This window comes from Triticum aestivum, chromosome 6B, assembly GCF_018294505.1.
Source record: "Triticum aestivum cultivar Chinese Spring chromosome 6B, IWGSC CS RefSeq v2.1, whole genome shotgun sequence".
NCBI classification, from domain to species: domain Eukaryota; kingdom Viridiplantae; phylum Streptophyta; class Magnoliopsida; order Poales; family Poaceae; genus Triticum; species Triticum aestivum.
Window position 1 is genome coordinate 393,562,785 of NC_057810.1, and position 144,179 is coordinate 393,706,963.

General features: G+C 47.5%; 3 protein-coding genes and 3 long non-coding RNA genes across 14 annotated transcripts; 5 read left to right on the top strand and 1 right to left on the bottom strand.

Annotated features, from left to right (window-relative positions):
- Positions 1–11,443: 11,443 nt before the first annotated feature.
- On the bottom strand, positions 11,444–95,551 carry LOC123137238 (probable protein transport Sec1a). Of its 9 annotated transcripts, none has more exons than XM_044556899.1 (22): positions 95,225–95,548; positions 88,346–88,401; positions 87,413–87,494; positions 78,110–78,188; positions 74,793–74,843; positions 74,603–74,699; positions 74,466–74,498; positions 56,179–56,307; positions 49,085–49,276; positions 48,925–49,008; positions 48,732–48,830; positions 48,579–48,652; positions 47,982–48,078; positions 39,604–39,777; positions 37,135–37,260; positions 36,959–37,054; positions 32,440–32,553; positions 32,278–32,355; positions 12,734–12,930; positions 12,014–12,104; positions 11,842–11,931; positions 11,444–11,762 (listed from the first exon to the last, which is right to left on the bottom strand). In XM_044556899.1, exons 1-22 carry the CDS (start codon positions 95,511–95,513, stop codon positions 11,709–11,711), a joined length of 2,382 nt encoding a protein of 793 aa, XP_044412834.1. In that variant the 5' UTR covers positions 95,514–95,548; the 3' UTR covers positions 11,444–11,708. The 9 variants fall into 9 exon arrangements, 8 of the variants coding, with proteins under 8 accessions (XP_044412834.1, XP_044412838.1, XP_044412835.1 ...); XM_044556903.1 differs by lacking the exon at positions 95,225–95,548 and adding an exon at positions 89,667–89,765; XM_044556900.1 differs by lacking the exon at positions 56,179–56,307 and having other exon boundaries at positions 95,225–95,549.
- LOC123137239 (uncharacterized) lies at positions 24,041–28,500 on the top strand. The gene is made up of 2 exons (XR_006467949.1): positions 24,041–28,000; positions 28,189–28,500. It is a non-coding gene; the product is annotated as an uncharacterized lncRNA (long non-coding RNA).
- A 941-nt stretch (positions 95,552–96,492) lies between the features above and the next one.
- On the top strand, positions 96,493–98,902 carry LOC123139230 (uncharacterized). Its single transcript, XM_044559032.1, is given in 3 exon segments — positions 96,493–97,320; positions 97,667–97,866; positions 98,752–98,902. Coding segments are annotated over 3 exon segments (1,179 nt in total).
- A 458-nt stretch (positions 98,903–99,360) lies between these two features.
- Positions 99,361–101,607, top strand: LOC123137240 (uncharacterized). Its single transcript, XR_006467950.1, has 4 exons — positions 99,361–100,114; positions 100,261–100,676; positions 100,788–100,860; positions 101,487–101,607. It is a non-coding gene; the product is annotated as an uncharacterized lncRNA (long non-coding RNA).
- Positions 101,608–112,383: 10,776 nt separating this feature from the next.
- LOC123139231 (uncharacterized) lies at positions 112,384–114,793 on the top strand. The gene is given in 3 exon segments (XM_044559033.1): positions 112,384–113,211; positions 113,558–113,757; positions 114,643–114,793. Coding segments are annotated over 3 exon segments (1,179 nt in total).
- Positions 114,794–115,251: 458 nt separating this feature from the next.
- LOC123137241 (uncharacterized) lies at positions 115,252–117,499 on the top strand. Its single transcript, XR_006467951.1, has 4 exons — positions 115,252–116,005; positions 116,152–116,567; positions 116,679–116,751; positions 117,379–117,499. It is a non-coding gene; the product is annotated as an uncharacterized lncRNA (long non-coding RNA).
- The last annotated feature ends 26,680 nt before the right edge of the window (positions 117,500–144,179 follow it).

Here is a 144,179-nt window from a genome sequence, read left to right on the forward strand (position 1 = left end):
ACAACTCGAGCAGGATCGTGATTATTTCCGGGTTTTGCCGCGCCACCGCACACTCCCCTCCACCGGAAAGGCCTCTCACGCCCCATGCTAGGGCAAGAGAAAGATCACGAGCGCGACGAGGACGGTGGACGCCGTGACACAGTCCCCTCCATCGACCCCCTGCTTGAGTACCCGTGGCCTCCGTGAGACGCTGCTCTGCCTCAGTGTCCACCACCGGCGCACTCAGCTCCCCGTTCTACTGCTACACCGAAGAACATCAGCTGCAACCTGCAATGCAACACGGACCGGACGGCAGCGCGGCATGAGCACTGCTAGGACGGACTGAACCTGATGATATACGTATGCGGGTATGGAGAACAGAAGGAATACAGAGTTGTACGCGATTTGTTTTGGCAACGAGAGGAGAATTTATTGCCGCCGTAGTATGGGAGGACGGGAGCACGGAGGCGGGAGGAGGCAAGCCCCAAGTTCGTCGACCATCAATCAGGCGGCACCGACAGATCGAGCCCAACGCGCTGGTGAAGCCGACTAGCCTCGGCTCAACGGCATGGAAGAGAATATCAATTTCTAGACTGGCGGCCAGGACCCGACCACTGCCACTGGCATTGAGACGTTGGTGCGCGCCAGGAAGTAGTGCAACTCACGGTGATAGTGGTACGCCATCATACGTACTCCAGGCAAGCAAATCTAATCGCTCATCTCTATGTAGCAGCCTACACTAAGCCGATTCATACTCGCCAATGTCAAATAGACAATGCCATGCCATGCCCATACGTGCAGTAGGTACTAAATGGATTAACCGGGGACGCGGAGGAGCTACAACTTGAGCAGCATCGTGATTATTTCCGGGTTTTGTCGCGCCGCCGCACAGTCCCCTCCACCGGAAAGGCCTCTCACGCCCCATGCTAGGGCAGGAGAAAGATCACGAGCGCGACGAGGACAGCGGACGCCGTGACACAGTCCCCTCCATCGACCCCCTGCTTGAGGACGCGCGGCCTCCGTCAGACGCTGCTCCGCCTCAGTGACCACCACCGGCGCATTCAGCTCCCCGTTCTGCTGCTACGCCAGAGAACATCAGCTGCAACCTGCAATGCAACACGGGCTGGACGGCAGCGCGGCATGAGCGCTGCTAGGATGGACTGAGCCTGATGAGATACGTATGCGGGTATGGAGAACAGAAGCAATACAGAGTTGTGCGCGATTTGTTTTGGCAGTGAGATGAGAATTTATTGGCGCCGTAGGATGGGAGGAAGGGAGCACGGAGGCGGGAGCAGGCAAGCCCCAAGTTCGTCGGCCGTCAATCAGGCGGCACCGACAGATCGAGTCCAATGTGTTGGTGAAGCCGACTAGCCTCGGCTCACCGGCATGGAAGAGAACATCAATTTCTAGACTGGCGGCCAGGACCCGGCCACTGCCACCGGCATTGACACACTGGTGCGCGCCGGGAAGTAGTACAACTCACGGTGATAGTGGTACGCCATCATACGTACTCCTGGCAAGCAAATCTAATAGCTCATCTCTATGTAGTAGCCTACTCTAAGCCGATTCATACTCGCCAATGTCAAATAGACATGCCATGCCATGCCCATACGTGCGGTAGGTACTAAATGGATTAACCGGGGTCACGGAGGAGCTACAACTTGAGCAGCATCGTGATTATTTCCGGGTTTTGCCGTGCCGCCGCACAGTCCCCTCCACCAAAAAGGCCTCTCACGCCCCATGCCAGGGCAGGAGAAAGATCACGAGCGCGATGAGGACGGCAGACGCCGTGACACAGTCCCCTCCATCCATCCCCTGCTTGAGTACGTGCGGCCTCAGTCAGACGCTGCTCTGCCTCAGTGACCACCACCGGCGCACTCAGCTCCCCGTTCTACTGCTACGCTGGAGAACATCAGCTGCAACCTGCAATGCAACACGGGCTGGACGGCAGCGTGGCATGAGCGCTGCTAGGACGGACTGGGCGTGATGAGATACGTATGCGGGTATGGAGAATAGAAGCAATACGGAGTTGTACGCGATTTGTTTTTGGCAACGAGAGGAGAATTTATTGGCGCCGTAGGATGGGAGGACGGGAGCACGGAGGCGGGAGCAGGCAAGCCCCAAGTTCGTCGGCCGTCAATCAGGCGGCACTGACAGATCGAGCCCAACGCGTTGGTGAAGCCGTCTAGCCTCGGCTCACTGGCATGGAAGAGAACATCAATTTCTAGACCAGCGGCCAGGACCCGACCACTGCCACCGGCATTGAGACGCTGGTGCGCGCCGGGAAGTAGTACAACTCACGGTGGTAGTGGTACGCCATCATACGTACTCCAGGCAAGCAAATCTAATCCCTCATCTCTATGTAGTAGCCTACCCTAAGCCGATTCATACTCGCCAATGTCAAATAGACATGCCATGCCATGCCCATACGTGCAGCAGGTACTAAATGGATTAACCGGGGACGCGGAGGAGCTACAACTTGAGCAGCATCATGATTATTTCTGGGTTTTGCCGCGCCGCCGCACAGTCCCCTCCACCGGAAAGGCCTCTCAAGCCCCATGCTAGGGCAGGAGAAAGATCACGAGCGCGACGAGGACGGCGGACGCAGTGACACAATCCCCTCCATCGACCCCCTGGTTGAGTACGTGCGGCCTCCATCAGACGCTGCTCCGCCTCTGTGAGCACCACCGGTGCACTCAGCTCCCTGTTCTGCTGCTACGCCGGAGAACATCAGCTGCAACCTGCAATGCAACACGGGCCGGACGGCAACGCAGCATGAGCGCTCCTAGGACGGACTAAGCATGATGAGATACGTATGCGGGTATGGACAACAGAAGCAATACGGAGTTGTACGCGATTTGTTTTGGCAACGGGAGGAGAATTTATTCGCGCCGTAGGATGGGAGGACGGGAGCACGGAGGAGGGAGCAGGCAAGCCCCAAGTTCGTCGGCCGTCAATCAGGCGGGACCGACAGACCGAGCCCAACGCGCTGGTGAAGCCGACTAGCCTCGGCTCACCGACATGGAAGAGAACATCAATTTCTAGACTGGCGGACAGGACCCGACCACTGCTACCGGCATTGAGACGCTGGTGCGTGCGGGGAAGTAGTACAACTCACGGTGGTAGTGGTACGCCATCATACGTACTCCAGGCAAGCAAATCTAATCGCTCATCTCTATGTAGTAGCCTAGCCTAAGCCGATTCATACTCGCCAATGTCAAATAGACATGCCATGCCATGCCCATACGTGTTGTAGGTACTAAATGGATTAACCGAGGACGCAGAGGAGCTACAACTTGAGCAGCATCGTGATTATTTCCGGGTTTTGCCGCGCTGCCGCACAGTCCCCTCCACCGGAAAGGCCTCTCACGCCCCATTCTAGGGCAGGAGAAAGATCACGATCGCGACGAGGACGGCGGACGCCGTGGCACAGTCCCCTCCATTGACCCCCCTGCTTGAGTACGCGCTGCCTCCCTCAGACGTTGTTCAGCCTCTGTGAGCACCACCGGCGCACTCAGCTCCCCATTCTGCTGCTACGCCGAAGAACATCAGCTGCAACCTGCAATGCAACACGGGTCGGACGGCAGTGCGGCATGAGTGCTGCTAGTTCAGACTGAGCCTGATGAGATACGTATGCGGGTATGGAGAACATAAGCAATACGGAGTTGTACGCGATTTGTTTTGGCAATGAGAGGAGAATTTATTGGCGCCGTGGGATGGGAGGACGGGAGCACGGAGGCGGGAGCAGGCAAGCCCCAAGTTCGTCGGCCGTCAATCAGGCGGCACCGACAGATCGAGCCCAACGCGTTGGTGAAGCCGTCTAGCCTCGGCTCACTGGCATGGAAGAGAACATCAATTTCTAGACCAGCGGCCAGGACCCGACCACTGCCACTGGCATTGAGACGCTGGTGCGCGCCGGGAAGTAGTACAACTCACGGTGGTAGTGGTACGCCATCATACGTACTCCAGGCAAGCAAATCTAATCCCTCATCTCTATGTAGTAGCCTACCCTAAGCCGATTCATACTCGCCAATGTCAAATAGACATGCCATGCCATGCCCATACGTGCAGCAGGTACTAAATGGATTAACCGGGGACGCGGAGGAGCTACAACTTGAGCAGCATCATGATTATTTCTGGGTTTTGCCGCGCCGCCGCACAGTCCCCTCCACCGGAAAGGCCTCTCAAGCCCCATGCTAGGGCAGGAGAAAGATCACGAGCGCGACGAGGACGGCGGACGCCGTGACACAATCCCCTCCATCGACCCCCTGGTTGAGTACGTGCGGCCTCCATCAGACGCTGCTCCGCCTCTGTGAGCACCACCGGTGCACTCAGCTCCCCGTTCTGCTGCTACGCCGGAGAACATCAGCTGCAACCTGCAATGCAACACGGGCCGGACGGCAACGCAGCATGAGCGCTCCTAGGACGGACTAAGCATGATGAGATACGTATGCGGGTATGGACAACAGAAGCAATACGGAGTTGTACGCGATTTGTTTTGGCAACGGGAGGAGAATTTATTCGCGCCGTAGGATGGGAGGACGGGAGCACGGAGGAGGGAGCAGGCAAGCCCCAAGTTCGTCGGCCGTCAATCAGGCGGGACCGACAGACCGAGCCCAACGCGCTGGTGAAGCCGACTAGCCTCGGCTCACCGACATGGAAGAGAACATCAATTTCCAGACTGGCGGACAGGACCCGACCACTGCTACCGGCATTGAGACGCTGGTGCGCGCGGGGAAGTAGTACAACTCACGGTGGTAGTGGTACGCCATCATACGTACTCCAGGCAAGCAAATCTAATCGCTCATCTCTATGTAGTAGCCTACCCTAAGCCGATTCATACTCGCCAATGTCAAATAGACATGCCATGCCATGCCCATACGTGTTGTAGGTACTAAATGGATTAACCGAGGACGCAGAGGAGCTACAACTTGAGCAGCATCGTGATTATTTCCAGGTTTTGCCGCGCTGCCGCACAGTCCCCTCCACCGGAAAGGCCTCTCACGCCCCATTCTAGGGCAGGAGAAAGATCACGATCGCGACGAGGACGGCGGACGCCGTGGCACAGTCCCCTCCATTGACCCCCCTGCTTGAGTACGCGTTGCCTCCCTCAGACGTTGTTCAGCCTCTGTGAGCACCACCGGCGCACTCAGCTCCCCATTCTGCTGCTACGCCGAAGAACATCAGCTGCAACCTGCAATGCAACACGGGTCGGACGGCAGTGCGGCATGAGTGCTGCTAGTTCAGACTGAGCCTGATGAGATACGTATGCGGGTATGGAGAACATAAGCAATACGGAGTTGTACGCGATTTGTTTTGGCAATGAGAGGAGAATTTATTGGCGCCGTAGGATGGGAGGACGGGAGCACGGAGGCGGGAGCAGGCAAGCCCCAAGTTCATCGGCCGTCAATCAGGCGGCACCGACAGATCGAGCCCAACGCGTTGGTGAAGCTGACTAGCCTCGGCTCACCGACATGGAAGAGAACATCAATTTCTAGACTGGCGGCCAGGACCCGACCACTACCACCGGCATTGAGAACCTCGTGCATGACGGGAAGTAGTACAACTCACGGTGGTAGTGGTACGCCATCATACGTACTCCAGGCAAGCAAATCTAATCGCTCATCTCTATGTAGTAGCCTACCCTAAGCCGGTTCATACTCGCCAATGTCAAATAGACATGCCATGCCATGCCCATACGTGTTGTAGGTACTAAATGGATTAACCGGGGACGCGGAGGAGCTACAACTTGAGCAGCATCGTGATTATTTCCAGGTTTTGCCGCGCCGCCGCACAGTCCCCTCCACCAGAAAGGCCTCTCACGCCCCATGCTAGGGCAGGAGAAAGATCACGAGCGCGACGAGGACGGCGGACGCCGTGACACAGTCCCCTCCATCGACCCCCTGCTTGAGTACGCGCGGCCTCCGTCAGACGCTACTCCGCCTCAGTGACCACCACCGGCGCACTTAGCTCCCCGTTCTGCTGCTACGCCGGAGAACATCAGCTGCAACCTGCAATGCAACACGGGCCGGACGGCAGCGCGGCATGAGCGCTGCTAGCACGGACTGAGCGTATGCGGGTATGGAGAACAGAAGCAATACGTAGTTGTACGCGATTTGTTTTGGCAATGAGAGGAGAGTTTATTGGCGCCATAGGATGGGAGGACGGGAGCACGCAGGCGGGAGCAGGCAAGCCCCAAGTTCGTCGGTCGTCAATCAGGCGGCACCGACAGATCGAGCCCAGCGCGTTGGTGAAGCCGACTAGCCTCGGCTCACCGGTATGGAAGAGAACATCAATTTCTAGACTGGCGGCCAGGACCCGACCACTGCCACCGGCATTGAGACGCTGGTGCGCGCCGGGAAGTAGTACAACTCACGGTGGTAGTGGTACACCATCATATGTACTCCAGGCAAGCAAATCTAATCGCTCATCTCTATATAGTAGCCTACCCTAAGCCGATTCATACTCGCCAATGTCAAATAGACATGCCATGCCATGCCCATACGTGCAGTAGGTACTAAATGGATTAACCGGGGACGCGGAGGAGCTACAACTTGAGCAGCATCGTGATTATTTCCGGATTTTGCCGCGCCGCCGCACAGTCCCCTCCACCGGAAAGGCCTCTCACGCCCCATGCTAGGGCAGGATAAAGATCACGAGCGCGACGAGGACGGCGGACGTCGTGACACAGTCCCCTCCATCGACCCCCTGCTTGAGTACGCGTGGCCTCTGTCAGATGCTGCTCCGCCTCAGTGATCACCACCGGCGCACTCAGCTCCCGTTCGGCTGCTACGCCGGAGAACATCAGCTGCAACCTGCAATGCAACACGGGCCGGACGGCAGCGCGGCATGAGCGCTGCTAGGACGGACTAAGCCTGATGAGATACATATGCGGGTATGGAGAATAGAAGCAATACGGAGTTGTACGTGATTTGTTTTGGTAACGAGAGGAGAATTTATTGGCGCCGTAGGATGGGAGGACGGGAGCACGGAGGTGGGAGCAGGCAAGCCCCAAGTTTGTCGGCCGTCAATCAGGCAGCACCGACAGATCGAGCCCAACACGTTGGTGAAGCCGACTAGCCTAGGCTCACCGGCATGGAAGAGAACATCAATTTCTAGACTGGCGGCCAGGACCTGACCACTGCCACCGGCATTGAGACGCTGGTGCGCGCCGGGAAGTAGTACAACTCACAGTGGTAGTGGTACGTCATCATACGTACTCCAGGCAAGCAAATCTAATCGCTTATCTCTATGTAGTAGCCTACCCTAAGCCGACTCATACTCGCCAATGTCAAATAGACATGCCATGCCATGCCCATACGTGCAGTAGGTACTAAATGGATTAACCGGGGACGCGGAGGAGCTACAACTTGAGCAGCATCGTGATTATTTCTGGGTTTGGCCGCGCCACCACACAGTCCCCTCCACCGGAAAGGCCTCTCACGCCCCATTCTAGGGCAGGAGGAAGATCACGAGCACGACGAGGACGGCGGACGCTGTGACATAGTCCCCTCCATCGACCCCCTGCTTGAGTACGCGCGGCCTCCGTCAGACGCTGCTCCGCCTCAGTGACCACCACCGGCGCACTCAGCTCCCCGTTCTGCTGCTACGCCGGAGAACATCAGCTGCAACCTGCAATGCAACACGGGCTGGACGGCAGCACGGCATGAGCGCGGCTAGGATGGACTGAGCCTGATGAGATACGTATGCGGGTATGGAGAACAGAAGCAATACGGAGTTGTACGCGATTTGTTTTGGCAACGAGAGGAGAATTTATTGGCGCCGTAGGATGGAAAGAGGGGAGCACGGAGGCAGGAGCAGGCAAGCCCCAAGTTCGTCGGCCGTCAATCAGGCTGCACCGACAGATCGAGCCCAACGCATTGGTGAAGCTGACTAGCCTCGGCTCACCGGCATGGAAGAGAACATCAATTTCTAGACTGGCGGCCAGGACCCGACCACTGCCACCGGCATTGAGACGCTGGTGCGCGCCGGGAAGTAGTACAACTCACGGTGGTAGTGGTACGCCATCATACGTTCTCCAGGCAAGCAAATCTATTCGCTCATCTCTATGTAGTAGCCTACTCTAAGCCGATTCCTACTCGCCAATGTCAAATAGACATGCCATGCCCATCCGTGCAGTAGCTACTAAATGGATTAACCAGGGACGCGGAGGAGCTCCGACTTGAGCAGCATCGTGATTATTTCCGGGTTTTGCCGCGCCGCCGCACAGTCCCCTCCACCGGAAAGGCCTCTCACGCCCCATGCTAGGGCAGGAGAAAGATCATGAGCGCGACGAGGACGGCAGACGCCGTGACACAGTCCGCTCCATCGACCCCCTGCTTGAGTACGCGCGGCCTCCGTCAGACGCTGCTCCGCCTCAGTGACCACCACCGGTGCACTCAGCTCCCCGTTCTGCTGCTACGCCGGAGAACATCAGCTGCAACCTGCAATGCAACACTGGCCGGACGGCAGCGCGGCATGAGCGCTGCTAGGACGGACTGAGCTGATGAGATACGTATGCGGGTATGGAGAACAGAAGGAATGCAGAGTTGTACGCGATTTGTTTTGGCAACGAGAGGAGAATTTATTGGCGCCGTAGGATGGGAGGACGGGAGCACGGAGGCGGGAGCAGGCAAGCCCCAAGTTCGTCGGCCGTCAATCAGGCGGCACCGACTGATCGAGCCCAACGCGTTGGTGAAGCCGACTAGCCTCGGCTCACCGGCATGGAAGAGAACATCAATTTCTAGACTAGCGGCCAGGACCCGACCACTGCCACCGGCATTGAGACGCTGGTGCGCGCCGGGAAGTAGTACAACTCACGGTGGTAGTGGTACGCCATCATACGTACTCCAGGCAAGCAAATCTATTCGCTCATCTCTATGTAGTAGCCTACCATAAGCCGATTCATACTCGCCAATGTCAAATAGACATGCCATGCCATGCCCATACGTGCAGTAGGTACTAAATGGATTAACCGAGGACGCGGAGGAGCTACGACTTGAGCAGCATCGTGATTATTTCCGGGTTTTGCCGCGCCGCCGCACAGTCCCCTCCACCGGAAAGGCCTCTCACGCCCCATGCTAGGGCAGGAGAAAGATCACGAGCGCGACGAGGACGGCGGACGCCGTGACACAGTCCCCTCCATCGACCCCCTGCTTGAGTACGCGCGGCCTCCGTCAGACGCTGCTCCGCCTCAGTGACCACCACCGGTGCACTCAGCTCCCCGTTCTACTGCTACGCCGGAGAACATCAGCTGCAACCTGCAATGCAACACGGGCCGGACGGCAGCGCGGCATGAGCGCTGCTAGCACGGACTGAGCTGATGAGATACGTATGCGGGTATGGAGAACAGAAGGAATACAGAGTTGTACGCGATTTGTTTTGGCAACGAGAGGAGAATTTATTGGCGCCGTAGGATGGGAGGATGGGAGCACGGAGGCGGGAGCAGGCAAGCCCCAAGTTCGTCAGTCGTCAATCAGGCGGCACCGACTGATCGAGCCCAACGCGTTGGTGAAGCCGACTAGCCTCGGCTCACCGGCATGGAAGAGAACATCAATTTCTAGACTAGCGGCCAGGACCCAACCACTGCCACCGGCATTGAGACGCTGGTGCGCGCCGGGAAGTAGTACAACTCACGGTGGTAGTGGTACGCCATCATACGTACTCCAGGCAAGCAAATCTATTCGCTCATCTCTATGTAGTAGCCTACCCTAAGCCGATTCATACTCGCCAATGTCAAATAGACATGCCATGCCATGCCCATACGTGCAGTAGGTACTAAATGGATTAACCGGGGACGCGGAGGAGCTACGACTTGAGCAGCATCGTGATTATTTCCGGGTTTTGCCGCGCCGCCGCACAGTCCCCTCCACTGGAAAGGCCTCTCACGCCCCATGCTAGGGCAGGAGAAAGATCACGAGCGTGACGAGGACGGCGGACGCCGTGACACAGTCCCCTCCATCGCCCCCCTGCTTGAGTACGCGCGGCCTCCGTCAGACGCTGCTCCGCCTCAGTGACCACCACCGGTGCACTTAGCTCCCCGTTCTGCTGCTACGCCGGAGAACATCAGCTGCAACCTGCAATGCAACACGGGCCGGACGGCAGCGCGGCATAAGCGCTGCTAGGACGGACTGAGCTGATGTGATACGTATGCGGGTATGGAGAACAGAAGGAATACAGAGTTGTACGCGATTTGTTTTGGCAACGAGAGGAGAATTTATTGGCGCCGTAGGATGGGAGGACGGGAGCACGGAGGCGGGAGCAGGCGTCGGCCGTCAATCAGGCGGCACCGACTGATCGAGCCCAACGCGTTGGTGAAGCCGACTAGCCTCGGCTCACCGGCATGGAAGAGAACATCAATTTCTAGACTGGCGGCCAGGACCCGACCACTGCCACAGGCATTGAGACGCTGGTGCGCGCCGGGAAATAGTACAACTCACGGTGGTAGTGGTACGCCATCATACGTACTCCAGGCAAGCAAATCTAATCGCTCATCTCTATGTAGTAGCCTACCCTAAGCCGATTCATACTCGCCAATGTCAAATAGACATGCCATGCCATGCTCATACGTGCAGTAGGTACTAAATGGATTAACCGGGGACGCGGATGAGCTACAACTTGAGCAACATTGTGATTATTTCCGGGTTTTGCCGCGCCGCCGCACTGTCCCCTCCACCGGAAAGGCCTCTCACGCCCCATGCTAGGGCAGGAGAAAGATCATGAGCGCGACGAGGACGGCGGACGCCGTGACACAGTCCCCTCCGTCAACCCCTTGCTTGAGTACGCGCGGCCTCCGTCAGATGCTGCTCCGCCTCAGTGACCACCAGAGAACATCAGCTCCCCGTTCTACTGCTACGCCGGAGAACATCAGCTGCAACCTGCAATGCAACACGGGCCGGGCGACAGCGCGGCATGAGCGCTGCTAGGACGGTCTGAGCCTGATGATACACCTAACCCCCTGTCGGAAAGCTCCTTCCTGTCGGAAAGCGACCGCGCATTAGCCTCAGTGTTTCCACTAAATAATTGCCTTATTATACTCCCTCCGTCCAGAAATACTTGTTGGAATCAAATAAAATTGACCTTCTCAAATCACTCTCTCCCATACTGATCATCATTGCAGTTCCTTGTCCAGTAAGTATGGAGCAACGGGAGCAGCGCCCTGTCACGATGAAGTGAGGAAGAAGGCGATCGGGCTGAGCTGACCTCGGCTGATACCAAATGGGGCAGGAGCACCCACTGTCCACATAAAAATAAAGGATGTATATGGGCGATCTATTTGACAAAACATGGGTTCAAATGGCTATATCAACAAATTGGCATATGAAAGTTCCAGTGGCATTTCTCGATTTGGCAAAAATTGCAGTGGCATTTATTGAATAAACCCAAATTTACCCAAAGAAATAGATAGATCAGGTACGCATTGCACATTACTTGATACTCAAACAGAGAATACTTTCTCGTCCACTAGAGAGAAAAATGAACCGTCAGCCAAATAAATAAAACTCACATAGTTACAGTTTCTGGCGACTGTTATGTACATTCATTCAATTATGAGTAGCGGGTTTTGGGAAGTCGCTCCTTACAGAATGAATATTATGCAGCTTAACGTATTGATAGCCTGTGGTTTTGATGCAACTAGTGTGTAACAAACCAAACGATCACAAAGAAAATACCAAAATAAAGGAGAATTCCTGATGGAGCCCCGAAGTACATGTGCATAATAGTGCTTTTTATATGTGAAGATCGTCCAGTGTTAGCTCTTCGGCGGACATCATCTTCAGTTTCTGCAAACAATATACTTGATCAAACCTGCTAGGCCATTGCATATTCAACACGAGATAAACAACAATAGAAACTACTTACTGTGATGAACTGGGGTGGATCATCAAGGCTGGACGAACCAAGGATGACCTCACGCTTCAGCTTCGATGAAAGCTTGTGTGCAGCGCGTAACTGGAAAAGGCATATTATTGGTTACAGCATGCATATTAGTATGGCCTTAGTGAACTGTGGGTGTTCAACATACTGAACAAACCTCTGATCGAGTAGCACCACCAATGACAAAAACAAATATACGCTGGCCATGCTTTTGGAAATCACTCGATGCATGCTTCAATACAGAATCACTGCAAAGAAATGTCAAGTCCGCAATGCATGCTGATAATTACATACAACATTACCTGCTACTTTCAAACAGGATTTTAATTGTCAAAAACTGAAAAGCATATAAATCAAAATGTATATGTTCACTGGCTAGAAGAACCTAAGGGCCATATATTTACTAGCACAAGGATTTAAGTCCGACTTTTGGAAGTACAGGGACGTAGTCACCTCGATACTCCCTTTATGGAGGTAAAAAATCTGGTTACAGGCGAAGTTTCGTCCCATAACTGTATGTTGTTTAGGTAGAAATGAGGCACCCTGCGGAGGCTACCCCTAGAACAAGGGCACGTGCTCTAACCAACTGACTGCCGCCCAGTTCTCCCTTTTATGGAGGTACAGGGATCGGATGTGCATTTTTGACTATTTCAGACACCTTACTAGTTGCATGTGAATTTTTCACAATGGCAGACAATATTTAGTGATATCAATGCCCAAGAGGCATCTTTAAACTCTACAGCCGGTGCAGATAGATAAAGAGAACTCCTGGCTATTCACGGCAACATAAACAGTGGCCCATACATGGAGAAAACCACAGGTATCATTGTTCTAGATAATTCTGGAAATACTGTACTGGGCAGTATCCACCACTGACCTTGAATAACCATCATCAGAACCACGAGGCCTAGCCCATGATCCACCAGTCCTCCTAGATCTCATCGAGTGAGCTGGGCTTGTGTGGACTGAGGTACTGGTAGTGGTAGGTACAACATGGAAACTGGGACTAGGGTCGTTCATGCAGTTATATTCATCTTTTGGTAATTCACCCTTGCTGAGCTGCTCAATCAATTCCTGAACAAAAGGAATGTTATTTTACATGCCAAAAAATGGAAACAAAACTGCATAAAGTAGACATACAATGTGTGCGCGAAGGGCTATAGAGATGAACCCAACAAAATTCATAAAATAGCTGAGATTTGTAAAATAAGTCCCGTAAGAACAAACTGGGGGTGTGGCTTTATATTAGATATTCTGAACTCAATGGAGCAAACACTTTTTTGGAATTCCATCAAACACAACTGAAAAGAATCTTAATTTGCAGTGATTTCTCAGTAAATCAGGTTTCAGATTGTTTGGATTATTGAGTTGATCCTTCACACTGTGCTAAAATGGCTATCACATGTCAATGCTGTTGCAGAGTGTTAGAGGAGCAACTTGGATGTATTGCATAGCCCAAGGGGCAAATATATATTACAATGAACTTGGAGTACAAGGAAGGAAATCTAAACTAATGCAACTACATAACGGACACCTAGACCAATATTAATACCTCTTAACACCCCCCCTCAAATGCAAACCGTGTCCAAAAGCATTGCATTTGAAGAAGTGTAACACTACAGAAAATGGAGATCCAAAATCCACGTCTTGAGAGTGTCATGGTAGCATGGAATCTTGAAAAACCTGTTGAGTCAAGCAAAAGAGGGATAGAAGAAGAATGTTGCAAAGATCATTGCACAAGCAATGCAAAAGGAGGTGATGCGGAGCATCCTACGGTCATCCCATGTACAGTTCAACTACTCCCCAAGCCCCAAGTGGACCTACAACAAGAGCTCGAGCATGTGCCATTGGACATAAGGTGAACTCACTCCTAAGTGCTTCCCCTTTCCATTCAAGCGAAACATGGTTGCTACCTAAGACAAAGACACTATGTGTGCATATGAACCAAGGGCACGACCATGGAGGAGCTCAGAGCATAGGACAAGCCACCACGGATATGTAACAAGAAGTGCCTCAAGTGGAGTCACCACGAAGCTACATCGGCCGGACATACGGCCGAAGCCCGGATATCCGGCGCCACCGAACAGTGGAAGACCAGAACAAACGGGCGCCAGCCGACTCTACAGCGGCCGGATCCGGCCGACACCCCGGACATCCGGTGTCCACCGAACCGCCGGGCATCCGGCACCGCCCCTGAAATCCGGCCAGAGGAGTCCATAAGCTACGAAGATGGGCCACCACCCGGCCAAACATCCGGCCCAGCCTTGGACATCCCGCGCCCCAAGTCGGGCCGGACATCCGGCGCCTACACAGCCGCGGCCAAAGGGCCATGTAACCTCCCTCTCTCACCCCCCCCACTTCGCCTAGACTATAAATAGACCTTCGCCTTCTTCTTGTTAGGGTTAGCAAAGTACTCAGATCTAGAGAGCTTTGCTTATATCTACCGCCTCTCCCATGGAGATCAAGGCCTCCATGTGAGAAGACCCCTAGTAGGTATCAAGACCCCTATCTAGGGAAGATCCATTTTGGATTCAAGATCTCATCTCCCCACGGGATTTGGGATGAACCTCACCATGTATCCTTGTTTCCCTTTGTTGTTCATGTACCTTGTGGATCTTATGTGGATGTGAGTCTAGTGGACGTGTGACTGGAGTTGTTCTTGAGTGTTCCTCTTGTGATTTCTCCACGTTCTTGCTCGTGTTCTTCGTGTTCTTCGAAGTTCCCCCCTCCAATTCATGAAAGATCACTAGCAAGGGCTTGGCCCTATATCAGGAGGCCACGAAAATCCTATAGAAAACAACAATGACCAGAAAGGCCACAAAAGTTGTACAAAAAGGGCCAGAAAAGAGGCCGGCAGATAAAGGTTTGGTGGACTCACATGACATGAGAAACACAGAAGAGCAATGGACTTGCTGGACGCAGTGGAAAATAGAAAGCTAGAAGCTATGAAGCAGACACGAGACAATGATACAGGAGCCATCATGTCTGCAGGAGAGGCTGCGGAGGAGGGAGAGCAGCGGAGAACTGCAACTAGCGGATGAGCCCCAACACCGACAGAAGGTGTATGTGCGAGACGGTGCCGGTGAAACGACCACCGCTCAAAAAGCCATCGGACTGGTCTGGCATATGAAGACCAGCAGCGGGCGACGGGAAGCCGGCTGCGGAGGCGGGAATGATCGGACGAAGGCAACGACTGGCGAGCAACTGGCTCTCGGAGGAGAGCATGTGCAGACAGCACAACAGGCGAGGAGCGTGTGCAATGGATGGCCACACGCGGAGAGTGCCACCAGCGACGAGAGCGAGCGATGGAAGTCCACACATGGAGAACGCCACCGGACAGCAAGAGAGATACTATGCCCGATGACGGCAACATATTTTTTTTAATTGAGTAAGCAAATCTACCCTGGGACAAGCACCCGCACAGAGTACCTAGCAATGTGAGCAGCTGTTGAGGAAAGCAAGATGCAGGGCAGCAGGCAGCAAAGCAAGCTAGAAGGCGGAGAGCAACACGTGGGGCAACAGGAAGCCAAGCAAGCAAGGCACTTGCAGCAATACAGAGAGCCAGGCATGGGGCACCAGGTGAGCAGGCCTGCAGATGTGGGCGGCCGGAGGTACAGCACAACCAGGATGTTAGGCCCCGACTAATTGAAACTAAGAACAGCGCTATTTCTCATAAATGAAATGAAAAGTAGCAGAGTTTGAGGGAGAGAAGCTACGGTTTGCACCGCCACCAGATACTCGTATTAGGCCCAGCCGGAAAACGGAGGCTAGGGTTTCAACCAATTTACATAGAGATGCCCTCTTCCATAAGGAGAGAAAAGCAGAAAAGTACAAAGGGAGCAGGTGAGCACTGCCAGAAAGTGAACAGCGACCTTTGAGTGAATAACGACTGTCTGATCGCAGATGCACTCTTCCATAAGGATCCGAGGCTTTATAGCCATTACAACTTAAGAGAGGAAAGCAGAAAACTAGAAAGGAAGCAGGTGGGCTTTGCCGGAAAGTGAACCACAACCCTTGAGTGAATAAGGACCGTCCAGTCGCAGAACAAGTCGGCTACGAGCTCTTCTTGGCGCAAAGCGGTAAGTACCGAGGTCCATTGGATTGGCGATGCACAGCTGTCTCTGAATCTCCAGCGAATCAGTACAACGCAACAGTTAACTGAATGTGAACGAGTGTCTCATTCTTCAGGTTAGGGCCCGATAAGGCCCTAGTGGCGAGATCAGACTTGTCCAAAGGATGAAATGCAGGGAAAATTTTCTGTGTGAAGGTAGAGTCCTCCCAGGCAGCCATGTCTGCTGACATATTCTTCCATTTGATTAGAGACAGCACCACAGGAATGCTGATGTTCCCACGTATTCTGGGAATTAATTTTCTGTCCAGCAATTCTTCAGGTTCAGTGAGCATTGTGCCATCAGGGTTTAGCAGTGGAAGAGTAGCATTAGGTACTGCTTTAGGACCAAGGTGCTTTTTCAGTTGACTGACATGGAAAGCGGAGTCAATCTTGCATCCCATAGAATTTCGAGTGTAACTTCAGGCTGTGATGAAATACTGAGAAAAGGGGGGGGGGGGGGGGGGGCTGTAGGGTTGGAGCTTTAAATAGACCATGCATCCAACTTGGAAGGTCCTCTCTGATCAGTTTTTGTCACCATAAGTTCTCATACTTTGCTGGACCTTCTAAACGTTATGCTTTATCTGAATAGCCATCTCTTCAGGTGAGCAGATTCAGCAATCTTAGTTGGTGCTCTAGCATAGACTGCCTTGAAAGGTGTCATCGGTTTGGCCGTCTGTCTGGGAGTGGTAAGAAGTGCTCATGTGTAGAAGTTTCTGCAAATTGGTATCCTGATGTATAGTTTCTGAAGACGGGAGTGTTTCATCATGAATTCCCACAAGTCCGTAGGCCATTTGGACCGGATTGCATTGAAACAGAGACTGTCAGCCCCAAGGATAATGCTATATGTGGCATCCTAGCTTAAAAGGGTTGATAGTACTACTCATATCAATAAGATGCATCTTCTTTGCTGGAAGCTCATCGCCTATACTCTCGGTTAAGCGTGCTTGGCTTGGAGCAATTCGGGGATGGGTGGTTGATCGGGAGGTTTCCCTGGCTGCACACAAGTACAAAGTGTGTTGGAAAGACTAGTGTTTGTTTGTGGGCCAGTCTAGAGCATAGAGGTCCAGTGCGGGAGTGGCTGGGGTGTTATGTTATATCCTTGTAGTTTGAGCACCCTGAAATGAGAACGGAGGACTTGATTTTGGATGGTGTACTTGCAATTCTTAGAGATGAACTCAGCCCAATGTTGCCTCCCATTTTTTGCTACTAGAACTTTAGTATTATTTGTTGGTGTAAGTACACACTGAGCTTGATGTGCTAAACACTATCAATTAGTTCAGTAGCAGAGATATTAAAAGAAACTGTGGCAGTGAATTTGTGCTTTTTGTTGCTGAGGCTCATGAGACCATGCATGGATATTTGGAGCTACTGCTCAGTGGTCCTTTCTTGATCATCACTGACATTGTCATTCTCAATGAAATATATTATTTCAGCATTGGCAGGGATCTGTGCCTGCATACCTTGAACTTGTCTTTCATATGACATTTTGCAAACTTTCATGTGTCCACGGCTCCATGTGCACTCTGGGGACCCTCTGTTTTGGGGCGTTTTCTCGTTCACGTGAGCAACCGGTTTGGAAGAAAAAAAGAGCAGGTACAATGTCATCGGGCATGGTTTCCCTCCCTGGCTGTCTCGTGCTGTTTGCTGGTGTGGCCTCGGACTTTGTCTCGTATACGCACCTTTTCATTGGTGTTGGTGCTCATCAGCCTGTGGCATCACCTCTTCTGGCAGTATTCCTGAATCTTGATGGCCGGGCCTGCTTTTCTCCTTGTGGTGCTACGTCAACCACGTCAGCTCTGTCTCATCCGCCAACTACTATTCTCTGCCGGGGGATTCGCCGCTGCTCCTCGTCGGCATCTCACATGCTCGACCTCCTCCACAACATTCACTGCAGACATGATGGATCCTGCATCATTGTCTGGTTTCTGCTTCCAAGCTTCTAGCTTTCTATGTTCTGTTGCGTCCAGCAAGTCCGTTGCTCTTTTGTGTTTATCATGCCATGCAAGTCCACCAAACCATTTATCTGCCAGCCTTCTTTTCTGGTCCTGGTCCTTTCTATACAACTTTTGGGCCTTTTTGGTCCTTGTTGGTTTCTATAGGATTTTTGTCGCCTTCTTTTGCAGTATCACTGATCGACGCCCATTCTCTTGCCACCGAGGTTCTTTCGCCACCGGTTTCAATGGGCTACGATTTTTGCGCTATGCTTCATTCTCTTGATGTGCCATCTTCTCTTTGTTAGGAATAAGCAACTTGTATTCCCATGAGGCCATAGGCCGATATATATACATGTACAGGTGTGGAACATATGCAGGAAACCCCTTATACAACGGGATAAATACAAAGGGGTACATGACTTATATTATAACTCTAACACCCCCCCCCTCAAACTCATGGTGGATGAACAACACTGAGTTTGGAGAGATAAAAGCCATGTTGTGCTCTAGTCTGCACCTTCCTCAGGAAATCCGCCAACTGTAACTCGGAAGGCACATACTGAAGAGCAATAACCTGATCCTGCACACCAACGCGCACATGGAAAGCATCAACACCAATATGCTTGGTGAGCTCATGCTTCAAAGGATCACGCGCAATGCTAATAGCACCTGTACTGTCAGATAAGAGCAGAGTCGGTGTAGTGACAGAAACACCAAAATCCTGAAGTAACCACCGTAACCAAGTCACCTCTGCCGTCAAAAGAGCCATTGCTCGCAACTCAGCCTCGACACTCGAACGGGAAACTACAATCTGTTTCTTCGTCTTCCAGGCAATGAGAGAACCACCAAGAAAAACACAGTAAGCACAAAGTGAACGGCGATCTGAAGGATCACTAGCCCACGTAGCATCCGAATAGGCTTGAAGCTGTAAAGAACTGGAGCGAGGAAAGAAGAGACGGTGAGAGATCGTGCCCCGAAGATATCGGAGAACGCGAAGGACATGACTATAGTGAACCGATGTGGGAGCAGAGACGAACTGACTCAGAATATGAACCGGATAAGAGATGTCCGGACGAGTAACAGCAAGATAGACAAGACTGCCAACAAGATGACGATAACGCGTCGGGTCAGGGAGAGGATCACCATCAGTAGCACGGAGGTGAACATTGAGCTCCATAGGAGTCTCAACAATGCGCTCGTCAGTAAGAGCAGCACGAGTAAGAAGATCCTAGATATACTTTTCCTGGGATATAAAAAAGCCATCAGAGGTAGAAGAGACTTCAATCCCAAGAAAGTAGCGAAGAGGTCCAAGATCAGACATAAGAAACTGCTCACTAAGACGAGCCTTTACAAAGGCAATATAGTCGGGGTCATCCCCAGTGATGATCATGTCATCAACATAGAGAAGAAGAAGAGTCCGACCACGAGGAGAAAGGTGAATAAACAATGCCGGATCATGAGCACTTGCTGAAAAACCAGCAGCAGTGACCACAGAGGCAAAACGCTCAAACCAGGCGCGGGGGGCTTGCTTAAGGCCATAGAGAGAGCGACGAAGATGACATACCATGCCATCAGGAACAGAATACCCAGGTGGTGGCTGCATGTACACCTCCTCACGCAACTCACCATTAAGAAAGGCATTCTTAACATCAAGCTGAGATATAGACCAGTGGCGTGCAGAGGCAACGGCAAGAAGTGTACGAACAGTGGTCATATGGGCCACAGGAGCAAAAGTCTCGTCATAATCACGACCATGCTCCTGCTGAAAACCACAAGCCACAAGACAAGCTTTACGACGCTCAAGAGAACCATCGGAGCGAGTCTTAACCTTGTAGACCCACTTACAAGTGATGGGACGGACTCCGGGAGGAAGAGAAACAAGATCCCAGGTACCAGTGCGTTCAAGAGCAGCAATCTCCTCTGCCATCGCAAACTGCCATTCAGGATGAACAACAGCTTGATGATAAGAAGTCGGCTCAAGAACAGCAGCACCAGCGGTAGGAAATCTAAAGCGATCAACAGGCGGACGAGGACGAGAACGCAAGCCATAAGTAGGCTGAGAGGAAGATGATGACACATCCACAGAGGCATCCACAGGTCGTGAACGACAAGTGTAATGCTGAGGAAAAGATGGAACAATAGAAGGAGGAATCGCCAAGGTAGAATCGGGGGGTGGCGACGAAGAAGTCACCGGAGATGAAGGTGGAGAATTCGGTAACATGCTAGGCGAGGAGACCGAGGAAGATGGTGGCTGCAAATCAACTAGAGGTGGAGAAGCAGCAGGAGTGGAACGAATAGGCACAGGCGCGACGGGGGTGATAGGTGAGTCAGGAAAAGTGAGGAAAGAGATATCCTCCACTGAAAAGGTCGAGGAAGATGGGCGTGGGTAGAAGGGACGAGACTCGTCAAAAGTCACGTCTCGAGAGATACGCATCCGACAACCGATAGGATCCCAACAACGATAGCCCTTATGCTCATCACTGTAGCCTAAGAAGACACACTCAACAGACTGAGCGGTCAGTTTGGTGCGTTCGCGAGGGGCAAGAAGAACATAGCAAACACAACCAAACAAGCGAAGCATCGAATAATCGGGAGAACGATCAAAAAGACGCTCGAAAGGAACACCACCCTGTAGAGCAGATGAAGGCTGTAGATTGATAAGATAAGTGGAGGTGGAGACGGCCTCAGCCCAAAAATGAGGCGGGAGGCAGCAATCATCAATGCACGAGCCGTCTCAAGAAGATGTCGATGCTTTCGCTCAGCCACACCATTCTGAGCATGAGCACCAAGACAAGAGAATTGAGAGAGAGTTCCTTGCTCAGCAAGAACACCACGCAACATCTTAGAGATATACTCGCCAGCGGAGTCAGCACGAAAAACACGAATGGGTGAAGAGAATTGAGTATGAACCATGGCAGCAAAACGCTTATAAATAGACAACACCTCACTACGAGAAGTCATGAAATAAAGCCATGTGTAATGAGAGAAATCATCTATGAAAATAATATAGTATTTATGACCACCTTTTGAAGCGAAAGGAGCCGGACCCCATACATCAGAATGGACTAAATCGAAAGGACGCTTAGACACTGACTCACTATGTGAATATGGTAACTGAATCTGCTTGCCAAGACGACAACCCTGACACTCTAAAGAGACATCTCCTGAGACAGACCCCAGAAGACCTCGACGAACTAAAGACGACAACCGAGAACCACACAGATGACCAAGTCGATGATGCCACTGCTTGAAGGAACCAGTAACGGAGGCGACAGAAGCGGAGGAACTGGCGATGGTGGTGGCAGCGGAAGGAACATGAAGCCAGTCCAACTCCCAAAGACCCTGAGAATCACGGCGGCGAGGGCCAGCCCCAACCAGAGTGTGCGTGCGACGGTCCTGGACAGAACAAGAGTCAACGTCAAGGATGACGCGACAACCAGAATCAGTAAGTTGACCGGCAGAAAACAGATTCATGGTAAGTCGAGGAACATGAGCAACATCAGGAACAGAGTAAGGAGTGAAAAGATTGCCTCTACTAGCAACAGAAAGTGGAGTACCATCAGCAGTGAAGACATGAACAGGAGAATCCAGCGATCGAAGAGAGGACAAAGTGGAAGAATGAGAAGACATATGAAAAGAAGCTCCAAAGTCTAGAACCCATGGGGATGTACCTGACTGTGTAGAGGGCGGTTGCTCAGTGCGGGAAGCATCAGTCACAGAACCAGCAGGACCCGTCGAGGAAGAACCTGAAGCCGCGAGCAGACGCTTAAGTCTCAGAATATCCTGCTCAGTCAAAGCAATGGCTGAAGCTGTCGAGGGAGATGACGAAGTCCCTGAAGATGATGATCGCGCCTTGCGGAGGTGTTTCCGCTTCGTGTAGCACTGGGACTCAATATGACCATCATTGTTGCAGTAGTCACAATGTGGACGAGGGCGACCTGAGCCTCCAGAAGTCGTGGGCAAGAGCGGCGGAGCACTCGAGCGAGAAGGGGTCGGTGCAGCAGGTGGAGTGGAAGAAGCCCGAGTAGCGAGCACAGAGGGAACCTCCAGCAAACCAGCACCACATAAGCGAGTCTCCTCAGCACGAATCTCTGAAAGCGCCTCCATGAGAGAAATACGGCCACGAGCAAACAACTAAGCACGCCGGGGCTCAAACTCCTTACGAAGCCGAGACAGGAACTCGTAGACGCGATGAAACTCCAAATTGGCCTGGACAGCCTGGCAACAGGGGCAAGTACGACAACCAGCACTGCGGAGAGAATCAAGCTGGCGCCAGATGGCAGAACTCTGTGCATAGAAGTCATCAACAGTAGAGTCACCCTGCTGAAGAGCATGCTCCTGACGGACCACAGAAAGGTATAAGGCATCACCAGAGGGCTGATAGCGCTGACGAAGACAGGTCCACATCTCAAAGACAGTAGGAAGACCCAGAAACTCAGAAGCAAACTGAGGCAGAACACTAGCAGTGAGAACAGCTGCAGCACGAGCATCATCATCAAGCCACTGGGTGTAAACAGACAGAGCACCATGATATGTCTGAAGAGCCTCCTCATAAGCCAAAACCCTCTCATCATAAGCACGATCAGCAGCCTCATCAGCAAGCTTAGCCGCATCCTTGGCGGCCTGATTAGCATCCGTAGGAAGAACAAGTGGAGTCGGCAAAGTAGGGGCAACTGGAGGAACCGGACGTGGCGGACAGCAGACCTCGCTAGAGAGAACACCCCAGAGACGGATGCCACGCATGTGAATGCGCATAAAGCCAGTGAACTCGGTGTAGTTAGTACCATCAAAGATCACCGGACAGCGAGGGACAGCAACATAGCCCGACGCAACAGACATTTTTTTTGTTTTTTTTATCAACAGTATCTGATGAGAGAGCAGGACCTGCGGAGTCCAGAGCAGACCGGGCCGGCTGGAGGGAAATGATCGGGCCTGCGTCACTTGCGGCCGGCTGGGATCGAGACGACCACTGCGAGCGGGACTAGGACGAGCGGCCGGCTGGGGAGAGAGGCCGGCTGGGGCTTCGATCGGGGGCGGGATCCAGCGCGGCTGACTTCAGACAGCGGTGAACTGTAGACGGGGGAACGGCTGGCGGCGAGATCCCGCGTAGACGGCAGGTGACGACGGGATCGGGGAGCACGATGTGGACTCGATCGAGAGGAGAAGGAACTCTCGATCGGGAGCGAAGGGAGCGGCCCAGCACACGCGTTGACTCGATCGTGAGGAATCGTACGAGCGAGAGCGAAGGCAGCGACCCAGCCTGGCGATCCACACGGCGGCGACAGAGAACAGAGCGACGACCACAGAGGACGGTCACGAGGCGGATCAATCAGCACGAGTTGCGGCGTGCAAAAAAAAATTGACCTAGCTCTAATACCATGTTAGGAATAAGCAACTTATATTCCCATGAGGCCATAGGCCGATATATATACATGTACAGGTGTGGAACATATGCAGGAAACCCCGTATACAACGGGATAAATACAAAGGGGTACATGACTTATATTATAACTCTAACACTCTTGACACTAATCTTGTATCTTCTCCTAAAGTTGTCTTCCTCTGATGTGCCATCTTCCCGTTTTACCCTTTTGGGTTGACTCAACAAGCTTTAAAGACTCCATGCCAAGACGACACTCCCAAGACATGGATTTTGGATTATCCCTTTCTTTCAGTGTTATACTTCTTCAAATGCAATGCTATTGCACATGCTTTGCATTTCAGGGGAGGGAGGGCAGGGGTTAAGGAGTATTAGTATTTGTCCAAATTAGTCTAGACGTTCTTACCTATACCACCAAGTCCCTTGTAATATATAAATGCCCCATGGCCTATGCAATACAACAAAGTTGCTCCTCTAACAGCAGGGACTCCATTTCAAGATCAGCAGTAGTAGTGGAACCAATGCAGGTAGAACTTGCAACCAATCTAACAAGATGAACTAGGAGAAATTTGTCACGGTTCCATCCTTTACGACGTCGCCGGACAACCGACAGGTGGACCCAAGGTCCACTCGGCAGGTGGGCGACACCAATGTGTGACTGGCAGTGGGCCTAGCATGGTGTATGTGTAAGCTGTGGCTTGTGTGTGGGTATATATACCTCTGCTATGTACGGAACGAGTTAACTCCGAAGAATAGAAACGTCTGAATCTATCTCCCCTTTCTCTGCAATCTCTTCCAGTTCGTCCCTCTCTCTCTCAAATTCCTGTGAGATCCTCCTTGGGTCCTCACAATTGGTATTCAGAGCCATGAATTCGCGTCCGACTACGCTCAAATCCTCTTGATCCGGCGGTAAAATTCCACTGCAAAGGGTGTGAAATTTGCTTTGGCAAAATTTGCTCAAAATCCCGAGCAGGGTTCGCTGGATTCGGAGCGAGCAGCAACGGCGCCGTCGAAGCCGCCGCTTCCTTCCGTCCAGACCAAGCTGGTCATCGCCGCCATGGGAGAGAACTCGGAGAGTCTTCAGGCGTCGCTGACCGCACTCCTCGCCAAGTTTGACGCCATGGATTTGCGAATTTCCTCCTTAGGCAAACATATCGAGGCCACGCAAGAGAGCGTGGATGAGATTCGTCACCGTCAGGCCGAGCTGGGCGCCGCAACCGGGGGATCCACGGTGACGGGTGGGCCGGAGACCGGCACGTCGTCAGCCACGCACCCGCCCCCGCAGTTGGCCAATATCCAGCCGCCGCTTTTGGGAACGCCCGAGGAACAAGCTGCAGGTACCGGATTCGCGACTGCGCCCACCTCCCCAGTAGAACCAGTAGCTGCTCAGGAACAGGAGCATCATCGCGGGTACAGGCAGGAGCAAGTCACAGCGAAGGAGCCTGTTCAGGAACATCAGAGGGGCTACAATTATCAGCGTGAGCAGGTTGAGGAGCACCGCCGTGACCATGTCCAGGGCCACGGCTACGCCAACTACTTTAAGCCACCCAAGCACAATTTTCCTCGTTTCTCAGGCGAAAACCCCAGGCTCTTTCGACCTCGCTGTTACCTACTTTGACATGTACCATATTCCTGTGCATCAGTGGGTTTCCACAGCCACTCTGTACTTGGATGGGCATGCCGCACTGTGGTGCCAGGCGTTCAAACGTCGGCGGCGTAATTGGCACTGGAATGAGTTTACTAGCGAGATTGAATTGGAGTTTGGTCACGGTGAATTTGAGTCTCACATGACAAATATTCTGAAACTGAAACAACAGGGCACAGTTCTGGAGTATAAAACTGAATTTGAGATAGCCATGTATCACCTGATTGCTATCGATCCTTCTCTGAACTCAAAAAATTTCATCTCAGTTTTTGTTGGGCCTCAAGGATGAGATACGAGCAGCAGTCCGATTACAAGCCCCGTCCAGTGTGACTAGAGCCGTCTGTTTGGCCAGAATTCAGGAAGAAGAGTTGGAATTTCAAAAAAGCAAACCCAAGTTTCAGCGTTTTGTACATCATCAGTCAAGTCTTCCTACAGCTTCACCTATTCCTCCAGTGCAGAAGAAAAACACGGATGATTTTGGCAGAGAACGTCAGTTAAGAGATTATCACCGTGCCAACGGACTGTGTTTTCGTTGTGGAGAGAAATATAGTAAGGAACATCAGTGTAAAAAGCCTATGCAGCTCCTTACAATCCAGTTGGGAGAGCACGGTGAAATTTTGACTGAAGATGCTGTCCAAGCATTGGAGCTACTGAGTGAACCTGAAAAATTGGAATGCTGTGAGATCTCGGCTCATGCTGTTTCTGGGGCTGATAATGCTGAAACAATTCGCATCCGAGCTCTGGTAAGCAACCAAGTCATGTTAGCCCTCGTGGACTCAGGCAGTAGTCACAACTTTGTGGATGAAAACTTTGCCAAGCGCGCTTCGTTGGACTTGGTCGCTGTTCCATCAGTGCAAGTTACCGTTGCAAATGGTCAAGCTATGGAATCCAAGTTTCAGGCCCCGAATTTGACTTGGTGGGCACAGGGTCACACTTTTGAAACACCAATGCGAGTGCTACAGCTGGGAGCATATGATGCTGTCTTGGAGATGGATTGGCTGAAGTGTCACAGTCCAATGACTTGTGATTGGGAGGGAAAATCGTTACAGTTTGTACATATGATGCTATGATTTCCCTTCAAGGTGTTCAACCTGTTTCCCCTATGCAATTGCAACCGACGTCGATAGAGCAATTGGACAAAGCTCTGCATGGCAATGATGTTTGGGCTATGGCAGTGGTTGATCCTTCTTCCGGTAATGCAGTTTCTAAGTCGGGCTCGCATCCAGAAGATTTAGCTGCAGTTTTGACAAGAATTCCAAGATGTGTTCGAAACTCCAACTGGCCTGCCTCCACACAGAGTGTATGATCGTGCAATTACCTTGGAAGTGGGACATAATCCTCCTAACTCTCGGCCTTATCGATACTCGCCACAACAGAAAGATGAGACTGAACGACAAGTGGCAGAGATGCTCAAAGCAGGGATTGTGAAACCTAGCATGAGCCCATACGCTTCTCCAGTACTTCTGGTTAAGAAAGAAGACGGCAGCTGGCGTTTCTGCGTGAATTACCGCAAACTCAACGCCATCACTGTGAAGAACAAATTCCCTCTTCCTATTGTCGATGAATTACTTGATGAACTGGCAGGATCAAAAACTTTCTCCAAGCTGGACCTCAGGGCAGGTTACCACCAAATCCGTATGCATGAACCGGATGAGGAGAAGACTGCATTCAAGACACATTCAGGACACTTCCAATTTTGTGTTATGCCGTTTGGGGTGACCAATGGACCACCAACATTTCAGTGCTTAATGAACAACATTTTAGCTCCAGCTAATCGCAAGTATGTCATCATGTTTCTGGACGAGATTCTAGTTTTCAGTACCACTTGGGAGGAACATTTGGAGCATCTCGCTCGGTACTGCAGACCTTGCGTGAGCATCAGTTGTTTGTGAAGCTTTCCAAATGCTCTTTTGCTCAGACGGAAATTCAATATTTGGGCCATGTGATTTCCTCAGAAGGTGTGGCTACAGATCCAGAAAAGACTCTGGCTATGGAACAATGGCCTCAGCCTACCAATGCTACTGAACTACGGGGATTCCTTGGGCTGACGAGTTACTATCGAAAGTTTGTCCGGAATTATGGAACCATGGCCTTTGACTCAGTTGCTGACAAAGAACGGCTTTCTGTGGACTGAACAAGCTACTGTAGCTTTTCAAAGCCTGAAAACAGCTATGACCAGTGCTCCTGTGTTAGCCTTGCCAGATTTCAGTAAACCTTTTGAAGTGGAAACAGATGCTTCAGCCACAGGCATTGGTGCTATTCTCTCCCAGGACAATCATCCCATTGCTTATCTTAGTAGAGCGTTGGGTGTTAAAAATCAGAAACTGTCAGTTTACGAGAAGGAATTTTTAGCTGTCATAATGGCGATTGACAAGTGGCGGCCATATCTCCAGCGAGGTATCTTTACCATTGTCACTGATCATAAGAGTTTGTGCCATTTACAGGATCAAAAACTGACCTCAGATCTGCAACGTAAAGCTATGGCCAAAATGGTGGGTCTCCAGTTCCAATTCCGATATCGCAAGGGTTCTGACAATAATGTTGCTGATGCACTGTCTCGTGTTCGTCAAGTGTATACTATTTCTGCCATTTCCGTGTGTCAACCCATTTGGATGCAGGAGGTGCTCAACGCTTATAAAACTGACTCTGTGGCCATGGAGTTACTTGCACAGCTCGCTGTACATAGTCCTGATGCACATTGGTCATTCCCTGGACCAAGGACTGATTCGCTACAATGGTCGCCTCTGGATACCCAACAACTCTGCCTTACAAACCAAATTGATTAGTGCGTTGCATTCCAGCGCAGTTGGAGGTCATTCTGGGGTCAGGGCTACCTACTGGCGGGTTTCCAACCTTTTTCATTGGGTAGGACTGAAGAAACAGGTGGCGGACTGGGTTCGACAATGCCAAGTTTGTCAGCAGGCAAAACATGAAAGAACAGTGCCTGGTGGTCTGCTCCAACCCCTCCCAGTTCCTGACCGCCCATGGAAAGACATAACCATGGATTTCATAGATGGGTTACCCAAATCAGAGGGATTTGAGGTGATTTTGGTGGTGGTCGATCGTTTTACAAAGTATGCCCATTTCCTTCCTTTGAAACATCCGTATACAGCACAGTCCGTGGCAGCTGTGTTCATTGATACTATTGTCCGTCTTCATGGCGTGCTGGCTTTCATTGTCTCTGATCGTGATAAAGTATTCACTAGCAGTTTCTGGAAGAAATTGTTCACGAAAATTGACACTAAACTCTGTTACTCTACAGCCTACCACCCACAGACGGATGGCCAATCGGAGCGTGTAAACCAATGCTTAGAGCAGTATCTGCGGTGTGCTGTTCATGACAGTCCAGCTCGTTGGAAGCGTTGGTTGCCAATGGCGGAATTTTGGTACAATTCCTCATATCATACCTCCCTTGGATCGTGAGGATTTTCTAGCTATGTTGCGTGACAACTTACTGCATGCTCAATAGAGAATCAAGTCTCAGGCAGATAAACATCGTCAGGATCGGGACTTTTGTTGCCTACTTGTCCTTGTTGTTTTCTATACGATTTTCGTGGACTCTTTTTGCATTGTCGATCTGTGCCCATTGTCTTAGCCGTTGAGCTTTTTTCGCCGTCGGTTGTTGTGGGCTATGATTTTCTGTGCAATGTTTTTCTCTTGATGGGCCATCTTCCTTTGACAATCCATCTTCTCTTAATACTTATCTTGTATCTTCTACTGATGTGGTGTGTTTCTCTGATGTACCATCTTGTTACCCCCTTTGGCTTGACTCTGAAGACTATCATAACGGCCAGGAGCACACGCGAACGGAGCAGCGGCCTACGTCCTGGCCAGGGAGGTGTGCTACCGGCCCTGAGCTGAACGAGGCAACCTCAATTTGGTCTGCCTGGTGGGGTAGACGACGGCGGGAAGCTGGATAGGTGGGCAGCGCAAGACCCGCAGGCAGACAAGAGGCAGCAGTCCAGCGGAATCCAGCAGCCGTGGACCTGCAGGGCCGGCAGGCGAGCTGGGTAGGGGCGGACGTGCGAAGCATCGCGCCCAGGAGCAGCAGCCAGCAGAAGCCAACGAGGCGGCCTGATCTAGATTTTAGTGAAGCGTCCAGATCTCAGACTTGGAGTTGTGCGGCTTTTATCTTAATGGTCGTAGATATACATGGTCTAACGAATGTCGCCAGCCAAGCTTGGAGAAGCTGCATCGATGCCTCGCCTCTGGGGAGTGGGAGCCATTATACCCATCATCTTTCCCAACGGCGTTGAGCACTAGTGTCTCTGACCATTGCCCTTTGCTCCTCAGCTTGGTCCCAGATCACAGAAGGCGGACACGGCTTCATATTGAGAGTTTTTTGACGAGAATTGATGGCTTCCATGAGGTGGTCCAGCAAGCATGGAACTCAGTCACTCCGGAGCAAAACCCTTTCAAGAGGCTGGCGGCTAAGCTCAAGGCTACGGTTGCAAGCTGGCAAGCTGGAGTGATCGTTTTGTCGGCAACATTAAGCTACAAATCCTCATTGCCAACGAGGTTATCCAGAGATTGGACGTGGCTATGGAATCCAGAGAGCTATTGGTAGAGGAACAAACGCTTAGGCGGCTGCTCAAGAAGAAACTACTCGGGTTGGCCTCACTTGAGAGGACGATTGTGAGGCAAAGATCGAGGATCACGTGGCTCAAGGAAGGTGACGCATGCACACAATTTTTCCATGCCCACGCAAGTCATAGGAGGAGGAGGTCCATCACATCATTAAATGTGGAGGGCACTCCGGTCTCAGATCATGAGGATAAGGCAGATGCGGTGGACGAGTTCTTCAACTTGTTGGGTTCCTGCCTGGATAGGCGTGGAGAGGCCGTGGAGATCAGAGACTACCGGCCGATAAGTCTCATACATAGTTTCCCAGAGCTAGTGGCCAAGGTGCTTGCCACTAGGATGGCTCCAAGATGACCACACTTGTTGGATCGCATCAAAGTGCATTCATCGCGGCAGATGCTTACATGATAATTACATGATGGTGCAAGGGATGGCCCAAAAACTGCACAGCTCCAAGAAAGCGGCAGCGATGCTAAAGCTAGACATTACGATGGCTTTCGATACTGTGGATTGGGCCTTCTTACTTGAGGTCCTGCACAAGCTTGGTTTTGGTCATCGTTGGCGAGCTTGGATCCTGGGCTGCTACCCACCTCGTCTACTCGCGCGCTGGTGAATGGCATACCCGGCGAGGTGATCTACAACCAGAAGGGGTTGCGGCAGGGGGATCCCCTATCCCCGCCGCTATTTGTCCTAGTGATGGACGGGTTACACTTCATGCTGCGGGCTGCTGCTGAGCGGGGTATTCTGCCTCCCCTAGCCACTGTGGGACTTCACCACCGTATGTCCATATATGCGGACGACGTCATGACATTTGTGGCGCCAGACACAAGAGGGGCTGAGAGCCTGTGTCAGAATGATAGACGACTTTGGGAAGGCATCTGGCTTTTGCATAAACCTGGCCAAGTGCTCTGCACATCTCATCAGATGCAGTCCGGAGCAGGTGGATATAGTTCCGGAGGAGCTCAAATGCCAAATCCTCCCATTCCCATGCACATACCTTGGCCTACCCTTGGGCTACGCAAACCGTCCCCAGCTCAACTGCAGCATTTGGTGGATAAGGTGGCCGACAAGTTACCAAGTTGGCGAGCCTCTCTACTACACTGGAGTGGCAGATTGGTGTTGGCGAAAACCACCTTGACAGCAATGCCGGTGCATGCAATGATGGCACTTGACCTGCCTGCCAAAACAAAGTCCCAACAAAGTCCCTACTATAAAATACCGCGGAATGGCATGTGGTGGGCCTTGAAGAAACACAAAGTCCCAACAAAGTACATTACCCTCATCAAGGGACATGTACAATAATGTTGTGACAAGTGTTCGAACAAATGATGGCAACACCGATGACTTCCCGATTAAAATAGGACTGCACCAAGGGTCCGCTTTGAGCCCTTAACCTTTTGCTTTGGTGAGGGATGAGGTCACAAGGGATATACAAGGAGATATCCCGTGGTGTATGCTCTTTGCGGATGATGTGGTGCTAGTCGATGATAGTTGGGCGGGGGTTAATAGAAAGTTAAGAGCTATGGAGACAAACCATGGAATCAAAAGGTTTTAGACTTAGTAAAACTAAAACGGAGTACATGAGGTGCGGTTTCAGTACTACTAAGCATGAGGAGGTTAGCCTTGATGGGCAGGTGATACCTCAGTAGGACACCTTTCGACATTTGAGGTCAATGTTGCAGAAGGATGGTGATATCGATGAGGATGTGAGCCATCGTATCAAAACCAGATGGATGAAGTGGCGTCAAGCTTCTGGCGTTCTCCGTGACAAGAGAGTGCCAGAAAAGCTAAAAGGTAGGTTCTACCGGACGACGATTTGACCCGCAATATTGTATGGCTGAGCGTTGGCCGATTAAAAGGCGACATGTTCACCGGTTAGGTGTAGCGGAGATGCGCATGTTGAGATGGATGTGCGGCCACAAAAGAAAGAATCGGGTCTGAAATGATGATATATGTGAGGGTAGCACCGATTGAAGAGATGGTTCGGCCATATTCAGCGCAGGCCTCCAGAAGCTCCAATGCATAGCGGACGGCTAATGCATGCTGATAATGTCAAGAGAGGGCAAGGTAGACCAAGCTTGACATGGGAGGAGTCCGTAAAGAAAGATCTGAAGGTCTGGAATATCACTAAAGAACTAGCCATGGACAGGGGTGCATGGAAGTTAGCTATCCACGTGCCAGAGCCATGAGTCAGTTTCGAGATCTTGTGAGTTTCAGCTCTAGCCTACCCCAACTTGTTTGCGCCTAAAGTTGTTGTTGCTGTTGCTGCAGTTGTCAGAGATAGCTTAGCAGATTGGGGTGAAACCAGCTGTCACGTGTGGGCTTAGCTGGTGCAACCGGTAGCAGATCACATTAGGAAACAAATCTGCATCTTGAAGTTTGGTAGGGTCTTATCTCTAGAAATTGTTTCCTAGTTTGTATAGTCCTTTCCACGTTTGCTAGGATCCTAGCCTTAGGCCTCAAGTCTTTTGTATGCACTTTATAGTGCCCACGTCCTAGTCAGATCAGGCTAGCAACAAAGAATCAAATTATCTCCCATCTGATACTTCTTCCCTTGCCTATGCTGTGCGACAACCCCTCCCTGGCTGGAGTCGCACCGCAGAGGTCCAAGGCTTCGGCGCAATACCCACACTACATGAAACCAGCACTAGAGGTAAGGAAGTGCATAAACAAGAACTTCTACATGAAGGGAAAAATACATAAAAGACCATGCAAAGAATCATAATGGACATGGTTGGGCAGATACATAGATGTAGTTTCAAGTAGATACCTCCAGAACCGGATAAAATCGGGACAGTGCCCATGCTGATTGTTCCGTTGTTCGCTCTTTTCTATGTGCATGTTTTTTCTGTTTTCAATACGAACAAATGAGTAAACTCTGACATTCAAATTTTGTATACATACAAGCTAAGCTGGAACCTATAACTTTTACCTTCTGAACATCAAATTTCAGTGTAAAAGCTCCTCCTGAGGACTTTTTTGTGTCAGTGCATAAGCAGCGCATATTATTCACAGCAATCATGTCATCAGCAGATAATCCTGCCAACTGTCAACAAACATAATATCTTAAAGTTTCCCGCTAAATGATCACAGATAGAATCAGCATGGGATCACTTGGAGGACTACAGGCTTGAACAGAAGAATAAATGCAAGTTATAGACCTCTCATGCAGCAAGTTGATACTTGATACCACTTCATTGTCACTTATAGGTGCTACCAGCAATGTGGTTCTGAAATAGTTTTGCTTGACAGTAAGATTTAAAGGGGCACCCAAGGAATACAACAATGATAACAAAACCTTTTTCAATCATGTGCAATCAAATAACATTGGAACATGCTCAGATTCACAGTTCCTTACTATTTATCCGTAATCTACAAATACATGGTACCAGGATAGTCATGCGTTCCAGTATGAAAACTGTATGTGTCTGTGCATGCTAGTGTCGTATATTCAAGTGTTATCAATTTAGTGGTATTATGGGTGGCAGATTGGTAGCAATATATCATTTCTTATAAAATCTTCCCTGGTCAAGAATTCTGTCAAATGTCACCACTGGCAGGTATTAAAGTACAATATGCATTGCTACAAAATGCAAGTGCTACCTGTTATAGCAAGTGCATGACAAGTTATCATTAACTCGTATGAAGTACCTACTAAGGAGGCCTCGAGAGACTGCCACACCATCTCACTATTTACCTGCCGTCGGACGTCAAATCTACCAGGTGGATGTGCCTATTTCTCCAAAGTCTTCATCTCATTACAAAAACGAAGAATGTTCAACTATCTATGCTGTGAGGAAATATGCAACTTGTATTTCCATGAGGCCAATGGTCAATATATATACACATACAGGTCTGGGAAATATGCAGAAAGCCCTGTGGCAAATCAAGTAACCACCGTAATAGGACATCAACCATCTTCCTCTTAGGGATCATGTTATTGAGGTGATATAGTCTTAACTCATGTTGTAACGGATCAACAATTAGCTATAGCTTTACCAAGCGACTAGATGAAGCTAAGTTTCGCAAGTTAAGGCATGAGCTCAGTATCTTAATTCTAGTAGGTTAGGTATATTGCAAGACTGAAATGAACTCGGGAAGCCGAGGATAAAGATGTTAAGGTGTGTTAGTATTGGTCTAGGAGTCCTATTAGACTATGTTTCATATTCCTTGTACCTCAAGTCTGATGTAATATATATACACCCCATGGGCTATGCAATAGAGATAGGTTGCATCCATAACATGGTATCATGTGCCCAAGTTTAGGGACTTTTTGGGCGTCGCAACTCGCCTTCCCAATCTAATCTTGTGCCACCATCTTTCTCCTTGCCAGCTATGCTGACCTCCTGTCGTCACTGCTCTCCCACACCTCCCATCCTGCCTCTTCCCCACCGCTGCTGTTTCGGCTACTTTCGACCCCGGCTTCCCGCTGTCGCCGGATCTCGCCAGGTCCCGTCCTCGATGTCAACCGCGCATATCAGAAGGCTGCCACACGAAAATGTCCCAGTTCTCACGGAGGAACTCGCAGAGTGCACTTTCCTATTTGGGGACCATGTTGGCCCCGATCTGCGCCGTCTTCAACGTGTCACTGGATGGATCTGAATGGTCACCCGACACCGTGATAACACTGTTAGGCCACGACATGTTTAGCTCGAGATAAACGTAATTCGGCATTGCCATGAATTGGCAAAAGCCAACCGGCCTCGGAGGGCGTGGTAACCGCTCTTGAAGGGGACACGTCAAACAACAGTGTCTCGAGGCGGTAGTTCTCCAGCATGCCAAAGACCACATCGAGGGTGATCTGGCCAAGCCCGCTGGCTTCCTTGCAGGGAATGATGCCCGTGCAACCTGGTTTTGATTAGCTAGAGGCGGGAGGGCGGGATTGCCATCTTCTTCATCGTGTCCAATTACGGCAGGTTGATATTGTCGTCGTCGTCCATCAGAACCATGTTGAGGTAGCAACCCTCAATTATGGGGTCGAGCACCAGGGCGGCCTTCCCAGGGTGAGGAATATGTTCCGAATGGTTGGACTGATCAAAAGAGATCTGCGACTCGAACCAGCCCGGGAACTGTGTTATCGTGTGCATCTCTGCGTAAACTTCCCGGGTTGACACCTTCTGGGTCCTCTTTGACTATGCACTAGAGAAGATCATCTGATATGTATGTCGGCCGGCAAGGTGTTGCTCTGGGCTGCTAGGGCGGCACCACCTGCGTCGTCCCCGCGCCTGCCGTCGTTGAGCAGATTCGGCCTTTCGTCGTGGTTGTCGTCCTCTCCACCGTTGGCTATCCGTCAGCCTGCTTTCTGCCTATTGGTGTGCGTGGTCGACGGGCCATCCTTCAAGGAGTGGTAGTGGCAGGGCATGTTCATAATTTTGCCATAGGTCGGGCCTCTGCCCTTTTCCTTTTGCTGCCATTGGCGCTTCTTCGCGCCCTTGCTGCCGCTGTTGCGTTGGGCCCCGAACTCAATGTTCACGTGGTATTCAAGCTTGGGCTCCTTGCGCTTGCAGTTTCGGTTGTTGTTGTGGCAAGGTCGGCTCCACCCGTCTTTCACTCCGTGCATGCCAGGGTCGCCCCGAGAGTTTGAGGACTTCCGTGTTGTCTGCTTGGCTTGCCAAGCCTCGTCGCCGGAAGCGAACTCGCTGGGGACTCTCGATCATGGTCCAGATGGGAGTCCGGCCCATCTCACGGGTGAGCCACTCTTCGTTCTAGCCGTTCTTGAAAGTTGTGATGGCCTCGACGTCGGTGATGTCGGTTATGGTATTCTTCTTCAACCACTGCCATCACAAGACCCTCCAACTCTCCTAGTCACTCGAAGGCTACACACCCACCGGGTGCACTAATCATGCCCCTAGTCTCTGCAGAAGACGAAGAAATCACGAAGCTTCGCAGGCTCGCCGAAGCTAGCTCTTTGGAAGCCGATCATCTTCAGCAACAATCCAAGACCAGGAGGTCGGATGCCGCACGCGCCTCGCGTAGCCTGCTCCGGCTTCCCCTTTAGGCATCCAAAACTGGCATATCACATTGTTTCCTGCCCTGCAGTCGACTCGGCGTGTGGTTTGCTCTATCTCTCAGAAGTCAATGAAGACTTCGTGAGCAGGCCGAAGGATCAAGGCTACTGATGGTGTCCCTTACCAAGGGTACTCCCTCCCTCCCTCCCTCCCTCCCTCTCTCTCTCTCTCTCTCTCTCGACATGCAAGAGTAGGGTATTACCTCACCTCGCGGGCCTAAACTTGAACTTGGGTAAATCATTCATCTCGTGTACACCCAATCTGATCCTCTATGCATGCCACCCCATGATTATTTCTCTCTGGGTCATCGCACTAGTTGCGGTACCCCATCGAGGGACCTGCCGAATTTTACATCGGATTTTACACCGACAAATGGTGAAGATGATGATGTCACTACTGAAAAGAGTTGGTAGATGAGTTCACGAGGACGGAAAGACTGGTGATGGTGGCCGCAAAAGGGTACAAAGCATTGCATCGATGGTGTACGGAAGGCAATCAAGAAAATGAAGATTGGAAGGGACCGAGACCAAAAATATACCAATTGGGACGGAGGATAGTTGCATACAACAACAACAACAACAACAACAACAAAGCCTTTAGTCCCAAGCAAGTTGGGGTACGCTAGAGGTGAAACCCATAAGATCTCGCAACCAACTCATGGCTCTGGCACATGGATAGCAAGCTTCCATGCACCCCTGTCCATAGCTAGCTCATTGGTGATACTCCAATCCTTCAGGTCTCTCTTAACGGACTCCTCCCATGTCAAATTCGGTCTACCCCGCCCTCTCTTGACATTCTCCGCACGCTTTAGCCGTCCGCTATGCACTGGAGCTTCTGGAGGCCTGCGCTGGATATGCCCAAACCATCTCAGACGATGTTGGACAAGCTTCTCTTCAATTGGCTCTAATACCATGCGAGGAAATATGTAACCTGGATTTCTATAAGGACAAAGGCCAATATATACACACGCATAGGACTGGAAGAATATAGGACTAGAAAAATACACAGTTATATACAACTTAAACATATAGAACTAGAAAAATACACAGTTATATACAACTTAAACATATGCATGGTCGTTCCCTTGGTGAAACATTAATGCTTCGATATATTCAACACACTAACCCATATATCGTTTAACACTATGTGTCTAGTGCATAAAACAAAGTGGGCTATATCCTTCATGGAAAAGACAAATCAAGAACATCCTCGATGACACTAAGGTCTTGCAAGTTGCAGCTATCACTACAAAGCATGTCTTGAAATAATGTTTCAAGATGTTAACATGTGTTGCATATATGTACAGGCAAAATAACATTTACATCGGAACCAAAACAAATATGGCAGCAGCCGAAAATATAACAAAGAATTTAATCGAGAACTTACACAAATTAAGCACAAGATATCGTGAAGTTGACAAATAAATACAAAAGGAAAGATTACCTGCATCATTTTTGTACCCTTATCGCTTTCAAACTTCTCTGGATTGATTGCTGCGTAAATCATGAGCAGACGCAACTTATTTTCACGACTTACACCCTACAGAGTCAGTAAATATCCAAATATAATGTCCAAAGAAATCCAATGTGTCATTCTATGTAGTTAAAATTAAAAAATACCAATTGTGTCCGAAAAAAATTGATTAATTCTTTTGTCCCAGCATCACCAAATACAAGATCTTGCTCTAGTTGTCCAACATCTCTAAGACATTGCTCCCTTATTATGACATTGAGTTTTCCTGCAATCTGCATGAAGCAGTAATTAATTATTAATGGATGTGATACATGACCGAACGTTATCTTGTGAGATGTAATTGTTATGAAATGAACCCAGTTGTATTGAACGAGCCAACAGCCATTACATATACATGGGAAATAAGCAAAGAAGACCCTACACAATGTGGTAACTACACACACAGCTCAACCATAACCATGTTCTAACATCCCCCCCCCCCCCAACTCCCCCTTCAAACTCATGGGGGATCGGACTGAGTTTGGACAGGAGAAGGCTGTGTTGTGGCCGTGTCTAAGCTTCCGTCAGAAAATAAGCAAGCTGGAGCTCCAAGGGCACATACTGAAGGGCCACAGTCCTCTCTTGCACCTGAGAACGCATGTAGGGGTCAGAAAATAAGCAAGTTGAAGCTCCGAGGGCACATACCGATGTTCTTGGTAAGCTCATGCTTCACAGGATCATGGGCAATGTTGAGTGCCACGTGCTGTCGGAGAGCAAAGGGGTCGTCAGTGCAGCAGTGGAAACACAAAAATCCTGAAAAAGCCACCGTCCAAGTAATCTTTGCAATCACGGAGGCTATAGAGCGCAGCTCAGCCTGCACTGGAGCGAGATACAACAGTCTACTTCTTGGTCTTCCAGGCAATTAGAGAGGAGCCAAAAAAACATAATAGGCGGAAAGAGTGCGGCTATCAGTGTGATCGCTTGCCCAAATCACATCACAGTAGGCCTGAAGCTGGAGAGCTAGAGCTAGAGAAGAATAGGTGACGGGTCACAGTCCCACAAAGATAACGAAGAACACGGAGAACACGACTAGTGAGGTTGAGTGGGAGCAGAGACAGACTGACTCAGAATCTGCACAACATAAGAAATGTCAAAACGAGTGATGCCTTGATAGACAAGGCTCCCAACAAGATGATAGTAGCAAGTGGGATCCGCAAGTGGTTCACCCTCACCAGGACAAAGATGAAGAACAAAATCCATAGGGGTGTCAACCGTGCGCTGATCAGTGAGGCAAGCACGAGTGAGAACACCTTGGATGTACTTCTCTTGAGAGAGATAAGTGCCCTCAAGGGAAGAAATGATCTTAAGTCCAAGAAAGTAGCAAAGAGAACCCAAATTACTCATCAAGAATTGCTCATGAAGACGTTTCTTGACAAAATCAATGAATTGGTGGTCATCCCCTGTGATAACCATGTCATTAACATAAAGGAGCAAAAGGGTGCGACCATGAGTGTGAATAAACAGAGTAGGATCATGAGTACTAGAAGAGAAATCTGTGATGACGGCGGAGAAACGCTCAAACCAGGCACGAGGAGCTTGTTTCAGCCCATAAAGTGAGGGGCAGAGGCGACAAACAGTGCCATCAGAGACGGTACATCTAGGAGGCGGTTGCATATAGGCCACTTCCCACAGCTCACCATTCAGGAAGGCATCTTGACATCTAATTGAGAGATGGACCACTGCGGAACAGCAGCAACAGCCAAAAGAGTGTGAATAGGGGTCATATGAGCAACATGAGCAAAAGTCTCATCATATTCATGACCATACTCCTGCTAGAAGCCACGCGCAACAAGACGAGCTTCGTAGGCGATGTTTGCGTGCAGACACCTATTTTGAGCATGGGGCCAGGACAGGAATACTGAGGAAAGGTGCCATGTTTAGAAGGAGAACCACGAAGCGCACAAGATAGGTACTCGAACTCGAACAGAGGAATCATACTAAGTGTGAACCATGGTAGCGAAAGACTTGTAAATTTGAAGCACTTAACTATGAGACGACATAAAGTAGATCCAAGTGTTGCGAGAAAAATCATCAATGAAAATTATATATTATTTGTGACCTCCTTTTGATACGAAGAGGATAAGACCCCATACATCAGAGTGAAGAAGCCCAAAAGGTCATTGAGAAACAGAATTACTAGAGCGATAGGGAAGTTGTATGTGCTTGCCAAGCTTACAGCTCTACAACTAAGTAAACTATCACCGGAGATAGACCCTAGAACACCACTCCTAACCAAAGAAGACAAGAAAAGCCACATATGTGACCCAGTCGATTATGTCACTGAGCGAAGGAGGTGGTGGAGGTGGCAGTTGAAGCAAAAGGGGTGGTGATGTCTGACTGGCTAGAGGACCCAGGGGAAGGAAGGCACAACCAGTTGAGCTCCCAAAGGCGCTGAGAGTCATGCGCCGGGGACCAATCCCAACCGGGTTGGAATCCAGAATAACACGACAATCCAAATCAATGAGCCGACTAGCAAACAGAAGTTGCATAGTTAGTTTAGGAACATGAGTTGACAGCACGAAGGTGATGTATGTGTGGTGTCATGTGAAAGGAGGCCCAGAATCAAGAATCCAGACCTGGCGCAGTCCGTCTGGAGATCGAAGATGGCACTCCGGTGCGCAACTCATGGAATACTGAGCATCTTCGCAAGTTCTACACATGACGCGTGGTTGCCGAGCATCCCGGCAACCCTTTTTGTACAAGTTTGTCGGCAAGACATGTAATCCTTTGTACAAAGCCAGGCGTAGACCCTGTGCATAGTGAAATAAAGATAAGTGTTTCACAGCCCTTTTGTTAAATGCATATATGTTTGTACAAGTTGTATGCAGGGTGGTGTTACATTTTGCCTTGTATGAGATGTTTAACGAACCTTCAAGGTTTCCAGCCTCCTCTTTTCTCTTCTTTCTTTTTCTCAAAGGACAGAAGGGTTCCTCGCGTGCAAGTTTCCCATGGGGAGTGATGGTATGGATACCACAAGTGACGCTCAAGTTATCATTTCACGACAAAAATTACAGCAAAGAAAAAGCTAAATTGAAAAACTTTGAATCAGATTCTTTATTGTAGTTGCATTTCTTCCTTGAACGATTTTGGCCTTTATATGAGAAACCTGCACGCTAAGAAGCCTCGTCATGACCAACCGCGCCCTTACTTTATTCAAGTCCGCTCGACAACTTAAGTGGCTGCGCTGCGACGTCAAGTGTGACCTTGCCGGCAGCAGCACTTCCGGCAGGCCGCTAAGGACCCGTTCCTCAAGCGCTCGTGGCAAGAGTGTGCGCACCGGCAAGTTTTTAGCAAGCGTAGGGTACAAAAATCATGCAAAGACAGAATAAGACAAGGAAGATACCACACGACTGTTCATCAGACAACGGTTTATATTACATCAAAAGCCAAATGCAGTTCTAACTTGAGATAGATCTGTATTTTGCATGAACTGCGCTTGCAGCCAAATGGTGCAAGCAAAGAGCTAGTTCCTATACTGGCCCTCAGTCCAGGGGATTGCGGCGACCTAGTCGGCGAGTGGCGCGACAAGCTCTTTGGCGGCCTTGGTATTTGCTTCCTTCGGCAACCTCTTGAAAGCCTTGGAGATGTCGAGGCCATGGTTCTGGTACCTTGAAGAGGAAATCTCGGCAAAGCCCGCGGGACTCGGTGGCAAGATGTGTAGCTCGAGCCTCCTGTTGCTTTTCCAATGCCTCGACAAGACTTTCAAAGAATAGAATGAGCGTGGTGCTGGCGGCGTCCCGCTCATTGGTGGAGAAGTGAAATTTCGGCAAGCCCTCGTCAGCAGCTTTGGCGGCCGCGCTAGCGGCGATTTTGCTAGCCTCGCTAGCAATGTCCTTCGCGATCCCCTTGATTGTGGTGTTTATGTCCATGGCCTCGGTTGAGGGTGGATCTGAGGAGGGAGGGAGTCGAATTCAGGTCAAGTTCAAGAAAACAAAAATCATCAAGGAATGGGACCGCTTGACGGAAATGACTTACCGGACTAAGTCTGTTGGGGAGGAACAACTTCCCCTCCGACAACTCCGGTTGTCGTCGCCTGGCGGCCGGCAGACTCACTTGTCGGCACGTCATCAGTGTAGACAAGCTCGTCGGTGGAGGTCCTTGCCGGAGAATTGGGTTCCGTCACAGTGGTCGATGGGGGCGTCACGTCGAGATTCACTTCCGGGCGCTCCTCTTCTTCGTGACGCTCTTCTCCTGCTTCCTTGATGATGTCAGCAATGACAGCCTCAACGCCAATGCTTGCCAAAGAAACAAGGTAGTGGCCTCACGCTGGGGGCTGATTATCACCACGTCCGCGTCGGGCGGCAAGCTTGTCGTCGGCTCATCCCCCATTGTGGTCCTTGCCTTCTTCGCCATCCTTTGCGCGAGGGTTTGCTCGTCACTATCAATCAAAGCAAGACGGAGAAAATCAGATCAACAGAAACGATGTATCAAGAATTGATAGAAGCGACTGGCGCATACTCTTCGTCCTCCTCCTTGTCGCTAAGGACAAAGAGGTCGTATTAGCCCTCAGGTCCAGCGTTAGAGGCAGGAGGCGGAGTGGGAGTCCTGGCTCGCTTGGTTGTCGAAGGTGCGGCAGGTTGAGAGGACCCGGTTACTCCAACAGTAGACGAGGTTGGCTGCCTTAAAGAGGCGCACCGCATTTACTGTTGTTGAGGAGCTTGGCGTCCAGATCCTTGCCGCCCGATGGCTTTGGCGGCCGCTCCCTTGGCGGCCACTTCATCGCCCGAAGGAGGGTGAACTCCGGAGGCGGCTTTCCGGAGGGTGCGGGTTTTCTTTGCCGGAACAGGAGGAACAGGGGGCTCCTTGTGCACCTGCTCCTCAGCGGTTTCGTCGCCCTGTTCCCCGGCAAGCGCTTCTTGTCCTCCGATAGGCCCTTCCAACGCCTCATCTACTAGTTCGTCCTCAACCGCTTCACCAACATTGGTTGCCGCGGATCCAGACCCGCCGGCGCCCCCGGCCATCCTTGCTTCCGCCGCCCTGTTGGCAATGTACGCCAGCTCTTCCTTGGTGGTACTGCGGATAAGGTCCGTCTCCTCCCTGATGGCTTTCTCCCGCATGATATCCACTGCATTCTTGTAATCCCAAGCTGGCCTTCCTTTGTCCGGAAGGGTGCGGCGGCGGAGGAAGTCTGCTCCTACCATCTCAATGGTGAGGCCAGCAGCCCTGAGGCGAAGGATGCGAGTCGTTTATGTCAAGAGAGCCCCAATCCACACCGTGCTCCACCTTCTTCATCCTCGGCCTGCAGAAATTTGAGAACTCAGAGTCTTTTATCCAGCACCATTCCGCTCGCCATTCGTCCCATTTCAGATGCAGTTGCCCGTCGAGGTAAGACTCCTTGGCACTGGCCTTGGGTATCCAGGTGATGTCGCCGGAAGGGACGTCTGCTTTGATCTGGGGAACAAAGTAATGGCGGAAGAGAGCAACTTTGGGCATGACTCCGACGAAGTTCTCACACATATGCGCGAAGACAGACATAAAGGTCATGGCATTTGGTGTGAAGTCGAGGAGATCGAACCCATATGTGTACATGTTCTCAGCGAAAAAATCAGAGAAGGGGGGACAAGTCCACAATAGGAGTATGCAGTGAAGAACGGGTACTTGTCTCCGCTGGATTTGGCAGAGCCGGGAAAAACTTGTGGCGCGGGATGGGCCGCTGTCTCCCTCCCCCACATGATCGCATATCGCTCGATCAGATCCTCCTGCTTAAGCACCGGTGCGAGGACGATGTTCTTTCTCCGCAACGCCGCCATTTCCTCCTTCCTCTCCTCTGCTTCCGGGTCAGCTGGCTTTTTGGATTTGCCTTGGCCTCTTTTTGGGAGCCATGGTGGATGCCAAGGAAGTGGATTTGGTGGTGAAGGAATTGCGCGGTGGAGTGGCAGCGAAAGGGGCAAAGTACTCTGTTCTTGCGCAAGGAAGAAGACGAGGAGGCAGGTGCTAGATTGGGAACGACCGGGGGGGGGGGGGGGGTAAATGAGCAGAGCCTCCCGCGTTTTCCTTCTTTGGGGGGGAAAGCGCGGGGGGCTGACTCTTTACCATCCCACGTGGCTGCGCTTTTCAGGCGCACTACCCCTGGCAGCCGTTTCGTTCCACCTCTCCCACATTCCGCATTTAAGGCACATTGTGGGGGCATGGTAAAAGAGAAGATCACGACAGTTACTCTCTACCACGCGTGCCTGTGCGTTGTTTGGGCCTAGCCCAACGACGCCCTGCATGCGTGTATGGCCCAGGTTCGGGGGCTCCTGTCGGCGTACTAAATTAGGGGTCCCTTAGTACCCCAGACTTGTGCACAGGCAGTTGCAGCCCTCCGGACGGCAACGGCTTGCAAGAAGAAAACTCAACCCAAGACTCAAGATTCAACATACAAGACCGTGATGAAGACCTCCCGGCAGGTCATCGAGAAGTACCGAAGGTCAAGATTCTAGTTGCCAGCAAGCTCCGCACCGGCAAGCCAAGACCCAGCAAGCTCCTTGCCGGGAAGTCTCCCCTCCCGCTTCTCGACTGCTCCACCTCATCGACCAGCTGATGGCATGTCAAGATTAGGTGTCAAGCGAACGAGTGACTTGGGGAGGATCATCAGGACGCGTGTCAGCACGTCGCGTGCAGATCAACTTTATTGACACCCGTCTTATGGACGTGTCAACAAGATAGGCTCATCCAGGCCAACGACACAGAAGGAGAGACGCCTTTTGCCAAAGGATTGCTATCAATTCACGGTGCATTAAATGCCCTTGTCCTAGTCTGGCAGGATTAGGTTGGATAGCATCGAGGCCACTATTCACAAGATGTAATGACCATGTTGCCACTGTGGTGACCCCTTTTTGTCTATAAAAGGAGGCCCATGGCTACCTTGGCACGAGTAGACACTTTGCTCACGCTTACACAGTAGCTGCACCTTGCTCACGTTCTTTCGGCAAGTTGCGCTTGTAACTTGAGCCCCAAGTCAATCCACCAAACAAGCAGGAGTAGGGTTTTATGCCTCCAAGGTGGCCCGACCTGAGAAAACCTCGCGTGTGAACTCTTGGATTTGCTCTCTATGCTCGTCGATCTCCCAAGCCAAGCTGCAAAGGGGCCACGCTGGTCCTATAGATTGTCGTACACCGACATCTCGTATAAGTCATCCACAGTAGCATCTCCCACAGTTGTTGCTCTTGACGAACAACACAGAGATACATGGTATCCCCCATAGACTCGTAGCGAGGGCAAAGGTGCTCCCACATCTGATATGCAGTGGGAAGGGCCACCACATCCATGGGGAGTTCAACATCCATGCTATTCACCAAGATGGAAGAGGCTCGAGCATCATCATTTGTCCATTGCTTTTACATGTGGAGCTGATTATAGTACTCTCCAGTGGCCTCCTCAAAGGCATCGAGCACCTCACGTTGCTTGGTATTATCGGCACCAGCAGGGAAGACCACCTCAGTCGGAGGAGTGAGCGGCAGAGGACAGGGCAGAGCACCTGTGAGGTGCTCCCAGACCAGCTGGCCCCTCATGTTTGAACTATCTAGGAGTACTTTCCGTTTGGATGTTGTTGGATCCAATTACACCTCTTGTATTTACTCTTGGATATGAGATGTGTACATTGTCTTGAATATCTTTTTGTTTCCCTTTGTTCTTCGTGTTTTCCACCGTGTTCTTTGCGTTATTCCTCAAATCCACCTCCAATTCGTGAAGATCTGGCCACCCATACGACTTGTCGCGTATGATTTTGTATTAGGAGTGTTGAGGGAATAGCCAAAATTATACCGGGGGTTCGACCCGAGTCCTCCAAGGCAATCCACATGGACGGTCAATAAAAGTCAAAGGCAATCAACACAAGTCAAGGAGGTTAATGAAAGTCCAAGCAAGCTACGACAAGCCACCTCGGCCAACAAAATTCAAAGTGCTCAACAAGTCAAAAGAAGAAGAGCACCTAGAAAAGCAAGTCAAAGATGAAGGCAAAGGACCAAAGAAGCCCAAGCAAGAAACCCTTCATATGGTGGAGGAAATTTCCCTTTCATGGGCCACAACTCCCCTCCTAGCCCAACTAGGAGCCCATGGACCAAAGATTACCTAGTTCTAATCTCCCACCTCCTCTTTTCAAGGGTAGCCTTGGTCATTTGTCAATGACCCTGAGGCTACATATGGCCCCCATGGGCATGTAAATCATTCACTCCCATTTGAATAAACTCAAGAGGAGAGTTCTCCCCCTTCCCTAGAACCAAGGCTCGACCAAGAGGCTAGGAATCGGAGTCCAAGAGACCAAGTAAGGCTCGAACTATCGGGAGTCGTGGGACTTCAAAGCAGTAGCACTCTATGTTGTCGTGCACCGAGCACCACTCAACCACTCTTTCTCATAGGAAGTAGGTCATGCTCCAACGAGGCAACTGAAAAAACATCATTTTGTCAGTTTTTTTAGTGTATGGCGACCTTCGGTATGAGGCTGTAGTACACACCCTCGCCTACTTTATATTCATCACGCTACTAAGGATACCCCTTGACGTAAGTTGTTTCTTGAACAAGAACAAAGAGCAAGGTTGCCAAAAATTGGGTCCCCTACCCCCTCCATTTCTAGCCTCTTTTTCTGGTTTTCTTGCCTAACTCGGAAATTTCCAAAAAAAAAAGCCCAAAGTCAGTTTCGAGTGAATTGTTCGATTTCATGGGATTTGGTAGGTTTCGAGCCATGAATCTCTTGCAAAACTAGTTGATCTACCTTCCTTTCCATCCCTTGGGCACAATTTTTCTTTTTCCCCATCAAATTTCAAGCTAGAAATTATTTTTTTTCTTCCTGGAAAATCCAATCCGAGTTTCCAGAACACATCTGTATTTTCCCGATTGTTTCCCCTGATTTGTCCGAACCAAACCCAAGTAGTCCCAGACAATTTCCTAGACTATTCAGACTATTCCCTAGAGGGTCTGGACGAATCCCCGGACTGTCCGGCCATACCAATAAAACTGACCAACACCCTTCGCCAGTTGGCCGTAACTTCTGCATCCGAACCTCAATTTGGGTGTTCTTGGACTTGTTTTGAAGCTATCGACGTGTTGACTCAAACGACAAATGTGGTTTTGGTGATAAGCCAAATCCTTCGTTCGATACAATCGACATAGTGAATCTACGCTCGCTTGGCTCGGTGCTAAATGAACACCTTAATTGATTCTAGGCTGCTTGTATGGGGACAGTGAAAGCAAGCGTAGGAGATCAAACTGTGAGTCGAGTACGATGGGTAAAAGGGCGACTCGTCGTAGTCAATACCCATGGTGGATATAGACTCGAGGGATCGCCTGACTGAAGTTTCCGCCGTCTGGTTGGGCGCCCAAACACGAAAGTGAAGCTTATCGATCTTGTCAGCGATGAAGTCCAGACTGCTGAAGCGAAGAGTCTTTCCTTCAGTGAAGGCAGTAGTGGGGGGTTAGACGCCCCACCGGTTCGGCGGCGAAGTCTAGGGAGCCAAGGCGGATGCCTTAGCCCAAAGTGAAGACGCCGGAACCGATGAAAGAACCCATCTGGATCCAATCTGACAAATCTATGCGCACATCCCCTACATGGCGCGCCAAACGTCAGTGTAAGGGCAGTGTATGTATAGAGAATCTAGAGGGTGCACATGAGACATGATTTTCCCCATTTTAGGCCCTCAGAGAGAGGCAACACCCTACTTTCTACCTTTGTGAATTGTATTGATGGCCGCCTTGCATGAGAGCTAGGGTTTGTGTGTTTGCACGTATGGTGTGTATGCGTAAGCATAGAGTTGGGTGAGCAGTATGGTTACACGGGCCGAAGTAGGTTTACACGGTAGAGATCCCATCGATTTACAATTTGATCTACCTACTATACATGTCTTGTATTCCAAGGTGATGGTGTGCCTCGAATTGCAGGACGACTCCTAGTCGCTACCCAGGCCCACCCTGCGGCTATTGGGTCAGATTCAGCCTACCTGACTATACATGGGAGCTATGTGAACATCACCTGGCCCCAACTCACGGACTATCTAGACGTGTTGCCTGCGTGCAGAGTTGGGCAGAGCCCACGTATCCTCCCTTCCCCCACTTACCTATACTCCACCCCCCACCCCCCACCCCCCCCCTTCCACTCTAGGGTTAGCAAAGTAGAACTAAAACCATAGAGCTTTCTCACCACCTCTCCCCTTGTGGGATGTCCCTTGTGGAGAAGGCTCCTCAATGGAGATCCAAGGCCACCTTGGGAGGTGAAGACTCTTGAGGACTACAAGAACTTCCTAGTGGAGATGATTCCTCTTGGAATATCAAGACCTCCATATCTTAGGATTGGGGATGAACATTCTTTCTTTGTTACTTCTTTTCCTTTGGATGTTGTTGGATCCAATTGCACCTTGTGTATTGACTATTGGATACGGGATGTATATGTTGGCTTGTATATCTCCCTTTGTTCTTCGTGTTTTCCCCCCATGTTCTTCGTGCTCTTCCTCAAATCCACCTCCAGTTCGTGATTGGGCCACCCCTACGGGTTTGCCCCATATCATGACGCCTCTTGTGTCCAGGCCTTTTTTAGGTTACATCGAATAGGCATAAGAGCATTTACCCTCTTGTAGTCTTGTGACATAGATCTGCTCAATTCAACCTTCGTGGTTTTTTTAAGTGGCCTTGTTAACTTATCTTATTCAAGGGATTTATGAAAAGTAGTGCTCCAATGACCCCCCACAGGCCCACACAGAATAATGTGCCTCGCCAGGTAGCATCCTTCTTTTGTGCTAACCAGTTAGTGAATAAGGGAGTTGAGAATGTGGGGTTTCAAGATACCATATTTAGATGGAATTTATAAATTTAGGAGCAAGTTCCACCTTACACCATTTTCAAGTAGGTCCACAAAATACCACTTACGTTGGAAAATCTAGAGCTAATACGTCCACATGTATAGTTCTGTGTAGAAAAGAAATGCAACAGGGCAAGTACAGATCTTAAAACTTTGAACCATATCACGGACAACATAACAACCAACCTCGACATGCAGCGAAAGCTTGTCAATTTGATCAGTGTACTGTGGAAGAGCTTGAACCATTTTTTGTAGGTCTCTAGTTGATAGCTCTCCTCCGGTTCTAAAAAATTAAACAAGAGGCAAAGAGCACTAGTAAAAGAAGCCCAAAACATAACAAACAAATAATGATTCATTCAACTAAGCATAAGAAAATAGAAGTGAATCGATAATTAGAATTAGGTTGACAAGGACAGATTTAAGTTTGTTTTGGAAGTTGAGTTTTCACTTGGACTTAGGTAGTTAAATTAACTAAAAAACTAACTCTGAATCCTCCACTATATAGCTAGGCACATCATATTGCAACTATTGTGCTTGCTTATTTTTCAGTTATGAGAACAGTACATGTAGTTATGAGTTGCTGCTATTCAACCGAATTTAGTCGAAGTCACGCTTTCTCAGAATGTAACAGGTGCATTTCATTTAAATTGCTATTTTGTTCATGAGACAGAAATGGAATAGTCACAAAAAGACATGCGAAGAACAACACGAATATGAACATATTTAATGTAACAATGAGCCACCACACCTAACTATGCACTTGGTTTGAAACAGTGAACAAACCTTGCTTGCTGTCGTTGAGCAGCTTTGTTCTTCGAGACAAAATGTGTCATCTTATCATGAAGTCTTTCACTTGCCTGAAATTATATAATGGTTAATTGTATAGCTGCTGAAAGTGTGAACCACATAGAAAGATGGACTGAGAAGTGCTCTCACATCTGCTATATGGGAATGTCGAAGTTCAAGCCAAACTGGATCATGGTCCTCTAACAGGACCTCCTTTTTTTCTGAGGCTGAACCATTTTTACTTGAAACCTTTTATTCAATCACATATAAGGATCCGTAACCATTCAGGGAAACAACAGACCATAATTCCACCATTAAGAAAAAAGACCAATGGCATGCTCACCTCATGTACGTACTTGTTACCATCCATGCATAGCAGATCATGGCACATGGCATCATAAGTCCATTCATGAATTATTGGTGCGATCTGAAGTATACTAGAAAAGTGAACCAGCAGAATAAATAGCACCAGTATAGAAGTTGAACCCAGATTCACCACGTACCTGATCTACTGAACGGTCTACTATGAGAAGTTCACAAGTTTCTGTCTGCGGGAATTCAGGAATTGACGTTTTATATTTGGAGAGGTAATTCCATACACCAGCAGCAATCTTTGTGGGCACCATGTCCCTTAGTGTTGTCATTGTAGAAGCATCAATGGTCTTGGCAATGCGGTAGTGCACACGGGGAAATTCCTATAGTTTATAGAACAATACATGTCAACAATAAGCTAATAGTAAGAAGTGACCTTAGCTCACTTGGTTAGTTGAGAGGATTCACAACCCAGCCACCCAGGTTCCAGTCCTCACAGGTGTGAATTTTGGGTTCTTATTCTTTCAAAATAAAATCGATGTAAGGGCCTTCCCTACCACATTTCTTTCAAGAAAAAAAAGCGAACAGTTGCTGTGTACCAAGTTGCAACATGTCAAGCATTAGAGCTCTTGTTGAAGTTGAAAGAAAACGAACATGTATTCTTCCTCTCGCAACTCTCTTGGAATTTATCTCCAGAACACACACCATGGAAGAAACCGAGAAAACACACACACACACACATGTACCAAGGAAGAAAGCCAGCTAGCTTTGCCGAGAGGCTATCCTCCTTAGTGACACAAGTGCTACATCTTTCTACAGCCCTCATGGCCACTTTCTCATTCATCTATTCTGACTTAAATAGCCTGTACAAAGAAGACTTAGACGCACCTACTAAACCGGCCACCACGCACGGCCACTCACCCAACTAATTCCATGCACTAACTAATCACCTACATGCACTACATCCACGCCCACGTACACCGCCCTTGTAGCTCCTTTTGAATGGCCACACGACCCGGCCAAGCAGGCTAACTAACTCATGCATGTCTAACTCAACAAACTAAGCTGACTACGTGCACTTATTTCTAGCTAAACCAACCATAAGCTTGCATGTACACTAGTGATCACATCTCTACATGTGCACACACTGCCGCAACTCCGCTGGCTGACTCAACTATATGAAATAATATAATCTCAACCTAGCACTAATAACAAAGAAATCGCAGTAACAGAGTTCAAATCATCAGTTGAACTTGAACATCCACATCATCTTGTTGCTTTCTCTTATTTTTAGTACATTAATTGCGACCAAGATTGTCTGTTTTTATTTTCACCACATTATTTTTCCATGAACCAAAAGTTGCCTATTCCTCTTGAAGTATGTGGATTGTCCAACCTTCTCCATAAGTTCGGACTTTTGGTTCTACTGGTTGGTGCATGAAACTTAATATGGTAGAGCAAAAGAGGTATTGGGTTCAAGTGTTGGCTTTCACCCTTTAAACAAGAAGCATTTCTTGCCCTCTTTCTATCCACATTTAGGCCCTATCGAGCCACACATGAGAGGGGGTCCATGTGGGCAAGGCAGGGTCTTCATTGAGCTCCCTGACACATAGCATTCCTAATTTTACGCCACCAACTTAGATGAGATTGTTAAGGAAGCAACTTATCTTCATTGAAGGCCCAAGGGGCATATATATATTACACAAGACTTGAGGTGCGAGGAAAGTAAACATAGACTAATAAGGACTCCTAGACCAATACTAATACTTCCTAACCCCGCTGGAATACAAGTTGCTTATTCCTAACATGGTATTAGAGCTAGGTCAATTTTTTGCACGCTGCAACTCGTGCTATTGATCTGTCTCTCCTCTCCGATCGAAGGCGCCGGCCTCGATCTCCCGGAGTCTCCCGATCTGTTCGATCGAGTCCGGCTCGTCTTACTCCCGCTCGAAAGCCCCAATCTCCCGATCAGGATCGAAGCGCTCTTCTGGAGTCTCGCGCAAGCCCCGATCTCCCGCTCGAAGCTGCTCCCGCTCTTCTGGAGTCCCGATCTGCTCCCGCTCGAAGCCGGCGCCCGATCCGGTCCGGTCGCTCGTTCCGCCAGTGCCCGCCCGTTCCGGTCGCTCGATCCAGTCGCTCGTGTCGCCAGCGCCCGCCTGATCCAGTCGCCAGTTCCTGCCCTGAAGTCGCTACTCCCAGCTCGCGCCTGATTCCGCTGCTGGTAGTCTGCTGTCGCTGGTGCTCTCGTCGGAACTAAAAATAAAATAAAATAAAAATGTCTGCTGCATCGGGCTATGTTGCTGTCCCTCGCTGTCCGGTGATCTTTGATGGTACTAACTACACCGAGTTCACTGGCTTCATGCGCATTCACATGCGTGGCATCCGTCTCTGGGGTGTTCTTTCTGGCGAGGTCTGCTGTCCGCCACGTCCGGTTCGGTGGCCCCCACTCCACCGACTCCATCGGTTCTTCCTACGGATGCTAATCAGGCCGCCAAGGATGCGGCTAAGCTTGCTAATGAGGCTGCTGATCGTGCTTATGATGAAAGGGTTTTGGCTTATGAGGAGGCTCTTCAGACGTATCATGGTGCTCTGTCTGTTTACACCCAGTGGCTTGATGATGATGCTCGTGCTGCAGCTGTTCTCACTGCTAGTGTTCTGCCTCAGTTTGCTTTTGAGTTTCTGGGTCTTCCTACTGTCTTTGAGATGTGGACCCGTCTTCGTCAGCGCTATCAGCCCTCTGGTGATGCCTTATACCTTTCTGTGGTCCGTCAGGAGCATGCTCTTCAGCAGGGTGACTCTACTGTTGATGACTTCTATGCACAGAGTTCTGCTATCTGGCGCCAGCTTGATTCTCTCCGCAGTGCTGGTTGTCGTACTTGCCCCTTTTGCCAGGCTGTCTAGGCAAATTTGGAGTTTCATCGCATCTACGAGTTCCTATCTCGGCTCCGTAAGGAGTTTGAGCCCCGGCGTGCTCAGTTGTTTGCTCGTGGCCGTATTTCTCTCATGGAGGCACTTTCTGAGATTCGTGCTGAGGAGACTCGCTTACGTGGTGCTGGTTTGCTGGAGGTTCCCTCTGTGCTCGCTACTCGGTCTTCTTCCACGCCACCTGCTGCACCGACCCCTTCTCGCTCGAGTGCTCCGCCGCTCTTGCCCACGACTTCTGGAGGCTCAGGTCGCCCTCGTCCACATTGTGACTACTGCAACAATGATGGTCATATTGAGTCCCAGTGCTACACGAAGCGGAAACACCTCCGCAAGGCGCGATCATCATCTTCAGGGACTTCGTCATCTCCCTCGACAGCTTCAGCCATTGCTTTGACTGAGCAGGATATTCTGAGACTTAAGCGTCTGCTCGCGGCTTCAGGTTCTTCCTCGACGGGTCCTGCTGGTTCTGTGACTGATGCTTCCCGCACTGAGCAACCGCCCTCTACACAGTCAGGTACATCCCCATGGGTTCTGGACTCTGGAGCTTCTTTTCATATGTCTTATCATTCTTCCACCTTGTCCTCTCTTCGATCGCTGGATTCTCCTGTTCATGTCTTCACTGCTGATGGTACTCCACTTTCTGTTGCTAGTAGAGGCAACCTTACCACTCCTTATTATGTTCCTGATGTTGCTCATGTTCCTCGACTTACCATGAATCTGTTTTCTGCCGGTCAACTTACTGATTTTGGTTGTCGCGTCATCCTTGACGTTGACTCTTGTTTTGTCCAGGACCGTCGCACGCACACTCTGGTTGGGGCTGGCCCTCGCCGCCGTGATTCTCAGGGTCTTTGGGAGTTGGACTGGCTTCATGTTCCTTCCGCTGCCACCACCATCGCCAGTTCCTCCTCTTCAGTCGCCTCTGTTACTGGTTCCTTCAAGCAGTGGCATCATCGACTTGGTCATCTATGTGGTTCTCGGTTGTCGTCTTTAGTTCGTCGAGGTCTTCTGGGGTCTGTCTCAGGAGATGTCTCTTTAGAGTGTCAGGGTTGTCGTCTTGGCAAGCAGATTCAGTTACCATATTCACATAGTGAGTCAGTGTCTAAGCGTCCTTTTGATTTAGTCCATTCTGATGTATGGGGTCCGGCTCCTTTCGCTTCGAAAGGTGGTCATAAATACTATATTATTTTCATAGATGATTTCTCTCGTTACACATGGCTTTATTTCATGACTTCTCGTAGTGAGGTGTTGTCTATTTATAAGCGTTTTGCTGCCATGGTTCATACTCAGTTCTCTTCACCCATTAGTGTTTTTCGTGCTGACTCCGCTGGCGAGTATATCTCTAAGATGTTGCGTGGTGTTCTTGCTGAGCAAGGAACTCTCCCTCAATTCTCTTGTCCTGGTGCTCATGCTCAGAATGGTGTGGCTGAGCGAAAGCATCGACATCTTCTGGAGACGACTCGTGCATTGATGATTGCTGCCTCTCTCCCTCCTCATTTTTGGGCTGAGGCCGTCTCCACCTCCACCTATCTTATCAATATACAACCTTCCGCTGCTCTACAGGGTGGTGTTCCTTTCGAGCGTCTTTTTGATCGTTCTCCCGATTATTCCATGCTTCGCTTGTTTGGTTGTGTTTGCTATGTTCTTCTTGCCCCTCGCGAACGCACCAAACTGACCGCTCAGTCTGTTGAGTGTGTCTTCTTAGGCTACAGTGATGAGCATAAGGGCTATCATTGTTGGGATCCTATCGGTCGTCGGATGCGTATCTCTCGAGACGTGACTTTTGATGAGTCTCGCCCCTTCTACCCATGCCCATCTTCCTCGATTTTTTCAATGGAGGATATCTCTTTCCTCACTTTTGCTGACTCACCTATCACCCCCGTCGCGCATGTGCCTATTCGTTCCACTCCCTCTGCTTCTCCACCTCTAGTTGATTTGCAGCCACCATCTTCTTTGGTCTCCTCGCCTAGCATGTCACCAGATTCTACACCTTCATCTCCGGTGACTTCTTCGTCGCCACCCCCGATTCTACCTTGGCGATTCCTCCTTCTATTGTTCCATCTTTTCCTCAGCATTACACTTGTCGTTCACTGCCTGTGGATGCCTCATTGGGTGAGTCGTCATCTTCCTCTCAGCCTACTTATGGCTTGCGTTCTCGTCCTCTTCCGCCTGTTGATCGCTATGGATTTCCCACCGCTGGTGCTGCTGTCCTTGAGCCGACTTCTTATCGTCAGGCTGTTGTTCATCCTGAATGGCAGTTTGCGACGGCAGAGGAGATTGCTGCTCTTGAACGCACTGGTACCTGGGATCTTGTTTCTCTTCCTCCCAGAGTCCGTCCCATCACTTGTAAGTGGGTCTACAAGGTTAAGACTCGCTCTGATGGTTCGCTTGAGCGTCACAAAGCTCGTCTTGTGGCTCGTGGTTTTCAGCAGGAGCATGGTCGTGATTATGACGAGACTTTTGCTCCTATGGCCCATATGACCACTGTTCGTACACTTCTTGCCGTTGCCTCTGCACGCCACTGGTCTATATCTCAGCTTGATGTTAAGAATGCTTTTCTTAATGGTGAGCTGCGTGAGGAGGTGTACATGCAGCCGCCACCTAGGTATTCTGTTCCTGATGGCATGGTATGTCGTCTTCGTCGCTCTCTCTATGGCCTTAAGCAAGTCCCCCGCGCCTGGTTTGAGCGTTTTGCCTCTGTGGTCACTACTGCTGGTTTTTCAGCAAGTGCTCATGATCCAGCATTGTTTATTCACCTTTCTCCTCGTGGTCGGACTCTTCTTCTTCTCTATGTTGATGACATGATCATCACTGGGGATGACCCCGAGTATATTGCCTTTGTAAAGGCCCGTCTTAGTGAGCAGTTTCTTATGTCTGATCTTGGACCTCTTCGCTACTTTCTTGGGATTGAAGTCTCTTCTACCTCTGATGGCTTTTTTATATCCCAGGAGAAGTATATCCAGGATCTTCTTGCTCGTGCTGCTCTTACTGACGAGCGCATTGTTGAGACTCCTATGGAGCTCAATGTTCACCTCCGTGCTACTGATGGTGATCCTCTCCCTGACCCGACGCGTTATCGTCATCTCGTTGGCAGTCTTGTCTATCTTGCTGTTACTCGTCCGGACATCTCTTATCCGGTTCATATTCTGAGTCAGTTCGTCTCTGCTCCCACATCGGTTCACTATAGTCATGTCCTTCGCGTTCTCCGATATCTTCGGGGCACGATCTCTCACCGTCTCTTCTTTCCTCGCTCCAGTTCTTTACAGCTTCAAGCCTATTCGGATGCTACGTGGGCTAGTGATCCTTCAGATCGCCGTTCACTTTGTGCTTACTGTGTTTTTCTTGGCGGTTCTCTCATTGCCTGGAAGACGAAGAAACAGATTGCAGTTTCCCGTTCGAGTGTCGAGGCTGAGTTGCGAGCAATGGCTCTTTTGACGGCAGAGGTGACTTGGTTACGGTGGTTACTTCAGGATTTTGGTGTTTCTGTCACTACACCGACTCTGCTCTTATCTGACAGTACAGGTGCTATTAGCATTGCGCGTGATCCTTTGAAGCATGAGCTCACCAAGCATATTGGTGTTGATGCTTTCCATGTGCGCGTTGGCGTGCAGGATCAGGTTATTGCTCTTCAGTATGTGCCTTCCGAGTTACAGTTGGCGGATTTCCTAACGAAGGCCCAGACTAGAGCACAACATGGCTTTTATCTCTCCAAACTCAGTGTTGTTCATCCACCATGAGTTTGAGGGGGGGTGTTAGAGTTATAATATAAGTCATGTATCCCTTTGTGTTTATCCCATTGTATAAGGGGTTTCCTGCATATGTTCCACACCTGTACATGTATATATATCGACCTATGGCCTCATGGGAATACAAGTTGCTTATTCCTAACAAAAGCCACACTGCTAGGCAGAAGCAGCAGCGAGAGCCAGCACATGCGCGTGCAGGGGGGGCAGTAGTAGGAGAGCAGCACGCCTGCATGGCTGCGTACACACATGGCCAGCAGGAGCATAGGCGGGCTCGGGAGACCTGCACAAGCGGATCTGGCGGGGCGACGTTGACCGGGGCGGCAGCGATGTTATAGCAGGAAAAAAGCATCAGCGACGCGAGAGATCGGGAGGGCGAGCGGCGCCTGAAAAAAATAACCTAAGCTATAATACCATGTTAGGAAAGCAACTTATCTTCATTGAAGGCCCAAGGGGCATATATATATTACACAAGACTTGAGGTGCAAGGAAAGTAAACATAGACCAATAAGGACTCCTAGACCAGTACTAATACTTCCTAACAGAGATAAGGCACTTTTTTGCTGCTGTACCAACAATCCTAATTCGGGTAGGACTTGAAGGGGAATCAGCATACATACCCTCATAGATGCAAATACTGTAGATATACGAGTAGCCATTGCATTCAAACAAGCATTGTATTTGTTGAAGCCTTCTGCACTCTCACAGAAAAGCTCTTCCAATGCCCTTTCATGGTCAGTTATGAAACCCTGCACACAATCACCATGAGTACACTATGCCAGACAAAAGGAATTACTATAAAATTGCTGCAAGCTTAGGTACATCCATGCTCTCCCAGTAAGAATACAAGTCCTCTTTATTTTTAAACTGATTCCTAATGCAGCATCCACGTTAAACCACAGCGCCATAAAAAAAGTGTTACATCAAGGATAAATCAAGTCCGTTAGGTCTTGGCACTTGGGGCCTACGAACAGTCATGTCCTTTGGTTAAAATACACATCCTTTCGTGAAAGGATGTCTCTTCATGGAAAGACAGGTCCCTTGGTCAATGACATTGCTTCGTGAAAAGACATGCCCTTGGTGAAATGATGTCTCTTCGTGGAAAGACATTAGACAAGAAGCACAATAATTGTTAGACTAACACGATGCAAAATTCAGTTTGTAACATCCCAAAAGATGCAACCGTTGAATTGCCTTAACAGTGTGAGAAAAATAATGTACTAAAATTTAACATGTCTATTTGTTTATGCACTACAACAACATTCAACTTTGCAACTTTATGCTTAAATTTTATATATAAACATTTCAAAATAAACTCGGTGAAAACATCTAATAATACCCACAGCTAAACCTGGGCATTGACCAGGCCGGGCCGGGTTTCGGGCTGGGCTTCGCAAAGCCTGGCCTCTAAATCCCAAGGATGGACCCAACTCGGCACGGCCCGAGGCCCAAAGAAATATCTATTTTCGGATGAAAAAAATAACAAAAAACCTATTTTCGGGATTAGATAATGTAATATATCAAAATTCATGTTTTCTGGGATTATACCTGTTTTTCCTGTAATATCCCAAAAATCATGTTTTCCCAGGCTTCAGGCCGGGCCATGGGTGAGAGAGGCCCGAGCCCGGCCTGGATGCTGGGCTTTGGGCCAAGCCTGCCGGGCCGGGCCACCCATGCACGGGTTTACCCACATCAAATCGCAGGCTTTACACTAGTATATACTCAAAAAATCGAGCAATTGACCGGAGCTCTGCCTTTTCATTAGAATTGACCAATCAATGAGAAAAATTTGCTAAAAACGATACAGTTGTGACGCGCACACACCAACCCCAAGGTTGCGTACCAGCCAAGCGGGCGACTCCACCACCCAAGTGGCCAGAGACAACACCCTACAATGCAACGGTGGATTTCGGAGGAGACAACACCCTACAATGTAACGGTGGATTTCGGAGCCGCCGCGCCTGCATCCACACTAGCCCCGAGGTAGCGCCCCAAGTGAGTCACTTGCGGTGTGGCTAGAGTAGACACCCTACAACCATCCAGTGCCGTCACTCCAACTTCCACAACGGCTCCGAGGCCACGAACCAAGCCAGCTGATAGCTCTGCCACCCAAGCGACCAGAGCCGACACTCTAAACAAGATGACAATATCTGAAGTCGTCGATCTGACTTCCACACCTGCTCCAAGGCACGCACCACCTAAGTTGATGGCTCAGTCACCCACGCGACCGGCACTGACATGGTAACTCTCCACGCGGCAGAAGCTCATATGGGTAGGTCATGGCCTCCTGAGACCATGCCTCCAAGGAGCAAGTGACAGGTAGCTCGCGCATCGCGGAGAGCAACAAACACCCTTGACTGCGGGAAATGGGTTGGAGCACCCACAGTGACGCCTCCAATGAGGGGAACGAGGCCCACGGGCGCCGCATCAGCAGTGGCAACCAACCAGGTGAGTTGTGTTTCCACCCGAGGTTCTAGCACACCCGCACCGTCACCATCAAAGGCGCACGCTACGCCACATGCCATTGCCACCGCCAACAACCGCCACTGCCACCACGCCAGCCATCGCCAAGCTACCATATATTAGGAAATATGCAACTTGTTTCCCAAGTGGTCATAGGCCAGTATATATACACGTGCTAGTATGGTACAATATGCAAAAATACAAAGGAGTACACGGCTAGAAACTACACTACTCACTAGACGTGCCTTACCAAAGGCAATGTACTCAGGGTCGTCGCCAGTGATGATCATGTCATCAACATAGAGAAGAAGAGTCTGACCACAAGGTGAAAGGTGAACAAACAATGCAGGATCATGAGTGCTCGCCGGAAAACCAATGGCAGTCACCACAGAGGCAAAACACTCAAACCAGGCACGAGGAGCTTTCTTAAGGCCATAGATAGAGCGACGAAGATGACAGACCATGCCATCTGAAATAGAATACCCAGGTGGTAGATGCATGTAAACCTCCTCACGCAACTCACCATTAAGAAAGGCGTTCTTACCATCAAGCTGAGATACAAACCAATGGCGGACAGAGGCCACAACAAGTGTGCGAACAATGGTCATAGGGCCACGTGAGAAAAGTTTCATCGTAATCATGACCATGCTCCTGCTAAAAGACACGAGCCACAAGACGAGCTTTGTAGTGCTCAAGAGAACCATCGGAGCAAGTCTTAACCTTGTAGGCCCACTTACAAGTGTTGGGACGAACACGGGAGGAAGATAAATAAGATCCCACGTGTCAATGCGCTCAAGAGCAACAATCTCCTCTTCCATCGCAAGCTGCCACTCGGGATGAACAACAACATCATGATAAGAGGTCAGCTCAAGAAACAGTAGCACCAACGCATGAAAAACCAAGGCGATGAACAAGCGGAAGTGGACGAGGACGTAAGCCATAACTAGGCCAAGACGAGGAAGATGACACATCAGAAGTAGATGGCGCATCGGTAGCCGCATCCACAACACGTGAACGACGAGTATAAAAGTGAGAAAAAGATGGGAGAATACGAGGAATCGCCGGGATAGATTCGGGTGATGGAGCCGGGAAAGCCACCGGGGATGAAGGTGTAGAATTCTATGATAAACGAGGTAAGGAAACCATAGGAGAAGGCGGCGGCGGATCTGCAATAGTCAGAAAAGCAGGAGGCGGCGGCGGCGGACCGACAAGATCCCAACAACAATATCCCTTATGCTAGTCACTCTATCCTAAGAAGACACATTCAACAGATCGGGCGGTCGGTTTGGTGCATTCACGGGGGGCTGAAAGGACATAGCAAACACAACCAAACAAATGAATCGCCGAATAATCAGGAGGAAGATCAAAGAGACGTCAAAAGGAACGCCAACCTGCAAAGCAGTGGATGGCTGAAGGTTGATGAGATGGTGGAAGTGGAGACACCTTCGGCCCAAAAGTGAGGCAGAAGAGAGGTGGCGATCGTCAATGCACGAGTCGTCTCAAGGTGATGATGCTTGCGCTCAGCCACGCCATTCTGAGCATCAGCACCAGGACAAGAGAAATAAGCAAGGTTACCCTGCTCAACAAGGACTCCATGCAACATGTTGCAGATATACTCTCCGGCAGAGTCAACACTGTCGGCGTTCTGGATATGGGGGTATCCAGACTTGCCTGCCTGCGGCCCACCACGTGGCTCCATCAACGGCCTGGTACGGCCCAGCTTCAGCATCAACGACTCAAGACCCTCGCGAGGGGCCAAGCCTCGCGAGGCGGGCAACACCAAGACCCCCGGGGGGATCGGCCTCTGCAGGCTGGCTCCCGAGGGGCGGAGAGTTCTATGCAAGGTGCACCTCATGAGGCTTAGCTGACGTGAGCCATGACGACCAAGGCCAGGCGGGCGCCAGGCAGGTGCCAGCGGGCACAGAGCGCCAGTTTCCTCTTCGGTGCAAGGGAGGCAAGCCGCGAGCGCGGAGTCCCGAGGAATCAGCCAAAGATTTCCATTCTGGTGCAACAAGACCAAGACCACCAGGACGGCAGGACGAAGGTCATCACCAAGCCCACCATGGCGTCACGACCAGGGGCTTTTCGCAGGCGAAGACCACTTTAGTCAGGATAAGTTGTACTGCTTGTCCCCTCTCAAATCCGACGGTTGTGGGATCCCTTCCCGCCAATATTTGGAAAGAGGACCAAGGCCACTATAAATAGGACTTAGCCGCCACCATAGAGGGGGGGATCGAGTTGAGAGCAAAGGGCATCGGATCCACCCTCACCTGACCACCTCACCAGCTCTCTTGAGCTCAAGAACACCTCACTTCCTGAGGCTTGTTCATCCACTGTACTAGTTCATCCTTAGCCCCTCGAGGCAATCCACCAAAACGCTGGAGTAGGGTATTACAAAGCAAGGTGGCCCGAACCAGGATAAACTGTTGTGTCTCTTTGTCTCTTCGAGCCCGTCGCGCTAGGCTTAGGAGGCTTGCGAGTAGGCAGGCTGGGTAGGTTGAGATCTCCACATGCACCCCAGAGTTCGAACCTTCAAGGTTTGCGGAACCCGTAATCCGACATTTGGCGCGCCAGGTGGGGGTGCGTCGGATCTCCTCTTCCGTCGACCAGTCCTCCGCCGCTCCACCAACGCCATGACCGATGCCCCGAGGGTGCACGTCGAGCACTGGGTTGCCCGGGCCTCCTCGACAGTGCCCGCCGACGAGGACCTCCACTCCGCTCTGCTCGGGGCCCGCGCTCCGCCTAGGGCGGCCGGCCGGGGGGGGGGGGCAGCCTTTGGCGCCGCGCCGCCGCACGATCTGCAAGCTACGCCGCAGCAACCACACCGCACACGCGCAGGGAACAGGCAAACATGCGGGCTGCGGTTATCGTGGCTCGGGAGCTCTTGAGGTGCAGGCTGCTGGAAAGCGGCCGCGACACCCTGCTGAAGCGGGTTGCCGAGCTGCTGGACGCGGCGTGCAGGGGAACAGCACCATTCTGCACCCTGCCCACGTCGCAGGCTGTGGTAGGGGCACGCGCCCGTCCCCGCCACAACCGCGCGCCCCCTCCCAGGGCCCCTGAAGAGCCTCTCGGCGCCGGCCAGTCTCACAGTGCAGCCCGCACTCCTCCGAACATGCCACCTCAGTGTGGGGCCGCTCCGAGCAACATCCCCAGGGGCCGGCATCGACAGGACCAGAGAGCGACCGAAGAAGGCGGGAACGTGAGGCGGACGGGCAGCGATTCTGGCGCGGTCAGCCCAGAAGCCTACGTCCCCGTCGCGATGGACCTGAGGCACGCACAGGGAGAGGGCCCCAGCCGATCCCCCACACCTGGCTGGGCGCTGGATATACATGGAGCCGAGACCCCTTACGAGCCGCCGCCGAGCCCCGCCAACGTCTCCAACAGCAACAACCTCTGGGTACAGCTAACGCCACAGGGCACGCTTACGTTGACCATGGATCGCAGGTGAACCTGGGCGCAGCTACCATCAGGACTCTCAGGACGACATATCCGCTACAGGAGCGCGAAGGGCGTTGGGAGCAGCGCGGGGGGGAGCCCAACGGCAGGGTCTTCCCCGCGCTGCGCAAAGCAGGACCCTGCTTGGAGGTAGGTTCCCCGCCGGGGAAGGCGCCAGCGAGCCCTTCCCCTGGCGGGGGGCCTACAGTCGCCGAGGACGCCGCCAGCGTCCCCCTTGCCCCTTGGTCTCGTCTTGGTTTCCGGTCTCCCCAACGGTTGTCGGGGGCGGCGCAGGGCGGGGTCCTTGTCGGGCGACATGAAGCAAGGCTCCGGCCTGTGAAGGTATCCGCTCGTGACACTCACGTAACAATGAGTAAGGTTGTGCACGCCCCGGAGTCTCCTGAGCGCCGCCCTGGGGCCTCACGGGGGCTCCCACCCACGTCCTAGTGGAAGCACCATGCTCCACGCTGGCCGTCGACACTGTCCCCCAATGACTATGCCCAGCCAGTGGAAGCACTTAGCTCCGCGCTGGTGAGAAGACTTGAAGACTAGCTAGGCGCCGGACACGGCCATTTGCTTTCACCTCCTTTTTGTACTCGTTCATCGGCTTTTTGGAGTAAACTTGGTTCTCGTGCGTTTATAAAAATGGGGGGAGTTTTTCTTGTCTTGCGTTGCTTTCTTGCTTTCTGTTCTTGTGTTTTTCTGGAGCTCATGACTGCTGCCCTGCCCTCGAGCGCCTCGCAAGCGGGGGCTGGATGTGGTGTGCGCGTCAGGATTGATCGCTCCCCCCGGGGGGGGGGGGGGGCTCAAGGGTGCGGCCACCACGCGCGCCCACCTCGCCGCGATCCGGCAGTTGGATCCTCGCGAAGCACTCCAGGACAGGTCAACAGGCTCCTCGCAAGAGCCAGACCCTCACGAGTCCTCAGCAGGAATGCCTTGGGAGGACAAATGTTTCTGCAGCGTCAGGGCTCGCTCGAGACTCGCGGAGTCAAAGATAAGTCACAACCACCATCCCGCCTAAGGCTGCGGACCTAAGGGGTCGCTCTGTGGCATCATTTCAAGGCATTTCACAATTATGTACATCACAAGGCCCCCCCCTTTCAAAATGCTCTCACAAGGGAACTCCCAAGTTTGGTCATACAGGTTAAAGCAAACAGGAGTACAGGTCTAGCCGAGCACGCCATCTTCGTCGTCTTCATCCGCGATGCCCGAGCCGTGGCAACTATCCTCCTCATCACCACTGCCTGTGCCATTCGCTCCGGCCATGAGCACGGTCGTGTCATCCTCAGAAGCCAGCTCCTCCACCAAGGTGTTCTCACATGGTCGTCCACCCACCTGGCGAGCTTGTCCGGGTAGCCGCAGGCACGGGGGCTAGCACGGCGTTGAAGTCAAAATGGGAATCGCGGTTCAGGAGATTGTTGAAGACGCGCGAGAGCGCACGCACGGAGGCCCCGGCTCCTCCCCTCAAAAAGCTGGCGAGCCTTCGAAGCCTGATCTTCCAGACGGGTCACAACATCAATGAAGGAAGTTAAGATGGCTGGCGTGGTCACTCTCGTGCGGGTGAGGAGCGCTCTCGTCGCAGATAGAGCCCAAGGCACGGTTAGCTTTGACGCGCAGACCTTGGAGCATAGAGCCGTGCTCGTGTTCCAGTGTCAGGCACCGGGGGCTGTGTGCTGGGGTCAAGCCAGAGTCCTTGGGGGCGCTAGCCTCCCGAGGTTTCGTTGTCACGAGAACCCTGCAAGGCCCTAGTCAGGAGAGAACGTGGCGCGCAAGGAATCAAGAGCGAAGGTACTTACTCATCTGCAGCCACATATCTCCTCAGCTTCAGCGGTCGACGGGTGCCGTCGCGGCAGCACGGAGATCCCTTCCTCTTCAGGAGCGATTAAATGCTCGGGCGGGGCCGACCGGACCCCGACGGGCAACCCTCGGGAGGAGGAGCGTTCGGCGAGGCGTCCGGGGCGAAGGCCCCTGGAGCAAGAGCGCCTGGCAGGGTCTTTTGGGCGGCGGCTCCGGAGCCGTCGGTGGGCACCTCGCCATCGGCAGCTACCTCGAAGCCATCACCCCGAGCTTCAGGAGCCTCTGCCTCCGGAGCATAGGGTTGCGCTGACCCTGCGGCAGTCCCCCTCTGGGTCTCGGTTGTCCCGATCTCCCGGGCCCCCAGCAGCGCCAGGCCACCGGAGGGACCCTCAGCAGCCGCTGACGACGGGCGCCCCCGTGCTTCCACACTTGGGGCGCACGCAGCAAGATCGAGCAGCAGGGGAGTCACTAAGACGGGGTTCTCACGAGGCCCCTCAAGGCCCTCCGGGCGCAACCCCAACTCGTCGAATAGGGGCATCTGCCCCACGAAGACCGTCTTGTTCGAGCATTGATAGAGGAGGCAGCCATCTCCTGGAAGGTCGGCGGGCTCGGATTCGCCCGTCAGGAGCTCAAGCACCATGCTCAAAGTTCCGGCGGTCAGTAACGGCTTCTGCAACCTCATAGGATCCTCGACGCCAGCAAGGTCCCACATCGGGCGAAAATGGCGCTGGAGGGGGGCGACGCGTTGCCTGACGAATTCCTTCACCACCATCGGCGTCGTCACCTCCAGCCCCTGCAGCCTCGCCAACCTCTTCCAGACACAAGGCGCTGGTCGGAGAGCTTCACGTGCCCCCAACCGAAGCTGGGCGTGGCCGACGCCCGAGGAGTCAGGAGCAGGGGGCTGCACGTGTCGGCGTCCATAAGCAGACACTACTTCCGGAACCCCTTCGCAGCGGGCGAAAGCTCGAAGTCGATCCCCGAGCCAGCGGTTGCGGCCACAGCTTCGAAGGTCGCGCATCCTGAGCATTGGCGAGCATCAACCAGCCAGAGCGAGAAGAAATGGCGAAACAGGGCAATGGAAGGAGTAATGCCGACCATGGCCTCGCAAAGGAAGGCGAAGACCGCGAGGATGACGGAGCGGGGATCCAGATGCAGTAGGTAGATCTGGTAATGCGAAATTACGGCATTGAAGAAGGGAGAGAAGGGGGGAATCAGACCCGCGAGGATAGCGTGGAGATAGATGGGGATCTCAGTGGCGCTCATCTCACCCACAAGCCAAGACGCAGGACGGACGACCGTTGCCTTCCACTCGTTGGAATCAACTGCAAGGGCATGGCGGACCTTGTCCAGCCCCTCCTGATTGATCACCGTCGACCGCTCAAGAGCTGGCTCCAAGGCCGGCGGGGGCCCGGCCGGGGCACGCGGCTTCCCCTTCTTCCTCCTCTGCTGCGGGGGCATGGCAGAAGCTGGAAAAGGGGGCGAGGCGCCGACGCCGGATCTGCGCACGGAGCTACAAGATTGGGCGAAGAAACGAAGGCCAAGCGCGACAACTTGCGAGGGCGAGCTGCTCTGGCAACGGGCGACCACTAGGCCTGGCGGATATCAAGGCGGCGTGGGGAAGTGGAGACGCCCACGTCCCATCAATCGCCACGCGTCATCAAGGCCGCAGGCGGTTAGGGCCCGCGGCGCTCCGCACTTGCCCTTTGGCTTCGCCTGGAAGCCAAGTTCAAGCGCGCCTTGGGCCCGGGGGCTACTGTCGGCGTTCTGGATATGGGGGTATCCAAACTTGCCTGCCTGCGGCCCACCACGTGGCTCCATCAACGGCCTGGTACGGCCCAGCTTTAGCATCAACGACTCAAGACCCTCGTGAGGGGCCAAGCCTCGCGAGGCGGGCGACACCAAGACCCCCGAAGGCATCGGCCTCTGCAGGCTGGCTCCCGAGGGGCGGAGAGTTCTATGCAAGGTGCACCTCACGAGGCTCAGCTGACGTGAGCCATGACGACCAAGGCCAGGCGGGCGCCGGCGGGCGCAGAGCGCCAGTTTCCTCTTCGGTGCAAGGGAGGCAAGCCGCGGGCGCGGAGTCCCGAGGAATCAGCCAAAGGTTTCCACTCTGGTGCAACAAGACCAAGACCACCAGGACGGCAGGACGGAGGTCATCACCGAGCCCACCACGGCGTCACGACCAGGGGCTTTTCGCAGGCAAAGACCACTTTAGTCAGGATAAGTTGTACTGCTTGTCCCCTCTCAAATCCGGCCATTGTGGGATCCCTTCCCGCCAACATTTGGGAAGAGGACCAAGGTCCCTATAAATAGGACTTAGCCGCCACCATAGAGGGGGATCGAGTTGAGAGCAAATGGCATCGGATCCACCCTCACCTGACCACCTCACCAGCTCTCTTGAGCTCAAGAACACCTCACCTCCTGAGGCTTGTTCATCCACTGTACTAGTTCATCCTTAGCCCCTCGAGGCAATCCACCAAAACGCTGGAGTAGGGTATTACACCGCAAGGTGGCCCGAACCAGGATAAACTGTTGTGTCTCTTTGTCTCTTCGAGCCCGTCGCGCTAGGCTTAGGAGTATCGCGAGTAGGCAGGCTGGGTAGGTTGAGATCTCCGCACGCACCCCAGAGTTTGAACCTTTCAAGGGTTTGTGGAACCCGTAATCCGACAAACACAGAACACATGAATAGGCGTAGAGAACTGAGTGTGAACCATGGCAGCAAATGGCTTATAGATAGATAAGACCTCACTACGAGAAGACATAAAATATATCCATGTGTGTTGAGAGAAATCATCTATAAAGATAAGATAGTAGTGATGACCTCCTTTCAAGGCAAAGCAAGCTCGACCTATGAGGATAAGGCAACTGGACCTGTTTAGCAAGCTGACAACCTTAACAGTATAAAAACACACCACCGGAGACGGATTCAAGAAGACCACGTCAAACTAAGGATGAGAAACGAGAGCCACACATTGGGGTAGACAAGGGGGGCGAGCAGGGGTCTCCCCCCCCCCCCCCCCTCTCAATCGATCTTGTTGACAACGATAAGTACTCCGTATTAGCGATGGCAATTATGTGATGGCCACCTGACTCATGTGTTGTTTTAGGCTCCCTGAGTGATGCGTAAACTCTGCCAAAATAAAGAAAGCCCATAGGAATGCCCAGCCAAGGCCTCATTCGCTCCCAGCTTTTGGCATTAATCGTCATCTCCATGATTATAGTGATGCAAAAAACCTTGCCGCTTCCATCTTACCCTAAAAGATTCAGACGGCCGTCCTCCTACCTCCAGCCTTCATTTCTCCTAGATCTAGATCAAAGAAGTCGGTGATTCCTTTGCTACTCGTTTCAACTAGGGCTCACAGAGATGCTTGGACAGCCGCTGCTGATTGTGGTTGGTGGCTAATCAAGCACTCACGCTGCTGATCAACTTGGGCACTCACATTGTTGATCAACTAGGGCAATCACGTTCATAATCCAGTGAACTTGCCACCAACCTATTTTTCAAGGTATATTCTATTCTGGTAATCTACTTCTTTTGATGTGTTCATGCCTTAGTAACTGTGAGCAGATGAGAAAAACATATCTTATATATTTTTATATTAGCTATACTTTCCTACTGAAAAAATGAAGAGAAGGATAGAATAAATTTCTTACTAAACCACTTGTTTCAATATAATCCTTAACCACGGCATTGAAAATTTGGATTCAACTATGATGAGATTGCTAAATCCTACTCTTCTTGTAGATAGCTAAATTTAAATCAATAATTGCCAAAACACATATATATTCGTGTGCTTATATGTGCAAGACAAAATATAAACATGTAGCATTATAGCGAGCGTCGTCTCTTGGCCCCCCTATGGTCAAATCCTGGCTCCGCCCCTGGCCGCACAAGTGACCAAGGCGATGATACCACTACTAAAAAGAGCTAGTAGACAAGGCAACAGAGGTGGAGAAACTGGAGGTACTGGCACCGGTGGGAACGTGAAGCTAGTCAAGCTCCGAGAGACCCTCGGAGTCACGGCGCCGGCGGCTAGCACCAAGGAGAGCACCAATGTGATGGTTCAGAATAGAACATGAGTTGCATGGTAAGTCGAGGAACATGAGCAACATCCATGAAAAGATGAAGTGCTAAGTATGCCTCGGACATTAACCGAGGGGAGTTACCATCAATAGTAAGAATATGAACAGAACAATTGAGAGGTCAAAAAGAAGACAGAGTGGACGAATCATGAGTAATATGAAAAGATGCTCCGGCATCAAGAATCCACGGAGATATACCTGCTTGTGTAGAAGGTGGTCTCAAAATGCCAGAAGAGGCGGTAGCAGAAGCAACAGAATCTTTCAGTGGAGAACTAGAGGATGCAGCTAGCAGGCCAAAGTGCTTAATCTCCTACTCAGTCAATTGAAGAGGTCGACGTAGGTGCGCCCGGCAAGGAAGAACGCTGAGTCGCACAATCTCCTGCTCGGTGAAGGACACGGTTGAAGTAGTCAATGTAGTAACACCTAAAGAGGAGCGGCCACCACCGCCTGTGGATGCCGCTAGGGGAGGCAGTGTACCATGACCAGTATCGTCTGTAGAGGCCAATGGGGGAGACGAGGCCGCATGCAGGCAAGCACCAAGCGCCAAGGGAAGATGTGTGTGCAAAGCATAGTCAAAGGAGCCAGATGCACCGGCATGGCCAGTGAAAGTCACCAGACGAGTCGGTGTAGAATCACCATGGGCGGAGGTCACAAGAGGAGTGGCTGAAGAGCGACCACTACGGCCATGTGAGAGGCCATGCGAGAAGTCGCGGAAGAGCGACCATCTGTAGAAGTCGGTGTTAGCTGTTAGATGTGTATAGTCCCTTTCCGGTATATCCCCGTTCTATAAGGGGTTTCCTGCACTTTGACTCACATGTATATGTAATGGCCTTTGGCCCTCAGGAAATACTAGTTGCTCTTTCCTAACATGGTATCAGATGCTTAGGTTCCCCTCGCTCCCCCGCACGCTGCAACTCTGTGCTCCTCTGCTAGAATCTCGCCACCACCGTCGATCTCATCCTGTCCGGAACCGCCGCCCCGGCTGTCCCGTTCGGCCTTGTCTCCCCCGACTGGCGCATCTTAGCCCGCGCCAAGGCAAGCTTCTGCTCGATCCCGCCTCGGGAGCGCCTCCTCTGCTCGGGCCTGCCTCGGATGCGCCTCCTCTGCTCGATTCCCTCTTGGTCGCGCGCTTCTCATCCCCTCGGGCAGTGCCCGTAGTCCGGCTGTTCCAGCCGCCGCTGGTGCTCCTCTGCTCGTGGCCGGGTTGCCAGGGTCTGTCCGGGCGCGGCTGGATCGAGCTGTTCCAGCCCCCACCGCGGCTGGATCTCCTGCTGCAGCCGGACTGCGGCTCCCCTTGATCCGGTTTTGGTCGCGGCCCCTCCCGCCCCGGCCGCTCGTCCGCCCGATTTCTGCTCGCTCTCGAGCCGCTCGTGTGTGAGCGTCCGCTCGATCCAGATCCCGTTCGGGTTTGCGTTGACTCCAAAAAAAAGAGAGAGAGACAATCAGCATGTCTTCGTCTGGCTATGTAGCTGTTCCTCGGTGCTCGGTGATCTTCGATGGCACCAATTATGCTGAGTTTGTGGGCTTCATGCATATTCATATGCGCGGGCTCCTCCTGTGGGGTGTTCTCTCTGGCGAGGTACCTTGTCCGCCCTGCCCTGTTGCTCCGGTGGCTCCTGTTCCGCCGGTACCGCCGGTCCTTGCTCCTGATGCTTCTCAGGCTGATCGCGATGCCGCCAAGGTTCTTGATGATGCTGCAGTTGATGCCTATGATCAGCAGGTATCCGCATACTCTGATGCTCTCTCTGTCTACCGGGATGATCTGTCTGCTTACACTCAGTGGTGCAATGATGATGCCCGAGCTGCTGCTGTCCTCACTGCGAGTGTCCTCCCTCAGTTTGCTTCGGAGTTCATGGGACTTGGCACCGTTGCAGCGATGTGGGCTTATCTCTGTCAGCACTATCAGCCCTCTGGTGATGCTCTCTACCTATCTGTGGTGCGTCAGGAGCACGCACTCCAACAAGGTGATTCCTCTGTTGATGAGTTCTATTCGCAGTGCTCTGCCATCTGGCGTCAGCTTGACTCCCTTCAGACGGTTGTCTGTGGCACCTGTCGTTGCTGTCAGACTACTCGGTCAGATCTGGAGTTCCAGCGGGTCCATGAGTTCTCATCTCGTCTCCGCTCTGAGTTTGAGCCCAGACGTGCTCACTTGCTTGCTCGTGGTCGTGTTCCTATATCGGAGGTGCTTGCCGAGCTTCGGGCTGAGGAGACACGCCTTCGCTCTGCTGGGTTGCTTTTGGTTCCGTCAGTATGGTTGCCCGGGCTCCTGTGTCGCCTGCTCGTCTCACTGCTCCGCCGCTCCTGCCTACTCCTCCAGGGGGGGTGAGCCGTCCTCCTTATGCTGAGAAGGGCACGTCGCGCCGTGACACAATCTGTGGTTACTGTTCCCGGCCAGGTCACCCAGAGTCTGATTGCCGCCAGAAGAAGCGAGACCAGAGGCGCGCCTCCTCCAGCGGGCCCCCTGTGGCTTCCTCGGCTCCGTCACTCACTGACCAGGACATTGTTCGCCTCAAGCGTCTTCTTGCTTCCTCAGGCTCCTCGTCGACTGGTTCTGCTGCTGCTGTGACTGCATCATCCTCCTCACCGTCACAGGCATCTACACAGTCAGGTACATCTTCGTGGGTTCCGGACTCTGGAGCCTCTTTTCATATGTCTTCTGATTCTTCCGCGTTGTCTTCCCTCCGACCTCTTGATTCGCCTGTTAATGTTTTTACTGCCGATGGCACATCTCTTCCTGTTGCTAGTCGTGGTATTCTTTCCACTCCGTCCTTTTCTGTTCCGAGTGTTTCACATGTTCCTCGTCTTACCATGAATCTGTTTTCTGCTGCCCAACTTACTGATTTTGGTTGTCGTGTCATTCTTGATACCGACTCTTGCTCCATTCAGGATCGTCGCACCAAGACTTTGGTTGGTGCTGGCCCTCGGCGCCGTGAGTCAGAGGGCCTTTGGGAGGTTGACTGGCTTTGTGTTCCTTCCGCTGCCACCACTTCTGCCAGCTCCCATGCTCTTGCTGCCTCTTCGTCTGCGTCCTTCCAGCAGTGGCATCATCGCCTTGGTCACATCTGTGGCTCTCGCTTGTCTTCTTTAGTTCGTCAGGGCCTCTTAGGGTCTGTATCTGGAGATGTCTCCTTACATTGTAATGGTTGCAGACTTGGCAAACAGACTCAGTTACCTTATCCCACTAGTGAGTCAGTATCTCAGCATCCGTTTGACTTAGTTCATTCTGATGTCTGGGGTCCTGCTCCCTTTGATTCGAAAGGTGGTCATCGCTACTATGTTTTGTTTATTGATGATTTCTCTCGCTACACTTGGCTCTACTTCATGAAATCTCGTAGCGAGGTTCTCTCTATATACAAACGTTTTGCTGCCATGGTTCACACTCAGTTTGCCACGCCCATTCGTACTTTTCGTGCTGACTCTGCTGGGGAGTATATCTCTCAGCTGTTGCATGGTTTTCTAGCGGAACAGGGTACTCTTGCCCAGTTCTCATGTCCTGGGGCTCATGCTCAGAATGGCGTTGCCGAACGCAAGCATCGTCATTTGCTTGAAACGGCTCGTGCGCTCATGATTGCTGCTTCCCTTCCACCCCATTTTTGGGCTGAGGCCGTTTCCGCATCCACCTATCTCATCAACATTCAGTCATCGACTGCTCTTCAGGGTGGCATTCCTATGGAGTGTCTCACTGGTCGCTCTCCTGACTACTCAGCTCTTCGTATGTTTGGATGTGTGTGCTATGTTCTTCTTGCCCCCCGAGAACGCACCAAACTGACTGCTCAGTCGGTTGAGTGTGTTTTCCTTGGCTATAGTGATGAGCACAAGGGCTATCGATGTTGGGATTCAGTGGGTCGTCGCTTACGCATCTCGCGTGATGTGACTTTTGACGAGTCTCGTTCTTACTACCCACGTTCTTCTTCCTCGAGTTTCTCTGTCAACGACCTTTCCTTCCTCATTCCCGATACGCCCCGCTACGTGCCTCCTGTGTCACCTCTTCCTCCTGCACCTCTCATTCCTTCTCATTCACCACCGACCCCGTCTTCTCCCTCCTCCTACTCCACCTCTCCACCCTCATCTCCAGTCCGTCGTCCTCTCTCCCCGTTTCCCCTCCACTATACTCGTCGCCCTCGTCCTGAGGATGTCTCCTCTGACGAGCCTTCCACCTCTGCTGCACCTCTCACGCCTCCCCCGGTTCACAACCTCCGTGCTCGGCCTCGCCCTCCGCCTGATCGCTACTCCCCTGATCGGTACGGTCTCTCTGTTTTGACTGAGCCCACTTCCTATCGCACTGCCATGACTCAGCCTGAATGGCAGCTTGCGATGGCCGAGGAGCTTGCTGCCCTTGAGCGCTCTGGCACATGGGATCTCGTTCCCCTCCCTTCTGGTGTCCGTCCCATCACCTGCAAGTGGGTCTACAAGCTTAAGACTCGCTCCGATGGTTCTCTTGAGCGCTACAAAGCTCGTCTTGTGGCCCGTGGCTTTCAGCAGGAGCAAGGGCGCGATTATGATGAGACTTTCGCTCCTGTGGCCCACATGACCACTGTCCGCACTCTTCTTGCTGTGGCTTCTGTTCGTCAGTGGTCTATCTCTCAACTTGATGTTCAGAACGCTTTTCTCAATGGCGAGTTGCGTGAGGAGGTTTATATGCAGCCACCACAGGGGTACTATGCTCCTGATGGACTGGTCTGTAGACTTCGCCGCTCTCTATATGGTCTCAAACAGGCCCCTCGCGCCTGGTTTGAGCGCTGTGGTGACCGCGGCTGGTTTCTTGCCCAGTGACCATGATCCCGCGCTGTTTGTTCACACGTCTCCTCGTGGTCGGACTCTTCTCCTTCTCTATGTTGATGACATGATCATCACTGGTGACGACACTGATTACATCGCCTTTGTTAAGGCCCGCCTTCACGAGCAGTTCCTTATGACTGACCTCGGTCCTCTTCGCTATTTTCTTGGGATTGAGATCTCCTCCACCTCTGATGGCTTCTACATCTCTCAAGAGAAATACATTCAGGATCTTCTTGCTCGAGCTGCTCTCAGTGATGACCGCACTGTTGTGACTCCTACGGAGCTCAACGTTCAGCTTCGTGCCTCTGATGGTGACCCTCTCCCTAATCCCACTCGCTATCGTCACCTCGTCGGTAGCCTTGTCTATCTTGCTGTTACGCGTCCTGACATCTCCTATCCCGTTCACATCCTGAGTCAGATTGTTTCAGCCCCCACCTCTGTCCACTATAGTCACCTCCTCCGTGTTCTACGATATCTTCGTGGCACGATCTCTCAGCGCCTTTTCTTTCCTCGCTCCAGTTCTCTTGAGCTCCAGGCTTACTCTGATGCTACCTGGGCTAGTGATCTCTCTGATCGACGCTCGCTGTCTGCTTACTGTGTTTTTCTTGGTGGCTCTCTGATTGCCTGGAAGACAAAGAAACAGACTGCAGTTTCTCGCTCGAGTACAGAGGCTGCGTTGCGAGCCATGGCTATGTTGACGGCCGAGGTGATCTGGTTGCGATGGTTACTTGCGGATTTTGGTGTGTCGGCTCCTACCTCGACTCCCTTACTGTCAGACAGTACTGGTGCTATCAGTATTGCGCGTGACCGGGTGAAGCATGAGCTCACCAAGCACATCGGTGTGGATGCCCACTTTGTGCGTGCTGCTGTGCAGGATCAGATTCTCGCTCTTCACTATGTGCCCTCAGAGTTACAGTTGGCTGACTTCTTCACGAAGGCACAGACTCGAGCGCAGCATACCTTTTTCCTCTCCAAACTCAGTGTTGTTGATCCACCATGAGTTTGAGGGGGGGTGTTAGATGTGTATAGTCCCTTTCCGGTATATCCCCGTTCTATAAGGGGTTTCCTGCACTTTGACTCACATGTATATGTAATGGCCTTTGGCCCTCAGGAAATACTAGTTGCTCTTTCCTAACATTAGCGACCATCACCACCGGCGGAAGTCATGAGAAAAGTCACTAGAGAGGGTACAACACAGCATGCGGAAGACGCCGGAGGTGACGACATCACAGGCAGACGAGCACCAAGCACCGAGAGACGGCGCATGTGCAAGACGGCATCAATGTAGGGAACACCATCAAGAGTCAGCGGGCAACGAGGGAGATGCGTACCCGACAAAAGCATCGTACCTTTTTTTTACTTTTTTTATATAGATTAGAGAGATCACATAACTTGGAAAGCAAACCAAATCTTAACAGTGTGGAAAGTAAAGATAACTTCCTAATAGAGATATATTTCCCTAGGGTTAAACTTGGACTTATTGGCTGCCAAGGATTAGCCATGTGCCTACCTAAGGCCCAACTGTTGGTATTGTGGTTACGAACTGCGCTGCATGTTTAGGCTTGCGGTTACAGTGCTGCCTCCAATACCTGGCGGCAACACTTACAATTCTAGCAAAAAATTAAGATTACTTATGTAATTTGCTATGATCCTAGTTTTTAAAATATAAATAATTAATGCATGTCTTTTTATGTTCAAAATCACCTTCCATCTATTTAGATTAAGTCTAAACTTATTCATGAATTTGCATAAACAACGATTTCATTGGATTATAGTTTTCAAATCATGGCTTTTAGAGTACACATTAAATTGTATCATTTTCTAAGTACATGGAAAACTATAGAAAGTTTATCGTTGGTAGAATCAAGTACGACCACTAGATTCTGTGGTTTGATGCTAGTGATTCTATCGGAGCATCTCCAATTTAATTCAAAATATCAAAACTGACGAGTGATAACCTAATCGTAGCAACATCTATTGCTAGGACAAATAACAGAAAACACATAAACCCGTCTACAGATATGCTTATGGATCTTTTCACAATGGAGCATCAGTTACATGCTCTATAAAATGACAAAGCAGGACCAAAAAATCAAAAGGAAAAGGCACGAAGAATCCTATACTGCTAATTGAATTTCACTGTAATCTAAACAGCAATATCTTCCCCCTTTTATTTGTGAGAATCTCATGACTGAGCAAACGTGAGGCGTCAAGTCAAATTACCATCTGCTGTTAAATCATGTGTGAAATAATATTTATAGGGAAATATGTGTCAAAAATAACAATTACGGAACATGTATCAAGCAACATACTGTATCTGAACAAATAATCTTTCAAAGAACTAGGATACCTGGGAATCAATAGGGAAGTACTCCAAATTCATCTGGAAATGACATGGAGAACAAATAGTGAATAGCCAACAGAACACTTTTTCATTTTAACAATACTCAAGTATAAAATAGAAATGAACGAAAAAGCTAAGGTAACCTCACTAAGTGCACCAATACGAGGTAATATACTTGAATCCCTTTTTATTTGAGCAACTAAGTCTTTCTGTATGGGAGAACTGAAAAACACATACGCCCTACAACACGAGCAACAGTGTGTCAATAAATTAACCACAAAAGCAACTGTGAATAAAAGATGTGGGTGGTAGTTCATGTTTATTCAGGCGTACTTCTTGTATAACGGGCTTCTTCCTGACATGTCAGAGAGGAACATAACAACGCTGCAATCACCGCCATATGATGGTTAATGAACAAAATCGACAATGATGCATGAAAAAATATCAGATTGAAACTTGTTAGGAATATGCAACTTGTATTCCCATGAGGCCATGGGCCAGCATAAAAGCTGTGATACGTTGTAGTCTGGGCCTTCATGAAGAAATCAGCCAACTTTGACTCGGAAGGCGTGTATTGAAGAGCAACCAGGTCCAGCATTCGACTCCACATGCCACCATGCGGAGGTTTGGCCCTTTGCATGGTCCCGAGCAGGGTGCACAACAGCAGCCTTCATGCAGAAGAGCCGGTGAGGGGGTGGGGTGGGGATGGTGGGGAGCAGCAAACGAGAGTTCCGGGAAGGAGTGTGGCCATAGGCGTTGCAGTTCTGGAGCCTACGTGATGAGGGTGTCTGTCAGGCAAAGATTTTTCTCTTTTACTTCTATATTATATTGGTTCATTGTGTTATTGATCTGCGTATCTTAAAAGGAAAAGTGGAGAAAATCTAAGGTGCGTCAAGGATAAGGAGAGATGATTTTATGTTTGGGGCAATCTGCTATAAGAACCCTAGGCAGAGAATCAGAGAAGGAATGACGAAGAACTAACAGAGAGATACTTGCAATGTCTAAGTGGCCAAGAGCAAAATTGTCTTTTTACAGCTCTAATGGTCTGTCTAATGGACAAGAGGTATACAAGGGTTCAAAATCATTTTGCAGTGGCATAAAAAGGTACAGCCTTTGTACGGATATGGAGTTCAAAATTTGTAAGAGTAAACGGGTTCGACATTTTCTGGATGAAATCGAGAATGGGATGGAGATGAGTTTTTTTCCTTGAGAGCTTTTCCGGTGAGATGGAAGGAATAGCTTGGAGTTTCTCAAGTTCTATCCACTGGCTGCTGGGGCAGGAGAGCAGGAGCACCAAATCACACTGCCAAAGCTCCTCTTCGGGGGTGCCACACTGTCATAGCAGGTAAAGGAGGTACTATTTTGTTTCTTTTTATGCTAGCAGGTGTGCCAATAGGAGGACAGAAGTGTCAGGTCCTAACTGGAGAAATCAATACCAGAACGATTCTTCAGTTAACACATAACTTACCGCTTCGCCTAAAGTTCAAATTCATCCACCCAATCTGCATCCAACGGTCCAAGACCTCACTTACCGCTTCGCACCAGAGTGAGCTCAGATTCGACGATAAAATTCGATCGGATGGCGACCAGCTCTCTTCTTGTCGCTGTTACCATCCGACAACTTCACCTGCTCCCTTCCTTTCTGTTTTACTTTACAGCTGCTGTAATGGCTATAAAGCCAAGGATTTGTAGGTAGTGGAGCTATCTCGTTTTGTAAAGGGTTAAACCCTAGCCGCCATGACCCGACTGGCTCTATCTCGCACCTCTGTTGGTGTCAAAACCCTAAGTAAAATTCCCCCAATTTCCTCGCTGTTCTGATGATTGTCTGAATGTGAGGAGTGATAGTAATTTCAGTAGCTCGGGTCTAAGAAGAAGCCCGGTGGAGCTATGAAGATGACTTCAGCAAACCAAATGTACGTTTAATCAAGAATATAGAACCCTCCAAATGGGTTGTAAATCTGATAGTTTGCCTTTTATTTGACATTCATCTTATGGTTGTGACTGAGGAAATATGCAACTTGTATTTCCATGAGGCCATAGGCCGAAATATATATATGTACTGGTGTGGTAAATATGCTGAAAACCCCTTGTAGAATTGGGATACTGCACGGCTAATATATACAACTCTAACAACCACCAAAAACAACCCCAACCCCTCAGACTCATGGTGGATTAACAACACTGAGTTTGGAGAGGTACAAGCCAGAATGTGCTATAATATGGGCCTCCGTGAAGAAATCCACCAACTGTAACTCTGAAGGCACATACTGAAGAGCAATCACCTGATCCTGCGCATGGGAGCGCACAAAGAGAGCATCGACACCAATATGCTTGGTGAGCTCATGCTTCACGGGGTCTCGCACAATACTCATAGCGCATGTATTGTCAGAGAAGAAGGGAGTGGATGTGATGACAGAAATACCAAAAATCCTCAAACATCCATCGTAGCCAAGTCACCTCTATTGTCAAAAGAGCCATAGCTCGTAGCTCAGCCTCTGCACTCAAGCAGGAAATAGTTGGATGTTTCTTCATCTTCCAGGCAATGAGAGAACCACCAAGAAAATCACAGTAAGCAGAAAGGGACCAGCGGTCCGAAGGATCGCTAGCCCAAGTAGCATCAGAACAGGCCTGAAGCTATAACAAACTGGCTTGGGGAAGAAAAGACAATGAGAGAGTCCAACAAAGATATTGTAAAGCGAGAAGGAAGTAACCGTACTGAACCAAAGTGGGAGCAGAGGCAGCAGCAGCCAACGAACCGGCTGCAGATGAGGGTCAGACAAGGCACCGAGCCATGGGGGAGAGCCGGGGGCGCTAGCGGCCAGGAGAGGAGCCGTTAGAGAGCTGCGGCTCCAGACAGGGACGGCCGGCAGCAGCCTGCACAGAATTGGAAGAGCAGCCCCTGGTGAGGGTGTCAAGAGGGGCGGCAAAAGCGGCGGGCGGCAAGGCAGCCTGCAGTGCTGACCTCGATAGAGGCTGCAGACGTGGAGGTGCTGCGGTGGGATCGATCAGGTCGGGGTTGAGTTGTTGCACGGGGAAATCGATCTCGACTGTGTAGGGAACCAATTGTTGACAGATCGAGAGAGGGGGGGGGGGATTCATGGCAAATCGATTAGTATGGGGGAGGGGAGGAACTAGGCTCTGACAATATGTGAGAAAAGATGCTGACTTGTATTTCTATGAGGCCATAGGCCGATAGATGTACGCAGGAGTGATAAGTACGCAAAAAAAAATTATACAGTTAGGATGTTACATGGCTAATATATACTCCCTCCGTTCCTAAATATAAATCTTTTTAGAGATTTCAATATGGACTACATAGGTAGTTTATACAGTTAGGGAGTACAACTCTAACAGTGATATTGTAGGTGATGCAACAAATATGTCACCCGCAAAAAACAAATATGTGAATATCCTATTACAAGTCAACTTTCAGAAAATAAAGATTCCAACAGATGTCCAACATAGACCCATAAAAGAGTACATGCTCGGACTGAACTAGATGATAAACTCACCTTATTAGACCCTAATACTAACTTGTCAACATTTCTGAAGATAACAGCAATATGGTGCAGAGTTTGAATATATATAGAGATTGTATCCAACAAAAATTACTTCAAGCTAAACAAATAGTCATACAAACAAGAACTTACTTTTCTTTAGTTGGTTGGATGAAATATATAGCATCCAGTGAAGGCAATGGCTGTCTCCGTTTGTATAGATCTTCAACCACTGGAAAATGACTATAATTGCTTAGACTTAATAGGTGACAAAAGCTGCATCTAATGGAAGAATCATGTGCAATGTTACAAGAAATCGTGTTTTGATGGAATCAAAAGGTTCAAGATGCAAGCTCAGAATTGTTGAAATATATTAGCCATCCTTCCCCCATTAGCTTAAACTTTTGGGTGAACTGATTAGGTGCGTGTAATTCAATAAAAAGGGCAACCTGGTGCATGTAGCTCCCGCTTGCGCAGGGTCCAGGGAAGGGTCCGACCACTTTGGGTCTATAGTACGCAGCCTTTCCCTACATTTCTGTAAGAGGCTGTTTCCAGGACTTGAACCCATGACCTCATGGTCACAAGGCAGCAGCTTTACCACTGCGCCAAGGCTCCCCTTCGTGCGTGTAATTCAATAAAAATATTTAATAACAACGGGCATGTAACAGTTCAGGATCGATATGCACGGCAGCAAGATGCTAAGTACCATAGAAGGTTAGCAACAGATAAGGGCAGTTAAGGCAAAACTACAATAGAAACCTGTTGTGGTGCATCGGCGCAACTTCCAGTCAGGCACGGTTGTCGCACAATTATAGACCAAAGGCAGTTCTTTTAGATAACATAGATGGCATTTTAATAAATTTTGAGGGTACACCTGCAGAGGCAGGAATTCTTCAAGCTACCATTGGATCTATTGAAGATTCGTCACCCTCAAGTGCATATAAGGTAGTTATATAGCCCTCGCAAGAGATATCAAAATCCAACAGTTGCCACCGTAAACCAACACCCATAATTTTATGTGATGACATGATGAAATTCCTTGAATCAAATCATAGGATCTTCACCCAAAGACACGCTCCATCAAAATAGATTTGCAAATGATGACAATAACGTCAAAAGGGCTTTTCAATGCAAGACATGTATGAGGTAAGAAAAACTTCTAGGAAAACAGTAGGCATATCGCATGTAAAGCGGATAATCTACAATGAGAGTGCTATCCGCCGGTTGTGGCATTTGGAATGTCACAAAATTTGAAAAAACAACTTCCAGGATGGTAAAAGTTATATAAAATGTATCATCCAAATGTCGTATATGTTCCATCATTTGGAAGGTTCAGGATAACATATATATTAATCCCACTTTTGACAAATATATATATCAAACCCATTGTTGTCTGGGTCACATGATTAAGTTTGACCCAAAACGTTCGAAAATGTACCTACATGTCCTACATCCGTATGTCATTTAGAGATCCTAACTAACAAGCATGTCGGGTCCAATGGAGCTTGTCCAGTTTGCCACCAGGAGCAGAGGACATACGGCATTTATTGTTCCAATGCATGCATGCGAGGGACCTTTGGACACGTCTCGTCATGATACAGATGGTTGACCAGGACCGAGGTCAGGTTCGGTTATACTTGAACATATTTAACTATGCCAGATAATCAGCTAAGGTTGCATCCGACTTTGAACTTCAAGCAACTTTTTTAAGTTGGCAGCTGGTTCTTGTAGTGGATTCGCCGGCAAATTACTCATAATGGACCTGTTCCACCAGCATGGAGGTGGCCACTTTCAGTTTTATCGATTGCAAGCAATTTTCAGGAGTCTTTATTCCCAACGCCTGTTATATCTGAAAATAAATGGAGTAGGCCGGACCCTAGATTCACAAAACTGAATGTGGATGCAGGGGTGAGTGCGACGGTGGGACACGGCAGCAGCAATTTTTGCAGAATGTGTGGACTTAGGTGCTTTGATTGGGAAGGTGAGGCGGAGGATCCTACGGTTGGTTATCCCCATGGACCTACCTTCGTCTCCCCAAGTGCCAAGTGGACCGACGACACGAGCACTAGCAAGAGCTATCGAGACCGAGGTGGCGAGGTGACATCTCTCTTTAACGAGCTTCGTACAGAACACGTGAGACATGGCTACTACCTCAATCGGAAATGCTATGTGTGCTTAGGTATGAAGAAGACCACCTCGGAGACGCTCGGAATGAAGACCAAGTCCCCAAGTACACGGACGAAGAAGCACGACGAAGGACACCACTAAAATGCTACAGCAACCAGACATCTGGCCCCTGGCCCAGATATCCGGCGCCCAAGTCCAGTAGCAACAGCAACAAGGCTGCGCTGGAAGAGCTCCACGAGACGGACATCCGGTCCAGCCCCGGACATCCGGCCATACCAGACCGGACATCTGGACCCCGCCCAAAAATCTGGCCCAAGGACATCCGAGAGCAACAAAAGTTGGGCAGATCCAGGCCGGACATCTGGCGCGTCGTGAACCGCCAGACGTCTGGGCCCCAGCCCAGACATCCGGCACCTATGCGTGAACAGCCGGGCACGAGGCCCATGTACCCCTCTCCTCCTCTCTTATTCGCCCAAGACTATAAATAGGCCTCCCTCCTAGCTATGGTTAGCAAAGTATATTGAGACATGAGAGAGCTTTGCTCCTTGTATCTCCTTGGGGAATCAAGACCTCCTAAGGGAGAAGGATCCCCGTCATACGATCATCAAGACCTGCTAAGGAAGAAGGATCTCTCTAGATCATCAAGACCTCACCTCCTTTAGAGTGGGAAGAACTTTACCCTTGTGCTATCTTCCCTTGATTGTTCATGTTATGCTTGTGGATCTCATGTGTGCTATTCTAGTGGATGTGTGACTTGGGTTTTGTTTGAGTGATTCCTCTTGTTGTTCTTGTTGTTTCTTCCTCCCCCCCCCCCCCCCCCCCCCAAGTGTGAAAAGATCATTAATTAGGGTTCCACCCTACATCATCTTGAATCAGAGCATAGGTTGATTGACATCTTGCTGTCCCTACCCCCCACTTTCTAGCCTAATTTTGCTTGTTTTTGCCCAATTTTGAAGATCCTCACAAAAATAATCATACCAAAAAAAATTGTGATTTGTTGGTTTGATGATGTTTTGTTGGATTTTGATCCATGAATTCGAAGTGTTGCAAGTGGATCTAGCTTCTGCACATCTTTCTCCCCATTTACATCCACAAAATTTTTCTTTCCCCAAGTTCATCTTCAAAATTCATCGACGGATCGCCGTCCCCGGACATCCGGCCCGATACCCCGAACATCCGGCCCATTGCCCGGACGTCTGGCGCCTCACGGTTATTGAATCTTGCTAACAATTGCATAAATTTTGTGCCACTTATCCTCACCAAGCTACTTCATAAGCTTTACTTTTGTAGGTGTGAGAAACAAACCTGGTACCAGTTCTCCTGTTATAGCATTATATTTAGTGATACTCGACACATCTACAATCTTGAGGAAAGATAACTTTGGTATTGTTCTCTCATTTCTTACTTACCTCCACTTGATCATGATGGATAGGCCAAGCACATCGAACCCGCTCTTCAAGGAGCAAGATGAAGCGCACGACTACGTCACTAAAGGACAACTTTTCGGCGTTCAACGAGCTCTACATCAAGAGAGTGAAGCTTTAGGCGACCGCATCGAGCAACTCGCCACCGACTTACGCCAATCGGAAGCAAGGAATCGGGACTATCTTGATGCCAAGCTATCCGCCCAAATGGAAGAATTTCGACACATGATGGTCAATCGCGTGTCTTCAACATCTTCGTCTTCAAGAGGCGCCACTTGAGTCGACACTCTTCGAACTCATCTTCCAACGCAAGTCTTCCATGAGTTCGTTCTCATCGTCGCGATGACCATCAAGATCATCAAGCTCCACAAAATCCCTTTCATGGCAATGGTTTGCAAGACCACCTTCGAGAGCGCGAACGACATCGTCGCCAAGAACAAGATGCCATGGACCAAGAGCAAGCTCGACAACGCCAACGCCAAGAAAACCAAGACGGCGACGCACTGCGGCAAGAGCAACAACGCCGTGAGGAACGAGCACTTAGGCACAACGTGCTCTCCGAGAAGCCAACCGCGTCGTCGAAGAGAACAACCATCGAGTGTGTGAGCAAGAGGAAGCGCTCCGGCAAGAGCAACAAGATGAAGCTGCTCGCGTTGAGGAATGCCACGAAAGGAGGAACCAGGCACGAATCCCTCGCTCTCAGCGTCACGCTAATCAAGAAGAGCAAGAGGTTGAAGACCCACCTCCAAGACACGAGGAACGACACCATCGACATGATGACGAGCAATGATACGCCAAGCTCAAGTTCAACATGCCTAACTTCTCCGAAGGCACCGATCCCGAAAACTACCTCTCTTGGGCATTAAAAATGGACAAGATATTCCGTCTTCATAACTACGACGAGGAAGAGAAGGTAGCCATGGCATCACTTGAATTCCAAGATTATATTCTCATTTGGTGGGAGCAAGTCATCTAGCGATGCCAAGAGAAAGGCGAGCAACCCATCACAACTTGGACACAAATGAAGGATGTCATGAGGGCCCGTTTTGTGCCTACCCAGTATAGCTGTGATCTCTTCAAGAAGCTAAAACTCCTCAAGCAAGGCACAAAGTCGGTTGAAGACTACTATAAAGAAATGGAGATTGCCATGATTCGAGACAATGTCAAGGAACATGACGAGCAAACTATGGCACGTTTCTTGAATGGACCCAACCATCCAATCAAGAAAATTGCGGATTTCCAACCGTACTCCAACCTCCTCGAGCTAGTGCACCAAGCGACCAAGGCGGAGCAACAAGTGCAAGGTTACTTCAAGAACTTCAAGTACTCTTCCAAGACCTACGGTTCATATACTCAAGCTTCCACAACCGCGGCACCTCCAACAACTAATACTCGAGCTTCACCAAGCAATGCAACAAGTCAAGTTCCAAGCAACCAATGACTTCTTCGAGTCATCCTACCACAAGCAACTACAAGCCAAGAGCTTCATCATTACTACTCCAACGGATGCTACTGCCAAGACAAGTTTCATTCAATGTTTCACTTGCCAAGACCATGGCCACAAGACATACCAATGTCCCACACGGCGCACCATGATCGCCAATGATGACGGCACCTACAACTCCATGAGCGAAGAAGAAATGGAAGCACTTGAGCATGTGGCCATCACCGTCAAGTGAATGAAGATGAAGGTGCTCAAGTCTTTTGTGACAATGATTCGAGCCCCGCTCTTGTTGTCTCCAAGGTCTTGACACTTCAACACCAACAAGATGAAGACCAACATTGCCATATCTTCCACACCAAAGCGCGCATCAATGGACGTTCCATCAAGGTCATCATCGACGGCGGAAGTTGCCACAATTTGGCAAGCGACGAGTTATGCTCCAAGCTACAGTTGGTCAAGAAGAAGCACCCTCGCCCCTACAAGGTCCGATGGCTAAGTGACTCCGGCACCATTTAAGTGGAGCACACCATTCAAGTCTCCTTCAAGATTGGCGTATATGAAGACACCTTGAAGTGTGATGTGGTTCCCATGTCCGCATGCCATCTCCTCCTTGGAAGACCTTGGCAATTCGACAGCGGCGTCATCCACAACGGACGAACCAATCACTATAGCTTCAAGATGAAGGGCAAGGAGTACGTGCTTCGACCCATGTCGCCAAGTCAAGTCATCACGGACAAGCAAGCTTCAACCCATCGTGGAGAGAATACTGAGTGAGTGAACCACCGAAAAGAGAGTGAACACCACAAGCAAAAATTGAGTGACTCCACAATGAGCAACAAGAAAAACTTAGTGCTTTTAGCCACGAAAAGAGACATGAGGGATGTGAGTGAGAGCCCATCGAGTGTTCTTCACTTTGTACTTGTGTGCAAAGATGAAACGGTGAGAACTAATACTTCACAACATCTACCTTCGGTGTTTGTCTCATTTGTTGCAGGAGTTCGCGGACGTGTTCCCTGATGAGCTACCTCTGGGACTTCCCCCACTTCGCGAAATCGAACACCGCATCGACCTCGTTTCCGACGCACCTCTACTAACAAGGCACCATACCGCGTCAACCCCGACGAGGCAAAAGAGATCCAAAGGCAAGTCCAACATCTCATGGAAAACGGGTATGTACGCGAGAGCTTAAGTCCATGTGTTGTTCCGGTTATTCTTGTGCCTAAGAAAGACGGCAGTTTTCGCATGTGTTTCGATTGTCGTCCCATCAATGCTATCACCGTTCGGTATAGACACCCCATTCCACGCCTTGATGACATGCTAGATGAACTTAGTGGAGCCACCATTTTCTCAAAAATTAACCTTAAAAGCGGCTACTATCAAATTCACATGCAAGAGGGTGACGAATGGAAAACGGCTTTTAAAACCAAATTTGGTCTATATGAATGGTTAGTCATGTCTATGGGCTTATCTCAAGCACCTAGCACTTTTATGTGTGTGATGCACTATGTTCTTCGCAAATATATTGGCATTTGCGTTGTGGTATACTTTGATGATATACTTGCGTTTAGTCAATCTCTTGAAGATCATGTCAAACATCTTAGAGATGTCTTGCAAGTTTTTAGAAACAAGCGACTTTATGCTAACATGGAAAAATGCACTTTTGGTGTTGATAAGCTTGCTTTCTTGGGCTTTGTTGTCTCTTCTAAGGGTGTTCAAGTTGATGAGTCAAAGATTGACGCTATTAAAACTTGGCCACAACCAACCAATTTCCAACAAATGCGTAGTTTCCTTGGCCTAGCCGGTTTCTATCATCGATCTGTTAAAGATTTTAGCACTATTGCATCACCATTACATGCTTTGAGTAAGAAGAATCCATCCTTCATATGGGGACCCTCCCAAGCTACCGCATTTGATGAGCTTAAGAATTTGCTTACGCATGCTTCATTATTTGCCTTACCTAAAACTTTTGAAGTGCATTGCGACGCTAGTGGTAATGGCATAGGTTGTGTGTTAATGCAAGAGAAGCGACTCATTGCTTATTTTAGTGAAAAACTTTCCGACGCACAACTTAATTATACCATATATGACAGTTGTATGCTTTGGTGAGAGTTTTGGATAGTTGGGAACATTATCTTCGACCCCATGAATTTGTCCTACATACGGATCATGAAACGCTTATAAGTACCTTAAAAGGTCAAACCAAGTTGAATAAACGTCATGCCAAATGGAGTGAATTCATTGAGTCTTTTCCTTATGTCATCAAGTACATTAAGGGTAAAGAAAATGTAGTAGCGGATGCTCTTTCCTGCAAGTGCATGTTAGTTACTCAACTTGAATTGGAAGTTATTAGATTTGAGCACATTAAAAACTTGTATGTGCATGATACTTCGTTTGCGATCCCTTATGACAAATGTCAAGCTAACAATTTTTGGGAGCGATATTATCTCAAGAATGGCCATCTTATGCGGACTAACAAACTTTGCGATACCCGAGTCTTCTCTTCGTTTGTTGCTTTTACAAGAAGATAGACGATGTTTCACATCTTGCAAATCTCTTTTGTAGGGAGTGCCCAAGATGATTGTGTCGCACCGCGATGTCAAGTTCCTTAACTACTTTTGGAAGACGTTACGCGCCAAGCTCGGCATCAAGTTACTCTTCTGAACGTACCATCCACAAACCAACGGCCAAACGGAGATCACCAACCGAACCCTCTCTATACTTCTCCGAGTGTAGATCAAGAAGAACATCAAGGAGTGGGAGGAATGCTTGCCCATCGCCGATTACGCCTACAATCACGCAAGACATTCTAGGAAGTCTCCCTTCGAGGTCGTCTATGGCTTCAACCCGTTGTCCCCATTAGGCATTCTACCGCTACCACTACAAGAGCGCCTCAACATGGACGCGAGTGCACGAGCAAGATACCTCAAGAAGACGCATGAAGATACACGTTGCATGATCGAGTACCAAGTGCACCGCCTCGCTACCAAGCGCAACATCAATAAGTACCCTATGGTGTTCAACCCCGGAGATCTTGTGTGGCTACACCTACGCAAAGACCGCTTCCCCAACGAGCGCAAGTCCAAACTCCTACCTCGAGCCGATGGACCATTCAAGGTGCTAGCACGCTACAACAACAATGTATACAAGATCGACCTCCCACGAGACAAGTACAACGTGAGCGACATCTTCAACGTCAAGGATCTATCTCCCTTCCATGGTGATGAAGTTTTTGATCCGAGGACGGATCTTTCCCAAGGGGGCAGGTGATGCAGAGCATCCTACGGTCATCCCCATCGACCTACCTTCGTCTCTCCAAGTGCCAACTGGACCAATGACACGAGCACGTGCAAGAGCTATCGAAACAAAAGTGACTTCTCTCCTTAACGAGCTTCCGTACGAACCACGTGAGACATGGCTACTACCTCAATCAGAAATGCTATGTGTGCTTAGGTATGAAGAAGGCCACCTCGGAGACGCTCAGAATGAAGACCAAATCCCCAAGTACACGATCGAAGAAGCACGACAAAGGAGACCGCTGAAATGCTACAGCGACCAGACATCCGGCCCCTGGCCTGGATATCCTACTTCCAAGTCCAGCAGCAAGGTTGCGCTGGAAGAGCTCCAGGAGCCGGACATCCGGCCCGACCAGCCCGGACATCCGGACACCACGCAGAAATCCGGTCCGAGGACACCCGAGAGCAACAGAAGTTGGGCAGATCCAGGCCGGACATCCGGCCCTTGCCCCGGACATCCGGCGCGTCGTGAACCGCCAGCCGGGCATGAGGCCCATGGGCCCCTCTCCTCTCTTATTGGCCCAAGACTATAAATAGGGCCTCCCCTCCTCCTAGCAAAGTATATTGAGACATTAGAGAGAGCTTTGCTCCTTGTACCTCCTTGGGGAATCAAGACCTCCAAAGGGAGAAGGATCCCCATCATAGGATCATCAAGACCTCCTAAGGGGGAAGGATCTCTCTAGATCATCAAGACCTCATCTCCTTTGGAGTGGAAAGAACTTTACCCTTGTGTTATTTTCACTTGATTGTTCATGTTATGCTTGTGGGTCTCATGTCTGCTATTTTAGTGGATGTGTGACTTGGGTTTTGTTTGAGTGATTCCTCTTGTTCTTGTTGTTTCTTCCTTTTCCCCCTCCAAGTGTGAAAAGATCATCAATTAGGATTCCAACCTACATCAGAAGGTCATTTTAAAGCATTCTTTTCGTTCCTATAATCAAGCAGCTCATTTGCTAGCAAATTTCAGTTATTCTAATAAGGCTACTTTTAGTTGGTTGGATGAACCTCCTAACTGTATCGTCAGTAAGCTCATAGACGATGTATCAGTGCTTCGATTTTAATAAAGCTAGCCATGATGACCTTCTCACACGAAAATGAAATACTTGTACAAGAAATGTTTGTCTTTGCACACAAAATAAATTCACGGCCAAAAAGAGATATGGCTACTTACATGAAACCCCTTCTTCTGTGATGTCTGCCATCTTACATGAGTAGGACATTATCTTGACCGTAAACTTATCCATGATAAGAACCTATAAGAGGCAATATTTATTATTTATGTAAAAGGAAGTATACAAATTTTATAAGGTTATTTGCTAGAGTGAACATTAAAAATATGGTACAGCAATTAGATGTTCTCAAGATCATAACCAAGTGTTAAAAGTGTATTTGTAGTGTCTTTAATCTTATTAGAAAGGTTCATATATATGCACCAATATATATAAGATAATTAGCATATAGCCAATCAATAATTGCAACGGAATATGATTTTGGTGCCAATGGCAGCCATGCCCTGTTTATGAAAATTGCATGATGTGTAGTTTCCTAAGACTATATGATGGAATCATAGATGTGGCACTTGTCTACCTGCAAATTATCAATGTCAAATGATAAGCAGTACATGCACTGCATATGAATACTGCACGATGCAATATTTGACATTTAGGTGTATATAACATTAGATATGCAACATAGAAAATTTGTACGTGTAGTTTCCCGTACTCATCAAAGTCTGTTCCTTGGATTTCAAGCAAAGCTGGCTAGACCTAGTGAGGTTGATGCAGACAAAGACATTAATAAACTGACAGCGCTACCTATTGTTTTCCTATTTAAATCACAATAAGAGAATAACTTGCCAATGGATATCGAAGTCGTCCATTTAAAGAAGTAATGGCCAAAGTTTGACATAACAAGCTAATAACATCAGAAACCTGATAATCATTTCTCATAATTAACACAATAGCCGTACACAAATTACAATTAACAGTAAAAATAATAAGGTATAGCTACTGTAATATCAGGAAAAAATATCTAAGGATGAGTTCTTGATATAGCAGGAAAACCATAGCAGAGATCGGTTAACATGTCCAATGGAAAAGGATACCTTCCATGCTGATTTTGAATCCTTCCTAGTCGACCTGAGCATTTCAAATAATAATCCTGCATGATCAAGAAATTTGAACCGTTTGAATAAATACAAAAATAAACTGAACCACAGCACCAGGTTCTAAAATTGCACCAGCAATTGCAAAATCAGGATAAAATAATAAATAATACAGTGTGTTGTGGGCAATAGCAAACAGAGTAAAGAAAAAGTAAGATATAGCAAAAATTTAAGCGGTGATCATCCACAGGAAAATTGCAGGCTCCCACAACTATTAACAACATGAAAGGATCATTCCTTTGTTGTCGTGACACCCACAGGAAAATGACAAGATCTGTGTATTAAACATCAACCTAGGCAGCCGGTTAGGCATTCGAAGCCATAATCATCTCTGTTAGACGCTCGACTGACTCTCTGTTAAACGCTGAACTGAATCTCTGTTAGACGCTGAACTGAATCTCTGTTAGACGCTCGACTGAAGCAGAGAACAGCAAAGAAGAGAATAGAAAAGGAAGCAGAATCAAGCGACAAGAAGAGGCAAGCGGCAAGAAGCAGATGTGAGCAGCTTACAAACAGAGGTGGAGGTGGACATGGAATCAGGGGTTTGGATAGAGATAATAGGCTGGCCATGTAGCCCACCTAGGCACAAAGTGGCCACCATCCCACCTGACAGATATATTCCACCAAGGCTCGCCTAATCCTAATCAGCAGCAAACAAGTGTTTGTGTGCGTGTGTTGGGTGGGTGGGTGGGTGTGGGTGTGTGTGGGGAGGGGGGGGTTGCAACACCGTATCCATGGCAACTGAGCAAGAATGGTAATCCCCACCCCCACCCCAATATTGGGTGTTTCCTTCCCTGCTGGGTCCTTTCCTGCACATACTACCAATGCTCCTATGCAGAATATGCTCGCCCCCATGAGGAAATTCATGATAAAGCAGAAAGAATCATAATTTGTCATTCTGACAAATCATGAATGCATTCTCCTTTTTTCCATAGCAACACTTAATGCAGTTGGATCTTAGAATGTGAGCACTTAATGCAGTTGGATCTTAGAATGTGAGCACTTAATGCAGTTGGATCTTGAACGAGTCTCCAGCTTGGCAAGGGGGAAAAAGACATGAAAAAGTTCAATGTCTCTAAATCCGAGACCCCCCAAGTGTTTTGGCCTTGTCCTCATATGACAGGAGACTCAGATGTGTAGGCATAAACCACGGTGGAGCTTACAACATGGCATAGAAAACATTGGGACAGCTTGTGCCACGGATTTAATCAAAATCTCTTTGCCACCAAAAGAAAGGATTTTTTTCCATTCAACCACGAACCTTATTCCACGCTCTTTCCTTCAGATAAAGCACCATTCTTTGAATTACCAACACTGGTAGGCATTCCTAGATATTTGTCAGGAAGGGACTCATTACTTGCTTCCCAGATTTGTATAATTTCTTCCTGTATAGGTTGAGGGCACCCTTTACTGAACAAAATCGAGGATTTATCCAAGTTTATTATTTGTCCCGATGCTTGACAATACCTGTGCAGAGCTTAGGAAACCAAAGTAGCAGCTCCACCACTAGCTTTGAAAAACACTAGGCTGTCATCCGCAAAGAGCAAGTGATTCACCGGAAGTGCCGAAGGAACCACTTTAATACCATGGTGTGATGACTGATTCTGACTTCGTAACGAGCACCTTTTTCTTCTTGTAATGGCTATAAAGCCAACCCCCTGCGTGTGAGAGGCATGACTTTGTGATTTGGGTGTAAACCCTAGCCGCCTGTGGCGTGCTCTACCAACTTTCCCCAAATTCTCAACAAGCACCCTAGCAATTTGCTCTGATCCTCTGCTAAAATTCCTGGTGTGTGCGTTAAATTGCTTAGATCATAGCTCTGATCCTGACAATTGGTATCAGAGGCCAGTCTTTCCTCGGCGGCGGTAGATGATTGGGGCAGCGTAGAGGTTTGTTCTCGCAGTAAAATCCCTCTGCGAGCTCCGATCGGGCGGCGGAGGCAGCAGGCGGCGGCCGGAGCGGCAGCGTTCGGGTGCAGTCAGAGGACGGCCTGGTTGCCTGAGAGTGTTTCTCGGGTGGTAAAATTCCAGTTCCTGGATCTGGCCGTGTACCAGTGGAGGCGGGCGCAGGCGGCGGTGCCGGCGGCGGTGACAAGTTCATCCCACCCTCCCAACCCTCTATGGTGGTGATTTCTGACGGCCTTAACATGACAGGCCCTGCTGATTCTGGCTCCACAGCGGAGTTGCAGCTCGAGTCCATGGAGTTGGACATCAAGACGCTGCAGCGTGACCGAGAAGAAGATCGCAAAGACTTTCAGCAATTCCAAGCGACTGTGAACAGAAATTTCGCCAGGATGCAGAAAAATTTTGAAAAGATCCAAGACAACTTCAGGCGCTTGCTGTTAGATCCGGAGCCAGCTACTGGAGAAGAAAGAGAGGAGGGTCAGGGAAGTGTCCAAATCAAGGACAATAACAACCAATCGCCTCAAATAGCTCCTGGACGACCCAAGCAACTCCAAGCTCCAACCCCTCCATCAGTAGCAATGCCAGAGAAAGCACCTCCTGCGCCAGTGGGAAATGCAACACTGCGAGATCACACTGGGAAAGAACTCAATTTGGATGGGACCCTGAAAGTGCCTTACAGACATCCAAATTTTGGTCAGGGTAAGGAAGCAGCACCAAACATTGTAATCCAAATGGAAGAAAGGCAAGAGGAGGAGGTTATGGATCAGCAGTACAGAAGAGGGCCCAATTTCCCTGTTGAGGCACGAAGAAATGTGTTGACAGTAAAGCCAGCTAAGTTAAACATCTCTGAATTTGAAGGTCAGGACCCAGAGTCTTGGATTCAGAATTTGGAGCAGTATTTTGCTGCAGCCAGAACTCCTATTGAGCACAGAACTGAGCTGGCAGTTTCTTACCTTAAAGGGCCTGCTGTACAATGGTGGAGAGGAACAGGATTTGCTCCTAGCAATGTTCCATGGCACAAGTTTTGCTCTTACATCTCTGACAGATTTTCTGTGGATTCTGTCTGTGACATTGTCAGCTCCTTCCATGCAGCTCGGCAAACTACCACAATTACTGCATATGTGGAGCAGTTTGAGCAGCTAATGAACATAATGAGAAGAGAAAACCCTGGAATCCTTGATGATTATTATGTTTCTAGCTTTGTGGCAGGGCTTAACCCATATATTAAAAGCCATGTGGAGTGCTTCAGGCCTAAGGATATGCAGACTGCAGTATGGTATGCTAGGAGGATGGAGAAAGCCCAGGTTCCAGCTACTGTAGTGCAAACTAAACCTTATGTCCCTCAACCTAGAAGGCAAGTAGTATTTGATCAGCCCAAAAACCCTGTTAATACTGCCACACCAAACAGAAACACTATTATCCAGCAGGCAAAACAAAACCAAGTGTGTTATAAGTGCAGAGAGCCTTGGGTGCCTGGTCATAGACAGGTCTATAAAATGAGCCAGAGAGCTCAGATCCAAGCACTGCAAGTTGATGAAGTTGACAATCCTGAAACAATCTATGTTACAGATTTTGATGACCCTGATTTGGAAACACTGGAACAACCACCTGGTGAAGCAGTATTGAAAGTGTCAATGCATGCTGCTATGGGAATAGGAGCAACTAAGAACACATAATGCTTATGGAAAACCCTGGAAACGTTGTACTCCGGGAAAGGGAACATAATGCTTATGGCACAGATTGAGGATAGAGTAAATGAACTAAAACAAGGGGATAAGTCGGTGATGGAGTATGTAGCAGAATTGCAGCATTTGTGGGCTGACTTAGACCACTATGATCCACTGGAGTTACCACATTCAGAATGTACAGTTGCTACTAAGAAGTGGGTAGAGCGTAGGAGAGTGATGAAATTCTTGAAGGGACTTAGCTCAGAATTTGAAGGGAGGCGTGCTGGGTTGTTTCATCAGCCAAAGCTCCCCTCACTTGAGGAGGCAGTTGCGGCAATGGCACAGGAGGAGGCCAGGTTGAAGTTGACCAGGACTGGAGAAGCGAATGCATCTCACTCGGCATTTACTGTGTCTGAATGGAAGGAGACAAGAGAGTGCTTCAACTGTGGAGAGAAAGGTCACATAAGCATCAATTGCACAGCACAACGCAAAGAAATACGTGGTAGGGGAAGAGGTTACAGCCGAGGTGGATACCGGGGAGTTAGAGGCAGAGGTAACTCTAGGGGTTCGAATTATTCCAGTGGCTTCAAAGCAAACTTGGCTAACTTGGCAACACAAGAAGAAGGGACGTCAACAACCTCTCAAGGGGAGTCGGAAGAGTAGAAGCCAGGAGGACAACACCTTTGGGAACTTTGCCCACTTTGTCTACACAGGAGAAGGTAACTTTGCAAATGCATCTATATCCACACATGATTTCCTTCCAGATTGGATATTAGATTCTGGAGCATCCAAGCATGTTGCGGGTACCTCAACTGAGTTTGAATCATATACTCAGTACCCAATTACACATTGTGAAACAATACAAACTGCTGATGGCACCTCACAACCGATTAAAGGAGTTGGATCAGTTCAATGTACACCCACTATTAAATTATCTGATGTATTACATGTTCCAGCTTTTCCTGTGAACTTGCTTTCTCTAAGTGCTTTGATTGATCAGACAGATTGCCGAATAACTCTTGATAAGAAAATATGTTTGATTCAGGAGAGGATGACTGGAAGGAAACTTGGGACAGGAACCAGGCGTAGTGGATTGTGGTATATGGATCGTGATGTGTCTAGGTCTGGTGCTAGTCCTATTTTGGCTGTACTAGTTGGAGTAAGTGAGACAATGGCGATGATCCATCACTGCCGCATGGGGCATATGGCTTTTGATAAGATGAGTAAGATGTTTCCTGATGTAATGTGTGGAGTAGACAAGAGTAAGCTTATGTGTGATGCATGTGAATATGCAAAGCACACAAGAATCTCATATTTGAGTAAGGGGCTAAGGAGTATATCCCCATTTATGCTGATTCACTCTGATGTGTGGACATGTCCTGTTGTTTCTGTTAGTGGAATGAAATATTTTGTGACATTTATAGACTGCCACACTCGCATGACTTTGGTGTACCTCATGCGACATAAAGATGAGGTATTCCAATGTTTTCAGGAGTTTTATGCCTATGTGCAAAACCAATTTAATGTGCAGGTGCAGGTGAGCAGATCTGACAATGGAACTGAATATGTAAACAAGCAATTTGGAGGTTTTCTGTCAGCACAAGGCATAATGCACCAAACATCATGTCCAGATACCCCTGCTCAGAATGGTGTTGCAGAAAGAAAGAACCGACACATTTTAGAAATGGCTCGATCACTTATGTTCACTATGAATGTGCCAAAATTCTTGTGAAGCCGTCATGACTACAACGTTCCTGATCAACCGGATGCCTTCAAAAATGCTTGGTATGAAGTCCCCGTGTGAGATGCTATTTGGGGAGAACAAATTCTCAGTTCCTCCAAAGTTATTTGGGTGCACCTGCTTCGTTGGAGATCACAGACCAGCAGTGGGAAAGCTGGATCCACGAGCTGTAAAATGCATATTTGTTGGATATCCTGCAGGGCAGCGAGGCTATAAGTGTTGGAGTCATGCTGAAAGGCGCACATTTGTAAGTATGGATGTCACCTTTCGAGAATCTGGGCCTTTCTATGGTGAGAAGACAGATCTCAGCACTTTATTCGAAGAACTTGACCACTCACAATCTATGCAGGGTGGTCAAGAGGGGGAGTGCAACTCGAGGGGTGAGTGCAGCGCCAATGGCGGCAAGGAGCAGCCAATACCAACCCCGAAAATAGTGGGATCCTTCATTCCGGTTGTAGTTGATGGGGCTGAACAGCAGATGTGGCAGAGACCAAATGAGGAAAGGAATCCTCAGGTGTATACAAGAAGGAAGAGAGTTGTGGAGGAACAAGTGCATGAGGAGCAATCAAAAGAAACTATGGAACAAGGGGAGCAGTCAGAAGAAACTCAAGCAACAGGAAGCTCATCTGCAGTGGAGTCATATGAGAATTCAAGTACTGAAGAAGCATCACCTAACCTGCCAATTGCTCTCAAGCAGGAAGTAGCAAGGAAAACTTTGAGCAAGGGCAATCTTGAGCATGACATCAGTAATTATGTCACCTATGAAGCCCTATCACCTTCATTTAGAGCATTTGTCGCATCACTTCAAGTCGTGATTGTTCCTAAAGACTGGAAAGAAGCAAGACAAGATCCAAAGTGGTGTGAAGCCATGAGGGAAGAGTTGGAGGCCCTGAGAAAGAACAAAACATGGGAGCTAGCGAATCTTCCAGATGGGAAGAAGGCAGTCAGTTGTAAGTGGATCTTCACAGTGAAGCAGAATCCTGAGGGTAAGGTTGAGCGTTACAAGGCAAGACTAGTAGCCAGAGGGTACAGCCAAACGTATGGTATTGATTATGACGAAACATTCGCCCCAGTTGCAAAGATGAATACAGTGAGGATTCTAATCTCGTGAAGCTTTTGTGTTTCCTTGGGGAAAAAGGAGATGTGATGCCCCGATTGTCCAGTGTGTTAGCTTGCCCCATAATCCATTAGACATGATCTCCGTATATTGAGAAGCACATACTCGAGCAACAAATATAACGAAACAAATGGCTACCCAACTGGCTGATACGACTACAACTCACAGTTCAACGGTAATGAAGCATTTTGAAGACCTAAAGTTAAAGGCAACAAACGTGTAAAATAACCTACTCCGCTATGAGCCCTAAACAACAAGTTTACACGACAATCCCAATTTCTCCAACTCCACAAGCAGCTAGATCCAGCGGCCCAGTTCCAGTGACAACATTAGGCAAGCAAATCAAAATCAGAAGAGGCGGGGGAGGAGGGGAGCAAAAGGAGTGGTTACGGTCTCGTGTGATCTGCCGGAAGCTCCGGCGGTCGCCGCCCTGCGAAGAGGAGTCCGAATCTAACGACATGCCGCCGGGAGATCTCACCGCCTCCCTCCGGTGTCGAGGCCTCTGTTTGTGGCCGTAGGGTAGAGACAACCCACGTTTAACTTGCTGAAGTTGGGTGCGATCGGAGGACACGAAGTAGAAGCAGAAATTGGGGTGTGGGAGAATATGCAGCGACCGCGTGCGAGAGGAAGAAGAAACGGGAGTGCGCGGCTCCCAAGACCACCAAGACCAGACCGTCATCGGCCGCCACCGGCGCAGGAATTTACCAGACTGCCCCAGCGTTACCAGAAAAGTCGCGGCCCGGTTCTTTTGACCCGATTATGCAGATTCTGGGTCTGAAAAATCAAAAGCTAGAAAGAACTCGTTTTGATTCTGTAGAATCGTCAAAATTAGACCACAATCGACAGTGCAACTGAAAAGCAGCGTTTTGGGTCGATTCTGGCGATTCTGGACCTCCCGCAAATGAAAACGTTTGGGTTTTCAGACTGTACCCCTATCTCACCATGAAATTACAGGCAAAATGCCCTTCCACAGCCCGACCGACCGCAGCCCAGAAAACACATCTGCCGCTCGCTCCCCTGTCCTCGCTCGATTCCCCCTCGCTCTCGCTCTGTTTCCTCCAGCCGCCGCTAGGGTTCCTGACCCGCCGCCCCTCCTCCCTCGAGCCCAGACGCGCGCCTTATCGGAACCTTGCCGGAGCAGACGAGCGCCGCCCCGACGCGTCCATCCGGCCGGCCAAAGCAGTGCTCAGCGCCGCCTCCTCCGACCCCCATCCCGCCAGCCCCTGAGATCCTCCGCCCTCCCCGCCGTCCTCCGCCGGCCCCGACGAGCCCATCCAGCCGGCTGCTGCTGTCTTCTATCCGCTGCCTCGGTGAGCCTCTCTCTCTCCATCTCTCTCTCTCTTGTATTTTCTCTGTACATAGAAGAGTGGATGCATAGATGGATGTAGATGATTTGTAGCTCTTTTCTGTACATGGAACAATGGATTGCTAGATAGACGTAGATGATTTGCTTGATTGATGGATGGATGTAGATGATGTTAGTTTATTTGTTAGATTTGCTTGATTTGTAGCTCTTTTCTCTACAGGGAACAAGAGTTCTTTTCTGTACTGTGTAGGTAGATGATTTTTTAAAATTCTTTTTTCTACTACAATTGCTCAATGCTAGTTGTGAGTGGTTCTGTGTTGCTACTGCTTTGTGCTAATGATAGACGTTGTAGATGGAGAAAGAAAAGAAAACCAAGCCCCCTAAAGCAAACTGGGACAGTGCAGCGCATACCATTTTTATGGATGCATGTGTAGAGGAGGTGCGAGCTAATAACCGTGGTGGCACCACTTTAACCGACATTGGAAAAGCTAATTTGGTTAGAAAGTTCAATGAGCGCTTCGGGAGAAATTATTCTTTCGACCAACTGAAGAATAGATGGGATATATGTAGAGCAGACTACAGTGTATGGAAGACATTGACTCAAAAAGCAACTGGCATTGGTAGAGATGAATATACAAAGACCATTGCAGCTACAGATGAGTGGTGGGCAATTGAGATAAAGGTATTTTGCTGCCATGTCATTCATTCAAGTAGTGAGTGATAAAGGTATGCTCCACTAGCAGAGGAGGACAAAATGAGAGAGGTGTTTGATGCTTGCTGTGTCACAAATGAACATGCTAGGGTGCCAATTCCCACATATCAAAGTGGTTCATCTCGCTTTAATATGGATGATGATTCAGGTTGTGAAAGTCATGATGTCGAAGCTACACCTCGTACGAAGCGTGCCAAGATTGGGAAGAAGATGCCATGTTCTTATTCGCCAAGTCCTAGGATGAATGAGAAGTGGTCAAATGAAAGTGTTAAAACTGATACACTTGTACGTATGGTTGACCTCTTTGGTGCAAGAGAAAAGAGAAAGGGAAACCTAGGAGAGGATACAACAAGAAAGGAGATTGGAGACATGATGAACATGGTGATTGCAGATGGTGCTAAACCCGGGAGTGATGTGCATTTCTATGCTTCCCATCTTATGTTGGAAAGGAAATATCGTGATATTTTTGTAACATTCAAGGATCATGAACCTAGTGCAAGGCTTCGATGGATAGAGAGGACATGGGAGCTCAACAAAAATAAGTAGAACCCAACTATTTGCTTTGAACTTGTAATGATGTGAACCGATATGTATCATTTGCTTCCAACTATTTGCTTTGAAACATGTAATGTTGTGAACCCAGTCCTTTGCTTCCAACTTGTAATGTCCTGAACATGTTGTTTGCTCTCATAATGCAATGTTCACTTGTTCAGAACATAATTGTTTGCTTTGGAATTGTATTGTATCATGTATAACTATTGTTGGTAATTTTGTATGTTGTTGCTAAACTCTCCTGTGTATGTTTATGTGGCAGATGGACACTTCAGATGAATCTTCAGATGGATCAGATAAGGAATGGGATTTGGCCATGTTTGCATGTTCTATGGAAGTGGGGTCGCCAAGTGAGAGATTGCCGTATGCACCAAGAAAGTCGCACCTTGTTACAGGCCTCCAATGGGTGGCAGAGAAGGAGCAAGATGCAAAAGCTTTCTACTCTATGTTCAGAATGAGAAGGTCAGTTTTTTACTCATTGCATGAATTATTGGTTGAGAAGTACGGGCTTAAGTCAACTTGCAACATATCATCGAAAGAAGCATTGGCACAGTTTTTATGGACTTTGGGGACGTGCCAAACCACTGATAATGTAGCAGATCGGTTTGGACATAGTCGTTCTGTCATCAACAAAAAATTTCATGAGGTTTTGGAGTGTGTGGACCGCATGGCTGGTGATTTCATTAGGCCTATTGATCCATCTTTCTCTGAACCGCACCCCATACTAAGAAAAACAAAGTTCTGGCCTCATTTCAAAAATGCTATTGGAGCCATAGATGGAACACACATTGAAGTGATTGTGCCTAAGGAGTTGGAGCCACAACACAGGAATAGGAAAGGGGTTACAAGTGAAAATGTCATGACAGTCTGTGATTTCGATATGAGGTTCACTTTTGTTGTTCCTGGATGGCCCGGATCTGTTCATGACACACGTGTATGGAGCGATGCTATAGTTTGTTATGATCATTTTCCACAACCTCCCACAGGTAATCTCTTGTATGTATTTTGTTATGTACATGATGATACGTACTACATTTCTAATAGCTTATGATGTTTTACTATAGATAAATATTACCTTGTGGACTCCGGATATCCAAACAGGGTTGGATATCTAGCACCATACAAAGGGCAACGATACCATGTACCAGAGTTCCAACAACACTCACCCATTGGTAGACATGAGACATTCAACCATCGTCATTCTTCTTTGCGAAATGTCATTGAAAGAACATTCGGTGTTCTCAAGATGAAATGACGAATTCTTGGAGGCATACCACGGTACAAATCGGAGAGCCAAAAGATGATTGTCACTGCATGCATGTGTCTCCACAACTTCATTCGTGATAGCAAGTTGCATGATGAGCATTTTGACAAGTTTAACAATGATGCGTATGTGCAGCCCCCATTGCCATTTACAGGCGCCAACGCTCTACCACCAGAAGATGATGGTACCATGGCCGAAACACGTGATGCTATTGCTACCAGTCTTGTACCATGAGATTAGTCAGTCTATTTGTAATAATATTTAGCATCTTATTTTGTAGCGAAGGCAACTTGGAAACCTTCTTTATTGTAATATTTAGCAAGCTAAAATATTCATAAATCGTATTCATGCTCATATTCGACGATAATTTGTTCAAAACAACCAAGTGTTAGCAATTCAACACTTAGTTTTAGTTCAGGGACATTACAGACATTTCAGCATACAACTCATCCCATAATCAGAGATCAAAATCTCAGAAAAGAACTCGACGGCTGATTCTGAGAGAAGTTGATTCTGTGGGAAGTTTCCCAAAAGCTGATTCTGGAGAATCAAAAGCTAAAAAGAACTGGGCCGCAATATCCTGCAGTCTCACAATATCCTGCAGTCTCTTAGACTATGTTTTTTCGAACCCGTTAATAGTCGCGCAATGTGCACACTCTCGCGACGTTCATGTTGGCATTGTTTCATCGTTGAAATATTTTTGCCTCGTTGGTCCACTTGTCTGCTGGGATTAGGCTAAGTAAGAGCCCACATACATCGCCCCCTCCGCTCCCTTTCTTTCGCGTACACGCAAGCGGTCCCGTCTCTCTCACACCACCTATCGGCCGCCGTCGTCGCCTCTCCCATCCGCCGTGCCCTAGGCCCCTTCTCTCTCGTCGATCTGCGGCGGGTTCGGGGACACGCAAGGACGGAGAGGATCCCGATGGTGGTTGGGTGCCGTTGACCTCGTGCATGGAGGCGAGGCAGAGGGTAGCGGCAGCGCCGCCGATCACCGCGACGACAGGCGGCAGTTTGAGGGGCGGGGAGGTCGGGGATGGATGGATCCGGCAGCCCCTGTACGGATTCGAGGCGGTGGGCGCTCGGGGTCGCCGGCTGGAGCGGATCGACGGCGGACGCGGCCATGGTTTCCCGGCGGAACTCCAGCGTGAGCAGAAAGGCGGCGCGGGCGGGCGACGACTTCCGGCTAGGGAGAGGAGGTCGCAGGACGGCACGCTCGGCTCCGGCGGCAAGGCATGGCTGCGGGCTAGGATGATGAGACCGTGGGTCGTGAATGTGGATGGGTGGTAGCCATGGCCTCTCTCTCATCTTCGATTCTATAGTTTCTTCATCTGCTCTCTTCAACTAGCCCTAATACATTTTCGTGTTGCAGGTTTTGAATCGTTGACACATGGTTTGCTTGAGACAAGCGAAGCTGCTGAGGTGATTTGTACACCTAAACTGCTTCAGGTATTTGCCCGATTTGCATGGCAAGAATAGCAGGATTATACATGTTTGTTCTATTTCATTTGTCATCCCATGATTTATCCCACTTCTAAGTGTGACAACTAATGATGTCCCTGGATTTGATTTTTTCTCACTTTGCATGAATTCAGGTTAATGTCAAGGGCTTGAAAGGTGTGAGGGAAGTAAAGATGGATCTATACATAGGGTGTATGATCTAGTGCATATTAGATAATCAAAGTTGATGCATATGTTACAGGTATAGAGTTGTGCACCAATCTAGTTGATGTTCACATAATCCCCAAGCTGATTTATCGATTAGAAGAGTCATGTATTATTGTAGCTTTCTCTCTACATCAAGTACACATAAATATAATGCCGAAGAATGTAGTTTCTTTCATTGTTCTGCAGATCTTCCCCGCGAGGTGCTACAAATCAGATGGGCGCTGTCGTGAAGGCCGCGAAGGTGTGGCCGATGGCACAGGTTAGCCTGTGGGTGGCACCATCGTGCTGCTCTAGACGTGCATTGTGGTGCTGCTCGTGGCGGCTTTCGGAGGGAGACAGAGTGGTATGTGCTTTTCTAAACATATATATTCCTGAAGAACCTTTTTTATAGTCCTAATGAATTGAGCAATTTGTTCTCTCGTGTCTCTTCCCCTTTGTTTCTACCCTAATGCAGCAGAACATAGAGAGTTTGGGAGCTACTCGGGTTTGGATCAGCAAGCCATGTCTGTTTGGTTTGGCAAAGGAAGGTATTTTATCTTTTTTCTGTAATGCCATGAACATCTCTGAATCTTTACACGGGTTCCAGCCGATGCTTAATTTTTTCCAACATATTTGTGATTGAAGCCCACACATACGTAGTCATGGATCTGATTTTGCGTTTTGGACCTTGCTATTTCACTGATTTGGAACATGTATATGTAGTTCTAGGCTTCTAACTAGATGGATTAATAGATATGTTGGACATATGCATTTTATATGACCAGCATGGATCTATGTTTATTATTTGATGCTCCTTCTTATCACGGGGAAGAATTTTTGCAAAGAGTTGTCATTTTTGGAGATATGGGCAACTTATGGATTTGTTTTCACTTAAGGAGTATGCTTTCAGTGCTACAGAGTATGAAGTGAAATTAGATTAGATTGATGATTAGTGATTAATTATAGAACTGTTGGCAGCACCAGTTTAACATATGTTGATTTCTGTCCCATCTTTATTTTTTTAAGTTAAACTGTGAATTTGAAAACAAAAAGATTCTACATTTGTTAATGCTAAATTTATCAGTTCTTTGTTTTGGTAATCACCTCCTGCATATGTGTTCCTGGGTAGTTTTCTTACTGCCACAACTTGGATTCTATTGGCGTTTCGTGACAGATTTTAGCAGCATTGCTACACCTCTCAATGAGATTACAAAGAAGGATGTGCCTTTTGTTTGGGGTACCGCACAGGAAGAAGCCTTCACGGTGTTGAAAGATAAGTTGACACATGCTCCTTTACTCCAACTTCCTAATTTTAATAAGACATTTGAGCTTGAATGTGATGCTAGTGGAATTGGATTAGGAGGTGTGTTATTACAAGATGGCAAACCTATTGCATACTTTTCTGAAAAATTGAGTGGGCCTAGTCTGAATTATTCTACTTATGATAAAGAATTATATGCTCTTGTTCGGACTTTAGAAACATGGCACCATTATTTATGGCCCAAAGAATTTTTTATACATTCTGATCATGAATCTTTGAAACATATTAAAAGTCAAGCTAAACTGAATCGTAGACATGCTAAATGGGTTGAATTCATTGAGACTTTCCCTTATGTCATTAAACACAATAAGGGTAAAGAAAATGTTATTGCTGATGCATTGTCTCGTCGCTATACTATGGTTTCACAACTTGACTTCAAAATATTTGGTTTGGAGACCATCAAAGATCAATATGAGCATGATGGTGATTTTAAAGATGTATTGCAGAATTGTAAAGAAGGGAGAACATAGAACAAGTTCATTGTTAATGATGGATTTGTGTTTTGTGCTAACAAGCTATGCATTCCAGCTAGCTCTATTCGTCTTTTGTTGTTGCAGGAGGCGCATGGAGGAGGATTAATGGGACACTGGCGTGAAGAAGACGGAGGAAGTACTTGCTACACATTTCTTTTGGCCAAAGATGAGATGGGATGTTGAGCGTTTTATTGCTCGCTGCACTACCTGTCAAAAAGCTAAGTCACGACTCAATCCTCATGGTTTATATATGCCTTTGCTTGTACCTAGTGTTCCTTGGGAGGATATATCTATGGACTTTGTTTTAGGTTTACCTCGAACAAAGAAGGGGAGGGATAGCATATTTGTTGTCGTGGATAGATTCTCGGAAATTACACACTTTATACCATGTCATAAAAGTGATGATGCTGTTAATGTTGCTGATTTGTTCTTTCGTGAAATTATTCGCTTGCATGGTGTGCCAAATACTATTGTTTCATATCGTGATACTAAATTTCTTAGCCACTTTTGAAGATGTTTATGGGCTAAGTTGGCGACTAAACTGCTTTTTAGTACTACTTGTCACCCCAAACTGATGGACAAACTGAAGTAGTCAATAGAACATTGTCCACTATGCTTAGGGCTGTTTTGAAGAATAATAAGAAAATGTGGCAGGAATGCTTGCCTCATATTGAATTTGCTTATAATCATTCATTGCATTCTACTACTAAGATGTGCCCTTTTGAAGTTGTGTATGGGTTCCTACCTCGTACACCTATTGATTTGTTGCCTCTTTCATCTTCGGAGAAGGTTAATTTTGATGCTAAACAACGTGCTGAATTGATTTTAAAAATGCATGAGTTAACTAAGGAAAACATTGAGCGTATGAATGCTAAATATAAACTTGCTGGAGATAAGGGTAGAAAACATGTTGAGTTTGCACCTGGAGATCTTGTTTGGTTACATTTGCGTAAGGATAGATTTCCTTATTTGCGCAAATCAAAGCTAATGCCACGTGCTGACGGACCTTTTAAGGTGTTAGAGAAAATAAATGATAATGCATATAAACTTGAGCTGCCTGCAGATTTTGGGGTTAGTCCCACTTTTAACATTGCAGATTTGAAGCCTTATTTGGGAGAGGAAGATGAACTTCCGTCGAGGACGACTTCATTTCAAGAAGGGGAGGATGATGAGGACATCAATACCATTGTTACACCCACAGCCCCTGCTGCTATACATACTGGGCCAATTACTAGAGCTCGCGCACGCCAATTAAATTACCAGGTACTTTCGTTTCTTGGTAATGATTCTAATGTTCACGAGAATATGATGCTGCCTAAATTGGATACATTTGTTTTGCTTACAAATGAAGGGCCTAGCTTGGAGAAGGATGAACATTGGAGCAAGACCAAGCATGGAGATGATGGCATGTGCAAGGGGAACAATAGCGGAGTTACAAGTGATGATTTCAGGACTTTGAAGCCACCATAATGAGTGCATGAAGCCTTGGACAAAATATACAAGATGTCACTTTATAAATTTCGTCCAGAGGCTATTCTAGGTGCTGCGTCACCTTTTTATTGGGCCAGGCCCATGTAATTTCGAAATACATAAGTATAGACTATTTTTAGAGTCCGTATGTGTGGGGAAACAAGAGATAGGGTTGGTTTCGGACCCCTCCACTAAGGGCCACGAAATCCCCCCCTCTTCCTCCATATATACAGCTCTTAGGCCACCGTTTAGACTTTGGATTTTGTTTAGATTAAAAGTTTGCCATAGCTGCAACTTCGCGTACTTCGTTTGTGTTCAACGACCAAACCAAGACGTCACAGAACCCCATCTTGATCAATAAAGCTTTCATCTTATATTCGCAATATCCAGATTGCAATCTCAGATTCTTGCTTGTTCTTTGTTTGCTCGCAGGAAAATAGACCCTCGTGGTCAGGTTGATCATGCTCCGGCATGGTCAATAACCCCTCGGAACTTGGTTTAGCGATTGCTAAGGCATGACGTCTCGCACGTTCGTATTCGGATCGTCAAGGTCGACCCCCACAGAAAACAATAGCCACCATCTCATTGAAACATCGGGACACCTTTGCCTCTATCAAGTCCCAAGGGCGACGCTCAGGGCTGTAAGTGCATCTAGTGCTCCTTAGTGATTTTGGTGTATTGAAGACTTATAGGTTAAGGGACTGATGCGTTTGTGAAGTGTACACAGGACTATAAGTCTATGGGGAGTTTGATATTTACAGAGAAAGTCGACCCCTAAAAATGAAGTTCTTCAACTGAAGACTTTGGATTTCTGAAGACTTTGAAAGTGAAGAAATTGGTGTGACCTTGAAGACTTACCAATCATTCGAGGAACATGAAGGGTGAAGACTTTTGTTTTTGTAGTTTCATTTTCTCTTTGTTGAGTCATAGGAAACACCGTACTGTTAAAGGGGGTCGAGGAAATATTAAGGAAAGATTTCCATGTGATGCTCAACTCAAAATCCTACACCTACCAATCCCTTCGAGTGAAGCCATTGGAAATCTCATACAGTTTGGTCATATTCTTCAGTGACAGAGACGAAGTTCTTCTGGTCTCTGAGGAATTTGTTCTGACTAAGGAGTTAGGAATTCACCAGTGTGAATTGCCTACACAGTGAGGATCATGATAGCCCTGAGGATTTTGATAGTCAAAATTCCGACCGTTGCTGTGCTATGCGCCAGCGGTTCCAAAATATCTACCCACCTAATGGTCATATCAGACAAGGGAATTTATGTCTTATCATGTCGGTCTGCTCCCTAGGCTATAAATAGCCACCCCCTTCAACCACTAGCTGGTTGGCTGCTCTGAGAGAAACTGACACTTGTTAATTGAGAGCATCCTATCCTCCGAGGACTTTGAGCGAAAATCATCAAGTGAGGAAAACCCAAAACCCAACACCTACAAACCCAAAGTGATTGAGCATCACTGAAGAGATTGATCCTGCGTGGATCCGACGTTTGTTTCCTTTGAAGACTGTGCTTCTTCCAGACGGTTAGGCGTCAAGGTCTAGAGCATCCAAGAGGAATTGTGGATCGCTGAGTGACCGAGTTTGTGAAGGTTTTGAAGTCACCTGAAGACTTACCACGAGTGATTGGGCGAGGTCTGTGTGACCTTAGCTCAAGGAGAATACGGTGAGGACTATGTGTCCGGGACTGGGTGTCCTCGAGTTTAAATACTCAACCACTCCAACCAGATGTACAACTGAGACAACAGTTGGAACTGGTCTACCAAATCATTGTCTTCACCAAGCTTACTGGTTCTATTTCCTCAACTATTTCATTTCCTCATGTCTGTTGTTGTGTGCCTGTTCACATCTGTTTGAAGACTTTGACTGAAGACTTTCTCAATTTCCTCAGATCAGTTTCTTCAGTCTGTCCGTCTTCTTTCTAGTGTTATCCTGTGTTTACGCTCTCTGTACTCTGTGCTTGTCTTCATTTCATCATGATGACTATGCTTGTGTTCTGTTATGTTTACTTCTGAGTACTTATTCCGGTGCTAGTAGTTCTTCATTTAGGAATTTCCTCACCAGCAAATTCCTCAGTAAAGAATTCATAAAAATCGCCTATTCACCCCCCTAGTCGATATAACGCACTATTAGTTCAGGAACGTCATGCACCTCAATCACGCGAAGCTAATCTGGGACCAGCTTTCTGAGGTCTATGAAGGTCATCGTACTCGTCATGATCCTTGGTTTGAGGATTACAAGGATTCTCTCAAAGAGATGACTTTCGCACCTGAATCATCATCCTCTTCACCGTGCCTCATGGCAGAGGGTGCCAAGGTAACTGAATGCTACCTTTCCGAATCAAGTGATGATGAATCAGGTGATGAATTTGGCCCCAGCTATGTCAAACTTGCTTCCCTTGCCACTAAACAACAAAGAGCTTTGGAAAAAGTTTAATACATGCTTAATAAGAGCGATGATATGTTGGGTGAAGAAATGGATCAGTCAAAAGCATTGGCTGGGAGTCTTCAGAGACTTCAGTCCAAGTTTGACGCCCTTCAAGATCATCATAATACTCTCTTGTCTGATCACGAGAAGCTTTCTTCTGAATCTCTTCAGTGAAAGCAAGATCTTGAAAAGCTAAGAGTGGATTATGAAGATCTTCAGAAGGAGCGCGATTCATTACTTGCTCAACAAATCAGCACTACCCAGGAAGAATTTGTTCCTCCATGTCTGAAGTGCATTGAACGTGAAACTGCTAATTCTTCACCTGAATGTTCAAATGCTTCTAATGCTACAAATTCTTCATATGTCTCTGCTATCACTAATTCCTCATCTGAGGACAATGCAAGTATCACTGATGATGCAGGGCTGAAGGAATTGTACATGACAGGCATGTACAAAAGCCTCAAAGGGCATCAGACTCTTTGTGATGTGCTCAAAAAGCAGATCCTCAGCAGAAACCCTAGGAAAGAGGGTATTGCCTTTGAGAGGAAACTCAATGCTGATGGAACATATTAGAAGCCTGAGCAGTACCCCAAAACCTCATGGGTTGCTGCAAAGGGACCTCCAGTTGATCCATCCCACTTATCTGGCTTTACATGTGAATCTCCTCATTTTTCTGATGAGTCATTTGACTCTAACTATAAACTGTTCAAAAATCAGAATGGTGAAGTATTTGCTAGATATGTTGGGACTAACTGCAGGAACGGTTCCCCTATGAAGAAAATCTGGGTTCCCAAAAGTTGCCTTGAAAGTCTTCAGGTGAATGTCCTCATGACACCACCTGTGAAGAATAGGAATTCCAGATCAAATTCTTCATATGAACCAAATTCTTCATATGGATCCAAGTCCTCAAGTGGACCAAATTCCTCACGTGGATCAAATTCCTCAAAAAGGTCAAAGTCCTCATATGATCATCATCGTGCTAACCCTTCTGTTTCGCAGGGTAGAGCTGAGGGCTATGAATATGTGCATTATTCTTCAAATCATTATGTTCATCATCAATGCACCATTTGTTACTTCTTGGAGGGTGGTGTCGCCTAGATTGGCTAGGTGTCACTTGGGAGCCTCCGACAAGATTGTGGAGTTGAACCAAGGAGTTTGGAAGGGCAAGGAGATCGCCTACTTCGTGAAGATCTACCGCTAGTGAGGCAAGTCCTTCGTGGGCGACGGCCATGGTGGGATAGACAAGGTTGCTTCTTCGTGGACCCTCAGTGAGTGGAGCCCTCCGTGGACTCGCACAACTGTTACCCTTCGTGGGTTGAAGTCTCCATCTACGTGGATGTACGATAGCACCACCTATCGGAACCACAACAAAAACATCTGTGTCTCCAATTACGTTTGAATCCTCCAAAACCCTTCCCTTTACATTCTTGCAAGTTGCATGCTTTACTTTCCCCTGCTCATATACTCTTTGCATGCTTGCTTGTTATGTATTGTGAATGTTAAACTTGTGCCTAAACTCCACTTAAACTTAAAGAAGTTAAAAACTGCAACTTTGGTACTTAGTGTCTAATCACCCCCTCTAGACACCTCTTCGCAAGGTCCTACAAGTGGTATCAGAGCATTGGTCTCCATTGCCTTGGTTTAATCACCATTGGAGGAAGATGGATGAGTCTACTTTGGGGAGTCTTAGACATAGAGTGCCTATTCTTGATGGAGAGTATTTTCATGAGTGGAAAAATGAGATGCTTGTTATTTTCAATCAATATCATTTGAACAAGTACATTGCTAGTCCTTGTGCACCTCATGTTGATCCTATGCATCCTACTCTAGATGAGTCAATTGACATGATCCGCAATCTTAGAACTGCCGAACTTATCATTAGAGGCTTGCCTAGAAACTTAATTGGATGTTTGCCTACCCTTAAGTGTGCCTACACTATATGGAAATTTCTTGAGGAACGCTTTCCGAATTATTCCTTTAAAAATCTTGATGAAATTCTCCATAAGTCTATTGCCTTGAGTAAGATGAATTCTAGTGATCCTATGTTTGGTAATTGTTTGTCTGAGCTTACAAACCTTATGCGTGCCAAAGGAGATGTTGGAATTATTAGCGATATTATTTCCGAAGCTATAAAAATTCATAAGCAAGATCATTGTCAAACTCACTCTAACGAATTACCCTCTCTAGGGTTTGATCCACCACATGACGATGTTGAACATGGATACTGTGATGAGGATGATGATAGTGACTTCGATCTTGATGATGCAATGAGACACTTTGGTCTTATGGCAAATCTTCAGGGATATATGTCAGGAGGAAAGGAATGGGTTCTTGATAATGGATGTACCGATCACATGACCGGAGATAAAGACATGTTTCATGAGCTTGCTGAAAACGATTGTCCTCGAAAGTATGTCACTTTCAGTGACAACTCAAAGTGTAAGGTGGCTGGCCTCGGTAAGGTGGCCATATCACATGATAGCTCCATACAAAATGTCATGCTCGTTGAATCTCTTGGCTACAACTTACTTTCAGTATCTAGACTTGCTGATTTTGGTTTCAATGTCCTATTTACTTAAGTAGATTGCCAAGTGTTTCGTCGACATAATCATAAAATGGTCTTTACCGTGTGCGTAGAGGTGATCTATACATTGTTGATTTCACTAAAAAGGCTCAACCTAAAACTTGCTTCATTGCTAAATCCTCAAAAGGTTGGTTATGGCATAGACGACTAGGTCACGTTGGCATGAGAAACCTTGACAAGCTTATTAAAGGAAATCATATCCTTGGTGTTAATGATGTCATATTTGATAAGGATAGACTTTGCAGTGCTTGTCAGGCAGGTAAACAGGTTGGAGGAAGGCATCCCATGAAGAACATCATGACCACAAGGAGGCCACTCAAGCTACTTCACATGGATCTTTTTGGTCCCAACTCTTACAAGAGTCTTGGTGGAAATTCTTTTGGTCTAGTTATAGTTGATGATTTTCAAGTTTTACGTGGGTGTTCTTTCTTGATGATAAATCGCAGATCCAAAAGATCTTCAAAAACTTTGCTAGGAAGGCCCAAAATCAATTTGCAGTGAAGATCAAGAAGGTTTTGCAGCGACAATGGAACGAAGTTCAAGAACGCAAATGTGGACACCTTTCTTGACGAAGAAGGGATTTCACACGAGTTCTCGGCTACGTACACACCTCAACAAAATGGAGTTGTTGAGAGGAATAATCGGACGCTCATCGAAATGGCGAGAACGATGCTTGATGAGTACAAGACACCGAAGCACTTTTTGGCAGAAGCGGTTGAGACAACTTGTCATGCAACAAATCGCTTGTATCTTCACAAGCTACTCGGCAAGACGGCATACGAGCTCCTCACCGGAGACAAAGATCCTTCGGAAGCAATACAGGACTTGTCTATTGGCAAGGTCCGTCCAACGGAGGTGAAGGAGAGTACCTCGTCCGTCCAAGTGGAAGCTTCTACTTCATGACAAGGTGAACCAAGAGTTGATATGGAAGCATCCACAAATGGGACACACCAAGATGAAGAAAACGAGGAAGTGCATCAAGATGAACGTCAACAACCTCCTTCTCCACCATGACAAGAGAACGACAACGCTAACAATGAAGAAGGCCAAGAAGAAGTTTAACCAAGAACCAAGAAAAAGCTTTCACGAGTTCGAGCAAGAATTGCTAAAGACCATCCCATCGAGCAAATCTACAATGATATTCAAACCGGGAGACTTAGTCGCTCTAAAACTCGTTTAGCTAACTTTTGTGAAAACTATTCTTTCATCTCTAGCATTGAACCTATGAAGGTTGAAGAAGCATTGGAAGATCCGGATTGGATAAATGCTATGCATTAAGAGCTACACAACTTTGAGAGAAACCAAGTTTGGACATTGGTTGAGAAGCCCGACAACAACCACAACATCATCGATACCAAATGGGTGTTTCGCAACAAGCAAGATGAAGATGGACAAGTAGTTCGCAACAAATTAGGCGACGCTTAGGCGATAAGGCGCCCCGCCAGCGCCTTACAAATATGCCCGCCTTAGGCGCTTAGGCGTCCGCCTTAGGCGCTTAGGCGTCGCCTAGGCGATAAGGCGCCCCCCCAGCGCCTTAGATCGCCTTACTGCCTTAAAAACATAGGTTTCGATACCTATATTAGCTCAAACATTTTCTCACTATTTCTTCATAAATAATATCCTCATTACACATGAAGATATAAATATGAAGTAAATAGGCTAATTTGGAAATATGGTTTGCCTACTACTCAAAAAGAGCTCCTTGCCATTATTCAGGTTTCGGGGAAGGGGGGGGGATTACCTCGTTGATCATCAGGCTCACAGTTTGGTGGACCTACAAGCAGAGAAACGCGGCCATCTTTGATAGCGAGCAGCCCAACATCATCGGCCTGCCCAATGCTACCCGAGCTGAGCCTCGGTGCGTTGGCAAGGGCGGTGGCTCGCGACGCTTCTTCCATCGAACCTCGCACTTAGGAGCAGGGGCGTGGCATTGTAATCAGCGTCGTTTATAAGGCGGTAAAGCAACCTAAGGCGAGTACCACCCGCTCTGACGCCTATGCGCCTAAAGCGGGCACTTAGGCACCTATAGTGAGCATATTTCTAAGGCACTGACAGGGCGCACTTAGGCACCTAAAGTGAGCATATTTCTAAGGCACTTTTTCTTCTATCAATGCATCTAGACGCGAAGCTTTTGTGTTTCCTTGGGGAAAAAGGAGATGTGATGCCCCGATTGTCCAGTGTGTTAGCTTGCCCCATAATCCATTAGACATGATCTCCGTATATTGAGAAGCACATACTCGAGCAACAAATATAACGAAACAAATGGCTACCCAACTGGCTGATACGACTACAACTCACAGTTCAACGGTAATGAAGCATTTTGAAGACCTAAAGTTAAAGGCAACAAACGTGTAAAATAACCTACTCCGCTATGAGCCCTAAACAACAAGTTTACACGACAATCCCAATTTCTCCAACTCCACAAGCAGCTAGATCCAGCGGCCCAGTTCCAGTGACAACATTAGGCAAGCAAATCAAAATCAGAAGAGGCGGGGGAGGAGGGGAGCAAAAGGAGTGGTTACGGTCTCGTGTGATCTGCCGGAAGCTCCGGCGGTCGCCGCCCTGCGAAGAGGAGTCCGAATCTAACGACATGCCGCCGGGAGATCTCACCGCCTCCCTCCGGTGTCGAGGCCTCTGTTTGTGGCCGTAGGGTAGAGACAACCCACGTTTAACTTGCTGAAGTTGGGTGCGATCGGAGGACACGAAGTAGAAGCAGAAATTGGGGTGTGGGAGAATATGCAGCGACCGCGTGCGAGAGGAAGAAGAAACGGGAGTGCGCGGCTCCCAAGACCACCAAGACCAGACCGTCATCGGCCGCCACCGGCGCAGGAATTTACCAGACTGCCCCAGCGTTACCAGAAAAGTCGCGGCCCGGTTCTTTTGACCCGATTATGCAGATTCTGGGTCTGAAAAAATCAAAAGCTAGAAAGAACTCGTTTTGATTCTGTAGAATCGTCAAAATTAGACCACAATCGACAGTGCAACTGAAAAGCAGCGTTTTGGGTCGATTCTGGCGATTCTGGACCTCCCGCAAATGAAAACGTTTGGGTTTTCAGACTGTACCCCTATCTCACCATGAAATTACAGGCAAAATGCCCTTCCACAGCCCGACCGACCGCAGCCCAGAAAACACATCTGCCGCTCGCTCCCCTGTCCTCGCTCGATTCCCCCTCGCTCTCGCTCTGTTTCCTCCAGCCGCCGCTAGGGTTCCTGACCCGCCGCCCCTCCTCCCTCGAGCCCAGACGCGCGCCTTATCGGAACCTTGCCGGAGCAGACGAGCGCCGCCCCGACGCGTCCATCCGGCCGGCCAAAGCAGTGCTCAGCGCCGCCTCCTCCGCCCCCCATCCCGCCAGCCCCTGAGATCCTCCGCCCTCCCCGCCGTCCTCCGCCGGCCCCGACGAGCCCATCCAGCCGGCTGCTGCTGTCTTCTATCCGCTGCCTCGGTGAGCCTCTCTCTCTCCATCTCTCTCTCTCTTGTATTTTCTCTGTACATAGAAGAGTGGATGCATAGATGGATGTAGATGATTTGTAGCTCTTTTCTGTACATGGAACAATGGATTGCTAGATAGACGTAGATGATTTGCTTGATTGATGGATGGATGTAGATGATGTTAGTTTATTTGTTAGATTTGCTTGATTTGTAGCTCTTTTCTCTACAAGGAACAAGAGTTCTTTTCTGTACTGTGTAGGTAGATGATTTTTTAAAATTCTTTTTTCTACTACAATTGCTCAATGCTAGTTGTGAGTGGTTCTGTGTTGCTACTGCTTTGTGCTAATGATAGACGTTGTAGATGGAGAAAGAAAAGAAAACCAAGCCCCCTAAAGCAAACTGGGACAGTGCAGCGCATACCATTTTTATGGATGCATGTGTAGAGGAGGTGCGAGCTAATAACCGTGGTGGCACCACTTTAACCGACATTGGAAAAGCTAATTTGGTTAGAAAGTTCAATGAGCGCTTCGGGAGAAATTATTCTTTCGACCAACTGAAGAATAGATGGGATATATGTAGAGCAGACTACAGTGTATGGAAGACATTGACTCAAAAAGCAACTGGCATTGGTAGAGATGAATATACAAAGACCATTGCAGCTACAGATGAGTGGTGGGCAATTGAGATAAAGGTATTTTGCTGCCATGTCATTCATTCAAGTAGTGAGTGATAAAGGTATGCTCCACTAGCAGAGGAGGACAAAATGAGAGAGGTGTTTGATGCTTGCTGTGTCACAAATGAACATGCTAGGGTGCCAATTCCCACATATCAAAGTGGTTCATCTCGCTTTAATATGGATGATGATTCAGGTTGTGAAAGTCATGATGTCGAAGCTACACCTCGTACGAAGCGTGCCAAGATTGGGAAGAAGATGCCATGTTCTTATTCGCCAAGTCCTAGGATGAATGAGAAGTGGTCAAATGAAAGTGTTAAAACTGATACACTTGTACGTATGGTTGACCTCTTTGGTGCAAGAGAAAAGAGAAAGGGAAACCTAGGAGGGGATACAACAAGAAAGGAGATTGGAGACATGATGAACATGGTGATTGCAGATGGTGCTAAACCCGGGAGTGATGTGCATTTCTATGCTTCCCATCTTATGTTGGAAAGGAAATATCGTGATATTTTTGTAACATTCAAGGATCATGAACCTAGTGCAAGGCTTCGATGGATAGAGAGGACATGGGAGCTCAACAAAAATAAGTAGAACCCAACTATTTGCTTTGAACTTGTAATGATGTGAACCGATATGTATCATTTGCTTCCAACTATTTGCTTTGAAACATGTAATGTTGTGAACCCAGTCCTTTGCTTCCAACTTGTAATGTCCTGAACATGTTGTTTGCTCTCATAATGCAATGTTCACTTGTTCAGAACATAATTGTTTGCTTTGGAATTGTATTGTATCATGTATAACTATTGTTGGTAATTTTGTATGTTGTTGCTAAACTCTCCTGTGTATGTTTATGTGGCAGATGGACACTTCAGATGAATCTTCAGATGGATCAGATAAGGAATGGGATTTGGCCATGTTTGCATGTTCTATGGAAGTGGGGTCGCCAAGTGAGAGATTGCCGTATGCACCAAGAAAGTCGCACCTTGTTACAGGCCTCCAATGGGTGGCAGAGAAGGAGCAAGATGCAAAAGCTTTCTACTCTATGTTCAGAATGAGAAGGTCAGTTTTTTACTCATTGCATGAATTGTTGGTTGAGAAGTACGGGCTTAAGTCAACTTGCAACATATCATCGAAAGAAGCATTGGCACAGTTTTTATGGACTTTGGGGACGTGCCAAACCACTGATAATGTAGCAGATCGGTTTGGACATAGTCGTTCTGTCATCAACAAAAAATTTCATGAGGTTTTGGAGTGTGTGGACCGCATGGCTGGTGATTTCATTAGGCCTATTGATCCATCTTTCTCTGAACCGCACCCCATACTAAGAAAAACAAAGTTCTGGCCTCATTTCAAAAATGCTATTGGAGCCATAGATGGAACACACATTGAAGTGATTGTGCCTAAGGAGTTGGAGCCACAACACAGGAATAGGAAAGGGGTTACAAGTGAAAATGTCATGACAGTCTGTGATTTCGATATGAGGTTCACTTTTGTTGTTCCTGGATGGCCCGGATCTGTTCATGACACACGTGTATGGAGCGATGCTATAGTTTGTTATGATCATTTTCCACAACCTCCCACAGGTAATCTCTTGTATGTATTTTGTTATGTACATGATGATACGTACTACATTTCTAATAGCTTATGATGTTTTACTATAGATAAATATTACCTTGTGGACTCCGGATATCCAAACAGGGTTGGATATCTAGCACCATACAAAGGGCAACGATACCATGTACCAGAGTTCCAACAACACTCACCCATTGGTAGACATGAGACATTCAACCATCGTCATTCTTCTTTGCGAAATGTCATTGAAAGAACATTCGGTGTTCTCAAGATGAAATGACGAATTCTTGGAGGCATACCACGGTACAAATCGGAGAGCCAAAAGATGATTGTCACTGCATGCATGTGTCTCCACAACTTCATTCGTGATAGCAAGTTGCATGATGAGCATTTTGACAAGTTTAACAATGATGCGTATGTGCAGCCCCCATTGCCATTTACAGGCGCCAACGCTCTACCACCAGAAGATGATGGTACCATGGCCGAAACACGTGATGCTATTGCTACCAGTCTTGTACCATGAGATTAGTCAGTCTATTTGTAATAATATTTAGCATCTTATTTTGTAGCGAAGGCAACTTGGAAACCTTCTTTATTGTAATATTTAGCAAGCTAAAATATTCATAAATCGTATTCATGCTCATATTCGACGATAATTTGTTCAAAACAACCAAGTGTTAGCAATTCAACACTTAGTTTTAGTTCAGGGACATTACAGACATTTCAGCATACAACTCATCCCATAATCAGAGATCAAAATCTCAGAAAAGAACTCGACGGCTGATTCTGAGAGAAGTTGATTCTGTGGGAAGTTTCCCAAAAGCTGATTCTGGAGAATCAAAAGCTAAAAAGAACTGGGCCGCAATATCCTGCAGTCTCACAATATCCTGCAGTCTCTTAGACTATGTTTTTTCGAACCCGTTAATAGTCGCGCAATGTGCACACTCTCGCGACGTTCATGTTGGCATTGTTTCATCGTTGAAATATTTTTGCCTCGTTGGTCCACTTGTCTGCTGGGATTAGGCTAAGTAAGAGCCCACATACATCGCCCCCTCCGCTCCCTTTCTTTCGCGTACACGCAAGCGGTCCCGTCTCTCTCACACCACCTATCGGCCGCCGTCGTCGCCTCTCCCATCCGCCGTGCCCTAGGCCCCTTCTCTCTCGTCGATCTGCGGCGGGTTCGGGGACACGCAAGGACGGAGAGGATCCCGATGGTGGTTGGGTGCCGTTGACCTCGTGCATGGAGGCGAGGCAGAGGGTAGCGGCAGCGCCGCCGATCACCGCGACGACAGGCGGCAGTTTGAGGGGCGGGGAGGTCGGGGATGGATGGATCCGGCAGCCCCTGTACGGATTCGAGGCGGTGGGCGCTCGGGGTCGCCGGCTGGAGCGGATCGACGGCGGACGCGGCCATGGTTTCCCGGCGGAACTCCAGCGTGAGCAGAAAGGCGGCGCGGGCGGGCGACGACTTCCGGCTAGGGAGAGGAGGTCGCAGGACGGCACGCTCGGCTCCGGCGGCAAGGCATGGCTGCGGGCTAGGATGATGAGACCGTGGGTCGTGAATGTGGATGGGTGGTAGCCATGGCCTCTCTCTCATCTTCGATTCTATAGTTTCTTCATCTGCTCTCTTCAACTAGCCCTAATACATTTTCGTGTTGCAGGTTTTGAATCGTTGACACATGGTTTGCTTGAGACAAGCGAAGCTGCTGAGGTGATTTGTACACCTAAACTGCTTCAGGTATTTGCCCGATTTGCATGGCAAGAATAGCAGGATTATACATGTTTGTTCTATTTCATTTGTCATCCCATGATTTATCCCACTTCTAAGTGTGACAACTAATGATGTCCCTGGATTTGATTTTTTCTCACTTTGCATGAATTCAGGTTAATGTCAAGGGCTTGAAAGGTGTGAGGGAAGTAAAGATGGATCTATACATAGGGTGTATGATCTAGTGCATATTAGATAATCAAAGTTGATGCATATGTTACAGGTATAGAGTTGTGCACCAATCTAGTTGATGTTCACATAATCCCCAAGCTGATTTATCGATTAGAAGAGTCATGTATTATTGTAGCTTTCTCTCTACATCAAGTACACATAAATATAATGCCGAAGAATGTAGTTTCTTTCATTGTTCTGCAGATCTTCCCCGCGAGGTGCTACAAATCAGATGGGCGCTGTCGTGAAGGCCGCGAAGGTGTGGCCGATGGCACAGGTTAGCCTGTGGGTGGCACCATCGTGCTGCTCTAGACGTGCATTGTGGTGCTGCTCGTGGCGGCTTTCGGAGGGAGACAGAGTGGTATGTGCTTTTCTAAACATATATATTCCTGAAGAACCTTTTTTATAGTCCTAATGAATTGAGCAATTTGTTCTCTCGTGTCTCTTCCCCTTTGTTTCTACCCTAATGCAGCAGAACATAGAGAGTTTGGGAGCTACTCGGGTTTGGATCAGCAAGCCATGTCTGTTTGGTTTGGCAAAGGAAGGTATTTTATCTTTTTTCTGTAATGCCATGAACATCTCTGAATCTTTACACGGGTTCCAGCCGATGCTTAATTTTTTCCAACATATTTGTGATTGAAGCCCACACATACGTAGTCATGGATCTGATTTTGCGTTTTGGACCTTGCTATTTCACTGATTTGGAACATGTATATGTAGTTCTAGGCTTCTAACTAGATGGATTAATAGATATGTTGGACATATGCATTTTATATGACCAGCATGGATCTATGTTTATTATTTGATGCTCCTTCTTATCACGGGGAAGAATTTTTGCAAAGAGTTGTCATTTTTGGAGATATGGGCAACTTATGGATTTGTTTTCACTTAAGGAGTATGCTTTCAGTGCTACAGAGTATGAAGTGAAATTAGATTAGATTGATGATTAGTGATTAATTATAGAACTGTTGGCAGCACCAGTTTAACATATGTTGATTTCTGTCCCATCTTTATTTTTTTTAAGTTAAACTGTGAATTTGAAAACAAAAAGATTCTACATTTGTTAATGCTAAATTTATCAGTTCTTTGTTTTGGTAATCACCTCCTGCATATGTGTTCCTAGGTAGTTTTCTTACTGCCACAACTTGGATTCTATTGGCGTTTCGTGACAGATTTTAGCAGCATTGCTACACCTCTCAATGAGATTACAAAGAAGGATGTGCCTTTTGTTTGGGGTACCGCACAGGAAGAAGCCTTCACGGTGTTGAAAGATAAGTTGACACATGCTCCTTTACTCCAACTTCCTAATTTTAATAAGACATTTGAGCTTGAATGTGATGCTAGTGGAATTGGATTAGGAGGTGTGTTATTACAAGATGGCAAACCTATTGCATACTTTTCTGAAAAATTGAGTGGGCCTAGTCTGAATTATTCTACTTATGATAAAGAATTATATGCTCTTGTTCGGACTTTAGAAACATGGCACCATTATTTATGGCCCAAAGAATTTTTTATACATTCTGATCATGAATCTTTGAAACATATTAAAAGTCAAGCTAAACTGAATCGTAGACATGCTAAATGGGTTGAATTCATTGAGACTTTCCCTTATGTCATTAAACACAATAAGGGTAAAGAAAATGTTATTGCTGATGCATTGTCTCGTCGCTATACTATGGTTTCACAACTTGACTTCAAAATATTTGGTTTGGAGACCATCAAAGATCAATATGAGCATGATGGTGATTTTAAAGATGTATTGCAGAATTGTAAAGAAGGGAGAACATAGAACAAGTTCATTGTTAATGATGGATTTGTGTTTTGTGCTAACAAGCTATGCATTCCAGCTAGCTCTATTCGTCTTCTGTTGTTGCAGGAGGCGCATGGAGGAGGATTAATGGGACACTGGCGTGAAGAAGACGGAGGAAGTACTTGCTACACATTTCTTTTGGCCAAAGATGAGATGGGATGTTGAGCGTTTTATTGCTCGCTGCACTACCTGTCAAAAAGCTAAGTCACGACTCAATCCTCATGGTTTATATATGCCTTTGCCTGTACCTAGTGTTCCTTGGGAGGATATATCTATGGACTTTGTTTTAGGTTTACCTCGAACAAAGAAGGGGAGGGATAGCATATTTGTTGTCGTGGATAGATTCTCGGAAATTACACACTTTATACCATGTCATAAAAGTGATGATGCTGTTAATGTTGCTGATTTGTTCTTTCGTGAAATTATTCGCTTGCATGGTGTGCCAAATACTATTGTTTCATATCGTGATACTAAATTTCTTAGCCACTTTTGAAGATGTTTATGGGCTAAGTTGGCGACTAAACTGCTTTTTAGTACTACTTGTCACCCCAAACTGATGGACAAACTGAAGTAGTCAATAGAACATTGTCCACTATGCTTAGGGCTGTTTTGAAGAATAATAAGAAAATGTGGCAGGAATGCTTGCCTCATATTGAATTTGCTTATAATCATTCATTGCATTCTACTACTAAGATGTGCCCTTTTGAAGTTGTGTATGGGTTCCTACCTCGTACACCTATTGATTTGTTGCCTCTTTCATCTTCGGAGAAGGTTAATTTTGATGCTAAACAACGTGCTGAATTGATTTTAAAAATGCATGAGTTAACTAAGGAAAACATTGAGCGTATGAATGCTAAATATAAACTTGCTGGAGATAAGGGTAGAAAACATGTTGAGTTTGCACCTGGAGATCTTGTTTGGTTACATTTGCGTAAGGATAGATTTCCTTATTTGCGCAAATCAAAGCTAATGCCACGTGCTGACGGACCTTTTAAGGTGTTAGAGAAAATAAATGATAATGCATATAAACTTGAGCTGCCTGCAGATTTTGGGGTTAGTCCCACTTTTAACATTGCAGATTTGAAGCCTTATTTGGGAGAGGAAGATGAACTTCCGTCGAGGACGACTTCATTTCAAGAAGGGGAGGATGATGAGGACATCAATACCATTGTTACACCCACAGCCCCTGCTGCTATACATACTGGGCCAATTACTAGAGCTCGCGCACGCCAATTAAATTACCAGGTACTTTCGTTTCTTGGTAATGATTCTAATGTTCACGAGAATATGATGCTGCCTAAATTGGATACATTTGTTTTGCTTACAAATGAAGGGCCTAGCTTGGAGAAGGATGAACATTGGAGCAAGACCAAGCATGGAGATGATGGCATGTGCAAGGGGAACAATAGCGGAGTTACAAGTGATGATTTCAGGACTTTGAAGCCACCATAATGAGTGCATGAAGCCTTGGACGAAATATACAAGATGTCACTTTATAAATTTCGTCCAGAGGCTATTCTAGGTGCTGCGTCACCTTTTTATTGGGCCAGGCCCATGTAATTTCGAAATACATAAGTATAGACTATTTTTAGAGTCCGTATGTGTGGGGAAACAAGAGATAGGGTTGGTTTCGGACCCCTCCACTAAGGGCCACGAAATCCCCCCCTCTTCCTCCATATATACAGCTCTTAGGCCACCGTTTAGACTTTGGATTTTGTTTAGATTAAAAGTTTGCCATAGCTGCAACTTCGCGTACTTCGTTTGTGTTCAACGACCAAACCAAGACGTCACAGAACCCCATCTTGATCAATAAAGCTTTCATCTTATATTCGCAATATCCAGATTGCAATCTCAGATTCTTGCTTGTTCTTTGTTTGCTCGCAGGAAAATAGACCCTCGTGGTCAGGTTGATCATGCTCCGGCATGGTCAATAACCCCTCGGAACTTGGTTTAGCGATTGCTAAGGCATGACGTCTCGCACGTTCGTATTCGGATCGTCAAGGTCGACCCCCACAGAAAACAATAGCCACCATCTCATTGAAACATCGGGACACCTTTGCCTCTATCAAGTCCCAAGGGCGACGCTCAGGGCTGTAAGTGCATCTAGTGCTCCTTAGTGATTTTGGTGTATTGAAGACTTATAGGTTAAGGGACTGATGCGTTTGTGAAGTGTACACAGGACTATAAGTCTATGGGGAGTTTGATATTTACAGAGAAAGTCGACCCCTAAAAATGAAGTTCTTCAACTGAAGACTTTGGATTTCTGAAGACTTTGAAAGTGAAGAAATTGGTGTGACCTTGAAGACTTACCAATCATTCGAGGAACATGAAGGGTGAAGACTTTTGTTTTTGTAGTTTCATTTTCTCTTTGTTGAGTCATAGGAAACACCGTACTGTTAAAGGGGGTCGAGGAAATATTAAGGAAAGATTTCCATGTGATGCTCAACTCAAAATCCTACACCTACCAATCCCTTCGAGTGAAGCCATTGGAAATCTCATACAGTTTGGTCATATTCTTCAGTGACAGAGACGAAGTTCTTCTGGTCTCTGAGGAATTTGTTCTGACTAAGGAGTTAGGAATTCACCAGTGTGAATTGCCTACACAGTGAGGATCATGATAGCCCTGAGGATTTTGATAGTCAAAATTCCGACCGTTGCTGTGCTATGCGCCAGCGGTTCCAAAATATCTACCCACCTAATGGTCATATCAGACAAGGGAATTTATGTCTTATCATGTCGGTCTGCTCCCTAGGCTATAAATAGCCACCCCCTTCAACCACTAGCTGGTTGGCTGCTCTGAGAGAAACTGACACTTGTTAATTGAGAGCATCCTATCCTCCGAGGACTTTGAGCGAAAATCATCAAGTGAGGAAAACCCAAAACCCAACACCTACAAACCCAAAGTGATTGAGCATCACTGAAGAGATTGATCCTGCGTGGATCCGACGTTTGTTTCCTTTGAAGACTGTGCTTCTTCCAGACGGTTAGGCGTCAAGGTCTAGAGCATCCAAGAGGAATTGTGGATCGCTGAGTGACCGAGTTTGTGAAGGTTTTGAAGTCACCTGAAGACTTACCACGAGTGATTGGGCGAGGTCTGTGTGACCTTAGCTCAAGGAGAATACGGTGAGGACTATGTGTCCGGGACTGGGTGTCCTCGAGTTTAAATACTCAACCACTCCAACCAGATGTACAACTGAGACAACAGTTGGAACTGGTCTACCAAATCATTGTCTTCACCAAGCTTACTGGTTCTATTTCCTCAACTATTTCATTTCCTCATGTCTGTTGTTGTGTGCCTGTTCACATCTGTTTGAAGACTTTGACTGAAGACTTTCTCAATTTCCTCAGATCAGTTTCTTCAGTCTGTCCGTCTTCTTTCTAGTGTTATCCTGTGTTTACGCTCTCTGTACTCTGTGCTTGTCTTCATTTCATCATGATGACTATGCTTGTGTTCTGTTATGTTTACTTCTGAGTACTTATTCCGGTGCTAGTAGTTCTTCATTTAGGAATTTCCTCACCAGCAAATTCCTCAGTAAAGAATTCATAAAAATCGCCTATTCACCCCCCTAGTCGATATAACGCACTATTAGTTCAGGAACGTCATGCACCTCAATCACGCGAAGCTAATCTGGGACCAGCTTTCTGAGGTCTATGAAGGTCATCGTACTCGTCATGATCCTTGGTTTGAGGATTACAAGGATTCTCTCAAAGAGATGACTTTCGCACCTGAATCATCATCCTCTTCACCGTGCCTCATGGCAGAGGGTGCCAAGGTAACTGAATGCTACCTTTCCGAATCAAGTGATGATGAATCAGGTGATGAATTTGGCCCCAGCTATGTCAAACTTGCTTCCCTTGCCACTAAACAACAAAGAGCTTTGGAAAAAGTTTAATACATGCTTAATAAGAGCGATGATATGTTGGGTGAAGAAATGGATCAGTCAAAAGCATTGGCTGGGAGTCTTCAGAGACTTCAGTCCAAGTTTGACGCCCTTCAAGATCATCATAATACTCTCTTGTCTGATCACGAGAAGCTTTCTTCTGAATCTCTTCAGTGAAAGCAAGATCTTGAAAAGCTAAGAGTGGATTATGAAGATCTTCAGAAGGAGCGCGATTCATTACTTGCTCAACAAATCAGCACTACCCAGGAAGAATTTGTTCCTCCATGTCTGAAGTGCATTGAACGTGAAACTGCTAATTCTTCACCTGAATGTTCAAATGCTTCTAATGCTACAAATTCTTCATATGTCTCTGCTATCACTAATTCCTCATCTGAGGACAATGCAAGTATCACTGATGATGCAGGGCTGAAGGAATTGTACATGACAGGCATGTACAAAAGCCTCAAAGGGCATCAGACTCTTTGTGATGTGCTCAAAAAGCAGATCCTCAGCAGAAACCCTAGGAAAGAGGGTATTGCCTTTGAGAGGAAACTCAATGCTGATGGAACATATTAGAAGCCTGAGCAGTACCCCAAAACCTCATGGGTTGCTGCAAAGGGACCTCCAGTTGATCCATCCCACTTATCTGGCTTTACATGTGAATCTCCTCATTTTTCTGATGAGTCATTTGACTCTAACTATAAACTGTTCAAAAATCAGAATGGTGAAGTATTTGCTAGATATGTTGGGACTAACTGCAGGAACGGTTCCCCTATGAAGAAAATCTGGGTTCCCAAAAGTTGCCTTGAAAGTCTTCAGGTGAATGTCCTCATGACACCACCTGTGAAGAATAGGAATTCCAGATCAAATTCTTCATATGAACCAAATTCTTCATATGGATCCAAGTCCTCAAGTGGACCAAATTCCTCACGTGGATCAAATTCCTCAAAAAGGTCAAAGTCCTCATATGATCATCATCGTGCTAACCCTTCTGTTTCGCAGGGTAGAGCTGAGGGCTATGAATATGTGCATTATTCTTCAAATCATTATGTTCATCATCAATGCACCATTTGTTACTTCTTGGAGGGTGGTGTCGCCTAGATTGGCTAGGTGTCACTTGGGAGCCTCCGACAAGATTGTGGAGTTGAACCAAGGAGTTTGGAAGGGCAAGGAGATCGCCTACTTCGTGAAGATCTACCGCTAGTGAGGCAAGTCCTTCGTGGGCGACGGCCATGGTGGGATAGACAAGGTTGCTTCTTCGTGGACCCTCAGTGAGTGGAGCCCTCCGTGGACTCGCACAACTGTTACCCTTCGTGGGTTGAAGTCTCCATCTACGTGGATGTACGATAGCACCACCTATCGGAACCACAACAAAAACATCTGTGTCTCCAATTACGTTTGAATCCTCCAAAACCCTTCCCTTTACATTCTTGCAAGTTGCATGCTTTACTTTCCCCTGCTCATATACTCTTTGCATGCTTGCTTGTTATGTATTGTGAATGTTAAACTTGTGCCTAAACTCCACTTAAACTTAAAGAAGTTAAAAACTGCAACTTTGGTACTTAGTGTCTAATCACCCCCTCTAGACACCTCTTCGCAAGGTCCTACAAGTGGTATCAGAGCATTGGTCTCCATTGCCTTGGTTTAATCACCATTGGAGGAAGATGGATGAGTCTACTTTGGGGAGTCTTAGACATAGAGTGCCTATTCTTGATGGAGAGTATTTTCATGAGTGGAAAAATGAGATGCTTGTTATTTTCAATCAATATCATTTGAACAAGTACATTGCTAGTCCTTGTGCACCTCATGTTGATCCTATGCATCCTACTCTAGATGAGTCAATTGACATGATCCGCAATCTTAGAACTGCCGAACTTATCATTAGAGGCTTGCCTAGAAACTTAATTGGATGTTTGCCTACCCTTAAGTGTGCCTACACTATATGGAAATTTCTTGAGGAACGCTTTCCGAATTATTCCTTTAAAAATCTTGATGAAATTCTCCATAAGTCTATTGCCTTGAGTAAGATGAATTCTAGTGATCCTATGTTTGGTAATTGTTTGTCTGAGCTTACAAACCTTATGCGTGCCAAAGGAGATGTTGGAATTATTAGCGATATTATTTCCGAAGCTATAAAAATTCATAAGCAAGATCATTGTCAAACTCACTCTAACGAATTACCCTCTCTAGGGTTTGATCCACCACATGACGATGTTGAACATGGATACTGTGATGAGGATGATGATAGTGACTTCGATCTTGATGATGCAATGAGACACTTTGGTCTTATGGCAAATCTTCAGGGATATATGTCAGGAGGAAAGGAATGGGTTCTTGATAATGGATGTACCGATCACATGACCGGAGATAAAGACATGTTTCATGAGCTTGCTGAAAACGATTGTCCTCGAAAGTATGTCACTTTCAGTGACAACTCAAAGTGTAAGGTGGCTGGCCTCGGTAAGGTGGCCATATCACATGATAGCTCCATACAAAATGTCATGCTCGTTGAATCTCTTGGCTACAACTTACTTTCAGTATCTAGACTTGCTGATTTTGGTTTCAATGTCCTATTTACTTAAGTAGATTGCCAAGTGTTTCGTCGACATAATCATAAAATGGTCTTTACCGTGTGCGTAGAGGTGATCTATACATTGTTGATTTCACTAAAAAGGCTCAACCTAAAACTTGCTTCATTGCTAAATCCTCAAAAGGTTGGTTATGGCATAGACGACTAGGTCACGTTGGCATGAGAAACCTTGACAAGCTTATTAAAGGAAATCATATCCTTGGTGTTAATGATGTCATATTTGATAAGGATAGACTTTGCAGTGCTTGTCAGGCAGGTAAACAGGTTGGAGGAAGGCATCCCATGAAGAACATCATGACCACAAGGAGGCCACTCAAGCTACTTCACATGGATCTTTTTGGTCCCAACTCTTACAAGAGTCTTGGTGGAAATTCTTTTGGTCTAGTTATAGTTGATGATTTTCAAGTTTTACGTGGGTGTTCTTTCTTGATGATAAATCGCAGATCCAAAAGATCTTCAAAAACTTTGCTAGGAAGGCCCAAAATCAATTTGCAGTGAAGATCAAGAAGGTTTGCAGCGACAATGGAACGAAGTTCAAGAACGCAAATGTGGACACCTTTCTTGACGAAGAAGGGATTTCACACGAGTTCTCGGCTACGTACACACCTCAACAAAATGGAGTTGTTGAGAGGAATAATCGGACGCTCATCGAAATGGCGAGAACGATGCTTGATGAGTACAAGACACCGAAGCACTTTTTGGCAGAAGCGGTTGAGACAGCTTGTCATGCAACAAATCGCTTGTATCTTCACAAGCTACTCGGCAAGACGGCATACGAGCTCCTCACCGGAGACAAAGATCCTTCGGAAGCAATACAGGACTTGTCTATTGGCAAGGTCCGTCCAACGGAGGTGAAGGAGAGTACCTCGTCCGTCCAAGTGGAAGCTTCTACTTCATGACAAGGTGAACCAAGAGTTGATATGGAAGCATCCACAAATGGGACACACCAAGATGAAGAAAACGAGGAAGTGCATCAAGATGAACGTCAACAACCTCCTTCTCCACCATGACAAGAGAACGACAACGCTAACAATGAAGAAGGCCAAGAAGAAGTTTAACCAAGAACCAAGAAAAAGCTTTCACGAGTTCGAGCAAGAATTGCTAAAGACCATCCCATCGAGCAAATCTACAATGATATTCAAACCGGGAGACTTAGTCGCTCTAAAACTCGTTTAGCTAACTTTTGTGAAAACTATTCTTTCATCTCTAGCATTGAACCTATGAAGGTTGAAGAAGCATTGGAAGATCCGGATTGGATAAATGCTATGCATTAAGAGCTACACAACTTTGAGAGAAACCAAGTTTGGACATTGGTTGAGAAGCCCGACAACAACCACAACATCATCGATACCAAATGGGTGTTTCGCAACAAGCAAGATGAAGATGGACAAGTAGTTCGCAACAAAGCACGTCTCGTCGCCCAAGGCTACACACAAGTCAAAGGTATGGACTATGGTGAGACTTACGCTCCCATTGCTAGACTTGAGTCCATTCGCATCTTACTTGCCTATGCTAATCACCATGATATCACCTTGTACCAAATGGACATTAAAAGTGCTTTTCTAAATGGTGAAATAGAGGAGGAAGTTTATGTTAAGCAACCTCCCGGCTTTGTCAATCCTAAGAAACCAAATCATGTTTACAAACTTCACAAAGCCCTTTATGGTCTTAAACAAGCTCCTAGAGCGTGGTATAAATGCTTGATCAAGTTCCTTATTGAAAAAGGCTTTGAAATTGGGAAAATTGATTCCACACTTTTTACTAAAAGAGTTAATGGAGAACTATTTGTGTGCCAAATCTATGTTGATGATATTATATTTGGTTCAACTAACCCTCATTTTAGTGAAAAGTTTGGGAAGCTAATGTCGGAGAAGTTTGAGATGTCTATGATGAGTGAACTGAAATTCTTTCTTGGCTCGCAAATCAAGCAAACTAAGGAGGTACTTTTGTTTCTCAAACGAAGTACACCAAGGACTTATTCAAGAAGTTCAATATGCAAGAGTACAAAGGTATGTCTACACCCATGCCTACTACTGGACATCTTGACTTGACCAAAGATGGTGAACCGGTTGATCAAAAGGTTTATCGCTCTATGATTGGTTCATTGTTATATCTGTGTGCTTCACGTCCTGATATCATGCTAAGTGTGTGCATGTGTGCACGATATCAAGCTGCTCCTAAAGAATGTCATCTTAAGGCCGTGAAAAGGATAGTGAGATACTTAATCCATACACCAAATTTTGGCATTTGGTATCCTAAGAGGGCCTCTTTCGATCTTGTTGGCTACTCCGACCCGGACTATGCCGGAGACAAGGTTGATAGAAAGTCCACTATGGGTACTTGTCAATTTCTTGGTAGATCTCTTGTGCCTTGGTCCTCCAAGAAACAAAACTTAGTATCCTTATCCACCGCCGAAGCGGAATCCATTGCCGTTGGTTCATGTTGTGCTTAATTACTTTGGATGACCCAAACTCTTAAAGATTATGGGATATATGTGAAACATGTTCCATTGCTTTGTGACAATGAAAGTGCTATCAAAATTGGTCATAATCCCGTACAACATTCTCAAACTAAGCATATTGAAGTTCGTCATCATTTCATTCGAGATCATGTTGCTAAGGGTGACACTAAACTTAAGCATGTTCGCACCGAAAAGCAATTAGCGGATATATTTACTAAACCTCTTGATGAGAAAGTGTTTTGCAGGTTAAGAGGAGAATTGAACATCATTGATGCTTCAAATTTGGAGTAGAAATTCCATTGGACACATGCAAGACATGAGCTTATGACTAATCCTTGATATTTCTCTTATGATGAAAATCTTATGTCTTGGATATATTTGCATCTTGCATGTTATATAACCCATGTACATACTTGGTTGAATCAAATTCCATGAGATTGTAATCTCCTCACATCTTGAGCACTCTCTACATCACCAAGTCTCTACACTATGGTGGTTGAAGACAAGGAAGCATGGAACCATTCAAACATATCCTTTGACAAATTCTATGTTGAGCTTCATGGTTGTCATTTTTGGATACACAAGTGCTCTTCCTTGCAATAACTAACCCATGTAGGTAGATGGACTCAAATTCCAAGTGGTGCTCCCAACTCTTGATGAGCTACATCAACCTTGAGCAACCCACACAAGTTCAACCACATGTACAACACCACCAACCAAGGTATGTTATTCCATCTTAGAGAAGCTTTACTCCGAGACATGAGCTAAAGCAACTCGACAAGATGTGAATACATCAAGATGCTTAAACGAAAAATGGTAACCCCATTTTGAGATTAAACGATGAGTATGACCTATGATCAAGTGATCTCACTTGACTCCTAAGTCAATATAATCTAACATAGGTGACTTTGTCGCCGACCATCTCTAGATGAAGTTCTCTTGTGTTCTTTTCTGTGTTTTTGCATTTGTCTCATGCATATTGGTTTCCCCTTCAAAAAAAACTTCATCTAGATTTCTTTCTGTTTGCTCTGCATTTTCTGCATCCAATTCATTGCATATCATTTAGCAAATTCCTTGCAAATCTTTGTGAGATCTTACTAGTCTAGTGAGCTGAGGTGACAAGTGTTTTCTCTACGATGAACTCGGTTTCACCAATTTTTTATTTTCGGTCCAACCGAATCCTTTCGGTACAACCGAAGCATACCACTCGGTGCCACCGATTTCACAACAGGAAAAACAGTTTGCCACTAATTCTGTGTTTCTTTTGATCCAGCTCCACTCAATGAATCTTGTCCTCTACAAGGATCACACTTATATATATGCTTTGTGCTGAGACTCAAGGATCAAACCCTTCTTGGAAATTGATGTCAAAGGGGGAGAGAGAGATCACATCAAAGCTTATCACTTAGAGAGATCACATCAGAGAAAGAGAGTATCTCCTCCTCAGGGGGAGAAAGAGATCTCCAGGGGGAGAGAATACTCAAGTAGAAAGTATTTCTCAAGGATCCCAGATGCTTGGTGTTCAAGAGGAGAGATGCCACATGTCTTCTTGAGGGGAAAGACATGTTCATATGTGCTTATTTGCATTAGCTCTGTTCATTTATATCTTTCAGCTCTGATTTTCTGTTCACTATCTTCTCCCAGTATCCCATGCTAGATTCAGGGGGAGCAAGACATCTAAGGGAAATAAATCATTTGAATTCATTGCATATCTTTACTCTTGGGGACATGTCTAATCCAATGTGGTACTTAGTACTCACTCTCTACATGTCATCCCAGTCTTGGTATTCTTGTGGTTTCTTCTGTTTGCTCTGGCTAGTAGATGTACCTGTGTTATCTAACCTTGTTTACGCAGGTTCATTCCATCCTAAGCCAACTCAAGACTACAAGGTAAGTATATGCATCACAATCATGTGTATGAGGAATTCTTGCTGATGTACATACTGTTTGCAAGAAGGACTCATGGGCATGAAGGTATTTTCTTTAATATTCTTTGCTCTGATGCATATGGCCAAGATACATGTAACACATTGCCTGCTCTATCATGGTTATGCTCTCACATGCTTCTATATTCCATACTCACATGATTGCATACATGTAGGGGGAGCCTATGCTTGTTACATGTCTTTCCAAAGCTTTACTTGCTATTCTTTATATCCTTATCTAAAGCTTTGATGTATGTTGTCATCAATTACCAAAAAGGGGGAGATTGAAAGCACAAGTGCTCCCTAGGTGGTTTTGGTAATTAATGTCAACATATCTCTTGTTGGACTAACACTTTTATCTAGTATGTTTCAGATAAGTTCAACAATGGAGTGGCATGGACTAAAGGATGTGGGAACTCCTTCAAGATGCTAAGGACAAAGGATTGGCTCAAGATTCAAGCTCAAGACTCTTCATTTTACAGTTTAGTGATCCAAGATCACATTGAGTCTATAGGAAAAGCCAATACTATCAAGGAGGGATGAGGTGTTGCTTAATGAGCCTCTTGCTTCAAGTGCTTAGTGATATGCTCCAAAAACCCTCAACTACTTTCTCACATCCACATATGACCTAAACCCAAAGTCAAACTCGGCCATACCGATTCTTTCTATCCGTCGCCACCGAGTTCAGATGTCATAGCCACTGCCACAAACCCTAGACAAATCGCTCTCACCGATAGGGATCTCGGTCTCACTGAGATGGGATTGTAATCTCTCTATGTATGTCCATTACCAAAATCGGTCTCACTGAGTTTGAGCAATCGGTACTACCGAGATTACAATGCAAGCTTCCTGGTTGACTCGTTATCAAAATTGGTCCTACCGAGTTTGTGTAATCGGTCCAACCGAGTTTGCCTGACCAACTCTCTGGTTAGCTAATTACCAAAATCGGTCTCACCAAGATTACGTTATGCCCTAACCCTAACCATATCGGTCCTACAGAGTTGCATATAGGTCCCACTGAAAATCCTAACGGTCACTAGGTTTACTAAATCGGTCCGACCGAGTTTGTTGATTCGGTCCCACCGAGTTTGGTAAATTGTGTGTAACGGTTAGATTTTGTGTGGAGGCTATATATACCCCTCCGCCTCCTCTTCATTCGTGGAGAGAGCCATCAGACTGAACCTACACTTCCAGCATACATTTTCTGAAAGAGAACTACCTACTCATGTGTTGAGGCCAAGATATTCCATTCCTACCATATGAATCTTGATCTCTAGCCTTCCCCAAGTTGCTTTCCACTCAAATCTTCTTTCCACCAGATCCAAATCCCATGAGAGAGAGTTGAGTGTTGGGGAGACTATCATTTGAAGCACAAGAGCAAGGAGTTCATCATCAACACACCATTTGTTACTTCTTGGAGAGTGTCTCCTAGATTGGCTAGGTGTCACTTGGGAGCCTCCGATAAGATTGTGGAGTTGAACCAAGGAGTTTGTAAGGGCAAGGAGATCGCCTACTTCGTGAAGATCTATCGCTAGTGAGGCAAGTCCTTCGTGGGCGACGGCCATGGTGGGATAGACAATGTTGCTTCTTCATGGACCCTTCATGGGTGGAGTCCTTCGTGGACTCGCGCAACCGTTACCCTTCGTGGGTTGAAGTCTCCATCAACGTGGATGTACGATAGCACCACCTATCGGAACCACGACAAAAACATCCGTGTCTCCAATTGCGTTTGAATCCTCCAAAACCCTTCCCTTTACATTCTTGCAAGTTGCATGCTTTACTTTCCGCTGCTCATATACTCTTTGCATGCTTGCTTGTTATGTATTGTGAATGTTAAACTTGTGCCTAAACTCCACTTAAACTTAAAGAAGTTAAAAACTGCAACTTTGGTACTTAGTGTGTAATCACCCCCCCTCTAGACACCTCTTCTCAAGGTCCTACAGTTTGTCTCAATGATTTGTGATCTTGATATGGTTGATGTCTTTGGCAAGTATCGTTGTGTTGTGACCTTGGAAGCTGACAATTCCAAAGTCTTCGAAGGCTTTAGGAGAGGAGACTTGTACATTGTTGATTTCTCTACAGGACCACAGCCTGCAGTGTGCTTACTTGCAAAAGCTTCAGAAGGCTGGCTATGGCTTCGACGACTTGGTCATGCTGGCATGAGGAATCTTCATACGCTCGCAAAGAAGAAGCATGTCATTGGCATTGAGAATGTCAAATTCCTCAAGGATCACTTATGCGGAGCCTGTGAAGCTAGGAAGATGACAAAGGCCAAGCATCCAGCGAAGACTATCTTGACTACCACTCGACCATTTGAATTGCTTCACATGGATCTCTTTGGTCCTAATCATTATTCTGCTGTTACAAATGATGCATCTCTATATGGCTTTGTTATTGTTGATGATTATTCTCGTTACACATGGGTACACATTGTCACTTACAAACATGAGGTGCAGGAAGTCTTCAAACGATTTTCCTCGAGGGCTTCAACCAACTTTGGTGTGAAGATAAAGCACATCAGGAGTGAAAATGGAACTGAGTTCAAGAATTCCGGTCTTGATGACTATCTTGATGAACTTGGTATTACTCATGAGTTAACTGCTCCTTATACTCCTCAACAGAATGGCGTCGTGGAGCGCAAGAACAGAACTCTTGTTGAGATGGCTCACACTATGTTTGATGGATACAAGACGCCTCATCGTTTCTGGAGTGAGGCAATTGATACTGCATGCCACATCATCAACAGAGTATATCTTCACAAATTCTTCAAGAAGACTGCCTATGAACTCCTCACTGACAAGAAACCCAATGTAAGTTACTTCAAAGTCTTCGGTGCTAAATGTTGGATTAGAGATCCTCATCTCAATTCTAAATTTGCACCGAAAGCACATGAGGGTTTCATGCTTGGTTACGGAAAGGACTTGCACACCTACAAAGTCTTCAACAACGTTCTTCACAAGGTTGTTGAAACTGTGGATGTGCGGTTCGATGAAACTAATGGCTCGCAAAGAGAGCACCTACCTTCTGTGATAGATGAACCAACACCTGAGGATTCTATCAAGTTCAAAGCCACCGAGGATGTCATTCCTACTGAAGAATCCGCTGAAGAATTCATTCCAGAACATGATGAACGTCGAGTTGGCGCACCTGAAGAAAATGGTGCTGAGGAAAATGCTCCTGAAGAAAATGCAGATCAAATTCCTCGAAGACAACCTGCTCATCCTCGTATTGCAAACGAAGTGCAAATCGAGAAGATCATCGATGACATTGAAGTACCAGGTCCTCTCACACGCTCATAAGCTTCACATTTATCTAACTTTTGTGGGCACTTTGCGTTTGTCTCTATCACAGAGCCCACCAAGGTAGATGAAGCATTTCTGGAGCCTGAGTGGATTCAAGCTATGCAAGAAGAATTACATCAGTTCGAGCTCAACAATGTCTAGGAACTGGTCAAACGTCCAGATCCTTGCAAGCACAACATTATTGGCACAAAGTGGATCTACCGCAACAAGCAAGATGAAAATGGCCTTGTGGTGAGGAATAAGGCACGACTTGTAGCTCAAGGCTACACACAGGTTGAAGGCATTGACTTCGATGAAACTTTTGCACCTGTTGCTAGACTTGAGGCTATTCGCATATTACTTGCTTATGCTAACCATCATGATATTATCTTACAACAAATGGATGTGAAAAGTGCATTCCTCAATGGTAAGCTTGAGGAAGAAGTATATGTTGCTCAACCCCCAGGTTTTGAAGATCCAAAGAATCCCGACAAAGTCTTCAAGCTCAACAAGGCCCTGTATGGCCTCAAGCAAGCCCCTCGGGCATGGTATGATACTTTGAAGGAATTCCTCATGAAGAAAGGCTTCAAACCCGGTTCACTCGACCCAACTCTTTTCACTAAGTCTTATGATGGTGAATTGTTTGTGTGCCAAATATATGTTGATGATATCATTTTCGGCTGTACTGACCAATGATATAGTGATGAATTTGCCTATATGATGAGTGAAGAATATCAAATGTCTATGATGGGGGAGTTGAAATTCTTTTTAGGTCTTCAAATTCGTCAACAACACAATGGAATATTCATATCTCAGGAGAAATACCTCAAGGACGTATTCAGGAAATTCGGCATGCAAGATTGCAAAGGGGTCAAAATTCCAATGCCCACAAATGGCCATCTATGCACTGATGAAAATGGTAAAGACTTCGATCAAAAGGTGTACCACTCCATGATTGGTTCTTTATTGTACCTATGTGCATCTAGGCCAGATATTATGCTTAGAGTTTGCATGTGTGCCCGATTTCAAGCTACACCGAAGGAATCACACCATAAGGCTGTGAAGCATATTCTTCGATACTTAGCTCACACACCAACACTTGGATTACGGTATCCCAAGGGCTCCACTTTTGATCTCACTGGACATTCAGACTTCGACTATGCTGGCGATCGCGTGGACCACAAGTCAACATCTGGTACATGTCATTTCCTCGGACGATCTTTGGTCTGTTAGTCCTCGAAGAAACAGAACTGCGTATCTCTCTCCACTGCGGAAGCTGAGTACATTGCTGCTGGATCGTGCTATGCTCAACTACTATGGATGAAGCAAACACTCAAGGACTATGGCGTCAACGTGAAGAATGTGCCTCTCTACTGTGACAACGAGAGTGCCATCAAGATTGCTCATAACCCAGTTTAGCACTCGAAGACCAAGCACATCCAGATTCGTCATCATTTTCTTCGTGATCATGTGTTGAAGGGCGACATCTTTATGGACCACGTCAGCACTGAAGATCAGCTGGCCGATATCTTCACTAAGCCCTTGGATGAGAAGAGATTTAGCAAGTTGCGGTGTGAGCTAAATATCCTAGAATCCTCGAATGTTCTTTGAAATGGACACACCTCCTAACACTTATGCTGACTTGATGACTTAGATGCGCAACACACAAAGTAACGTTTTTCTTCAATTAATGAAGACTAACCCTCTAAGTGTGAAGAAATTAATGAAGAAATTGATTTTAAGAGCCCTACGACAATTGTACGCGGTGTCTGAAATCAGTTTTCTTATACGGTGGGTTACGCCACCAACCAAAGTTGAAAATCTTCAATATGAGTTTTTCTTCGTTTTTGAAATTCCTCAGTTTTTCAAATTCTTCAACTTTGCATTGTCTTCACTTTTTTCGATGTTGTTCTTCATTTGACTATATATATATATATATATATATATATATATATATATGAGAATTTAATGTCCTCTACAACATTCACTTATTGTTATTTCTTCAAGTTGATTTCTTCTGCTAAGTGAATGTGATCGGACCCTTCCCCCTCTATGATAAATAACCCAGTCTATTCACAAATTCCTCATATGTGTTCTATTTGAAACTCGTTTAAATTCTTCATTGTGTCCTTGACAGCTGGAGAAATTGCGAACAGAACTTTTAACTTATCTTATCTGAATTTTCGGCTTTGCCGCTCAAACCGTTCCGCTTCTCACAACAATACTTATATATTCACCCATGATCCTACACGATCGCCACCTCTCAGTACGTGGGTGACACATGTCAAGCGAATGGGAAGGGGCCAGGGGCATGTTCGTCCGATTTCCTCGGTTGAACAATTTTTCACTCCCTCTATAAATACCCCTGTCTCTTCCTCACTTCATTTTCACCTCGCTCGCGCTCTCTCCCGCTCGAGCTTCCCAAAACCCTAGCGCCACCGCTACTTCATCATCACCGGTGAGGAAGAGCTTCACTGCCTCGACCTCATCGCCGTCGTACTCGCACCGGTTGCGGATTTCTTCACTCCGCCACCGCCGTAGCTGTCTTCCTCTGCCAAGTTAGGGCGTGGAAGATCTGACCTGACGAACTTCACATCTGTTCTTCCCAGTTCGTCGTGTTCTTCACTTCGAGTAATTAAAAGTTACTTTTACTGCTCGCTTTGATTCTCAAGCTTTCCTGAAAATCTTCAAAGGTGTTTATTCTTCAAATCTTCACACACATGAACACCTCACACGTCATCTCCTCTTGATTCGTTTCTCTAAGCAATGATTTTCTTCAAGATTCCTCAATTGTGTGGATTCTCAATCTATACAACTCTGGAACCTAAGACAAAGAACGCTTAGTGAAATTCCTCAAGACTCATCTGGTCAAAATTGTCAAAACCTATTCTTTTTGAAAAACCTTCTGAGAACGCATATGACCTCTCCAAATTCCTCGCAACTATACTCTGTTCACAGGTACAAATGACAGCTGCTGAATCACTAGGTGAAAGTGCGTTATGATGACTAGAGGGGGGGGGGTGAATAGGCGATTTTTATGAATTCTTCAGTGAGGAATTTGCCGGTGAGGAAATTCCTTAGCGAAGAACTATTAGCAGCAGAATAAGTACTCAGAAGTAAGCATAACAGAATACAAGCATGGTCATCATGATGAAATGAAGACTAGCACAGAGTACAGAAAGCGTAATCACAGGATAACACAAGATGAAGACAAACAGACTGAAGAAATTGAACTGAGGAAATTGAGAAAGTCTTCAGTCAAAGTCTTCAAACACAGATATGAACAAACACTCAACACAGTAATGAGGAAATGAAAGGGTTGAGGAAATAGAACCAGTAGGTTGGTGAAGACAATGATTTGGTAGACCAGTTCCAACTGCTGTCTCAGTTGTACGTCTGGTTGGAGCGGCTGAGTATTTAAACTCGAGGACACACAGTCCCAGACACCCAGTCGCTGAGCACGCATCTCAGGACACCCAGTCCTCACCGTATTCTCCTTGAACTAAGGTCACGTAGACCTCGTCCAATCACTCGTGGTAAGTCTTCAGGTGACTTCCAAACCTTCACAGACTTGGTCACTCGGCGATCCACAATTCCTCTTGGATGCTCTAGACCTTGACGCCTAACCGTCTCGAAGAAGCACAGTCTTCAAAGGTAACAAGCGTCGGATCCACGCAGGATCAATTTCTTCAGTGATGCTCAATCACTTTGGGGTTTGTAGGTGTTTGGGTTTGGGATTTTCCTCACTTGATGATTTTCGCTCAAAGTCCTCGGAGGATGGGTTGCTCTCAAATGACAAGTGTCAAGTTCTCTCGGAGTAGCCAACCAGCTAGTGGTTGTAGGGGGCGGCTATTTATAGCCTAGGGAGCAGCCCGACATGATAAGACATAAATGCCCCTCAATGATATGACTGTTAGGTGGATAAGATATTTTGGGACAGCTGGCGCGCAGCACAGCAACGGTCGGAAATTTGACTCTCAAATTCCTCAGGGCTATCATGTTCCTCACTGTGTAGGTAATTCGCACTAGCGAATTCCTAACTCCTCAGTCAGAACAAATTCATCAGCGACCAGAAGAACTTCGTCTCTGTCACTGAAGAAAGTGACTGAACTGTATGAGATTTCCAAAGGCTTCACTCGAAGGGATTGGTAGGTGTAGGATTTTGAGTTGAGCATCACATGGAAATTTTTCCTTAGTATTTCCTCGACCCCCTTTAACAGTACGGTGTTTCCTATGACTCAAGTAGGATAAAATGAAACTACAAAAACAAAAGTCTTCACGCTTCACGTTCCACAAATGAATACCAAATCTTCAAGGTCACACCAATTTCTTCACTTTCAAAGTCTTCAGAAAGTCTTTAGAATATCAAAGTCTTCAATTGAAGAACTTCATTTTTAGGGGTCGACTTTCTCTGTAAATATCAAACTCCTCATAGACTTATAGACCTGTGTACACTCACAAACGCATTAGTCCCTTAACCTATAAGTCTTCAATACACCAAAATCACTAAGGGGCACTAGATGCACTTACAATCTCCCCCTTTTGGTGATTGATGACAACATAGGTTAAGTTTTCAACGGGGATAAACATATGAAGTGTATACACTGATATTGAGGAATTTGATTACAAGATATAGTAGAACTCCCCCTGAAGATGTGCATAGTGAGGAATTTTCTTTTGAGGCAATGCACATTTGAAGAGTTGAATCATGGAGATCTCCCCCTATATCTTGTAATTCATACACGCATTTGATATATAATATGAGGAATTTGAAATGCATGATGAAATATGGTGCCTGATGTGATTCAGCATGCGTGCAATGTCATTAATGAGGAATAAGCATGCAAAGCATAATGCAACAAAAGTATCGGCGCACCATCGGGTTTAAGATTACAACTCGATCCAAATAAAAGTCTCAGAAGACGAGAGTTGTAACTTAAAAAAATGCCCTTAATATAAACCCACTTGAAGACTAAATCAGATTTCTCCCCCTTTGTCATCAAATGACCAAAAGGATTGAAACTGAGGACTAACGCCCCTGAAGAATATCAAGTTGATGGAGGAGCGCCAGCGTTGTTGGGGTCGGTTGTTGTAGTAGGGCCTACCGCAGTGTCGTCCAAGTCTTCATACTCATCAGTGTCGTGCGATGAAGAATAAGAGCTGGCCACCAAGGAAGGAACTTTGACCTTCTTGAATTTCTTCGGTGGAGGTGCAGACCAGTCAAATTCTTCCTTGAGACCCATATTCTTCAGATCTGCAGCGCTGTAGACATGAGAGAGAACAGCCCAGGTACGGTTGAAGGTTCATGGAGGTAGTATTGGTTTTTCTTCACTGCATTATGTGTTGAGGTCATGTTGTGAAGAATTGAATCAAACTGACGCTTGACCCATTTATGATTGCGATCAACCTTTTGATGAAGACTGAGGAGTAACCCACGGTCAGTCATCATCCTGGGTGCTGTGGCTTGAGGATTTTGCTTGGCTGAGGTATTTGCGGCAGAGTCATGTGTGGCAGAATCGTCATTGGTAGAGTAAGATGCAGCCTTGTGAAATTGACCATCCAATGGATGAATGCCTTCATTGATCACAGCAGCGGCCTTGCCTTTATCATCAGATGATGAAACTGTCCGTTTGAGGACTTCAATGGGAGGCAAGTAGCTACCGTGGTTCAGAGTGTTAGCTTTGTAATTCAGTGAAGATCTTGCCCTGATGAATCTCATAATCCAAGGAGCATAGGGCTTCAGCTCGAATGGTGACATAGCAATATTGGCCAGAGTCCAAATCATGGAAGTTGACGGGAACGCCATGAATGATGTTGAAAAGCATATTCTTCATGATGCCAACGACTTCTTCATCATTTGAGTCGTGGCCTTTGATGGGACTCATTGTCTTCGTCAGAATTCGATAGACAGTCCGAGGCACATACAGTAATTCCTTGACGAGGAATTTGGTTCGTGGGGCCTGCCTTGGCTTCAAAGGCTTCATCAGCACTTGCATATAGTGATTTGAAAGTTCTGGTTCGTTGTAGATACAACGAGCATCATCAAGTGGAGGACTGAGTGGTAGAGCACGAAGCAATTCAGTTGCTGGTGCCTTGTAGTGAGTATTTTTAGACATCCAGTCTAATACCTAGGAGTTCACGTCTTCAGCGTCTCCGATGATGTGCAGAGTTGCATAGAATTGAAGAATGAGTTCTTCATTCCAGTCATAGATATCAATGCAGAAATTCAGAAGTCCTGCATCGTGAAGAACATTGAGGACTGGCTCAAAGCCGGGCAGAGACTCCATGTCCACATGAGGAATATGTGCATGATCGAAGACTTTGTCTTTGTTGAAGAGCACTGAGGAATAGAAATTGGCTTGGCTGGCAGTCCAGAAACGCCTTTTCCTTATGCGAGCAGAATCATATGGATTATAATCAGTGAAGAATACATGCTCGGCAAAGAAATCTTCAGCCTTGAACTTCTGTTTGCTTGAGAACGGATTCTTTTGCTTTGGTAGAGGGGTGTCAGTGAGTTGCATCACCACCTCAGGAATCGCGAGCTCAGGTTCTTCAGGCTGAGGAATTTCTTGTTCCTCAACAGGTGCAGTCTGAGGATCAGCAGCATCAGGTTCATCAGCACTAGTGGCTGGAATTTCTTCATGCACAGAGAGAGTGGGTTGAGTTTCTTCAGAGCCCATTTGAACTGTTGGTGCAGGGGACTGAGGAATCTGTTGGATCAGGGTGAAGAGAGGAGTATTGGGATGCTGACTTTCCCAAAAGTCATCATTCATCATAGGTGTGGTGCACCCTATATCCACATCTTCATCTTCAATTTCCTCAACACCAGCCTCTTCAGCTGTGAACTGAGGCATAGGCGAGGAAATGACTGGCGTTGAAGGGATTGCGTCCACTTCAATTTCTTCATCAATCTGCTCTAATGAAGCAGCAGAATGATGTTCTTCATCAGATCCGATTGGGATCTCATAGTCTTCTCCAAAAGGAACAAGGTCCTTTGATGGCATGGAGGAAATCGGAACAGTATCAATTGGATTTTCAAGTGAGCTGGTCATTGGCTTCATTTTCTTCGCAGCCGAAGAATTTGACACAGCTGATGCCTTCCTTTTCTTCACTGCAGCTCACTCTGCAGCCTTGGTCTTTTTCACATCAAAGGCAGATGGAAGAATTGGTGTTGGTATAGGTGCAGATGGAGCTGAGGAATCTGGTTGATTTTCTTCAGGCGCAACTAATGCAGTTGCCCTGACTTCTTCAATTTCTTCAGGCGCACCACTAGTGGATGCCCTGGCAATTTCTTCAGCGGCTGGAATGGGATCATCAGCCCTGGAACTAGCATTTTCATCAGCAGCCTGAACTTCATCAGCGGTGCTGGCATGTTCTTCAGTCGGCTGAGCTGAGACTTCAGCCTGAGGAATTTCATGTTACGTTGGGGCAGCAACATTGGTGAATTTCTTCGTCAGGTTGATGAATCTGACTTTGGCTCCTTGCCAATCAGCATAGTAGGCATCAAAGTCATTGCTGAGGGCTTGAATTTCAGACTGAGCCTGGAGAAGTTCCTCAGTTGTCATTCTAACAACATTTTTCTTCAGGAGCTTCTCCTTTCTGTATTGAGCTTTCTTAATCTCTCTTGCCTTTTCAAACTTCCATTTCTCTTCAGTGATGAAATGGGTCAACATATGACTTTGTCCAGGAGTCAGATGAAAATCAGGCATTGGGGTGTTTGGATCCTTGTGCCAAAGATCAATATAATCGAGGATTTTCCTCGGATCCAACAGCAGTGGCACAGATGTGCCTTTGGCTCTAGCGGCCTTCACTTGTCTGTCTCTGATGATTTCTGCAAGTTCATCATCAAAAGCTTCATCATTAGAGGGCACATGGAATGTGACCTGTTTCTTCTTTGGACTTGCCCGAGGACCTCGTCCAGCTGTTGCTTTGGTCTTCAGCAGAGTCGGGCCAGATGATGACTTTGGTGGAGCAGTAGCAGTGTGAGGAATTTGCCGTGAGGGCGCTGCTGAGGAACTTAGCCGTGAGGGCGCTGCTGAGGAACTTGGTCGTGAGGGCACTGTTGGTGAAGCACTTGGCTTACAAGCAGGCTTCTTTGGCATGGATTTCCTCGGTTTGACCGAGGCCTCAGTAGCAGTAGCAGTGGCAGAATCCTCATTGAATTTCTTCACAGCCTCCTTGGCTTGTCTTGCCAATTTAGCTTGGCGCTTAGCCCATTCTTCAGGAAAGTCCTCACCACGTTTGATGCTTGTGGGATCAGCTACTTGGCCAGGTACCAATGGAGCTCTTGGCATGGAGGATTGAGGGCGAATTTCTTCATGTACTTTGGAGTCACATATCTGTATTCCCTCCATTCCCTTGCCCATCTCCGTTCAATCTTCTGAATGCGCACCTTGCGCTGATTTTTGTTTTCTTTGCCAAATTTTGCTTCATCAGGTGTGCAATAGTCAGCATAAATTTCCTCAGGGATTTCAAACGCAGTCATAACCTCAGGTTTCTTTCCTCCTTTCTGCGGCTTCTTACCGTCTGCCATATTCTTTAGTTGAGGAATTTGAACAATTGAGTTCTTTGAAGAAGTATGCAGTTTTTCTTCGAGGAACGCAGCAAATGAGTTAAGTTGATGAGAACCTAGTGATTCAGCAGCAAACATGAGTACCTGTGAACAGAGTACAGGTGTGAGGAATTCAGAGAGGTCATATGCGTTCTGAGAAGGTTTTTCGAAAAGAACAAGTTTTGAGGAATTTGACCAGATGAACCTTGAGGAATTTCACTAAGCGTTCTTGTCTTAGGTTCCAGAGTTGTATAGATCGACGATCCACACAATTAGGGAATCTTGAAGAAAATGATTGCTTAGAGAAACAGTTCAAGATCATATGATGTGAGTGATGTTCATATGTGTGAAGATTTGAAGAATAAACACCTTTGAAGATTTTCAGGAAAGCTTGAGAATCAACGCGAGTAATAAAAGTAACTTTTAATTACCCAAAGTGAAGAACACGACGATCTGAGAAGAACAGATGGGAAGTTCGTCAGGTTAGATCTTCCTTGCCCTAACTCGACGGAGGAAGACAGCTACGACGGCGGCGGAGTGAAGATTTCCGCGGTCGGCGTGAGTACGACGGCGACGAGGTCGAGGCAGCAAAGCTCTTCCTCACCGGCGACGATGGAGTAGCGGCGGCGCTAGGGTTTGAGGAGCTCGAGCAGGAGAGAGAGGTCGAGCGGAGTAAAAGAAGTGAGGATGGAGAGAGGGGTATTTATAGAGGCAGTGAAAAACTGTTCGCCCGAAGATTTAGGACGAACGTGCCCCTGACCATTCTCCTTCTCACGACATGTGTCACCCACGTACTGTGTAGTGGAGATCATGTACGATCGTGGGTGAATAGAATAATGCATCGTGGGATGCGGAACAGTTTGAGCGGCAAAACCGAAAATTTGGATAAGATTTGTTTTAAAGTTTCGTTCGCAATTTCTTCACCTGACAAGGACACAGTGAAGATTTTGAACGAGTTTCAAATAGAACGCATATGAAGAATTTGTGAATAGATTGGGTTGAGTATAGCATAGAGGGGGAAGGGTCCGATCACATTCACTTAGCAGAAAAAGCAACTTGAAGAATTAGCTATAAGTGAGTGCTATAGAGGACATAAACTCATATATATATATATATATATATATATATATATATATATATATATATATATAGCCAATGAAGAAAAACGAAGGAAACAATGAAGATTTTGCAAAGTTGAAGAATTTGAAAAACTGAAGAATTTCAAAACTGAGGAATAACTCAAATTGAAGATTTTCAACTTTTTGTGGTGGCGTGACCCACCGTATAAGAATGATGATTTCAGACACCGCGTACAATTGTCGTAGGGTTCTGAGGATCAAATTCTTCATTAATTTCTTCACACTTAGAGTGTTATTCTTCATTGATTGAAGAAAAACGTTTCTTCATGTGTTGCACATCTAAGTCATCAATTTTGCATAAGTGTTAGGATGTGTGTCGTTTTCAAAGAACATTCGAAGATTCTAAGATATTTAGCTCACACGACAACTTGCTAAATCTCTTCTCATCCAAGGGCTTAGTGAAGATATCAGCTAGCTGTTCTTCAGTCTTCACGTGCTCGATGGAGATGTCGCCCTTCAACACATGATCACGAAGAAAATGATGACGAATCTGAATGTGCTTTGTCTTCGAATGCTGAACTGGGTTGTGAGCAATCTTGATGGCACTCTCATTGTCGCAGAGGAGAGGCACATTCTTCACATTGACACCATAGTCCTTGAGTGTTTGCTTCATCCAAAGCAGTTGAGCACAGCAAGAGCCAGCAGCAATGTATTCAGCTTCCGCAGTAGACAGTGATACGCAGTTCTGTTTCTTCGAGGACCAACAGACAAAGATCGTCCGAGGAAATGACAAGTGCCAGAAGTTGACTTGCGGTCCACACGATCACCAGCATAGTCAGAGTCAGAATATCCAATGAGATCAAAAACAGAGCCCTTGGGATACCATAATCCTAGTGTTGGTGTGTGAGCTAGATATCGAAGAATATGCTTCACAGCCTTATGGTGTGATTCCTTCCGTGCAGCTTGAAATCGGGCACACATGCAAACACTAAGCATTATATCTGGCCTAGATGCACATAAGTACAATAAAGAACCAATCATGGAGCGGTATACCTTGTGATCAAAGTCAATACCATTTTCATCAGTGCATAGATGGCCTTTTGTGGGCATAGGAATTTTGACGCCTTTGCAATCTTGCATGCCGAATTTCCTCAGTACATCTTTGAGGTATTTCTCCTGAGATATGAATATGCCATTGCGCTGTTGACGAATTTGAAGACCTAAGAAGAATTTCAACTCTCCCATCATAGACATTTGATATTCTTCACTCATTATATAGGCAAATTCATCACTATAACGTTGGTCAGTACAGCCAAAGATAATGTCATCAACATATATTTGGCACACAAACAATTCACCATCATAAGATTTAGTAAAGAGAGTAGGGTCGAGTGAACCGGGTGTGAAGCCATTCTTCACGAAGAATTCCTTCAATGTATCATACCACGCCCGAGGGGCTTGCTTGAGGCCATAGAGGGCCTTATTAAGTCTGAAGACTTTGTCAGGATTCTTTGGATCTTCAAAACCTGGGGGTTGAGCAACATATACTTCTTCCTCAAGCTTACCATTGAGGAATGCACTTTTCACATCCATTTGATATAAGATGATATCATGATGATTAGCATAAGCAAGTAATATGCGAATAGCCTCAAGTCTAGCAACAGGTGCAAAAGTTTCATCGAAATCAATTCCTTCAACCTGTGTGTAGCCTTGAGCTACCAGTCGTGCCTTATTCCTTACCACAAGGCCATTTTCATCTTGCTTGTTGTGGTAGATCCACTTTGTGCCAATGATATTATGCTTGCGAGGCTCTAGACATTTGACCAGTTCCCAGACATTGTTGAGCTCGAACTGATGTAATTCTTCTTGCATAGCCTGAATCCACTCCGGCTCCAAAAATGCTTCATCTACCTTAGTGGGCTCTATGATAGAGACAAAAGCATAGTGCCCACAAAAGTTAGATAAATGTGAAGCTTTTGAGCGTGTGAGAGGACCTGGTGCTCTAATGTCATCGATGATCTTCTCCACTTGCACTTCTTTTGCAACGCGAGGATGAGCTGGTTGTCGCTGAGGAGTTTGATCATTTTCCTCAGCACCATTGTCTTCAGCAGTATCTTCATGTGCATCAGCTCGACGTTCTTCGCGTACTGGAATGAATTCTTCAACAAATTCTTCAGTAGGAATGACATCCTCAGTTGCCTTGAATTTGATAGAATCCTCAGGTGCTGGTTCATCTAACACAGAAGGTAGGTGCTCTCTTTGCGAGCCATTAGTTTCATCGAACCGCACATCTACAGTTTCAACAATCTTGTGAAGAGCGATGTTGAAGACTCTGTAGGTGTGCGAGTCCTTTCCGTAACTAAGCATAAAACCTTCATGTGCTTTCGGTGCAAAT

Coding starts and splice junctions, on each gene's coding strand:
- LOC123137238 (XM_044556899.1), bottom strand. CDS start 95,513: ATGACGGTCTGGTCTTGGTGGTCTTGGGAGCCGCGCACTCCCGTTTCT. Junction 74,844..78,109: donor ATCCAACCAACTAAAGAAAA/GTAAGTTCTTGT, acceptor CGGTGATTGCAG/CGTTGTTATGTTCCTCTCTG. Junction 48,079..48,578: donor GCTCAACGACAGCAAGCAAG/GTTTGTTCACTG, acceptor TTAATTTTTTAG/AACCGGAGGAGAGCTATCAA.